Here is a 138,689-nt window from a genome sequence, read left to right as displayed (position 1 = left end):
AGTACTAAAGCACCGAGCTTCCGATGGCCTCCCCTGCCAGAACTTTCATGTCTGAATAGAACGATAACATTACAGAAGGCTCTTTCTTGCAACTTAATATAGAGCACCCAAGAATACATTTGTTGCCACTTCGGCTGAAACTTCAGTTTTCGACTTCCCACCCCTGGAAATGTGGAGTGAGAATCTGCCATCCACGGATTCGAAAGTAGGTGCCATCTTGTATCGTCGTGTTTGATGTGGCCACGTTTCGGGCAGTTTAGTACGTAAAGTTTGATGTTCTTATTTGAAAGAACGTCACTCGGCAGCACCGAAACGGCTTCGCCTTGAGGGCATTGCGGGGCAGCAGAATTTTTCTAAGGTGGTAACCGTACTTTGACTAGTTCAGGGAATAGGATCGGCAAGAACATCGGCAGGGGGACTTCTTTTTCTAAAGTAACTGTCAATAGTAAATCTCGGCCGTTTCGCTGAGGCCATTGCAAGGAAAACAAGCGCGGCGTTGAGGTCAAACCATCCACTGTTAAAAAAAGGGCGGCTGAGTTCCATTTCAGAAGACTATTGCCTGCACCTAGCGCGCGAGTATGGCGCTTGGGTTTAGACCTGTGCGTCGCCGCGCCGTGCAGCCGCCGCTGGCGGTTGTTTTTGTCCCGCCACACTGCGCCGCCGCCGAAGTCCGCAGAATGGTCACGCAGCCGCCTCCGCCAACTTATTATTTTCTTCGAAGAGATGGGGATTGGGGAGGCTAGTAGAAGGGGGAATCTTCTGAAGAACGGGGAGAATGAAAACAAAATACGTCACTCCGCTGGAAGTTGTCGTTTATCCCACTGCGTGAAATGCCTCTCTCTGCGGTACGGTTCGTCGTGAAATAACCGCGATCCACCATGAATGAATGAATCAATGATTCGTCCTTCATTCCTCGAATCAGTCCTTCTGCTGCTCCTGTTGGAGAGATTTAAATGGCAGTAATTTGTTCCTTCCACCCCCCTCTTCCCCCATGCGCGCCACCCCTACGTCCTTGTCAAAGAAGGATAAAAGTGCTATTGTCTATCTTGACGCACCCTATTTGAGACGCCGCCACACAAGCGTTGCATCTTTCTTCTCCGCCTTCTTCTAATCCATAAATGTCCTTCCTGTCCAGGCACGTACTAACTGGTTGCCGGGCGCTTATTACAATTGCTTCTCGCTCTGGGTCAATACCCCAGCCAAAAACAAGCTTGCTCCCCCTCTCTCTTTTCCAAATTCGCATGGCGATGAGCGCAGGCGCAAACGTGTACACTTCTTCTGCATAATCGTGGCCAGAAGTGTTGTTCGGCTATCGTCATTTTTGGTAAAGGCTGGACCTACGGTGTATGCATAACATTATCCAACGGAAATGCAAGTATACACTGCAAGAAAAAATCACAAACATGCAAAGATGCCGGGTATAGAAACTGGCAAGAATCAATGCAGATAAGACAACTGATTAGGGCGGATTTCTGGGCAAGTTGGTATTCCATTACAAGACCGTTCAAAGCGCAATACGTAAAACGAGGGACGACGAGAGGCACAGGGACACACGCTACTTCCACCTAAGATTTATTAGGAAAAGAAGGCAAATATATACACAGAGATCGTGCGCACACCGGTACATTCTTGAGGTCACGCCACGCACACCCAAGACACGCAAGATAAAATCGGAATAAGGTAAAACAACGATAATACAAAATCAAGAAAACCGAAAAACGATAAAAATAAAAATATTTGTTCGACAGGAGCTTGTGCGACAAGTGCGTTCAGATTCGTATGTTCAGATACGAAAGTTCCTTTTGTGATAGAGTCACAGATGGCTTGCTCACGCACGCATCCCGTCCGAGGCGGGCCATTTCAGAAGCTTCGATAAGTTCTCTTGTTAACTGGTTGTGATGTCTTGCTATTGTTACGGTATGATTGAAGTCAGGTTTACTATCTTTACATTTTATACAATCTCGGCAGTGCGCACTAAGGTGCCCCGTGTTTCCACGCTCTACATTCCATTTGTGTCGCACGTGTCGCACAAGCTGCTGTCGAACAAATATTTTTATATATATCTTTTTTCGGTTTTCGTGATTTTGTATTACCGTTGTTTTACCGTATTCTGATTTTATCATGCGTGTCTTGGGTGTGCGTGGCGTGACCTCAAGAATGTACAAGTGTGCGCACGATCTCTGTGTATATATTTGACTTCTTTTCCTAATAAATCTTAGTTGGAAGTAGCGCGTGTCCCTGTGCCTCTCGTCGTCCCTCGTTTTACGTTTTGCGCTTTGAACGGTCTTGCAATAGATAAGACAACGACCGGAGTAAACAAGATTTCTTTCCAAAATCAGCTTGCGCCAGATCCTTCCATCACGTGGCGGCTCTCGGAAGAGTGACCAGCAAAAAAAACCACATGCGTTACAGAAATTCCCCTAATACGTAAGAAGAATAAAAAGACAGAATGAACACAGGAACTTCCACATGCAGCTGGCGCAGCCGCACAGTTTTCAATCATTACACATTTTCCAGGTACACAGAAATTAAGGGTCACAGAAAGCGCACTTGCGACCTTTGAAACTCTGACTCAATTATTAGCGTCATCAATACACAACGAATGGGAAACATGAAATGAGAAGGAAATTCTTAAATCCGCATCAGGCCCCAGCTAATTAAAGAAGTATTTGCACTATGACATGTACCTGAAGGAGGATCAGCATTATGCTGCCGTTCTCATGGACGGACTAGTCGACCGAGAGGGGCGAAAGGCGCCTCGGAAGGAAGCACTCTGTCTCCAGTCGTTTTTTCTTCTTTCGGAGGCCACGAATCGCTACCACTGCTCAACGCTTCTGTGGTGGAGATGCGATGGTCGAGGCCGTGCGGTCTCGCACCCGGCGCATCGGCTGTCAGGCCGCGCGGTAACCGCATCCCCCGTCCAGCGCCGAAGATTTCAAGAAAGCCATGCAAGTGGCGTCGTGCCTACCGCCGCCTGAAGCCTGAACCCGTTTAGACATGCGAGCGGGAGAGCTTTAGTTCAGCCACGCCTGTGCCGCATCATGCGTAAAACAAACTTTCAAATGGAGGGGCAGTAGCACTAATTTTGCGCGGACCGATAGAGGAACCCCCTTGAGGGAGGAAAACTAGAAGAACCGCGATATCACAGCAGCGACTAGAACCCAAACCTTCATCGAGATCTTACCGAAAGTCGCAAGAAAATCGCCGTCATTCATAATTTTCTCTTGCTACTAGCCTGGGTAGTTCGCCCATTTGGGGAAAAAGAGGCACTATGCGCGGTGCTGTGGGCCGATTACGGTTCCTTAAGAACTGCGGAGTAAGGAGAAGGAGGAGCAGTGAAAATTTCGTTGGGGGTTTGAACAATCCAAATTTCCCTCTGGCTGCTCGAAACATTCCTTATAATTGGTCACACCATTGCTATTTTATAGTGCAAAATTTTGTTAGAGGAGCGTAGGACGTAGGCGTTAACATAGGTCGCCGTACTCACTCGTGAGTACACTCATTTGTGCTCATTTTACTCAAACTCAGGAGTGAGTACGATGATGAGTGAGTACACACACAGAAAAAAAAAGTGAGTACGATGACGAGTGAGTACAGGGGTAAGTTCACTACTCGTGAGTACAGTACTCATGAGTACACTACTAATGAGTATGAGTACTCATGAGTTTGAGTACTAATGAGTATGAGTACTCATGAGTACACAGTACTCGTGAGTACACAGTACTTATGAGTGCAATACTCATGAATACTGGATTTGCGAGTGCTTCCACTCTTTAGTTTGTGCACTCGTGAGTACAGTAGTGCAAACAAGTTTTATCACAAGGTCGAGTTTGGACGTGCGTGTACGAGTCGCAAACATTTAGCGGTGCCACTCTGCAGCTTATCTGTCAAGGATGGCAAAATTAGACAACGAAAACTGCACCTCCCCATTTTCCCGGTCCCTGTTTGGCGCTGTAGGCGTTTCTCGGCGGTCGCTTGCAAAGGGGTCACGGTGAAGAGGGAAAAACGAGGGGGTGAGGGCCCGGCGGGAAACACGGCCGCAGTTGCTCCTTTCCTGTGGCACTTGTTTACTGCCGCAGTTATTTTGGTTGATGCGGCCTGTGAACAGGTGGCGGCTTCATTGCGCTTGCTCCCTTCCAGTTGTTTTAGGGGAGAGGTGGTGGAGGCTGCTAACAATGCACGCACTAGGCGTACTGAAGTCCCTCTTTTTCGGTCTTCAGAAGTTTCCGTAGACGTATGTCACGCTGTGTAGTCGTTTCGTGAGCCGAACCGGTCATGTCAACAGTCTCAGTAAATTTAGGTAACTCGCGTCAAACCGACTGCGTGGTTTGTAACGTTTGTCTCACCGAAATTGTCCGCACCATTTCGCTGTGAGTATTCAAGCGAAAATTTGGCTGATGTACGTGCACCCATATGGTTTTATTAGGTTCCCGTTTTGAAGCATTTTGCTTAGGTTCGCTAGTAATATGGTCTCGTGTAGTGCCATTTACAAGTGCGCATATAGCCCCACCGTACAGGCACGGCGGTGGAATTTGCCCCAGCAAAGGAAATAAAATATCCGAGTATACCTAAGCACGTTTGTGAGTTGTGAATCGGACATCATATTATCCAGTTGTACGCGTGCGACGCCTTGTTTAGCCTCGAATATTTTGTCGAAGAGCTCTGGCATCTTGCCATTGGGGAAGCGTTTTGCTTAAGAATGGCTTTACTTTCTAGTGGCAACCCCATTCGTGCTTCTCGTTTATGCCACCGTGTAATGACGGCGTTGACGATGACGGTGAATTTCGGTAGTTGTTATTCCCCTACCTTCACTACTGTTTACAGCCTGGCGACCACCACTCGCTAGCAGCTACTGTCGAGTTTAAGCTCGCACTGTGGGAGGCCTCGTGAAGGAAACGTTTTGAAATGATGAACGCCAACGCCAGACGCCGGGATTGTCGCTTAAGCTCGCGTCTTGGAACATCTCGTAAAACATGTGGATTGCACATAACGAGGCCACCGCACTTTTGATCGATCACTGTCAGCTTTATCTGCACTGCTCGAGATAAGAGCTGCAGATTTCTACTGTGCAATCAACCCACCAACACGGCAATACAGTGACGTCAGTGCAAGCTATCACGCGTCCGAAAAACGCGTCTGCAAACTTTGTTCTGCAGTACAAGAATCACGGCACCGCAGGTCGACACTGCTGTAACGGCTGCCAAGCACTGGCAGCAATCTGCCCCTCCCCCCCCCCACACACACACGCGCGCGCGCACACGCGCACACACGCGCACACACGCACGCACACCCACACGCACACTGTTGGGACTGGGCCATTCCTTCTGAGTCACCACTGTTGCGACGTTGCCCTGATCAGTTCGCCATCGACGCGGCGCAGAGCAGAGCGATGAAGTTGTCGAGCCGACGGCGATTTTAGGCTGCATTTATGTACAATATATACACAGGTAGCAAGGGCGTTACATGGCTCGCACAAAGGCGATAGCACTTCTCAACTCAGTGCCTCAAAGGAAATGCCGCCGCAGAGCCGCTGCTTCAGGGCTGGTCTTACACCCCCGGGGTTCCGCCGCAGCCGCGTGCAGTTCGAATCTTTCCAATCAGGACTATCACTGGCCGCAGTTTGACAGCGAAGTGATTGCGTCAGCCGAGCCACGACAAGAAAGGGAAGGCGACTCAGCGGCGCCGTCTCCAGGGTCTACTCGCTGCATATCTTTTTCGGGCCGGTCGTCTCAGGCATGATTTGGTGCGGCCGTCTCGATGGGAAAAGGAGAGTAGACGCGGAGGCGATGTGTGCCGCCAAGTCGCGGCACGTCTGCCGCGGGCTGTTTGACCGAGGCGCGAATCGAGCCCACCGTCGGCACGTCGCCAGGTGCAGCAAATTTGTGTCGGGCGCTCTGGTTAACAGAACACAGGCACACAAAAATTAGTGAATAAAGTCAGAACGGTGGGGGTTTTGGCCGTGCTGTTAACGGAAATAAACACAACGAGGCGTAGCGCCCCTGTCCCGTCCCTTTCTCGCGAAGGGACCTCCCTCTTTGGCTTTTCGCGCGGTATCTGGTTTTCATCTTTCTTTTTATCTCTTACTTTGCGGGCTGGCGGCGGTTGCGAGGGGTACAGTTGCGCAGTGTTCGCAGAATGCGGAACAGTGGCGGCCGCGTCTCTTTCCAGCTGGGTTTAAAGACAATAGCCTTTCTTTGGCCACTTGAGCGCGACAATGTTAGCCTGTCAGTCCGTCTGTCTGTGTCTGTCAAAAAGATAATTTATTATTGCAAGTTAATATCACGCCCCGCTGTATACATGGGGGCTACTGGGGTCACCGTTAAGTAGCTTTATGTACATAATGTGCCCTCTCTACAACTGGCCAACTGCCCCGCGATTCAGCCGCTCGGCCAAAAGTTAAAAGATTCCTTAACCGAGGGCTTCATAATGGCAAGATATTCCCCCGCTACTAAAGCTGGTACCATGCTTTCTATTTATGAGATTTGTTCAACAAAAATAAAACATTAGGGATAGTTGAACCCAGACATAAATACGAAAGTGATATGAAAGTGAAAGTCTCAGGCTACAACCCCGCGCTCTTCGAAGACACATGAAGTCTCGGGAGTTCTTATTTACAGACATAAATAGTACACGGAACCGTAGCCATGCAAGCTTAGCTAACAGCCGTGCGCTTTCTGACGCTACCGGCGTCGACAGTGCATTATTTATATGTACAGTGGAGCACACTACGATTAAACCATTGCCGCGCTTTCGAGCTATTACGGGAACTGTACGTCATGAAAGTAAGAAAAAACACCAGAGCGCGGCGTCAGAAATGCATGAGAAGGGCGATTTTGTTTCCCTCTTCGCTGAGCCGCCTCGCTGGCGCGCCGGCACCGGTTGCGCGAGGTGAAAGTAAAAAGAAAGGGTGTGCAACCGGCGGCACAAGGCAGCGAAAAATGCGCTTTTTTGTTTGTTTGTTTTTCTGACCTCGGTAAACCCTCGCCATCGACCAATCAGAAGCATCCCATTGCCTGTTGCCCCCAGCTCCTTTCCTAGCACCGTGATAGCATCTATGGAGAGAAAGAAGCGGCGCGCCACCTTGACGCCTCACAACCAACGACATCGCATCCGGATTGGTGGATATGGCCCCGACAAGCGAGCAAGACGCACGGCGCCCGAAATGCACCATACGTGGCGAACGACCGCACACCAATTATAGGGGAGTTTCCTAGATAAAACGAGAGGCACAGCGCACGAAACGCACCAGAGGTGACGAACAACATCCAACTTGAACCAGTGGAGCTCACCACGGCGAACGAAATGCACAGCGCACGGAACGCCGCCAAGCCAGCACACACGGAGGAAACTGCTATTTGCGACATCCTCCGCTCCTGCTGCTGCTATCTGAACTTGGCCAGCGAATGTTACAACCGCAGACATCACCTGGCCACAAGCAACAAAAGACCCAGCGTACGCGGTTCCACCCTACCGGAACGTACAAGCTCTCCGACACCCGCTGCTCCAGCCCGAGTCCAGTGGACGAACGACATAACAATCGTGCAGTAGGTCCGTCAACGAGCAAGGACGCGGCCAGCGCATGCGGCATGTCCGAGACAGAACGAACAAGATCCCCGGCACCCGCGCTCCGACCGAGACTCACACGATAAACACCATTTCGTACAAGAGGACGCAACCGCGACCAAGCGGACTAAGGACGAACGGAGCCTGCTTGTATGGGAGAGATAGCGATTATAGCATTCTCGAAACAACGGGCAAAAGACGAGGGCTTGAGCGACGACACAGACACCACAAGAACGGCAACAAATGAACCCGATCCAGACGAAGGCATCAAATGCCCTAACGATGAAGTCACGCTTGCGACGCCAAGGAATGTGGGATCGAACGGATGGCACGAACTACGCCCGCTTCCCATCCACAACGGTTTCACTTCCGAAACAACCACGGCGACTGCGAGAACGGAGCAGCAACGACTTTGACCGATCAGCCATGCCACCCTACGAAAACGCCACGCTACCGCACACTAAACGAAAAGCCAATCGGCTCCCGCACCATTCGCAACGCACAGGTAAATTCAAGCAACGTCCTCAACGTGCCGAACTATGCCATCCCTACACAGCGCAGCTCGCCACCGGACAAACCGGACGTCTACGACCCCACATGCATCAAGCACGCGACTAGCTACACTAACACAATCGCCGACGGAAGCGGCGCGACTAACGCAACGCCGTAAACACTGTCAAGTTCAGGTCTGACGAAGTGAATCCCACGGCACAAACAATAAAATAAATCAGATTTGATATTCACCGAAGCTCAACGAGACGAACACCCTCTTAAAGAGCCCTGAAAGGCGTTTTGAGCACACTAAACGTAGTAGCCCAACCGTTAGAGTGGGTCGTCAAGGTCATCTGGGTCAAATATTACTCTTTTACGTGCAGCGGAAAGCTCACACTTTTGTTGCAAAGTTTGTCGCTTTTTTCTCACACTTTCCTTCGTATTTTTGGACGCCGCCATCTTCACATGTCTACATCATCGACTCCCAGATGTTCGTCATGAGCTAGACATCCTGCTATTGGGCGGATTTTTCACGCACTTCCGGCAAAGAGATGAGTCGTCTGTTCAGCGTCGGCTCACCGGCTGATCTGCAACCGGAGTGTCGGAGCATAGTCGGAGTGCTTGGACATTTTACGACAAACGAAACAAGTGTAAACAAACGCTTAACCGTTCGTAATGAATGCAACACGGCCATAACACGACATGGATATTTTCTTACCTGAGTACGCTTCATAAAGAAATCGTTGAAGCCGCGTGGCAATTCTTTCGTGCAATCGCAGAGAACGCCCTGAGCCGAATGCCCGGGTTTGACGGATACATTTTATTCCACTTCAAAACAATCCAGAGATGCGTTTCTAACGAAAACAACGTCACAACATGCGTTGCAAGTCTGAACCGCTATTGACAGACATGGGTTGCCTCCTCCTGCCCGTCGTAAATTCGGCACTCACCTCGCGCGCGGTTGCGGGGACGAACAGCAATTCACTTAACTCTGGCGCGCAAGCCGAGATGGCTTTTAGCCACGCACACTGCACATACCCTATGGGAGGTTGAGTCGTAAGTCGCTCGAGCAAGATAATACAGACCATGATAAGCACTATCCACCCGCAGAAGCACAACGTCGCATTTCATCGCGAAACAAAGTCGTCCACAACACACACACCATCGCCTCCTGTAATGCCAAACGCATCTAACACTTCCCAATGGGAGTGAGTGGTACGCCTGCAGTGCCCACATGTCGCGAGGTGGGGCCCTGAGCTGAACCGGGATCACGCAACCGTAACTGACTTCTGGGGCGGTTTGTGCCTTGTTGCTAAGGCAACCGATGTTTGAGATTGTCAAAGAAATGGCGCTCGCTCCAGCGCTAGAAAGCTCAGAGCCGCGCCGGAGCATGTTTTTCCAACGTTGCCGCTCTCCACCACGCGTCGCCCCAAGCGGAACTGGTCACATGATTGCAGCGTTTTGTGCACGGGTTCTGTATCGGTTTAAAACGTCTTTTTCACATGCCGCCGGCAGGAATTACCACCACCGCAAAATAAGACCCGGCGGCAGCGGGGCCACATCTGATACGGCGCTTTTTGGATAAACAGTGCGCGGTGCATGAGGGGCATGAGGGACCGAGCCCACGATCCTCCCCGAGCGGCTGCGAGTTCCCCGCCGATTAAAAGGCACGTGCTGCCCTGCAGCAACGCACACCGCGAAAGGGCAAGGCCAGGCCGCCGCACAAATGCGGCCAGATTTTTCGTTCGCTTTTCCAGCCTTGAGTGGAGTGAGGGATTCAAGGTGTCAACAAAGCTTGGCCGTAGCAAACGGCAGTATAAGCAGCGCGATAGCGGGAGTACTTCACCGACGAGGAGCGCAGCATCCCGGGAGAGAAGGAACGCGCGCCGTCAACAGCGGAGAGTAAGTTGAAAGGAGGAGGAAACGCGGCGCGACGATAATGCGCGGTTTTTGATTTACGATTTCTCAGCTAATAGTCATCGCTTTAACAAAATTCTTGCGGGAGGACATTGCTAATACATTGTCTTATTTGGTTACATGTACATCCATGCATCGGCGGAAGGTATTTCAGGACCCCTTTAACGAAGTTTCTAGTATTCGGAACAACAAAAAACAAACGCCAGCATCGAGCATCTGTGAAAAAGCGGACAGTGATCTGGATACGAACGGACGTCCGTCTACGGAAACGCTTCATTGTGCCTGGGGGCAGACACAATGAAAATTTCGAGCACGATTAGGAAAGTATCAGCGCGCCCGGAAACGAAAACTGACGACAAAAGCTGCCACCCGAAGACACGCAGAAAACCGGAGTTTACGGCCACGGCCGCACCGACAAGCCACGAGCTCCCCTGAGCCCAACCTTGTGTTTTTCCAAATCAAGTAAACATTTTATTTTTTTCTATTTAGTATTTCATTCGAGATACGACCTAGCCAAGAGTGCAGATAAGTTGATTATTCGTGAGTAATACAAATTGTCTACTCATGAGTGCAGAATGAGGAGTACTCATGATTGCAGAATGAGTAGTGCTCATGATTGCAGAATGAGTAGTACTCATGAGTACAGAAGGAGTACTCATGAGTACAGTAGACGTGAGTACTCATGAGTACTCACTCTGTACTCATGAGTACTCATGAGTACAGATTCAGTACTCATGATTACAGATTGAGTCCAAACAGTCGTGAGGACAAATGAGTTTGAGTACAAGTGAGTATGATTACAAATGGGTATTTGGTGAGTGAGTACGAGTGAGTTCTTTCTGTTTTGCCGACCTATGCCCACAGATGGATTGAGCTTGTTTAATGACACCAGTCGTTATTATAAGGAAACGGTTTCTCGGTGTTGCATTGTCGCCTGTTTAAGCTGCGAAATCCTCAATATATTTATGAAAGGGAAAAGTCACCGTGGTTGTCACCAGTGCGAAAAAGAAAATAGGCGCCGCTGTAAAGACAAAATGAAGAAACTCCCATGTTGTGTGAGCCCAGGAATCCAGGGGATTTGTGAAGTGCGGTGCTCAAGCGGCTACATTGCGCTCCTAAAGAAAAGGAAGAACTACACTGGGTAGCAGCGATGGACCTATGAACGTGACAGCACGTGAATAAAACATTAGCGCTCACAGAACACAGACTTTGGGAAGGCTTTCGCGTAAATGGCGCATAATCTGTCTGCCGGGGTAACGTCTACCAGAATCGAATAAAACAACATTTAAAAGCGAGATAAAGACGATGTAGCATAAAAATGCGTTAATTAGTCTCTAGGATTTTTCATTCAAATCACCCGGGTACACTTAAGTTCTCGCGGAATTTTATGAGCCTATCTAGAATAAGGGGTTTAATTTTTTATTCAAGATTGGTGTGGCCTTCCCAATTTCAAACACACTTGGTTTCCAAAAACATTTCCGTACAGCTTTTTTCAGCAAGAAGCGCTTTTTCCGACGCCAGACTGTAAAGTAAATATTTTCTTCTGCGCAGCAGGGTGCTCACCTGGTGACTCTACGAGCAAAAGGCTATAAACTGAGGCAAATAAGACCATATTGAAATAAATGCCTCAGGGGTAGAAACCTCTGGTGGGAATGTCTTATGAAAACAGCACCTTCGGATGGTTCTGTTTGATAAGTATGTTGCCGGGAAATCAAAAAAAACATCCACAGAACTCAAACATGTGCTTTTGAATCCACCACCACTTCCTATACGTACATTTGCTGCTGAAGTTGAAACTCTTTACTGATCCGGAAAACTTTATCGGAGCTTTCGTAGATAACGCATCTCTGCACTGCAGAAGCAGGCGCACTGGGCAGCGCATTGCGCCTAGATAATATATTAATGAATGTGTTTTTCCGCCGTATTAGGGGTGGTTATTGCCCCTTCTGATAACACTGACCCTACACACAAACCCCGAAGTATCAAATCTGCTAACAAGCCACAGTAAGGCTTCGAAAACATCTAAAGGCGGAACATACGTTGGTATTCCATCATTTTTTGTTTTCGAGTCAGTGCTTGAGAGCGGCTGAAATAATGTGCCCATTGTTAGGCCGAAGGAAAATATCAATTGAACAGGAGCAGTCACAAGCATTCCTGTGTTCAGGCTGGGCACATGTGTTATGGTGCGTTTGTGCTGAGGGAATGTCATTTTTTCCCTGGAGTAGGAAATGCCAGGGTCGCAATAAAAACCGAACACAGGGATTGTGAAGGCAGGTGAAGTTTAGTTGTGTCTGCAAAAAGCTATTGGCAAATGTAGTACGCGTAGATAATTGTAGTTAGCCTTGCTGCATGCCGAGGACAAAGATTTCTCGCGGACGCAAGGGAAGCGTTGGAAAATGGCTTCGTCACATGCGCATCGATATTGCGCTTTTTGGAACACCTTATGTGTACTCGCAGAGAATTTTTTCTCAAACAAGGTTTTGGTAACCACACTAGAGAGTCAACAATCTTTTATTGTGTGGTGATTTAATTTTTCAACATAATAACCTTGTCGAAGATACCATGGGCAACATACTTAAAAAAATGGTGGTTAAAAGACGTTCCTAACTGACAGCAATACCCAAGTCTGAAGAAATTTGCCTATTTTCCTGATGTTCTAGGATACCACAAATGTAATCGAAGCCAGTAGCGCAGCCAGAAATTCAGGGGGGGGTTGTGCACATACAACAATGGCGCCTCTGCAGTAATGCCATAAAAAGATAAATTAAAATATATATGTATATATATATATATATATATATATATATATATATATATATAAAAATGTTAACTTTAGTAACCGTAGTAAAAAATAGAGCCTAACCACACCCCTATGCCTCCTTTGGCGTTGTAGACTGCCGACCTATGTTTCTGTATTTCCTCAACGAGCCCCTCATTCCCTTATTATAGTCATCTGCGAAAGCCTAGCGAGGGTCTCGGTTCTGGCAGCCTTGATGCCTAGGTAGCATAACAGGGTTCCCGCCAGTTACCCACTCATGACAGGCTGTAGATGTTTGAGTCACGCCCCGGGGGTTGAAAAGAAGGTCCCCTCCTCCCCGTGTAGTCAGAGTGGCGCTGGCTACCACCCTCAAGCGTCAGATACACTTCTAGTAAATATAAATAGCCCAGAAAGTGAAGGAGAACCCAGTCGCCCAGATAGCCGAATTGGTAAGGCATTCGAGATCTAATCGAAAGGCGTGGGTTCGGTCCCCACTCTGGGCGCGTGTTTTTCTTTCTTTCTTTCTTCCTTATATATATATAAAAAAATGTTAACTTCATTAACCGTAGTAAAAAATAGAGCCTAACCACACCCCTATGCCTCTGGCGTTGTAGACTGCCGACCTATGTTTCTGTATTTCCTCAACGACCCCCTCATTTCCTTATTATATTTCTCTGCGAAAGCCTAGCGAGGGTCTCGGTTCTGGCAGCCTTGATGCCTAGGTAGCATAACAGGGTTCCCGCCAGTTACCCACTCATGACAGGCTGTAGACGTTTGAGTCACGCCCCGGGGGTTGAAAAGAAGGTCCCCTTCTCCCCGTGTAGTCAGAGTGGCGCTGGCTACCACCCTCAAGCGTCAGATACACTTCTAGTAAATATAAATAGCCCAGAAAGTGAAGGAGAACCCAGTCGCCCAGATAGCCGAATTGGTAAGGCATTCGAGATCTAATCGAAAGGCGTGAGTTCGGTCCCCACTCTGGGCGCGTGTTTTTCTTTCTTTCTTTCTTCCTTATACATATATAAAAAAATGTTAACTTCATTACCCCAGTAAAAAATAGAGCCTAACCACATCCCTATGCCTCCTTTGGCGTTGTAGACTGCCGACCTATGTTTCTGTATTTCCTCAACGAGCCCCTCATTTCCTTATTATATTATTCTGCGAAAGCCTAGCGAGGGTCTCGGTTCTGGCAGCCTTGATGCCTAGGTAGCATAACAGGGTTCCCGCCAGTTACCCACTCATGACAGGCTGTAGACGTTTGAGTCACACCCCGGGGGTTGAAAAGAAGGTCCCCTTCTCCCCGTGTAGTCAGAGTGGCGCTGGCTACCACCCTCAAGCGTCAGATACACTTCTAGTAAATATAAATAGCCCAGAAAGTGAAGGAGAACCCAGTCGCCCAGATAGCCGAATTGGTAAGGCATTCGAGATCTAATCGAAAGGCGTGGGTTCGGTCCCAACTCTGGGCGCGTGTTTTTCTTTCTTTCTTTCTTCCTTATATATATATAAAAAAAATGTTAACTTCATTAACCGTAGTAAAAAATAGAGCCTAACCACACCCCTATGCCTCCTTTGGCGTTGTAGACTGCCGACCTATTTTTCTGTATTTCCTCAACGAGCCCCTCATTTCCTTATTACATTATTCTGCAAAAGCCTAGCGAGGGTCTCGGTTCTGGCAGCCTTGATGCCTAGGTAGCATAACAGGGTTCCCGCCAGTTACCCACTCATGACAGGCTGTAGACGTTTGAGTCACGCCCCGGGGGTTGAAAAGAAGGTCCCCTTCTCCCCGTGTAGTCAGAGTGGCGCTGGCTACCACCCTCAAGCGTCAGATACACTTCTAGTAAATATAAATAGCCCAGAAAGTGAAGGAGAACACAGTCGCCCAGATAGCCGAATTGGTAAGGCATTCTAGATCTAATCGAAAGGCGTGGGTTCGGTCCCCACTCTGGGCGCGTGTTTTTCTTTCTTTCTTTCTTCCTTATATATATATAAAAAAAATAGTTAACTTCATTAACTGTAGTAAAAAATAGAGCCTAACCACACCCCTATGCCTCCTTTGGCGTTGTAGACAGCCGACCTATGTTTCTGTATCTATATATATATATATATATATATATATATATATACTGTAGCAAAGATATTGAACAGCTCTTGTAACACCATCAGCTTATCGGGGTATACGGTACATCAAGAAAGCGAGCCATGCGATCGTGGTCCATCTTCTCACTGCGCTATGCGCGCACGTTCGTAGCAGCGGAATAAGAAGTACGGCAGAAGGTGCTCGGTGCGGGCGTACAGCCATCGTCAATACGCTTGTACCTGCGCTCACCTTGCTTCGTGCTGAGCAGCGTTACGCGTGCGAGGACAGCACGCTGGGGAGACGTTCACTAGCTACATGAAAGATGTCCTCGACCTGAGCAAGCGCGTCGACTCCACCATGACAGAAACAGAGAAAGTTCGACACATGTTATATGGGGTTGATGACGACGCTTACAAAATGTTACTAGCCAAGGACCCCCGAACTATCGCTGACGTCGTCCGCCTTTGCCAGAGTCTCGACGAACTGCGCAAGCAGCGATCCCTCACTCGGGAAGCTTGTGTTCCGGAGGAGGCCGTGTCAAGTGTGGAGGCTGTATATTAAGGGGACCCTACGCTGTGTGCACGAATCAAACATTTCAGTCGCGAAGAGGTTGCCCGCGAAGTCCCCCTCCACCGCTACCTCTCAGACCCCCCTTCCACCCCGGCGCCTTCGCTTCAGAATGTGATCAAGGAAGAGGTCGCTGACGCACTACCACCGTATAAGCATAACCTGCCTGTGGATGCGCTCATCACTTACGCCTCGGTAGCAGGACATCTGTCGCACCAGCCTGCTTAGTTCTCTTGCCGAACTGTTGTATGCCCACCTGCCGCTTCCTTCACGCCAGCGCCCCGTGCCCCGGCTTCATTACTAGCATGACCGCCGATAAACCCGGTGAGGGGTACCCAGCTAACGAGTGCGTGGCGCACGTAGGACAATCGTCCGATTTGTTTTGCATGTGAAACGCCTGGGCATGTCACTCGCTACCGTCGCCGCCGCATATTACCGCCCGCAGCCAGCAATCCCCACGCGCCTTTTTACCCCACCCCTTACTTTCCGCTGTGTGCTGCTCAACCAGTGCCGTGAAATTTGCCACCTCAGCCAACAGAACGTCCAACTTTCGCTGTCCGCCGTTCAGCTTCTGCATGTCGCCGTTCGGCGTCTCCTATGCGTCGCCGCCCTACTCATGCCGAAGAGAAAAACTTAAAGCCGCAGTTCCGGAGGAAAGAACTGCGTCGCCTTCGAATCTCTAAAAGTCCGTATTTACCCGCCTAAAAATCTTATCGACGTAATTATGGAAGGTGTCCCTAGAATTGCTCTCTTCGACACCGGAGCCGCTGTTTCTGTCATCCACGCCTAGCTCTGCCGTTCTATTCGAAAAGTCGTGACGCCCTTTCTGAACTCTCGTTATTGACCGCCAGTTCACAGCTCATTAAGGCGCTAGCCGCCTGCATTGCTCGTGTCGTCATCCAGAACAATTCCTATACCATTGAATTCATCGTGCTGCCAGCTTGCTCTCACGACATCATCCTCGGGCGGGACTTTCTTTCCCGCAATAACGCTATCATTCATGGTTCCCGTGCTTAAGTCGAGCCTTCTTCTGTTCTTTTCGACGATTCCTGTAATACCGCTACGAAATTACTCGTCGCTGAAGACGCCGACGTCCAAACCAGCTCCTCCGTCATCGTGCCCCTGTGCTGTAGCTCTGCCCCGCCGGCGCTGTTTTGTTTACGCCTTCCGACATGTTCTTTTGCCGCCAATGCCTTCTGCTGCCTTCCGCCGTTTTAACTGTTTGTGATGTCGGCACCACTATGTTGGTGGCCAATCTGTCAGCGAGCCCGTGCGCTCTTCTACAGGTAGAAACACTTGGCTACGCAGAGCTCGTGCATGCTCGTCTAGTTGTTTACGTATCAGGTGATCTTTCTCACCTTCAGATCAGTGAACTGAGTGCTTCTGTATGTTTGCCCGGGTTATTGACAATCGATGCATCTGCCCACTGCATCAACGCCAATCTAGATGCAACGCAACCAGAACGTCTTAGTTTATTGCTTTCAAAGTTTCTTCCTTTGATTGCGCGCAGACCTCGAGGGACCGCACGTCTACTGTTACGCACTTAGTCGACACAGGATCGCAAGCTCCACGTTGCAGCGCCCATGTTGTGTGTGTCCTACAGAGCGGCGAACCATAGAGGACAACGTCACGGATGCGGCCTGGAGACGGCAGTCATATTGGCTTGAATGGCATAGATTTTATGTCGCTGCTTCTGCTAATGTGCTCCCCGTCGGGCTTCTCAATGATTTTGTTGAGCGCTCTTACACATACTAAATAGTCGGGACGAGTCGGCGGCGAAAGAGGTTGTTGCAACAGTTCAATTTCTACGGTGTAGCAGTTGACACAGCATCTTCAGTTTCATCAGCACCAACAAAGTGGTGGCAAGCGCTTGCGCTGCACCCTCGCGAGTTCCATTAGTTCTCATTCAAATCTGACGTAAACTCTTCACTCTTGCGCGACGTCTTCTAAGCCGTATGACCTCAAGGTCTGTGACATAATGCCGAAAACAGAAACCTCGCGACGAAGCCTTCCTCATCGATGCACGCAGCCCCGTTAACCAACGAAACGCGTGGTACATTTACCCAGCATCCCAGCCGCCAGGTACAACTTCTCCGATGTCGCCAGAGCCTCCGCTCGGAACTGGACGAGTTCATAAGCGAAGAGGAAGAAGCATTGTGAGGGGACCCAGAGCTTCCGGCGTCAGAGGTGAGGGTACTGCATGAAGGATTCGAAGCACTCCACCAGCAGATAAGCAAACTTTATGGCTTCATATTGGAGGAGACTCTAGACATTCTGCTCGAGGGCGACACATCAGAAGCGGGACAATGTACTCAGGGAAGTTCGTGAATACTGCTGTGTCGTTGCGCCACAGGATGCAAGACACTCTCTCATCTAGACTTACACGACCGCCGATGTACCACACTCCATCCACCAGCCAGGCTAAGCTTCACCACATACATCTCGAAAGAAAATTGAAGAATTGGCAGCGGTTTGCTATTTGCGTTGGCTCTGCAGAACAATGACGAACTGAGAAGGGCAGGTAAATATAACTACCTGAATACCATCATGACCTTAGCTGCAACATCAGCCATCTCTGTACAACAGGTGAGCGAGGAGTGTTACAAAGATGCCATTTACATCTTAAAGAACCGGTTCGGTGGCGAGAGAATAATCATTCTGGATCCCCATCGAATCCTGTCATATTTACAGACGGTTTCATTGTCTTGAAGCACGTACCACATTCGACGACTTTACTTTGACGTGCAGGTGCATGCACGAAGCCTGAAGGCACTTTGCACTATCTAGAGTACTTACTGCAGATAATGCTCCATGCTGCGGCAGATCCTCTTCAAAGAGCTGCCGCCAGACTTGGTGTCGGAATTTGGCGAACGCGTCCACCAATCCACACCTTCACTAATAACATACATGAACCCAAAGTATAGGGGACCCACAGCACCAGACGATACAGCCCGAAAGAGTTCTTTGGCAGCTTCATGAGTTCATTTGTCATCAAGTAAAGCGCCGAGAATCCGCGGAGTAACATTCAGTAGCAAGACCGGCGGTAGTCGATGCGACACAAGCTGAGCCACATATACAACGACTACCTCAAAAGGCATACACCATGGCGTATCTACAAAACTCAGTGAACAGCCCTCAACGGTGTTTGTTGGGATAGATCACGTAGCATCAATGAGAGGCCTGCGACTGTGAAGAATGGAAACTTATACGAAAGAACCTCCAGCTCACACAGGAAGGCTAATGCTTGACGTGCTTCAAGATTGGTCACTTGGCGAAGGAATGCTGAGGTCGACTGCGGTGCGACAAGTGTGCACGAAAGAACGCAACCACCGTATGCACGTCAGACGCCCTAAACAGCACCACTGTGAACTCTTCGCCCGTAAGCCTAGTTTTCCGAAAAACTAGGCCTACGGTACTGCTCCATACTTTGGCCGCAACAATCACAGGCTCCGCATCTTAAAATAGGAACCGAATCTTTTTCGACGCCGGAAGCCCAGTTATTTTCATCACTGCAGATGTGTCCAAAAAATTAGGATGCAACTCCTTGGAATAATAAAAAACCTTCCGAGGGTATGTAAGGAAAACCAACTAAAAACTAGATTTTTGTATTATAGTGCCAAAATATTCTAACACTCTTCGAGAACACCCCCACGAAGTGCCCTCCGTAGATGAGCACCAGAAGTGGCTTAAACATTACTCCAAACGCGCCACCATGTTGCCCCCGATAGTCACTGCAAGTTACACGTGACGCACAGTAGTATTTAGACTGTTATTTAAAGAAACACCTGATAACATATTTTTATGATTACTTAGAAATATAGCCCATAGTGACTTGAATTTTTCTGTAGTTCACTGAATGCCCTAAAGGCGGCTCTTTAGTTGACACAGCATTGCCCGTGCATTGCAAAACTCTTGCTTACGTAAGCCCTGTCATTCGGTTTGCGCGCACTAATTGCCTTCTGTGTCAACATATCAGAGCGGTCTTTTAATCCCGAAGTTCACTGTGCTAGTAGCATTCTCTTGCTTTTCTCCGAATCCGCGCAAGAACTGATATTTTGAAAAACAAAACGAAAAATTTTGAAATGCGATTTCTCAAAACACTATTTCCACTGAGACAAACAACATTTTTTCCTCAAATCTTTCACTCTCCGAAGCCATTTTTTGCGAGTTATTTAGCAATGCTATATACACATTCTAGAACAGAATAAGTAGGTTCTTACCAAAACTTCCTTTTTTATTCACACCTTGTAATGGAGAATCCCTCTAGGTGCTTGAGCTTTTGGCGTCTCTTGTTGTCGTAATCGTCGTTTCATGTAGTCCGGGCAGTAAATCACTGCGAAACTCGTTTACGTCTTGCGCTAGAACGTAACCCGTTGTAAAAAACACGGCGACACTCGCTTATGCGTCGCGCCTTAGCGCTTCCTAACGCGTAGTAAAAGAACACCAGGGCAATCATTTACGCCCCGCGCTAGCGAGCTTCGTGCTTCAAAGTCAAGAGACTCACAGCAAAGCTGTATGCCTCTACCCCCAAGCTTTCATATTCGTTTGCAAAAACGCCAAGGCACCAGGAATACACTTACACACTGCATTTTTCGCCCCTCCCTAGGTTTCATGTTGGTGGAGATGGGCCGGGATTATTTCTCTCAATAATGAACAGAATTCCTGCTTGTGCTATGTATAAATATTTTAAAAATCAAGAGCTGTGAACACCATTATTATTCTGGTTCAGACGAAACCCGGAGTCATTTAAAACATGCAGCAAGTGTTTTAGGCCAGGTCTTGTAAAACAATTCTGAAAATGTTCCTAAAGCCGAAAAAAATCTCTCGATTTTATTGTAAGAACTATTACAATATTCTATATGAATTCTTGCACACGTTTTCTAGATACTTATTACACATGCCCGGCAACATCACCATTTGATTGCTCAAAAAGCAGCGAAGTCAGTCGGAGGCGTAGTTGGACAAGTACGTCCATTATCACTTCCTCCGTAATCGGGAGTGTCTTTTTCGAGGGCAGAAAGTGATCAAAACTATGATAAAAGTGCTTGTCTTCATTCCTGCCACAATAACTTAAAGGCCCGTGCAGGTCGAAGCAATCAAAATCGACGCGATAAGCAACAGGCATATTCCTTTGCAGGCGTCCATGCCGTCAAGAAGATGAAGCAGATGCACTTAGACACACAGGGGCGCTCCCCGCACGACGACCTAGTGAAACCAGACTAACGGTTCTGATTTGGCTGAGATAACTGTTGGAATATGGGGACCCACAACGTAAAATCAGTGACCATGACTCTCAGTTAGTGGAAATAATGCTACGCTAGATGGTTTAAGGACCTTGGCCATTAGGGGGCAACAAAGGTGCAAAGTAACGGTAAATCTCAAAAAAGAATGAAGGAAACTCGTAAATAGAAAGAAGCCCAACGTCAGGTCAGTAAGAGACAGGACGCATGTGTTTAAAATACCCCGTCAGCACAGGTTCGCACTTCTAGGCAGTTAGAACGAGGACAGTGTGGACACTATAAATGATAACCTAACAACAGCAATCACGGAGTCAGCAGTGGCTAGTGCAGAAGCAGCATGTAGGAAGGAAACTGGAAAACTAACTAGGCAAACAAAGGTACTTATTTCCGGCGCCAAAAGATGATACTGTCGAGTGCGGTGGATAAAACTGAACTAGCGGAGCTGTAAAAATTAATAAAAAAAACTAAAACAAATTACATTTGTGCGTACAACATGATGGCCATCAAGGAAACTTTAGAAAGAGGAGGAAGCTTGAAGGCAACGAGGAGGATGCTGGCTATTGGCAGAGACAGAATTTACGCAATTTGAGATAAACAAGGCAACGCTACGCACAATATGGAACAGATAATAAAAATCGCAGAACGGTTTGACACCAGGCTATAGGCCAGTGACGCTGGAGCGAGACAAAGTACCGAGCCTACAAGCGTTGCTTGCGATGTTCTACCTGTAACGAAAGTTGACCTAGAAAATTCATTTAAAGGCATCAAAAAAGGGAAAGCTGCATAGGCCTTCGAAAAGAAGGTCAAGATATTCTTAAAGAAAATCTTTCTGAACCATTCTCAGTATGTTTAAACACTTTAAAAGTAATAAAAGCCTGGAAAAACGTCAACGTAGTTTTAATTCATAAGAAGGGAGACAACAAAGATCTTAAGAACTACAGACCCATCAGCCGTCTGTAGGTTTTATACAAGCTATTTACCACTATAATACTTAGCCGCATAACCGCCAGTGTAGACTTCAACATCCTAGGAAACAGGCTTGGTTCAGAAAAGGATACTTTACAATGGATCACATCCATCTCATTAACCAAGTAATAGAAAAATGCGCAAAATAGAATAAACCACTTTACATGGTATTTATATACTATGAAAAAGCGTTAGATTGAGAAAGCACCGCCGCAGTGATGGAGGCCTTAAACGACCAAGGAATAGAGAAGACCAACCTACGACTCCTAGACGACATATATGAAGAATGAACCGGGAGAATTACACTTCACAAGCAAAGTGATAAATTCCCCATCGGAAGGGGAGTACGACAAGCAGATACCTTCTCACCAAAATTGTTCACAGGATGTCTGGAGATTGTATTCTGGAGGCTTGACTGAGAAAACTTAGGCTTGCGGATAAACGGCGAATAGTTGAGCCATTTAAGGTTTGCAGATGCATAGCCTTGTTCAGAGAATCTGCAGAGATACCCCAAAACTTGATTGAGGAACTAAAATCAAAGAACTTCGCTGTGGGGTTAAAGATAAACATGAATAAATATAAAGTGATGATAAATGAACATGCTGAACACGCGTTTTCATACTAGGAGACGAAACACTGAAACAAGTACAAGAACATAACAACCTTGGCCATATGGCCAGTGCGGACCCAAACCACGAGAAAGAATTCAGGTGCAAAATAGGAATCAAATGGGGTGTTCGGCAAGAAATCGAAAATAATAAAAAGTAAGATGCCTCTATCCCTAAAAAGAACGGTGTTCAATCTAACGCGTCCTCCCGGTGACGACGTACGGAGCGGAAACTTGGCGACTTACTACACAATTAGAAAGCGAGCTCAGGGGACATGCTCCTCGAAACAACTTTTTTTATAACAATGACGTTAGAAGGCTGAAAGTTTCACCGCTTGCAAAGATAGATCACCGTTGGTACTAAAGCTGCTCCGGATAAAATGTTACGCAGCATGACTTGCAGAAAATAGCATTTTTGTGCACACCTTTTTATAGAAAAAATTTCTGCAACTTTTAAAATAGGATAGGTGGTTTCTTCTGAACTGCATAGTGCGCAAATCTACCTGAAAAAGCGTTATATTCATTCTCCTCACCACGAAAAAAAATGACTAGTGGTGTGCCTTTTCTTGTTCTGTATATTTTGGTTTTATAACCGTCAGAAATACCTAATAAGATAAATTACATAATTAAAAAGATTTCAGCGCTATACATGTTATAATGAACATCTATGCAAAATTTCATCCTGATACGACAAATTTAAGTAGGAAAAAAGGTGTGCACACACTCACAAAACGGACAAAAACAAAAAAATTACGCCCACCTCCCCTCGCGGGAACCCTGGTGTGATGCAACGCTGAGGGGGGTTTAAGCGCAACGGAGAGCAACCGTCTACCCAAAGGCGCCGGAGAGCGGCACCCCGGTTATTTGCGCAGCGCGCCCGAAGGAGAGGAGACCCCGGAGAGAGAGAGTACTGCACGTGTGCAGCACCGCGCGCAGCGCCACTCACCGGCGGAGTGAGAGCGTGCTGGGCCGCACAACCGCAGATTTGAGAGTGTGTTCGCTCTCACCTAAGCACGCGCCGGCGCCAGTACGTCTGCCGCGGCTATGACGCAACACAATCCAACACAATCCACTTTAATCCAATCGAATCCAAATCCAATCCAAGCCAAGCCCAGCCAAGCCAAGCCAAGCCAAGCCAATCCAATTGAATCCAACCCAATGCTCCTAGCAAGAGAGTGGAAAGGCTGCGGACAACAACGGACGCACGCAGGAAGGACGGACAACAACGGACGCACACAGGAAGGACAGGGCTGCCGACAAGAGATGCTCTCAGCTTCGCATCTAAAAGCCAACAAAAACGCAATTGAAAGATAATTTCTTTGGCAGATACAGAACTTCTAGCTCAAAGAACAAGAACCTTGGTGGGGACATAGTACTAAAGCTACAACGCTTCTGCTGCATTAGTTGCACCCTGACGGTTTTTGCGGGGGTAGTCCTCGGTACGGGACTGTTTCACCAGGCTGTGGCGATGGGACCTAGCCTTAGCAGTCAGTTTGGTAGACATCTGCCTCATCCTCCGCTGGTCACTTGCACTGCCTAGTCTGACGAGTTCTGTTGAAAGGAAGATTTCCAGTTCTTGGAGAACTTGCTCAAAGCTAGTGTGGCCCCTGTCGAACAACAACACTACGAGGGCGGTGGCCGCCTCCACTACAGTGAACTGCAGGTTGTACGATACCGTCCTGTGTCAGATGCGCAGTGCTGCTTCGGCCTCCATGTCATGGGATGAGCAGTCGACATTTTTTCACACCCAGAGGCAAGAAAGGCTTGCCACACTTCTCCATCTTGCTCATCAAGCTTTTGGTTGTGAATACAAGTACATAGTTTGACAGCATCTCAAAATCCAGGCAGAGACTACTGTCTAGAGAAATGGCAGTGCTAAAACTGTTGTGGCTATTGTGTCTTTGCTTCTGCCAAGTAACATCGAACATCACACTCACGTCATTCTTACCAGCTTGCAAAGCAGTTACTTGCCTTGCTTCAGCAAGGTTGTCAGAGAAGACTTTTGTGCCCGGAACATGAACTTTGTTGGCAATGTTGTGGAACGTCTTTTGATGCAGTGGTTTCGGAAGACCAGTGATGGCACAAAACATGCACAGCTGATCATGTCAAATGCCAACCGCGCATGCAGCGAGTACCACTTTCAAATTGACGGCGAAACTATCACGGAGACTTTCCCTGCAGAGTTCCGGGTCGCCGCCTCGACCGATGGCTGCAGCACGCTGCGTAGAGTAAACAGAAGAAATCACTCCTGCTAGGCACTTCTCGTTTTTGCACTTCAATTCCAGTACAAACGCGAGGCCCTTCCGCTTGTTCACCACTTCAACTACGACGAGTTCGCACTTCCACACGTCGCGCACACGGCGACACTCACAAGGTCAGTCAGACCGCCGACATCACAGTTAACTTCACCTGCACCGCTCCCGTTGCTGGCTGTCTCCACACCTTTGAAGGCTCCCAACGTCTTCTCCGATCCGCTTATAAAGCCGATATCGTCGCTCATAAAATCAGCCCCGCCTGGTTGAGCCGCGCTTGCAAGGCTTGAAGGCCCGGCGCCGTTAGACCTCACGGTGCCGGTCGTGCAGGCATTGGCTGCGCTCATCGCAATGGTGCGCCGCTTGCGCTTTCATTTGTACCAGCATGAAGTACGCTACTTCCCGCGACAAAAGTGATGCTTCTTCTCACCGTTCACGATTAAAAACACACGATAAGGAAATAGCAAAGGAACGATGCAGGCGATGGCGGCTTATAAGCGGCATGAGCCAATGGCGGTCCCGATTTCGTGTCACGTGATTCAAATGTCACTAGGCGCTGGCTAAAACAAGGGGGAAGAACTATTTCTTTTCTTTCTTTACGCGGAGATACGAATCTGGCGAGCGGCTCTAACAAGAGAAGAAGGCTCGATCTACCTCCTCAAGTGACCGAAATGGCGGCGAGCTAGCTGCCGTGCGGAATACATTCTCAAACATGGCCGAAATTCGGCTTCATTCCGCGATTTCTTGGGTCACCGCGAGTTATTCAGACACATTTTTTTATTAAGTTCTCGTTGATATTTTGTTTTAATCTTTTTACGCAAGAAAAAGAATTAGCCAAAATGGAAACGCAAGAGGAAACAAAAATCAACATTTTTCGGAAAAATCGCGTTTTTTCGAACCGCGTGTCCCCTTAGATCCGCTCAACGTGCCACGGAGAGAATAATGTTAGGAGTAACGCTTAGGGACAGAAAACGAGCTATCTGGATTAGGGAGCAAACTCGGATAGATAATATCGTAGTCCAGGTTAGGAAAAAGAAATGGACTTGGGCTGACCATGTTGTACGACGAACGGACAACAGGTGGACCACAAGAACAACAAAATGGACACCGCAAGACGGGACTAGAAGAGGAAGGCCATCAACTAGATGAGAGATGAAATAAGAAAATTCGGAGACAAGGAATGTACACGGGCCGCACAGGACAGAAATTGTTGGAGGTCAATGCAGGAGGCCTTCGTCCTGCAGTAGACCCAAACAGGCTGTTGTTGATGATGATGATGATGATGAAAGGTCACTGAGCAAGCGTTACTACTCCTAGGACAACGGTGATAGACAGAGAGGAGTTAAAAGTGGTTAACCGTGACTCTGGTATTCAAAGAACGGATATAAAATGCCACGGAACAAAACTCGGACACCGAAATCGTAATTGCACGGTTTGAAAGGAAAAACACTCCCAAAAGCGCACGAATGACACTTGATGGCACGCCCGCGGAGTACAGCGGTTGGCCCCGCGGTTATCGTTCCAGTCATGAAGACACGCCTCCGTAGCCTCACAACTCATCGAACCACATATGCGAAGCTCACGAAGAATAATAAAGCAATAATTGAACATGACTGGAACAAGAAATACTTACGTACAGTGCGCAGAGCATCAACTCGTTCTCGTTGAAGACTCAGTTTAACGTCGAGGCGAACTGTGTTGCCTGCAAAAAGCTTAACTCGCAAACTCTAATTAGGAAGTTGCGACTCTTCGTCGACGGCAACGATTTATTGCGACTTCGGGGAAGGGTATTCAGCAACGGCACATATGGAGCACTTTTTGCCATACTTTTATCGAAGGACGCGCACTTTGCATAGTTCGTCACCATGCACGCCCACGAGCACATTCCACATGGATGAGTACCAGACACCACCCAACCTCGCCAAAACTCTCGGAAGCTACTCGGCTGAGAACCAGTAAAAAAGTCTTCAAGGAGATTTTCCGCTCCGCAATTACCATTGAATTCTTGCATACTTGTGTCATCCTTCGAGGGCGCAAAATATTAGAACTTTTTCCTCTTCGAGGCTGTAACAGACCACATGGCATCATCATCAGTTTTACCAGCGTCGACGAAACGGCGCTAGGCACTTGAGCTGCACCCAGGCCAGTTTTATCAAAGCTATTATTCCAATCTGACGTGCGCTGTCTGATTTCTCACGACAGCTTGGTAACCTCAAGACCTTGAGGTCCGTCACAGAGGATGCATTTGACATAATGGAAAAACGCCGACACTGGTGGAGACCAAACTGAATGACGGGCGGCCAAACCCACTGCTAAATGGAGGAAACGTGATCACTGAGAAGTCTCGAAAACATAAACATGGTTGGCGCGGTGTCCAGGGCAGTGTGAGAAACACTCTGCAGTGAGCTTCCTAAAGGGCAACAAAGCATTTGTGCCTGGCGGAGGCTCGTGTAGGACTAAAAAAGGGGAAATACGTGCGCTGTATTTTTAAAATTGGGCAGAATGAGGCCTAGATACACCAAAACGTTTTTGGCATTCGTCGAATCAAACTTTCTTGGCATTCAATATTTAAAGTCACTCTGTTACAAGAGGTATATTGACCAAATATGATATGACGGCACTAAGAAAGTGGACCACATAACCTACATTGAGGCTTTAAGCTAGCACGTCCTGGTATTTCCCTGCTGTCCTTCCTACTCTCGTCACATTTTAAACTTCCTGCTCGTCGACGTTCCTAGTTCCCAGTGCCGGTTTCAAGCTAATCTGTATAGGAAACCGACACATACGTGGGAATATTTGCATTTCAAAAGTTGCCATGTCAGCCATTGCAAGAGAGCCAAAGCTAATAGCGACGCTTACCATTTTAGGAGAATTAGCACAAACTCAACCGATTATGACTCCAACTGACAAGAACCTAATATCGCCCTCTTGAATAAAATCAAACCAGAACCGATTCCTTCTGCCGCTAATATGCGTGCTCAACCATTGGGTCGAAGTGAATTGCTTACGAAAGAGCCCCTAACTCCAATCTGCACACGCACCTCGTTGTAAACCCCTAAGCGTGCGCATCAACGGTGTCAGCCGAGCTAAAAGAACATCCTGTTATTCATTTTTCAAACTAAAGTGGCAAAAGCATATTTTCCGAACCGCCAATCTTTGTCGACTAACGTAATAAAAATGTGTTTCTTCTTCTTACTAATTGTCCCATGGGCCGGGCGCAAACCACTTGCTGCATGCACTGACAGAAATATCTATGTACAGTATGCCCTCAACTAATCTCCACGCAGCGGGGCGGCCGCCCGCCTTGAGACAAAGGGCAACTGTATCTGAGACTACCCCAATGTCGTACACTTTCTCGAGGTACCATGTGTGAACAACAATGTATGGTCGGAACTAAAACGCCCTTTTGTGAGCCCCGTAATTAACGCTCATAAAAATGATCTTTGTCGGCCTTTGTCCAGATATCTGATCGCCACCAGTCGTGCAATTGAACATCTTAGAGTCTCAATACTGGAATCCGCTTTTAAAACACACCATCACCACGAGGTTGGGAAGTGTTATCTACTTTGAAAGTTTAAGTAAGCTTCACTTGGGATCAATGAAGGTTACAGAAAAACAACGCGCATATATTTCGATTAAAAGAAGCGTTCATGCTTATAAAACGTTGTTTAATTATATTTGGTTATTTCGCGCCATTCATTTATCCTACACCAGAATTACCGATAAAGATTCCCACAAACTCAAATTCACCAAAAATATTTTAACTAAACTTGTCATTATTCAGCTGCTGGTTCGGGTGCTGTCACCGCGAACAGCGACTCTATCAGCCGAATCAAGGCAGGCAATGCAACTTTCCCTTTGGGAATTACGAGGCGTTGCCACTGATACTTTCAAGCTTTTAACCCTAGCTTGGCCGCCTCTTCGAGTGTGTGTTTGTGCTTGTGTGCATTATTGTAGTCCTATGCGTTTTCTTTCTCTTCTTAGTATATAAATGTGTATACACAGGTGTTCTTTTTCTTAAGTCCATCTTGAGATCCCCCTTTCCTACCTCGTCCGTTTGCGCAGTTTATCTCTTTTTGTGCCTTTTCACAATGCTCACAAGGTTGCACACACCAACTACAAACTTCGTCACCGTGCCGTCGAACACCTGACTTCCAGTCACTACCCTTTGCGTGCATATCTTTTGTTTTTTTTTTGCTTCCACATTGTTTTCACCTGGACGAAAACATCGGGTGTGCCTGCACGTCAAGCTGGAATTGATCGGTCACCTACCATTTCTGTAGTTACGGTCTTGTAGTGCAATCGCGACACCTGCATTTTAAGGTGAACTATGTGTCCTTTCTTTGCTCACCGCACTGTATTGCTGTTATATATAAGGCAGGCCGGTTGTAACCATACACCCGCAGTTTGAATCATCTCTCGCTTTTTTTCTCCGTTTGCAGTAAAGGTATATAAGAAATGAAATCCAAGTCTGTCTCGGAACAATATAATATAAACCTTATCCTGACAAAGGCAATTGTCTTGGCGAGCTGTCAAAAATATATTTACTGTTCTTTTCGACGTGTATTGAAATATGTATTATTAATTTATTTATATATATATAAATATATATATATATAAATATATATATATATATAAATATATATATATATATATATATATATATATATATATATATATACAGAAAGAAATGCCGGCAGTCTACAACGCCAAAGAAGGCATAGGGGAAGGTTAGACTATTTTTTTACCGTTAGTGACTTTACATTATTATTGATTTTTGTTAATTACGGGAGAAAGAAAGAAAGAAAAACACGCGCCCAGAGTGGGGACCGAACCCACGCCTTTCGATGAGATCTCGAATGCCTTACCAATTCGGCTATCTGGGCGACTTTGTTCTGCTTCACTTTCTGGGGTATCTATATTTACTACAACTGTATCTGACGCTTGAGGGTGGTAGTCAGCGCCACTCAGACTACACGGGGAGAAGGGGACCTTCTTTTTCAACCCCCGGGGCGTGACGCGAACGTTTACAGCCTGTCATGAGCGGTCAACTGGCGGGAAACCCTCATATGCTACCTTGGCATCAAGGCTGCCAGAACCGAGGCCCTCGCTAAGCTTTCGCGCGATAATAGGGTTTGGAAATGAGGGGCTCGTTAGGAAATACAGAAAGAAATGCCGGCAGTCTACAACGCCAAAGAAGGCATAGGGGATGGTTAGACTATTTTTTTTTACCGTTAGTGACGTTACATTATTATTGATTTTTGTTAATTACGGTAGAAAGAAAGAAAGAAAAACACGCGCCCAGAGTGGGGACCGAACCCACGCCTTTCGATCAGATCTCGAATGCCTTACCAATTCGGCTATCTGGGCGACTGTGTTCTGCTTCACTTTCTGGGGTATTTATATATACTACAACTGTATCTGACGCTTGACTGTTGTAGCTTCGCCACTCAGACTACACGGGGAGAAGGGGACCTTCTTTTTCAACCCCCGGGGCGTGACGCGAACGTCTACAGCCTGTCATGAGCGGTCAACTGGCGGGAAACCCTCTTATGCTACCTTGGCATCAAGGCTGCCAGAACCGAGGCCCTCGCTAAGCTTTCGCGCGATAATAGGGTTTGGAAATGAGGGGCTCGTTAGGAAATACAGAAAGAAATGCCTGCAGTCTACAACGCCAAAGAAGGCATAGGGGAAGGTTAGACTATTTTTTACAGTTAGTTACGTTTCATTATTATTGATTTTTGTTAATTACGGGAGAAAGAAAGAAAGAAAAAACACGCGCCCAAAGTGGGGACCGAACCCACGCCTTTCGATTAGATCTCGAATGCCTTACCAATTCGGCTATCTGGGCGACTTTGTTCTGCTTCACTTTCTGGGGTATTTATATTTACTACAACTGTATCTGACGCTTGAGGGTGGTAGCAAGCGCCACTCAGACTACACGGGGAGAAGGGGACCTTCTTTTTCAACCCCCGGGGCGTGACGCGAACGTCTACAGCCTGTCATGAGCGGTCAACTGGCGGGAAACCCTCTTATGCTACCTTGGCATCAAGGCTGCCAGAACCGATGCCCTCGCTAAGCTTTCGCGCGATAATAGGGTTTGGAAATGAGGGGCTCGTTAGGAAATACAGAAAGAAATGCCGGCAGTCTACAACGCCAAGAAGGCATAGAGGAAGGCTAGACTATTTTTTTACCGTTAGTGACGTTACATTATTATTGATTTTTGTTAATTACGCGAGAAAGAAAGAAAAACACGCGCCCAGAGTGGGGACCGAACCCACGCCTTTCGATTAGATCTCGAATGCCTTACGAATTCGGCTATCTGGGCGGCTGTGTTCTGCTTCACTTTCTGGGGTATCTATATTTACTACAACTGTATCTGACGCTTGACTGTTGTAGCTTCGCCACTCAGACTACACGGGGAGAAGGGGACCTTCTTTTTCAACCCCCGGGGCGTGACGCGAACGTCTACAGCCTGTCATGAGCGGTCAACTGGCGGGAAACCCTCTTATGCTACCTTGGCATCAAGGCTGCCAGAACCGAGGCCCTCGCTAAGCTTTCGCGCGATAATAGGGTTTGGAAATGAGGGGCTCGTTAGGAAATACAGAAAGAAATGCCTGCAGTCTACAACGCCAAAGAAGGCATAGGGGAAGGTTAGACTATTTTTTTACCGTTAGTGACGTTACATTATTATTGATTTTTGTTAATTACGGGAGAAAGAAAGAAATAAAAACACGCGCCCAGAGTGGGGACCGAACCCACGCCTTTCGATTAGATCTCGAATGCCTTACCAATTCGGCTATCTGGGCGACTGTGTTCTGCTTCACTTTCTGGGGTATTTATATTTACTACAACTGTATCTGACGCTTGAGGGTGGTAGCCAGCGCCACTCAGACTATACGGGGAGAAGGGGACCTTCTTTTTTAACCCCCGGGGCGTGACGCGAACGTCTACAGCCTGTCATGAGCGGTCAACTGGCGGGAAACCCTCTTATGCTACCTTGGCATCAAGGCTGCCAGAACCGAGGCCCTCGCTAAGCTTTCGCGCGATAATAGGGTTTGGAAATGAGGGGCTCATTAGGAAATACAGAAAGAAATGCCGGCAGTCTACAACGCCAAAGAAGGCATAGGGGAAGGTTATACTATTTTTTTTACCGTTAGTGACGTTACATTATTATTGATTTTTGTTAATTACGGGAGAAAGAAAGAAAGAAAAAGGTTCTGGCAGCCTTGATGCCAAGGTAGCATAAGAGGGTTTCCCGCCAGTTGACCGCTCATGACAGGCTGTAGACGTTCGCGTCACGCCCCGGGGGTTGAAAAAGAAGGTCCCCTTCTCCCCGTGTAGTCTGAGTGGCGCTGGCTACCACCCTCAAGCGTCAGATACAGTTGTAGTAAATATAAATACCCCAGAAAGTGAAGCAGAACACAGTCGCCCAGATAGCCGAATTGGTAAGGCATTCCAGATCTAATCGAAAAGCGTGGGTTCGGTCCCCACTCTGGGCGCGTGTTTTTCTTTCTTTCTTTCTCCCGTAATTAACAAAAATCAATAATAATGTAACGTCACTAACGGTAAAAAAAATAGTCTAACCTTCCCCTATGCCTTCTTTGGCGTTGTAGACTGCCGGCATTTCTTTCTGTATTTCCTAACGAGCCCCTCATTTCCAAACCCTATTATCGCGCGAAAGCTTAGCGAGGGCCTCGGTTCTGGCAGCCTTGATGCCAAGGTAGCATAAGAGGGTTTCCCGCCAGTTGACCGCTTATGACAGGCTGTAGACGTTCGCGTCACGCCCCGGGGGTTGAAAAAGAACGTCCCCTTCTCCCCGTGTAGTCTTAGTGGGGCTGGCTACCACCCTGAAGCGTCAGATACAGTTGTAGTAAATATAAATACCCCAGAAAGTGAAGCAGAACACAGTCGCCCAGATAGCCGAATTGGTAAGGCATTCGAGATCTAATCGAAAGGCGTGGGTTCGGTCCCCACGATGGGCGCTTGTTTTTCTTTCTGTCTTTCTCCCGTAATTAACAAAAATCAATAATAATGTAACGTCACTAACGGTAAAAAAAATAGTCTAACCTTCCCCTATGCCTTCTTTGGCGTTGTAGACTGCCGGCATTTCTTTCTGTATTTCCTAACGAGCCCCTCATTTCCAAACCCTATTATGGCGCGAAAGCTTAGCGAGGGCCTCGGTTCTGGCAGCCTTGATGCCAAGGTAGCATAAGAGGGTTTCCCACCAGTTGACCGCTCATGACAGGCTGTAGACGTTCGCGTCACGCCCCGGGGGTTGAAAAAGAACGTCCCCTTCTCCCCGTGTAGTCTTAGTGGGGCTGGCTACCACCCTGAAGCGTCAGATACAGTTGTAGTAAATATAAATACCCCAGAAAGTGAAGCAGAACACAGTCGCCCAGATAGCCGAATTGGTAAGGCATTCGAGATCTAATCGAAAGGCGTGGGTTCGGTCCCCACGATGGGCGCTTGTTTTTCTTTCTGTCTTTCTCCCGTAATTAACAAAAATCAATAATAATGTAACGTCACTAACGGTAAAAAAAATAGTCCAACCTTCCCCTATGCCTTCTTTGGCGTTGTAGACTGCCGGCATTTCTTTCTGTATTTCCTAACGAGCCCCTCATTTCCAAACCCTTTTATCGCGCGAAAGCTTAGCGAGGGCCTCGGTTCTGGCAGCCTTGATGCCAAGGTAGCATAAGAGGGTTTCCCGCCATTTGACCCCTCCTGACAGGCTGTAGACGTTCGCGTCACCCCCGGGGGTGGAAATAGAAGGTCCCCTTCTCCCCGTGTAGTCTGAGTGGCGCTGGCTACCACCCTCAAGCGTCAGATACAGTTGTAGTAAATATAAATACCCCAGAAAGTGAAGCAGAACACAGTCGCCCAGATAGCCGAATTGGTAAGGCATTCGAGATCTAATCGAAAGGCGTGGGTTCGGTCCCCACTCTGGGCGCGTGTTTTTCTTTCTTTCTTTCTCCCGTAATGAACAAAAATCAATAATAATGTAACGTCACTAACGGTAAAAAAAATAGTCTAACCTTCCCCTATGCCTTCTTTGGCGTTGTAGACTGCCGGCATTTCTTTCTGTATTTCCTAACGAGCCCTTCATTTCCAAACCCTATTATCGCGCGAAAGCTTAGCGAGGGCCTTGGTTCTGGCAGCCTTGATGCCAAGGTAGCATGAGAGGGTTTCCCGCCAGTTGACCGCTCATGACAGGCTGTAGACGTTCGCGTCACGCCCCGGGGGTTGAAAAAGAAAGTCCCCTTCTCCCTGTGTAGTCTGAGTGGCGCTGGCTACCACCCTCAAGCGTCAGATACAGTTGTAGTAAATATAAATACCCCAGAAAGTGAAGCAGAACACAGTCGCCCAGATAGCCGAATTGGTAAGGCATTCGAGATCTAATCGAAAGGCGTGAGTTCGGTCCCCACTCTGGGCGCGTGTTTTTCTTTCTTTCTTTCTCCCGTAAATAACAAAAATCAATAATAATGCAACGTCACTAACGGTAAAAAAAAAGTCTAACCTTCCCCTATGCCTTCTTTGGCGTTGTAGACTGCCGGCATTTCTTTCTGTATTTCCTAACGAGCCCCTCATTTCCAAACCCTATTATCGCGCGAAAGCTTAGCGAGGGCCTCGGTTCTGGCAGCCTTGATGCCAAGGTAGTATAAGAGGGTTTCCCGCCAGTTGACCGCTCATGACAGGCTGTAGACGTTCGCGTCACGCCCCGGGGGTTCAAAAAGAAGGTCCCCTTCTCCCCGTGTAGTCTGAGTGTAGCTGGCTACCACCCTCAAGCGTCAGATACAGTTGTAGTAAATATAAATACCCCAGAAAGTGAAGCAGAACACAGTCGCCCAGATAGCCGAATTGGTAAGGCATTCGAGATCTAATCGAAAGGCGTGGGTTCGGTCCCCACTCTGGGCGCGTGTTTTTCTTTCTTTCTTTCTTTCTCCCGTAATTAACAAAAATCAATAATAATGTAACGTCACTAACGGTAAAAAAAAATAGTCTAACCTTCCCCTATGACTTCTTTGGCGTTGTAGACTGCCGGCATTTCTTTCTGTATTTGCTACCGAGCCCCTCATTTGCAAACCCTGTTATCGCGTGAAAGCTTAGCGAGGGCCTCGGTTCTGGCAGCCTTGATGCCAAGGTAGCATAAGAGGGTTTCCCGCCAGTTGACCGGTAATGACAGGCTGTAGACGTTCGCGTCACGCCCCGGGGGTTGAAAAAGAAGGTCCCCTTCTCCCCGTGTAGTCTGAGTGGCGCTGGCTACCACCCTCAAGCATCAGATACAGTTGTAGTATATATAAATACCCGAGAAAGTGAAGCAGAACACAGTCGCCCAGATAGCCGAATTGGTAAGGCATTCGAGATCTAATCGAAAGGCGTGGGTTCGGTCCCCACTCTGGGCGCGTGTTTTTCTTTCTTTCTTTCTCCGGTAATTAACAAAAATCAATAATAATGTAACGTCACTAATGGTAAAAAAATAGTCTAACCTTCCCCTATGCCTTCTTTGGCGTTGTAGACTGCCGGCATTTCTTTCTGTATTTCCTAACGAGCCCCTCATTTCCAAACCCTATTATCGCGCGAAAGCTTAGCGAGGGCCTCGGTTCTGGCAGCCTTGATGCCAAGGTAGCATAAGAGGGTTTCCCGCCAGTTGACCGCTCATGACAGGCTGTAGACGTTCGCGTCACGCCCCGGGGGTTGAAAAAGAAGGTCCCCTTGTCCCCGTGTAGTCTGAGTGGCGCTGTCTACCACCCTCAAGCGTCAGATACCGTTGTAGTAATTATAAATGCCCCAGAAAGTGAAACAGAACACAGTCGCCCAGATAGCCGAATTGGTAAGGCATTCGAGATCTAATCGAAAGGCGTGGGATCGGTCCCCACTCTGGGCGCGTGTTTTTCTTTCTTTCTTTCTCCCGTAATGAACAAAAATCAATAATAATGTAACGTCACTAACGGTAAAAAAAATAGTCTAACCTTCCCCTATGCCTTCTTTGGCGTTGTAGACTGCCGGCATTTCTTTCTGTATTTCCTAACGAGCCCCTCATTTCCAAACCCTATTATCGCGCGAAAGCTTAGCGAGTGCCTCGGTTCAGGCAGCCTTGATGCCAAGGTAGCATAAGAGGGTTTCCCGCCAGTTGACCGCTCATGACAGGCTGTAGACGTTCGCGTCACGCCCCGGGGGTTGAAAAAGAAGGTCCCCTTCTCCCCGTGTAGTCTGAGTTGCGCTGGCTACCACCCTCAAGCGTCAGATACAGTTGTAGTAAATATAAATACCCTAGAAAGTGAAGCATAACACAGTCGCCCAGATAGCCGAATTGGTAAGGCGTAAGGCATTCGAGATCTAATCGAAAGGCGTGGGTTCGGTCCCCACTCTGGGCGCGTGTTTTTCTTTCTTTCTTTCTCCCGTAATTAACAAAAATCAATAATATTGTAACGTCACTAACGGTAAAAAAAATAGTCTAACCTTCCCCTATGCCTTCTTTGGCGTTGTAGACTTCCGGCATTTCTTTCTGTTTTCCTAACGAGCCCCTCATTTCCAAACCCTATTATCGGGCGAAAGCTTAGCGAGGGCCTCGGTTCTGGCAGCCTTGATGCCAAGGTAGCATAAGAGGGTTTCCCGCCATTTGACCGCTCCTGACAGGCTGTAGACGTTCGCGTCACGCCCCGGGGGTTGAAAAAGAAGGTCCCCTTCTCCCCGTGTAGTCTCAGTGGCGCTGGCTACCACCGTCAAGCGTCAGATACAGTTGTAGTAAATATAAATACCCCAGAAAGTGAAGCAGAACACAGTCGCCCAGATAGCCGAATTGGTAAGGCATTCGAGATCTAATCGAAAGGCGTGGGTTCGGTCCCCACTCTGGGCGCGTGTTTTTCTTTCTTTCTTTCTCCCGTAATGAACAAAAATCAATAATAATGTAACGTCACTAACGGTAAAAAAAAATAGTCTAACCTTCCCCTATGCCTTCTTTGGCGTTGTAGACTGCCGGCATTTCTTTCTGTATTTCCTAACGAGCCCCTCATTTCCAAACCCTATTATCGCGCGAAAGCTTAGCGAGGGCCTCGGTTCTGGCAGCCTTGATGCCAAGGTAGCATAAGAGGGTTTCCCGCCGGGTGACCGCTCATGACAGGCTGTAGACGTTCGCGTCACGCCCCGGGGGTTGAAAAAGAAGGTCCCCTTCTCCCCGTGTAGTCTGAGTGGCGCTGGCTACCACCGTCAAGCGTCAGATACAGTTGTAGTATATATAAATACCCCAGAAAGTGAAGCAGAACACAGTCGCCCAGATAGCCGAATTGGTAAGGCATTCGAGATCTAATCGAAAGGCGTGGGTTCGGTCCCCACTCTGGGCGCGTGTTTTTCTTTCTTTCTTTCTCCCGTAATTAACAAAAATCAATAATAATGTAACGTCACTAACGGTAAAAAAAAATAGTCTAACCTTCCCCTATGCCTTCTTTGGCGTTGTAGACTGCCGGCATTTCTTTCTGTATTTCCTAACGAGCCCCTCATTTCCAAACCCTATTATCACGCGAAAGCTTAGCGAGGGCCTCGGTTCTGGCAGACTTGATGCCAAGGTAGCATAAGAGGGTTTCCCGCCATTTGACCGCTCCTGACAGGCTGTAGACGTACGCGTCATGCCCCAGGGGTTGAAAAAGAAGGTCCCCTTCTCCCCGTGTAGTCTTAGTGGCGCTGGCCACCACCCTCAAGCGTCAGATACAGTTGTAGTAAATATAAATACCCCAGAAAGTGAAGCAGAACACAGTCGCCCAGATAGCCGAATTGGTAAGGCATTCGAGGTTTAATCGAAAGGCGTGGGTTCGGTCCCCACTCTGGGCGCGTGTTTTTCTTTCTTTCTTTCTCCCGTAATTAACAAAAATCAATAATAATGTAACGTCACTAACGGTAAAAAAAAATATTCTAACCTTCCCTAATGCCTTCTTTGGCGTTGTAGACTGCCGCATTTCTTTCTGTATTTCCTAACGAGCCCCTCATTTCCAAACCCTATTATCGCGCGAAAGCTTAGCGAGGGCCTCGGTTCTGGCAGCCTTGATGCCAAGGTAGCATAACAGGGTTTCCCGCCAGTTGACCGCTCATGACAGGCTGTAGACGTTCGCCTCACGCCCCGGGGGTTGAGTAAGAAGGTCCCCTTCTCCCCGTGTAGTCTGAGTGGCGCTGGCTACCACCCTCAAGCGTCAGATACAGTTGTAGTAAATATAAATACCCCAGAAAGTGAAGCAGAACACAGTCGCCCAGATACCCGAATTGGTAAGGCATTCGAGATCTAATCGAAAGGCGTGGGTTCGGTCCCCACTCTGGGCGCGTGTTTTTCTTTCTTTCTTTCTCCCGTAATTAACAAAAATCAATAATAATGTAACGTCACTAACGGTAAAAAAAATAGTCTAACCTTCCCCTATGCCTTCTTTGGCGTTGTAGACTGCCGGCATTTCTTTCTGTATTTCCTAACGAGCCCCTCATTTCCAAACCCTATTATCGCGCGAAAGCTTAGCGAGGGCCTCGGTTCTGGCAGCCTTGATGCCAAGGTAGCATAAGAGGGTTTCCCGCCATTTGACCGCTCCTGACAGGCTGTAGACGTTCGCGTCACGCCCCGGGGGTGGAAATAGAAGGTCCCCTTCTCCCCGTGTAGTCTGAGTGGCGCTGGCTACCACCCTCAAGCGTCAGATACAGTTGTAGTAAATATAAATACCCCAGAAAGTGAAGCAGAACACAGTCGCCCAGATAGCCGAATTGGTAAGGCATTCGAGATCTAATCGAAAGGCGTGGGTTCGGTCCCCACGATGGGCGCTTGTTTTTCTTTCTGTCTTTCTGCCGTAATTAACAAAAATCAATAATAATGTAACGTCACTAATGGTAAAAAAATAGTCTAACCTTCCCCTATGCCTTCTTTGGCGTTGTAGACTGCCGGCATTTCTTTCTGTATTTCCTAACGAGCCCCTCATTTCCAAACCCTATTATCGCGCGAAAGCTTAGCGAGGGCCTCGGTTCTGGCAGCCTTGATGCCAAGGTAGCATAAGAGGGTTTCCCGCCAGTTGACCGCTCATGACAGGCTGTAGACGTTCGCGTCACGCCCCGGGGGTTGAAAAAGAAGGTCCCCTTGTCCCCGTGTAGTCTGAGTGGCGCTGTCTACCACCCTCAAGCGTCAGATACCGTTGTAGTAATTATAAATGCCCCAGAAAGTGAAACAGAACACAGTCGCCCAGATAGCCGAATTGGTAAGGCATTCGAGATCTAATCGAAAGGCGTGGGATCGGTCCCCACTCTGGGCGCGTGTTTTTCTTTCTTTCTTTCTCCCGTAATGAACAAAAATCAATAATAATGTAACGTCACTAACGGTAAAAAAAATAGTCTAACCTTCCCCTATGCCTTCTTTGGCGTTGTAGACTGCCGGCATTTCTTTCTGTATTTCCTAACGAGCCCCTCATTTCCAAACCCTATTATCGCGCGAAAGCTTAGCGAGTGCCTCGGTTCAGGCAGCCTTGATGCCAAGGTAGCATAAGAGGGTTTCCCGCCAGTTGACCGCTCATGACAGGCTGTAGACGTTCGCGTCACGCCCCGGGGGTTGAAAAAGAAGGTCCCCTTCTCCCCGTGTAGTCTGAGTTGCGCTGGCTACCACCCTCAAGCGTCAGATACAGTTGTAGTAAATATAAATACCCTAGAAAGTGAAGCATAACACAGTCGCCCAGATAGCCGAATTGGTAAGGCGTAAGGCATTCGAGATCTAATCGAAAGGCGTGGGTTCGGTCCCCACTCTGGGCGCGTGTTTTTCTTTCTTTCTTTCTCCCGTAATTAACAAAAATCAATAATATTGTAACGTCACTAACGGTAAAAAAAATAGTCTAACCTTCCCCTATGCCTTCTTTGGCGTTGTAGACTTCCGGCATTTCTTTCTGTTTTCCTAACGAGCCCCTCATTTCCAAACCCTATTATCGGGCGAAAGCTTAGCGAGGGCCTCGGTTCTGGCAGCCTTGATGCCAAGGTAGCATAAGAGGGTTTCCCGCCATTTGACCGCTCCTGACAGGCTGTAGACGTTCGCGTCACGCCCCGGGGGTTGAAAAAGAAGGTCCCCTTCTCCCCGTGTAGTCTCAGTGGCGCTGGCTACCACCGTCAAGCGTCAGATACAGTTGTAGTAAATATAAATACCCCAGAAAGTGAAGCAGAACACAGTCGCCCAGATAGCCGAATTGGTAAGGCATTCGAGATCTAATCGAAAGGCGTGGGTTCGGTCCCCACTCTGGGCGCGTGTTTTTCTTTCTTTCTTTCTCCCGTAATGAACAAAAATCAATAATAATGTAACGTCACTAACGGTAAAAAAAAATAGTCTAACCTTCCCCTATGCCTTCTTTGGCGTTGTAGACTGCCGGCATTTCTTTCTGTATTTCCTAACGAGCCCCTCATTTCCAAACCCTATTATCGCGCGAAAGCTTAGCGAGGGCCTCGGTTCTGGCAGCCTTGATGCCAAGGTAGCATAAGAGGGTTTCCCGCCGGGTGACCGCTCATGACAGGCTGTAGACGTTCGCGTCACGCCCCGGGGGTTGAAAAAGAAGGTCCCCTTCTCCCCGTGTAGTCTGAGTGGCGCTGGCTACCACCGTCAAGCGTCAGATACAGTTGTAGTATATATAAATACCCCAGAAAGTGAAGCAGAACACAGTCGCCCAGATAGCCGAATTGGTAAGGCATTCGAGATCTAATCGAAAGGCGTGGGTTCGGTCCCCACTCTGGGCGCGTGTTTTTCTTTCTTTCTTTCTCCCGTAATTAACAAAAATCAATAATAATGTAACGTCACTAACGGTAAAAAAAAATAGTCTAACCTTCCCCTATGCCTTCTTTGGCGTTGTAGACTGCCGGCATTTCTTTCTGTATTTCCTAACGAGCCCCTCATTTCCAAACCCTATTATCACGCGAAAGCTTAGCGAGGGCCTCGGTTCTGGCAGACTTGATGCCAAGGTAGCATAAGAGGGTTTCCCGCCATTTGACCGCTCCTGACAGGCTGTAGACGTACGCGTCATGCCCCAGGGGTTGAAAAAGAAGGTCCCCTTCTCCCCGTGTAGTCTTAGTGGCGCTGGCCACCACCCTCAAGCGTCAGATACAGTTGTAGTAAATATAAATACCCCAGAAAGTGAAGCAGAACACAGTCGCCCAGATAGCCGAATTGGTAAGGCATTCGAGGTTTAATCGAAAGGCGTGGGTTCGGTCCCCACTCTGGGCGCGTGTTTTTCTTTCTTTCTTTCTCCCGTAATTAACAAAAATCAATAATAATGTAACGTCACTAACGGTAAAAAAAAATATTCTAACCTTCCCTAATGCCTTCTTTGGCGTTGTAGACTGCCGCATTTCTTTCTGTATTTCCTAACGAGCCCCTCATTTCCAAACCCTATTATCGCGCGAAAGCTTAGCGAGGGCCTCGGTTCTGGCAGCCTTGATGCCAAGGTAGCATAACAGGGTTTCCCGCCAGTTGACCGCTCATGACAGGCTGTAGACGTTCGCGTCACGCCCCGGGGGTTGAAAAAGAAGGTCCCCTTCTCCCCGTGTAGTCTCAGTGGCGCTGGCTACCACCGTCAAGCGTCAGATACAGTTGTAGTAAATATAAATACCCCAGAAAGTGAAGCAGAACACAGTCGCCCAGATAGCCGAATTGGTAAGGCATTCGAGATCTAATCGAAAGGCGTGGGTTCGGTCCCCACTCTGGGCGCGTGTTTTTCTTTCTTTCTTTCTCCCGTAATGAACAAAAATCAATAATAATGTAACGTCACTAACGGTAAAAAAAAATAGTCTAACCTTCCCCTATGCCTTCTTTGGCGTTGTAGACTGCCGGCATTTCTTTCTGTATTTCCTAACGAGCCCCTCATTTCCAAACCCTATTATCGCGCGAAAGCTTAGCGAGGGCCTCGGTTCTGGCAGCCTTGATGCCAAGGTAGCATAAGAGGGTTTCCCGCCGGGTGACCGCTCATGACAGGCTGTAGACGTTCGCGTCACGCCCCGGGGGTTGAAAAAGAAGGTCCCCTTCTCCCCGTGTAGTCTGAGTGGCGCTGGCTACCACCGTCAAGCGTCAGATACAGTTGTAGTATATATAAATACCCCAGAAAGTGAAGCAGAACACAGTCGCCCAGATAGCCGAATTGGTAAGGCATTCGAGATCTAATCGAAAGGCGTGGGTTCGGTCCCCACTCTGGGCGCGTGTTTTTCTTTCTTTCTTTCTCCCGTAATTAACAAAAATCAATAATAATGTAACGTCACTAACGGTAAAAAAAAATAGTCTAACCTTCCCCTATGCCTTCTTTGGCGTTGTAGACTGCCGGCATTTCTTTCTGTATTTCCTAACGAGCCCCTCATTTCCAAACCCTATTATCACGCGAAAGCTTAGCGAGGGCCTCGGTTCTGGCAGACTTGATGCCAAGGTAGCATAAGAGGGTTTCCCGCCATTTGACCGCTCCTGACAGGCTGTAGACGTACGCGTCATGCCCCAGGGGTTGAAAAAGAAGGTCCCCTTCTCCCCGTGTAGTCTTAGTGGCGCTGGCCACCACCCTCAAGCGTCAGATACAGTTGTAGTAAATATAAATACCCCAGAAAGTGAAGCAGAACACAGTCGCCCAGATAGCCGAATTGGTAAGGCATTCGAGGTTTAATCGAAAGGCGTGGGTTCGGTCCCCACTCTGGGCGCGTGTTTTTCTTTCTTTCTTTCTCCCGTAATTAACAAAAATCAATAATAATGTAACGTCACTAACGGTAAAAAAAAATATTCTAACCTTCCCTAATGCCTTCTTTGGCGTTGTAGACTGCCGCATTTCTTTCTGTATTTCCTAACGAGCCCCTCATTTCCAAACCCTATTATCGCGCGAAAGCTTAGCGAGGGCCTCGGTTCTGGCAGCCTTGATGCCAAGGTAGCATAACAGGGTTTCCCGCCAGTTGACCGCTCATGACAGGCTGTAGACGTTCGCCTCACGCCCCGGGGGTTGAGTAAGAAGGTCCCCTTCTCCCCGTGTAGTCTGAGTGGCGCTGGCTACCACCCTCAAGCGTCAGATACAGTTGTAGTAAATATAAATACCCCAGAAAGTGAAGCAGAACACAGTCGCCCAGATACCCGAATTGGTAAGGCATTCGAGATCTAATCGAAAGGCGTGGGTTCGGTCCCCACTCTGGGCGCGTGTTTTTCTTTCTTTCTTTCTCCCGTAATTAACAAAAATCAATAATAATGTAACGTCACTAACGGTAAAAAAAATAGTCTAACCTTCCCCTATGCCTTCTTTGGCGTTGTAGACTGCCGGCATTTCTTTCTGTATTTCCTAACGAGCCCCTCATTTCCAAACCCTATTATCGCGCGAAAGCTTAGCGAGGGCCTCGGTTCTGGCAGCCTTGATGCCAAGGTAGCATAAGAGGGTTTCCCGCCATTTGACCGCTCCTGACAGGCTGTAGACGTTCGCGTCACGCCCCGGGGGTGGAAATAGAAGGTCCCCTTCTCCCCGTGTAGTCTGAGTGGCGCTGGCTACCACCCTCAAGCGTCAGATACAGTTGTAGTAAATATAAATACCCCAGAAAGTGAAGCAGAACACAGTCGCCCAGATAGCCGAATTGGTAAGGCATTCGAGATCTAATCGAAAGGCGTGGGTTCGGTCCCCACGATGGGCGCTTGTTTTTCTTTCTGTCTTTCTGCCGTAATTAACAAAAATCAATAATAATGTAACGTCACTAACGGTAAAAAAAATAGTCTAACCTTCCTCTATGCCTTCTTTGGCGTTGTAGACTGCCGGCATTTCTTTCTGTATTTCCTAACGAGCCCCTCATTTCCAAACCCTATTATCGCGCGAAAGCTTAGCGAGGGCCTCGGTTCTGGAAGCCTTGATGCCAAGGTAGCATAAGAGGGTTTCCCACCAGTTGACCGCTCATGACAGGCTGTAGACGTTCGCGTCACGCCCCGGGGGTTGAAAAAGAAGGTCCCCTTCTCCCCGTGTAGTCTGAGTGGCGCTGGCTACCACCCTCAAGCGTCAGATACAGTTGTAGTAAATATAAATACCCCAGAAAGTGAAGCAGAACACAGTCACCCAGATAGCCGAATTGGTAAGGCATTCGAGATCTAATCGAAAGGCGTGGGTTCGGTCCCCACTCTGGGCGCGTGTTTTTCTTTCTTTCTTTCTCCCGTAATGAACAAAAATCAATAATAATGGAACGTCACTAACGGTAAAAAAAATAGTCTAACCTTCCCCTATGCCTTCTTTGGCGTTGTAGACTTCCGGCATTTCTTTCTGTATTTCCTAACGAGCCCCTCATTTCAAAACCCTATTATCGCGCGAAAGCTTAGCGAGGGCCTCGGTTCTGGCAGCCTTGATGCCAAGGTAGCATAAGAGGGTTTCCCGCCATTTGACCGCTCCTGACAGGCTGTAGACGTTCGCGTCACGCCCCGGGGGTTGAAAAAGAAGGTCCCCTTCTCCCCGTGTAGTCTGAGTGGCGCTGGCTACCACCCTCAAGTGTCAGATACAGTTTTAGTAAATATAAATACCCCAGAAAGTGAAGCAGAACACAGTCGCCCAGATAGCCGAATTGGTAAGGCATTCGAGATCTAATCAAAAGGCGTGGGTTCGGTCCCCACTCTGGGCGCGTGTTTTTCTTTCTTTCTTTCTCCCGTAATTAACAAAAATCAATAATAATGTAACGTCAGTAACGGTAAAAAAAATAGTCTAACCTTCCCCTATGCCTTCTTTGGCGTTGTAGACTGCCGGCATTTCTTTCTGTATTTCCTAACGAGCCCCTCATTTCCAAACCCTATTATCGCGCGAAAGCTTAGCGAGGGCCTCGGTTCTGGAAGACTTGATGCCAAGGTAGCATAAGAGGGTTTCCCGCCATTTGACCGCTCCTGACAGGCTGTAGACGTACGCGTCATGCCCCGGGGGTTGAAAAAGAAGGTCCCCTTCTCCCCGTGTAGTCTTAGTGGCGCTGGCCACCACCCTCAAGCGTCAGATACAGTTGTAGTAAATATAAATACCCCAGAAAGTGAAGCAGAACACAGTCGCCCAGATAGCCGAATTGGTAAGGCATTCGAGGTTTAATCGAAAGGCGTGGGTTCAGTCCCCACTCTGGGCGCGTGTTTTTCTTTCTTTCTTTCTCCCGTAATTAACAAAAATCAATAATAATGTAACGTCACTAACGGTAAAAAAAAATATTCTAACCTTCCCCTATGCCTTCTTTGGCGTTGTAGACTGCCGACATTTCTTTCTGTATTTCCTAACGAGCCCCTCATTTCCAAACCCTATTATCGCGCGAAAGCTTAGCGAGGGCCTCGGTTCTGGCAGCCTTGATGCCAAGGTAGCATAAGAGGGTTTCCCGCCAGTTGACCGCTCATGACAGGCTGTAGACGTTCGCGTCACGCCCCGGGGGTTGGGAAAGAAGGTCCCCTTCTCCCCGTGTAGTCAGAGTGGCGCTGGCTACCACCCTCAAGCGTCAGATACAGTTGTAGTAAATATAAATACCCCAGAAAGAGAAGCAGAACACAGTCGCCCAGATACCCGAATTGGTAAGGCATTCGAGATCTAATCGAAAGGCGTGGGTTCGGTCCCCACTCTGGGCGCGTGTTTTTCTTTCTTTCTTTCTCCCGTAATTAACAAAAATCAATAATAATGTAACGTCACTAACGGTAAAAAAAATAGTCTAACCTTCCCCTATGCCTTCTTTGGCGTTGTAGACTGCCGGCATTTCTTTCTGTATTTCCTAACGAGCCCCTCATTTCCAAACCCTATTATCGCGCGAAAACTTAGCGAGGGCCTCGGTTCTGGCAGCCTTGATGCCAAGGTAGCATAAGAGGGTTTCCCGCCATTTGACCGCTCCTGACAGGCTGTAGACGTTCGCGTCACGCCCCGGGGGTGGAAATAGAAGGTCCCCTTCTCCCCGTGTAGTCTGAGTGGCGCTGGCTACCACCCTCAAGCGTCAGATACAGTTGTAGTAAATATAAATACCCCAGAAAGTGAAGCAGAACACAGTCGCCCAGATAGCCGAATTGGTTAGGCATTCGAGATCTAATCGAAAGGCGTGGGTTCGGTCCCCACTCTGGGCGCGTGTTTTTCTTTCTTTCTTTCTCCCGTAATGAACAAAAATCAATAATAATGTAACGTCACTAACGGTAAAAAAATAGTCTAACCTTCCCCTATGCCTTCTTTGGCGTTGTAGACTGCCGGCATTTCTTTCTGTATTTCCTAACGAGCCCCTCATTTCCAAACCCTATTATCGCGCGAAAGCTTAGCGAGGGCCTTGGTTCTGGCAGCCTTGATGCCAAGGTAGCATGAGAGGGTTTCCCGCCAGTTGACCGCTCATGACAGGCTGTAGACGTTCGCGTCACGCCCCGGGGGTTGAAAAAGAAAGTCCCCTTCTCCCTGTGTAGTCTGAGTGGCGCTGGCTACCACCCTCAAGCGTCTGATACAGTTGTAGTAAATATAAATACCCCAGAAAGTGAAGCAGAACACAGTCGCCCAGATAGCCGAATTGGTAAGGCATTCGAGATCTAATCGAAAGGCGTGAGTTCGGTCCCCACTCTGGGCGCGTGTTTTTCTTTCTTTCTTTCTCCCGTAATTAACAAAAATCAATAATAATGCAACGTCACTAACGGTAAAAAAAAAGTCTAACCTTCCCCTATGCCTTCTTTGGCGTTGTAGACTGCCGGCATTTCTTTCTGTATTTCCTAACGAGCCCATCATTTCCAAACCCTATTATCGCGCGAAAGCTTAGCGAGGGCCTCGGTTCTGGCAGCCTTGATGCCAAGGTAGCATAAGAGGGTTTCCCGCCAGTTGACCGCTCATTACAGGCTGTAGACGTTCGCGTCACGCCCCGGGGGTTCAAAAAGAAGGTCCCCTTCTCCCCGTGTAGTCTGAGTGTAGCTGGCTACCACCCTCAAGCGTCAGATACAGTTGTAGTAAATATAAATACCCCAGAAAGTGAAGCAGAACACAGTCGCCCAGATATCCGAATTGGTGAGGCATTGGAGATCTAATCGAAAGGCGTGGGTTCGGTCCCCACTCTGGGCGCGTTTTTCTTTCTTTCTTTCTCCCGTAATTAACAAAAATCAATAATAATGTAACGTCACTAACGGTAAAAAAAAATAGTCTAACCTTCCCCTATGCCTTCTTTGGCGTTGTAGACTGCCGGCATTTCTTTCTGTATTTCCTAACGAGCCCCTCATTTCCAAACACTATTATCGCGCGAAAGCTTAGCGAGGGCCTCGGTTCTGGCAGCCTTGATGCCAAGGTAGCATAAGAGGGTGTCCTGCCAGTTGACCGCTTAGGACAGGCTGTAGACGTTCGCGTCACGCCCCGGGGGTTGAAAAAGAACGTCCCCTTCTCCCCGTGTAGTCTTAGTGGGGCTGGCTACCACCCTCAAGCGTCAGATACAGTTGTAGTAAATATAAATACCCCAGAAAGTGAAGCAGAACACAGTCGCCCAGATAGCCGAATTGGTAAGGCATTCGAGATCTAATCGAAACGCGTGGGTTCGGTCCCCACTCTGGGCGCGTGTTTTTCTTTCTTTCTTTCTCCCGTAATGAACAAAAATCAATAATAATGGAACGTCACTAACGGTAAAAAAAAATAGTCTAACCTTCCCCTATGCCTTCTTTGGCGTTGTAGACTTCCGGCATTTCTTTCTGTATTTCCTAACGAGCCCCTCATTTCCAAACCCTATTATCGCGCGAAAACTTAGCGAGGGCCTCGGTTCTGGCAGCCTTGATGCCAAGGTAGCATAAGAGGGTTTCCCGCCATTTGACCGCTCCTGACAGGCTGTAGACGTTCGCGTCACGCCCCGGGGGTTGAAAAAGAAGGTCCCCTTCTCCCCGTGTAGTCTGAGTGGCGCTGGCTACCACCCTCAAGCGTCAGATACAGTTTTAGTAAATATAAATACCCCAGAAAGTGAAGCAGAACACAGTCGCCCAGATAGCCGAATTGGTAAGGCATTCGAGATCTAATCGAAAGGCGTGGGTTCGGTCCCCACTCTGGGCGCGTGTTTTTCTTTCTTTCTTTCTCCAGTAATTAACAAAAATCAATAATAATGTAACGTCACTAACGGTAAAAAAAATAGTCTAACCTTCCCCTATGCCTTCTTTGGCGTTGTAGACTGCCGGCATTTCTTTCTGTATTTCCTAACGAGCCCCTCATTTCCAAACCCTATTATCGCGCGAAAGCTTAGCGAGGGCCTCGGTTCTGGCAGACTTGATGCCAATGTAGCTAAGAGGGTTTCCCGCCATTTGACCGCTCCTGACAGGCTGTAGACGTACGCGTCATGCCCCGGGGGTTGAAAAAGAAGGTCCCCTTCTCCCCGTGTAGTCTTAGTGGCGCTGGCCACCACCCTCAAGCGTCAGATACAGTTGTAGTAAATATAAATACCCCAGAAAGTGAAGCAGAACACAGTCGCCCAGATAGCCGAATTGGTAAGGCATTCGAGGTTTAATCGAAAGGCGTGGGTTCGGTCCCCACTCTGGGCGCGTGTTTTTCTTTCTTTCTTTCTCCCGTAATTAACAAAAATCAATAATAATGTAACGTCACTAACGGTAAAAAAAATATTCTATCCTTCCCCTATGCCTTCTTTGGCGTTGTAGACTGCCGGCATTTCTTTCTGTATTTCCTAACGAGCCCCTCATTTCCAAACCCTATTATCGCGCGAAAGCTTAGCGAGGGCCTCGGTTCTGGCAGCCTTGATGCCAAGGTAGCATGAGAGGGTTTCCCGCCAGTTGACCGCTCATGACAGGCTGTAGACGTTCGCGTCACGCCCCGGGGGTTGAGAAAGAAGGTCCCCTTCTCCCCGTGTAGTCTGAGTGGCGCTGGCTACCACCCTCAAGCGTCAGATACAGTTGTAGTAAATATAAATACCCCAGAAAGTGAAGCAGAACACAGTCGCCCAGATACCCGAATTGCTAAGGCATTCGAGATCTAATCGAAAGGCGTGGGTTCGGTCCCCACTCTGGGCGCGTTTTTCTTTCTTTCTTCCTCCCGTAATTAACAAAAATCAATAATAATGTAACGTCACTAACGGTAAAAAAAATAGTCTAACCTTCCCCTATGCCTTCTTTGGCGTTGTAGACTGCCGGCATTTCTTTCTGTATTTCCTAACGAGCCCCTCATTTCCAAACCCTATTATCGCGCGAAAGCTTAGCGAGGGCCTCGGTTCTGGCAGCCTTGATGCCAAGGTAGCATAAGAGGGTTTCCCGCCATTTGACCGCTCCTGACAGGCTGTAGACGTTCGCGTCACGCCCCGGGGGTGGAAATAGAAGGTCCCCTTCTCCCCGTGTAGTCTGAGTGGCGCTGGCTACCACCCTTAAGCGTCAGATACAGTTGTAGTAAATATAAATACCCCAGAAAGTGAAGCAGAACACAGTCGCCCAGATAGCCGAATTGGTAAGGCATTCGAGATCTAATCGAAAGGCGTGGGTTCGGTCCCCACTCTGGGCGCGTTTTTCTTTCTTTCTTTCTCCCGTAATTAACAACAATCAATAATAATGTAACGTCACTAACGGTAAAAAAAATAGTCTAACCTTCCCCTATGCCTTCTTTGGCGTTGTAGACTGCCGGCATTTCTTTCTGTATTTCCTAACGAGCCCCTCATTTCCAAACACTATTATCGCGCGAAAGCTTAGCGAGGGCCTCGGTTCTGGCAGCCTTGATGCCAAGGTAGCATAAGAGGGTGTCCTGCCAGTTGACCGCTTATGACAGGCTGTAGACGTTCGCGTCACGCCCCGGGGGTTGAAAAAGAACGTCCCCTTCTCCCCGTGTAGTCTTAGTGGGGCTGGCTACCACCCTCAAGCGTCAGATACAGTTGTAGTATATATAAATACCCCAGAAAGTGAAGCAGAACACAGTCGCCCAGATAGCCGAATTGGTAAGGCATTCGAGATCTAATCGAAAGGTGTGGGTTCGGTCCCCACTCTGGGCGCGTTTTTCTTTCTTTCTTTCTCCCGTAATTAACAAAAATCAATAATAATGTAACGTCACTAACGGTAAAAAAAATAGTCTAACCTTCCCCTATGCCTTCTTTGGCGTTGTAGACTGCCGGCATTTCTTTCTGTATTTCCTAACGAGCCCCTCATTTCCAAACACTATTATCGCGCGAAAGCTTAGCGAGGGCCTCGGTTCTGGCAGCCTTGAGGCCAAGGTAGCATAAGAGGGTGTCCTGCCAGTTGACCGCTTATGACAGGCTGTAGACGTTCGCGTCACGCCCCGGGGGTTGAAAAAGAACGTCCCCTTCTCCCCGTGTAGTCTTAGTGGGGCTGGCTACCACCCTCAAGCGTCAGATACAGTTGTAGTAAATATAAATACCCCAGAAAGTGAAGCAGAACACAGTCGCCCAGATAGCCGAATTGGTAAGGCATTCGAGATCTAATCGAAAGGCGTGGGTTCGGTCCCCACGATGGGCGCTTGTTTTTCTTTCTGTCTTTCTGCCGTAATTAACAAAAATCAATAATAATGTAACGTCACTAACGGTAAAAAAAATAGTCTAACCTTCCTCTATGCCTTCTTTGGCGTTGTAGACTGCCGGCATTTCTTTCTGTATTTCCTAACGAGCCCCTCATTTCCAAACCCTATTATCGCGCGAAAGCTTAGCGAGGGCCTCGGTTCTGGAAGCCTTGATGCCAAGGTAGCATAAGAGGGTTTCCCACCAGTTGACCGCTCATGACAGGCTGTAGACGTTCGCGTCACGCCCCGGGGGTTGAAAAAGAAGGTCCCCTTCTCCCCGTGTAGTCTGAGTGGCGCTGGCTACCACCCTCAAGCGTCAGATACAGTTGTAGTAAATATAAATACCCCAGAAAGTGAAGCAGAACACAGTCACCCAGATAGCCGAATTGGTAAGGCATTCGAGATCTAATCGAAAGGCGTGGGTTCGGTCCCCACTCTGGGCGCGTGTTTTTCTTTCTTTCTTTCTCCCGTAATGAACAAAAATCAATAATAATGGAACGTCACTAACGGTAAAAAAAAATAGTCTAACCTTCCCCTATGCCTTCTTTGGCGTTGTATACTTCCGGCATTTCTTTCTGTATTTCCTAACGAGCCCCTCATTTCCAAACCCTATTATCGCGCGAAAGCTTAGCGAGGGCCTCGGTTCTGGCAGCCTTGATGCCAAGGTAGCATAAGAGGGTTTCCCGCCATTTGACCGCTCCTGACAGGCTGTAGACGTTCGCGTCACGCCCCGGGGGTTGAAAAAGAAGGTCCCCTTCTCCCCGTGTAGTCTGAGTGGCGCTGGCTACCACCCTCAAGCGTCAGATACAGTTTTAGTAAATATAAATACCCCAGAAAGTGAAGCAGAACACAGTCGCCCAGATAGCCGAATTGGTAAGGCATTCGAGATCTAATCGAAAGGCGTGGGTTCGGTCCCCACTCTGGGCGAGTGTTTTTCTTTCTTTCTTTCTCCCGTAATTAACAAAAATCAATAATAATGTAACGTCACTAACGATAAAAAAAATAGTCTAACCTTCCCCTATGCCTTCTTTGGCGTTGTAGACTGCCGGCATTTCTTTCTGTATTTCCTAACGAGCCCCTCATTTCCAAACCCTATTATCGCGCGAAAGCTTAGCGAGGGCCTCGGTTCTGGCAGACTTGATGCCAAGGTAGCATAAGAGGGTTTCCCGCCATTTGACCGCTCCTGACAGGCTGTAGACGTACGCGTCATGCCCCGGGGGTTGAAAAAGAAGGTCCCCTTCTCCCCGTGTAGTCTTAGTGGCGCTGGCCACCACCCTCAAGCGTCAGATACAGTTGTAGTAAATATAAATACCCCAGAAAGTGAAGCAGAACACAGTCGCCCAGATAGCCGAATTGGTAAGGCATTCGAGGTTTAATCGAAAGGCGTGGGTTCGGTCCCCACTCTGGGCGCGTGTTTTTCTTTCTTTCTTTCTCCCGTAATTAACAAAAATCAATAATAATGTAACGTCACTAACGGTAAAAAAAATATTCTAACCTTCCCCTATGCCTTCTTTGGCGTTGTAGACGGCCGGCATTTCTTTCTGTATTTCCCAACGAGCCCCTCATTTCCAAACCCTATTATCGCGCGAAAGCTTAGCGAGGGCCTGGGTTCTGGCAGCCTTGATGCCAAGGTAGCATAAGAGGGTTTCCCGCCAGTTGACCGCTCATGACAGGCTGTAGACGTTCGCGTCACGCCCCGGGGGTTGAGAAAGAAGGTCCCCTTCTCCCCGTGTAGTCTGAGTGGCGCTGGCTACCACCCTCAAGCGTCAGATACAGTTGTAGTAAATATAAATACCCCAGAAAGTGAAGCAGAACACAGTCGCCCAGATACCCGAATTGGTAAGGCATTCGAGATCTAATCGAAAGGCGTGGGTTCGGTCCCCACTCTGGGCGCGTGTTTTTCTTTCTTTCTTTCTCCCGTAATTAACAAAAATCAATAATAATGTAACGTCACTAACGGTAAAAAAAATAGTCTAACCTTCCCCTAGGCCTTCTTTGGCGTTGTAGACTGCCGGCATTTCTTTCTGTATTTCCTAACGAGCCCCTCATTTCCAAACCCTATTTATCGCGCTAAAGCTTAGCGAGGGCCTCGGTTCTGGCAGCCTTGATGCCAAGGTAGCATAAGAGGGTTTCCCGCCATTTGACCGCTCCTGACAGGCTGTAGACGTTCGCGTCACGCCCCGGGGGTGGAAATAGAAGGTCCCCTTCTCCCCGTGTAGTCTGAGTGGCGCTGGCTACCACCCTCAAGCGTCAGATACAGTTGTAGTGTATATAAATACCCCAGAAAGTGAAGCAGAACACAGTCGCCCAGATAGCCGAATTGGTAAGGCATTCGAGATCTAATCGAAAGGCGTGGGTTCGGTCCCCACTCTGGGCGCGTGTTTTTCTTTCTTTCTTTCTCCCGTAATGAACAAAAATCAATAATAATGTAACGTCACTAACGGTAAAAAAAATAGTCTAACCTTCCCCCTATGCCTTCTTTGGCGTTGTAGACTGCCGGCATTTCTTTCTGTATTTCCTAACGAGCCCCTCATTTCCAAACCCTATTATCGCGCGAAAGCTTAGCGAGGGCCTCGGTTCTGGCAGCCTTGATGCCAAGGTAGCATAAGAGGGTTTCCCGCCAGTTGACCGGTAATGACAGGCTGTAGACGTTCGCGTCACGCCCCGGGGGTTGAAAAAGAAGGTCCCCTTCTCCCCGTGTAGTCTGAGTGGCGCTGGCTACCACCCTCAAGCATCAGATACAGTTGTAGTAAATATAAATACCCCAGAAAGTGAAGCAGAACACAGTCGCCCAGATAGCCGAATTGGTAAGGCATTCGAGATCTAATCGAAAGGCGTGGGTTCGGTCCCCACTCTGGGCGCGTGTTTTTCTTTCTTTCTCCGGTAATTAACAAAAATCAATAATAATGTAATGTCACTAATGGTAAAAAAATAGTCTAACCTTCCCCTATGCCTTCTTTGGCGTTGTAGACTGCCGGCATTTCTTTCTGTATTTCCTAACGAGCCCCTCATTTCCAAACCCTATTATCGCGCGAAAGCTTAGCGAGGGCCTCGGTTCTGGCAGCCTTGATGCCAAGGTAGCATAAGAGGGTTTCCCGCCAGTTGACCGCTCATGACAGGCTGTAGACGTTCGCGTCACGCCCCGGGGGTTGAAAAAGAAGGTCCCCTTCTCCCCGTGTAGTCTGAGTTGCGCTGGCTACCACCCTCAAGCGTCAGATACAGTTGTAGTAAATATAAATACCCTAGAAAGTGAAGCAGAACACAGTCGCCCAGATAGCCGAATTGGTAAGGCATTCGAGATCTAATCGAAAGGCGTGGGTTCGGTACCCACTCTGGGCGCGTGTTTTTCTTTCTTTCTTTCTCCCGTAATTACCAAAAATCAATAATAATGTAACGTCACTAACGGTAAAAAAAATAGTCTAACCTTCCCCTATGCCTTCTTTGGCGTTGTAGACTTCCGGCATTTCTTTCTGTATTTCCTAACGAGCCCCTCATTTCCAAACCCTATTATCGGGCGAAAGCTTAGCGAGGGCCTCGGTTCTGGCAGCCTTGATGCCAAGGTAGCATAAGAGGGTTTCCCGCCATTTGACCGCTCCTGACAGGCTGTAGACGTTCGCGTCACGCACCGGGGGTTGAAAAAGAAGGTCCCCTTCTCCCCGTGTAGTCTGAGTGGCGCTGGCTACCACCCTCAAGCGTCAGATACAGTTGTAGTAAATATATATACCCCAGAAAGTGAAGCAGAACACAGTCGCCCAGATAGCCAAATTGGTAAGGCATTCGAGATTTAATCGAAAGGCGTGGGTTCGGTCCCCACTCTGGGCGCGTGTTTTTCTTTCTTTCTTTCTCCCGTAATTAAAAAAATCAATAATAATGTAACGTCACTAACGGTAAAAAAAATAGTCTAACCTTCCCCTATGCCTTCTTTGGCGTTGTAGACTGCCGGCATTTCTTTCTGTATTTCCTAACGAGCCCCTCATTTCCAAACCCTATTATCGCGCGAAAGCTTAGCGAGGGCCTCGGTTCTGGCAGCCTTGATGCCAAGGTAGCATAAGAGGGTTTCCCGCCAGTTGACCGCTCATGACAGGCTGTAGACGTTCGCGTAACGCCCCGGGGGTTGAAAAAGAAGGTCCCCTTCTCCCCGTGTAGTCTGAGTGGCGCTGGCTACCACCGTCAAGCGTCAGATACAGTTGCAGTAAATATAAATACCCCAGAAAGGGAAGCAGAACACAGTCGCCCAGATAGCCGAATTGGTAAGGCATTCGAGATCTAATCGAAAGGCGTGGGTTCGGTCCCCACTCTGGGCGCGTGTTTTTCTTTCTTTCTTTCTCCCGTAATTAACAAAAATCAATAATAATGTAACGTCACTAACGGTAAAAAAAAATAGTCTAACCTTCCCCTATGCCTTCTTTGGCGTTGTAGACTGCCGGCATTTCTTTCTGTATTTCCTAACGAGCCCCTCATTTCCAAACCCTATTATCGCGCGAAAGCTTAGCGAGGGCCTCGGTTCTGGCAGCCTTGATGCCAAGGTAGCATAAGAGGGTTTCCCGCCGGTTGACCGCTCATGACAGGCTGTAGACGTTCGCGTCACGCCCCGGGGGTTGAAAAAGAAGGTCCCCTTCTCCCCGTGTAGTCTGAGTGGCGCTGGCTACCACCCTCAAGCGTCAGATACAGTTGTAGTAAATATAAATACCCCAGAAAGTGAAGCAGAACACAGTCACCCAGATAGCCGAATTGGTAAGGCATTCGAGATCTAATCGAAAGGCGTGGGTTCGGTCCCCACTCTGGGCGCGTGTTTTTCTTTCTTTCTTTCTCCCGTAATTAACAAAAATCAATAATAATGTAACGTCACTAACGGTAAAAAAAATAGTCTAACCTTCCCCTATGCCTTCTTTGGCGTTGTAGACTGCCGGCATTTCTTTCTGTATTTCCTAACGAGCCCCTCATTTCCAAACCCTATTATTGCGCGAAAGCTTAGCGAGGGCCTCGGTTCTGGCAGACTTGATGCCAAGGTAGCATAAGAGGGTTTCCCGCCATTTGACCGCTCCTGACAGGCTGTAGACGTACGCGTCATGCCCCGGGGGTTGAAAAAGAAGGTCCCCTTCTCCCCGTGTAGTCTTAGTGGCGCTGGCCACCACCCTCAAGCGTCAGATACAGTTGTAGTAAATATAAATACCCCAGAAAGTGAAGCAGAACACAGTCACCCAGATAGCCGAATTGGTAAGGCATTCGAGATCTAATCGAAAGGCGTGGGTTCGGTCCCCACTCTGGGCGCGTGTTTTTCTTTCTTTCTTTCTCCCGTAATGAACAAAAATCCATAATAATGGAACGTCACTAACGGTAAAAAAAATAGTTTAACCTTCCCCTATGCCTTCTTTGGCGTTGTAGACTTCCGGCATTTCTTTCTGTATTTCCTAACGAGCCCCTCATTTCCAAACCCTATTATCGCGCGAAAGCTTAGCGAGGGCCTCGGTTCTGGCAGCCTTGATGCCAAGGTAGCATAAGAGGGTTTCCCGCCATTTGACCGCTCCTGACAAGCTGTAGACGTTCACGTCACGCCCCGGGGGTTGAAAAAGAAGGTCCCCTTCTCCCCGTGTAGTCTGAGTGGCGCTGGCTACCACCCTCAAGCGTCAGATACAGTTTTAGTAAATATAAATACCCCAGAAAGTGAAGCAGAACACAGTCGCCCAGATAGCCGAATTGGTAAGGCATTCGAGATCTAATCGAAAGGCGTGGGTTCGGTCCCCACTCTGGGCGCGTGTTCTTCTTTCATTCTTTCTCCCGTAATTAACAAAAATCAATAATAATGTAACGTCACTAACGGTAAAACAAATAGTCTAACCTTCCCCTATGCCTTCTTTGGCGTTGTAGACTGCCGGCATTTCTTTCTGTATTTCCTAACGAGCCCCTCATTTCCAAACCCTATTATCGCGCGAAAGCTTAGCGAGGGCCTCGGTTCTGGCAGCCTTGATGCCAAGGTAGCATAAGAGGGTTTCCCGCCAGTTGACCGCTCATGACAGGCTGTAGACGTTCGCGTCACGCCCCGGGGGTTGAAAAAGAAGGTCCCCTTCAACCCGTGTAGTATGAGTGGCGCTGGCTACCACCCTCAAGCGTCAGATACAGTTGTAGTAAATATAAATACCCCAGAAAGTGAAGCAGAACACAGTCGCCCAGATAGCCGAATTGGTAAGGCATTCGAGATCTAATCGAAAGGCGTGGGTTCGGTCCCCACTCTGGGCGCGTGTTTTTCTTTCTTTCTTTCTTTCTCCCGTAATTAACAAAAATCAATAATAATGTAACGTCACTAACGGTAAAAAAAATAGTCTAACCTTCCCCTATGCCTTCTTTGGCGTTGTAGACTGCCGGCATTTCTTTCTGTATTTCCTACCGAGCCCCTCATTTGCAAACCCTATTATCGCGTGAAAGCTTAGCGAGGGCCTCGGTTCTGGCAGCCTTGATGCCAAGGTAGCATAAGAGGGTTTCCCGCCAGTTGACCGGTAATGACAGGCTGTAGACGTTCGCGTCACGCCCCGGGGGTTGAAAAAGAAGGTCCCCTTCTCCCCGTGTAGTCTGAGTGGCGCTGGCTACCACCCTCAAGCATCAGATACAGTTGTAGTAAATATAAATACCCCAGAAAGTGAAGCAGAACACAGTCGCCCAGATAGCCGAATTGGTAAGGCATTCGAGATCTAATCGAAAGGCGTGGGTTCGGTCCCCACTCTGGGCGCGTGTTTTTCTTTTTTTCTCCGGTAATTAACAAAAATCAATAATAATGTAACGTCACTAATGGTAAAAAAATAGTCTAACCTTCCCCTATGCCTTCTTTGGCGTTGTAGACTGCCGGCATTTCTTTCTGTATTTCCTAAAGAGCCCCTCATTTCCAAACCCTATTATCGCGCGAAAGCTTAGCGAGGGCCTCGGTTCTGGCAGCCTTGATGCCAAGGTAGCATAAGAGGGTTTCCCGCCAGTTGACCGCTCATGACAGGCTGTAGACGTTCGCGTCACGCCCCGGGGGTTGAAAAAGAAGGTCCCCTTCTCCCCGTGTAGTCTGAGTTGCGCTGGCTACCACCCTCAAGCGTCAGATACAGTTGTAGTAAATATAAATACCCTAGAAAGTGAAGCATAACACAGTCGCCCAGATAGCCGAATTGGTAAGGCATTCGAGATCTAATCGAAAGGCGTGGGTTCGGTCCCCACTCTGGGCGCGTGTTTTTCTTTCTTTCTTTCTCCCGTAATTAACAAAAATCAATAATAATGTAACGTCACTAACGGTAAAAAAAATAGTCTAACCTTCCCCAATGCCTTCTTTGGCGTTGTAGACTTCCGGCATTTCTTTCTGTATTTCCTAACGAGCCCCTCATTTCCAAACCCTATTATCGGGCGAAAGCTTAGCGAGGGCCTCGGTTCTGGCAGCCTTGATGCCAAGGTAGCATAAGAGGGTTTCCCGCCATTTGACCGCTCCTGACAGGCTGTAGACGTTCGCGTCACGCCCCGGGGGTTGAAAAAGAAGGTCCCCTTCTCCCCGTGTAGTCTGAGTGGCGCTGGCTACCACCCTCAAGCGTCAGATACAGTTGTAGTAAATATAAATCCCCAGAAAGTGAAGCAGAACACAGTCGCCCAGATAGCCAAATTGGTAAGGCATTCGAGATTTAATCGAAAGGCGTGGGTTCGGTCCCCACTCTGGGCGCGTGTTTTTCTTTCTTTCTTTCTCCCGTAATTAAAAAAATCAATAATAATGTAACGTCACTAACGGTAAAAAAAATAGTCTAACCTTCCCCTATGCCTTCTTTGGCGTTGTAGACTGCCGGCATTTCTTTCTGTATTTCCTAACGAGCCCCTCATTTCCAAACCCTATTATCGCGCGAAAGCTTAGCGAGGGCCTCGGTTCTGGCAGCCTTGATGCCAAGGTAGCATAAGAGGGTTTCCCGCCAGTTGACCGCTCATGACAGGCTGTAGACGTTCGCGTAACGCCCCGGGGGTTGAAAAAGAAGGTCCCCTTCTCCCCGTGTAGTCTGAGTGGCGCTGGCTACCACCGTCAAGCGTCAGATACAGTTGCAGTAAATATAAATACCCCAGAAAGGGAAGCAGAACACAGTCGCCCAGATAGCCGAATTGGTAAGGCATTCGAGATCTAATCGAAAGGCGTGGGTTCGGTCCCCACTCTGGGCGCGTGTTTTTCTTTCTTTCTTTCTCCCGTAATTAACAAAAATCAATAATAATGTAACGTCACTAACGGTAAAAAAAAATAGTCTAACCTTCCCCTATGCCTTCTTTGGCGTTGTAGACTGCCGGCATTTCTTTCTGTATTTCCTAACGAGCCCCTCATTTCCAAACCCTATTATCGCGCGAAAGCTTAGCGAGGGCCTCGGTTCTGGCAGCCTTGATGCCAAGGTAGCATAAGAGGGTTTCCCGCCGGTTGACCGCTCATGACAGGCTGTAGACGTTCGCGTCACGCCCCGGGGGTTGAAAAAGAAGGTCCCCTTCTCCCCGTGTAGTCTGAGTGGCGCTGGCTACCACCCTCAAGCGTCAGATACAGTTGTAGTAAATATAAATACCCCAGAAAGTGAAGCAGAACACAGTCGCCCAGATAGCCGAATTGGTAAGGCATTCGAGATCTAATCGAAAGGCGTGGGTTCGGTCCCCACTCTGGGCGCGTGTTTTTCTTTCTTTCTTTCTCCCGTAATTAACAAAAATCAATAATAATGTAACGTCACTAACGGTAAAAAAAATAGTCTAACCTTCCCCTATGCCTTCTTTGGCGTTGTAGACTGCCGGCATTTCTTTCTGTATTTCCTAACGAGCCCCTCATTTCCAAACCCTATTATCGCGCGAAAGCTTAGCGAGGGCCTCGGTTCTGGCAGACTTGATGCCAAGGTAGCATAAGAGGGTTTCCCGCCATTTGACCGCTCCTGACAGGCTGTAGACGTACGCGTCATGCCCCGGGGGTTGAAAAAGAAGGTCCCCTTCTCCCCGTGTAGTCTTAGTGGCGCTGGCTACCACCCTCAAGCGTCAGATACAGTTGTAGTAAATATAAATACCTCAGAAAGTGAAGCAGAACACAGTCGCCCAGATAGCCGAATTGGTAAGGCATTCGAGGTTTAATCGAAAGGCGTGGGTTCGGTCCCCACTCTGGGCGCGTGTTTTTCTTTCTTTCTTTCTCCCGTAATTAACAAAAATCAATAATAATGTAACATCACTAACGGTAAAAAAAAATATTCTAACCTTCCCCTATGCCTTCTTTGGCGTTGTAGACTGCCGGCATTTCTTTCTGTATTTCCTAACGAGCCTCTCATTTCCAAACCCTATTATCGCGCGAAAGCTTAGCGAGGGCCTCGGTTCTGGCAGCCTTGATGCCAAGGTAGCATAAGAGGGTTTCCCGCCAGTTGACCGCTCATGACAGGCTGTAGACGTTCGCGTCACGCCCCGGGGGTTGAAAAAGAAGGTCCCCTTCAACCCGTGTAGTATGAGTGGCGCTGGCTAACACCCTCAAGCGTCAGATACAGTTGTAGTAAATATAAATACCCCAGAAAGTGAAGCAGAACACAGTCGCCCAGATAGCCGAATTGGTAAGGCATTCGAGATCTAATCGAAAGGCGTGGGTTCGGACCCCACTCTGGGCGCGTGTTTTTCTTTCTTTCTTTCTTTCTCCCGTAATAACAAAAATCAATAATAATGTAACGTCACTAACGGTAAAAAAAAATAGTCTAACCTTCCCCTATGCCTTCTTTGGCGTTGTAGACTGCCGGCATTTCTTTCTGTATTTCCTACCGAGCCCCTCATTTGCAAACCTTATTATCGCGTGAAAGCTTAGCGAGGGCCTCGGTTCTGGCAGCCTTGATGCCAAGGTAGCATAAGAGGCTTTCCCGCCAGTTGACCGGTAATGACAGGCTGTAGACGTTCGCGTCACGCCCCGGGGGTTGAAAAAGAAGGTCCCCTTCTCCCCGTGTAGTCTGAGTGGCGCTGGCTACCACCCTCAAGCATCAGATACAGTTGTAGTAAATATAAATACCCCAGAAAGTGAAGCAGAACACAGTCGCCCAGATAGCCGAATTGGTAAGGCATTCGAGATCTAATCGAAAGGCGTGGGTTCGGTCCCCACTCTGGGCGCGTGTTTTTCTTTCTTTCTTTCTCCGGTAATTAACAAAAATCAATAATAATGTAACGTCACTAATGGTAAAAAATAGTCTAACCTTCCCCTATGCCTTCTTTGGCGTTGTAGACTGCCGGCATTTCTTTCTGTATTTCCTAACGAGCCCCTCATTTCCAAACCCTATTATCGCGCGAAAGCTTAGTGAGGGCCTCAGTTCTGGCAGCCTTGATGCCAAGGTAGCATAAGAGGGTTTCCCGCCAGTTGACCGCTCATGACAGGCTGTAGACGTTCGCGTCACGCCCCGGGGGTTGAAAAAGAAGGTCCCCTTGTCCCCGTGTAGTCTGAGTGGCGCTGTCTACCACCCTCAAGCGTCAGATACAGTTGTAGTAAATATAAATACCCCAGAAAGTGAAGCAGAACACAGTCGCCCAGATAGCCGAATTAGTAAGGCATTCGAGATCTAATCGAAAGGCGTGGGATCGGTCCCCACTCTGGGCGCGTGTTTTTCTTTCTTTCTTTCTCCCGTAATGAACAAAAATCAATAATAATGTAACGTCACTAACGGTAAAAAAAATAGTCTAACCTTCCCCTATGCCTTCTTTGGCGTTTTAGACTGCCGGCATTTCTTTCTGTATTTCCTAACGAGCCCCTCATTTCCAAACCCTATTATCGCGCGAAAGCTTAGCGAGGGCCTCGGTTCTGGCAGCCTTGATGCCAAGGTAGCATAAGAGGGTTTCCCGCCAGTTGACCGCTCATGACAGGCTGTAGACGTTCGCGTCACGCCCCGGGGGTTGAAAAAGAAGGTCCCCTTCTCCCCGTGTAGTCTGAGTTGCGCTGGCTACCACCCTCAAGCGTCAGATACAGTTGTAGTAAATATAAATACCCTAGAAAGTGAAGCATAACACAGTCGCCCAGATAGCCGAATTGGTAAGGCATTCGAGATCTAATCGAAAGGCGTGGGTTCGGTCCCCACTCTGGGCGCGTGTTTTTCTTTCTTTCTTTCTCCCGTAATTAACAAAAATCAATAATAATGTAACGTCACTAACGGTAAAAAAAATAGTCTAACCTTCCCCTATGCCTTCTTTGGCGTTGTAGACTTCCGGCATTTCTTTCTGTATTTCCTAACAAGCCCCTCATTTCCAAACCCTATTATCGGGCGAAAGCTTAGCGAGGGCCTCGGTTCTGGCAGCCTTGATGCCAAGGTAGCATAAGAGGGTTTCCCGCCATTTGACCGCTCCTGACAGGCTGTAGACGTTCGCGTCACGCCCCGGGGGTTGAAAAAGAAGGTCCCCTTCTCCCCGTGTAGTCTGAGTGGCGCTGGCTACCACCCTCAAGCGTCAGATACAGTTGTAGTAAATATAAATACCCCAGAAAGTGAAGCAGAACACAGTCGCCCAGATAGCCAAATTGGTAAGGCATTCGAGATTTAATCGAAAGGCGTGGGTTCGGTCCCCACTCTGGGCGCGTGTTTTTCTTTCTTTCTTTCTCCCGTAATTAAAAAAATCAATAATAATGTAACGTCACTAACGGTAAAAAAAATAGTCTAACCTTCCCCTATGCCTTCTTTGGCGTTGTAGACTGCCGGCATTTCTTTCTGTATTTCCTAACGAGCCCCTCATTTCCAAACCCTATTATCGCGCGAAAGCTTAGCGAGGGCCTCGGTTCTGGCAGCCTTGATGCCAAGGTAGCATAAGAGGGTTTCCTGCCAGTTGACCACTCATGACAGGCTGTAGACGTTCGCGTAACGCCCCGGGGGTAAAAAAGAAGGTCCCCTTCTCCCCGTGTAGTCTGAGTGGCGCTGGCTACCACCGTCAAGCATCAGATACAGTTGCAGTAAATATAAATACCCCAGAAAGTGAAGCAGAACACAGTCGCCCAGATAGCCGAATTGGTAAGGCATTCGAGATCTAATCGAAAGGCGTGGGTTCGGTCCCCACTCTGGGCGCGTGTTTTTCTTTCTTTCTTTCTCCCGTAATTAACAAAAGTCAATAATAATGTAACGTCACTAACGGTAAAAAAAATAGTCTAACCTTCCCCTATGCCTTCTTTGGCGTTGTAGACTGCCGGCATTTCTTTCTGTATTTCCTAACGAGCCCCTCATTTCCAAACCCTATTATCGTGCGAAAGCTTTGCGAGGGCCTCGGTTCTGGCAGACTTGATGCCAAGGTAGCATAAGAGGGTTTCCCGCCATTTGACCGCTCCTGACAGGCTGTGGACGTACGCGTCATGCCCCGGGGGTTGAAAAAGAAGGTCCCCTTCTCCCCGTGTAGTCTTAGTGGCGCTGGCTACCACCCTCAAGCGTCAGATACAGTTGTAGTAAATATAAATACCCCAGAAAGTGAAGCAGAACACAGTCGCCCAGATAGCCGAATTGGTAAGGCATTCGAGGTTTAATCGAAAGGCGTGGGTTCGGTCCCCACTCTGGGCGCGTTTTTCTTTCTTTCTTTCTCCCGTAATTAACAAAAATCAATAATAATGTAACGTCACTAACGGTAAAAAAAAAATATTCTAACCTTTCCCTATGCCTTCTTTGGCGTTGTAGACTGCCGGCATTTCTTTCTGTATTTCCTAACGAGCCTCTCATTTCCAAACCCTATTATCGCGCGAAAGCTTAGCGAGGGCCTCGGTTCTGGCAGCCTTGATGCCAAGGTAGCATAAGAGGGTTTCCCGCCAGTTGACCGCTCATGACAGGCTGTAGACGTTCGCGTCACGCCCCGGGGGTTGAAAAAGAAGGTCCCCTTCTCCCCGTGTAGTCTGAGTGGCGCTGGCTACCACCCTCAAGCGTCAGATACAGTTGTAGTAAATATAAATACCCCAGAAAGTGAAGCAGAACACAGTCGCCCAGATACCCGAATTGGTAAGGCATTCGAGATCTAATCGAAAGGCGTGGGTTCGGTCCCCACTGTGGGCGCGTGTTTTTCTTTCTTTCTTTCTCCCGTAATTAACAAAAATCAATAATAATGTAACGTCACTAACGGTAAAAAAAATAGTCTAACCTTCCCCTATGCCTTCTTTGGCGTTGTAGACTGCCGGCATTTCTTTCTGTATTTCCTAACGAGCCCCTCATTTCCAAACCCTATTATCGCGCGAAAGCTTAGCGAGGGCCTCGGTTCTGGCAGCCTTGATGCCAAGGTAGCATAAGAGGGTTTCCCGCCATTTGACCGCTCCTGACAGGCTGTAGACGTTCGCGTCACGCCCCGGGGGTGGAAATAGAAGGTCCCCTTCTCCCCGTGTAGTCTGAGTGGCGCTGGCTACCACCCTCAAGCGTCAGATACAGTTGTAGTAAATATAAATACCCCAGAAAGTGAAGCAGAACACAGTCGCCCAGATAGCCGAATTGGTAAGGCATTCGAGATCTAATCGAAAGGCGTGGGTTCGGTCCCCACTCTGGGCGCGTGTTTTTCTTTCTTTCTTTCTCCCGTAATGAACAAAAATCAATAATAATGTAACGTCACTAACGGTAAAAAAAATAGTCTAACCTTCCCCTATGCCTTCTTTGGCGTTGTAGACTGCCGGCATTTCTTTCTGTATTTCCTAGCGAGCCCCTCATTTCCAAACCCTATTATCGCGCGAAAGATTAGCGAGGGCCTTGGTTCTGGCAGCCTTGATGCCAAGGTAGCATGAGAGGGTTTCCCGCCAGTTGACCGCTCATGACAGGCTGTAGACGTTCGCGTCACGCCCCGGGGGTTGGAAAAGAAAGTCCCCTTCTCCCTGTGTAGTCTGAGTGGCGCTGGCTACCACCCTCAAGCGTCAGATACCGTTGTAGTAAATATAAATACCCCAGAAAGTGAAGCAGAACACAGTCGCCCAGATAGCCGAATTGGTAAGGCATTCGAGATCTAATCGAAAGGCGTGAGTTCGGTCCCCACTCTGGGCCCGTGTTTTTCTTTCTTTCTTTCTCCCGTAATTAACAAAAATCAATAATAATGCAACGTCACTAACGGTAAAAAAAAAGTCTAACCTTCCCCTATGCCTTCTTTGGCGTTGTAGACTGCCGGCATTTCTTTCTGTATTTCCTAACGAGCCCCTCATTTCCAAACCCTATTATCGCGCGAAAGCTTAGCGAGAGCCTCGGTTCTGGCAGCCTTGATGCCAAGGTAGCATAAGAGGGTTTCCCGCCAGTTGACCGCTCATGACAGGCTGTAGACGTTCGCGTCACGCCCCGGGGGTTCAAAAAGAAGGTCCCCTTCTCCCCGTGTAGTCTGAGTGTAGCTGGCTACCACCCTCAAGCGTCAGATACAGTTGTAGTAAATATAAATACCCCAGAAAGTGAAGCAGAACACAGTCGCCCAGATAGCCGAATTGGTAAGGCATTCGAGATCTAATCGAAAGGCGTGGGTTCGGTCCCCACTCTGGGCGCGTTTTTCTTTCTTTCTTTCTCCCGTAATTAACAAAAATCAATAATAATGTAACGTCACTAACGGTAAAAAAAAATAGTCTAACCTTCCCCTATGCCTTCTTTGGCGTTGTAGACTGCCGGCATTTCTTTCTGTATTTCCTAACGAGCCCCTCATTTCCAAACACTATTATCGCGCGAAAGCTTAGCGAGGGCCTCGGTTCTGGCAGCCTTGATGCCAAGGTAGCATAAGAGGGTGTCCTGCCAGTTGACCGCTTATGACAGGCTGTAGACGTTCGCGTCACGCCCCGGGGGTTGAAAAAGAACGTCCCCTTCTCCCCGTGTAGTCTTAGTGGGGCTGGCTACCACCCTCAAGCGTCAGATACAGTTGTAGTATATATAAATACCCCAGAAAGTGAAGCAGAACACAGTCGCCCAGATAGCCGAATTGGTAAGGCATTCGAGATCTAAACGAAAGGCGTGGGTTCGGTCCCCACTCTGGGCGCGTGTTTTTCTTTCTTTCTTTCTCCCGTAATTAACAAAAATCAATAATAATGTAACGTCACTAACGGTAAAAAAAATAGTCTAACCTTCCCCTATGCCTTCTTTGGCGTTGTAGACTGCCGGCATTTCTTTCTGTATTTCCTAACGAGCCCCTCATTTCCAAACCCTATTATCGCGCGAAAGCTTAGCGAGGGCCTCGGTTCTGGCAGACTTGATGCCAAGGTATCATAAGAGGGTTTCCCGCCATTTGACCGCTCCTGACAGGCTGTAGACGTACGCGTCATGCCCCGGGGGTTGAAAAAGAAGGTCCCCTTCTCCCCGTGTAGTCTTAGTGGCGCTGGCTACCACCCTCAAGCGTCAGATACAGTTGTAGTATATATAAATACCCCAGAAAGTGAAGCAGAACACAGTCGCCCAGATAGCCGAATTGGTAAGGCATTCGAGGTTTAATCGAAAGGCGTGGGTTCGGTCCCCACTCTGGGCGCGTGTTTTTCTTTCTTTCTTTCTCCCGTAAGGAACAAAAATCAATAATAATGTAACATCACTAACGGTAAAAAAAAATATTCTAACCTTCCCCTATGCCTTCTTTGGCGTTGTAGACTGCCGGCATTTCTTTCTGTATTTCCTAACGAGCCTCTCATTTCCAAACCCTATTATCGCGCGAAAGCTTAGCGAGGGCCTCGGTTCTGGCAGCCTTGATGCCAAGGTAGCATAAGAGGGTTTCCCGCCAGTTGACCGCTCATGACAGGCTGTAGACGTTCGCGTCACGCCCCGGGGGTTGAAAAAGAAGGTCCCCTTCAACCCGTGTAGTATGAGTGGCGCTGGCTACCACCCTCAAGCGTCAGATACAGTTGTAGTAAATATAAATACCCCAGAAAGTGAAGCAGAACACAATCGCCCAGATAGCCGAATTGGTAAGGCATTCGAGATCTAATCGAAAGGCGTGGGTTCGGACCCCACTCTGGGCGCGTGTTTTTCTTTCTTTCTTTCTTTCTCCCGTAATAACAAAAATCAATAATAATGTAACGTCACTAACGGTAAAAAAAAATAGTCTAACCTTCCCCTATGCCTTCTTTGGCGTTGTAGACTGCCGGCATTTCTTTCTGTATTTCCTACCGAGCCCCTCATTTGCAAACCTTATTATCGCGTGAAAGCTTAGCGAGGGCCTCGGTTCTGGCAGCCTTGATGCCAAGGTAGCATAAGAGGGTTTCCCGCCAGTTGACCGGTAATGACAGGCTGTAGACGTTCGCGTCACGCCCCGGGGGTTGAAAAAGAAGGTCCCCTTCTCCCCGTGTAGTCTGAGTGGCGCTGGCTACCACCCTCAAGCATCAGATACAGTTGTAGTAAATATAAATACCCCAGAAAGTGAAGCAGAACACAGTCGCCCAGATAGCCGAATTGGTAAGGCATTCGAGATCTAATCGAAAGGCGTGGGTTCGGTCCCCACTCTGGGCGCGTGTTTTTCTTTCTTTCTTTCTCCGGTAATTAACAAAAATCAATAATAATGTAACGTCACTAATGGTAAAAAATAGTCTAACCTTCCCCTATGCCTTCTTTGGCGTTGTAGACTGCCGGCATTTCTTTCTGTATTTCCTAACGAGCCCCTCATTTCCAAACCCTATTATCGCGCGAAAGCTTTGCGAGGGCCTCGGTTCTGGCAGACTTGATGCCAAGGTAGCATAAGAGGGTTTCCCGCCATTTGACCGCTCCTGACAGGCTGTGGACGTACGCGTCATGCCCCGGGGGTTGAAAAAGAAGGTCCCCTTCTCCCCGTGTAGTCTTAGTGGCGCTGGCTACCACCCTCAAGCGTCAGATACAGTTGTAGTAAATATAAATACCCCAGAAAGTGAAGCAGAACACAGTCGCCCAGATAGCCGAATTGGTAAGGCATTCGAGGTTTAATCGAAAGGCGTGGGTTCGGTCCCCACTCTGGGCGCGTTTTTCTTTCTTTCTTTCTCCCGTAATTAACAAAAATCAATAATAATGTAACGTCACTAACGGTAAAAAAAAAATATTCTAACCTTTCCCTATGCCTTCTTTGGCGTTGTAGACTGCCGGCATTTCTTTCTGTATTTCCTAACGAGCCTCTCATTTCCAAACCCTATTATCGCGCGAAAGCTTAGCGAGGGCCTCGGTTCTGGCAGCCTTGATGCCAAGGTAGCATAAGAGGGTTTCCCGCCAGTTGACCGCTCATGACAGGCTGTAGACGTTCGCGTCACGCCCCGGGGGTTGAAAAAGAAGGTCCCCTTCTCCCCGTGTAGTCTGAGTGGCGCTGGCTACCACCCTCAAGCGTCAGATACAGTTGTAGTAAATATAAATACCCCAGAAAGTGAAGCAGAACACAGTCGCCCAGATACCCGAATTGGTAAGGCATTCGAGATCTAATCGAAAGGCGTGGGTTCGGTCCCCACTGTGGGCGCGTGTTTTTCTTTCTTTCTTTCTCCCGTAATTAACAAAAATCAATAATAATGTAACGTCACTAACGGTAAAAAAAATAGTCTAACCTTCCCCTATGCCTTCTTTGGCGTTGTAGACTGCCGGCATTTCTTTCTGTATTTCCTAACGAGCCCCTCATTTCCAAACCCTATTATCGCGCGAAAGCTTAGCGAGGGCCTCGGTTCTGGCAGCCTTGATGCCAAGGTAGCATAAGAGGGTTTCCCGCCATTTGACCGCTCCTGACAGGCTGTAGACGTTCGCGTCACGCCCCGGGGGTGGAAATAGAAGGTCCCCTTCTCCCCGTGTAGTCTGAGTGGCGCTGGCTACCACCCTCAAGCGTCAGATACAGTTGTAGTAAATATAAATACCCCAGAAAGTGAAGCAGAACACAGTCGCCCAGATAGCCGAATTGGTAAGGCATTCGAGATCTAATCGAAAGGCGTGGGTTCGGTCCCCACTCTGGGCGCGTGTTTTTCTTTCTTTCTTTCTCCCGTAATGAACAAAAATCAATAATAATGTAACGTCACTAACGGTAAAAAAAATAGTCTAACCTTCCCCTATGCCTTCTTTGGCGTTGTAGACTGCCGGCATTTCTTTCTGTATTTCCTAGCGAGCCCCTCATTTCCAAACCCTATTATCGCGCGAAAGATTAGCGAGGGCCTTGGTTCTGGCAGCCTTGATGCCAAGGTAGCATGAGAGGGTTTCCCGCCAGTTGACCGCTCATGACAGGCTGTAGACGTTCGCGTCACGCCCCGGGGGTTGGAAAAGAAAGTCCCCTTCTCCCTGTGTAGTCTGAGTGGCGCTGGCTACCACCCTCAAGCGTCAGATACCGTTGTAGTAAATATAAATACCCCAGAAAGTGAAGCAGAACACAGTCGCCCAGATAGCCGAATTGGTAAGGCATTCGAGATCTAATCGAAAGGCGTGAGTTCGGTCCTCACTCTGGGCCCGTGTTTTTCTTTCTTTCTTTCTCCCGTAATTAACAAAAATCAATAATAATGCAACGTCACTAACGGTAAAAAAAAAGTCTAACCTTCCCCTATGCCTTCTTTGGCGTTGTAGACTGCCGGCATTTCTTTCTGTATTTCCTAACGAGCCCCTCATTTCCAAACCCTATTATCGCGCGAAAGCTTAGCGAGAGCCTCGGTTCTGGCAGCCTTGATGCCAAGGTAGCATAAGAGGGTTTCCCGCCAGTTGACCGCTCATGACAGGCTGTAGACGTTCGCGTCACGCCCCGGGGGTTCAAAAAGAAGGTCCCCTTCTCCCCGTGTAGTCTGAGTGTAGCTGGCTACCACCCTCAAGCGTCAGATACAGTTGTAGTAAATATAAATACCCCAGAAAGTGAAGCAGAACACAGTCGCCCAGATAGCCGAATTGGTAAGGCATTCGAGATCTAATCGAAAGGCGTGGGTTCGGTCCCCACTCTGGGCGCGTTTTTCTTTCTTTCTTTCTCCCGTAATTAACAAAAATCAATAATAATGTAACGTCACTAACGGTAAAAAAAAATAGTCTAACCTTCCCCTATGCCTTCTTTGGCGTTGTAGACTGCCGGCATTTCTTTCTGTATTTCCTAACGAGCCCCTCATTTCCAAACACTATTATCGCGCGAAAGCTTAGCGAGGGCCTCGGTTCTGGCAGCCTTGATGCCAAGGTAGCATAAGAGGGTGTCCTGCCAGTTGACCGCTTATGACAGGCTGTAGACGTTCGCGTCACGCCCCGGGGGTTGAAAAAGAACGTCCCCTTCTCCCCGTGTAGTCTTAGTGGGGCTGGCTACCACCCTCAAGCGTCAGATACAGTTGTAGTATATATAAATACCCCAGAAAGTGAAGCAGAACACAGTCGCCCAGATAGCCGAATTGGTAAGCCATTCGAGATCTAATCGAAAGGCGTGGGTTCGGTCCCCACTCTGGGCGCGTGTTTTTCTTTCTTTCTTTCTCCCGTAATTAACAAAAATCAATAATAATGTAACGTCACTAACGGTAAAAAAAATAGTCTAACCTTCCCCTATGCCTTCTTTGGCGTTGTAGACTGCCGGCATTTCTTTCTGTATTTCCTAACGAGCCCCTCATTTCCAAACCCTATTATCGCGCGAAAGCTTAGCGAGGGCCTCGGTTCTGGCAGACTTGATGCCAAGGTAGCATAAGAGGGTTTCCCGCCATTTGACCGCTCCTGACAGGCTGTAGACGTACGCGTCATGCCCCGGGGGTTGAAAAAGAAGGTCCCCTTCTCCCCGTGTAGTCTTAGTGGCGCTGGCTACCACCCTCAAGCGTCAGATACAGTTGTAGTATATATAAATACCCCAGAAAGTGAAGCAGAACACAGTCGCCCAGATAGCCGAATTGGTAAGGCATTCGAGGTTTAATCGAAAGGCGTGGGTTCGGTCCCCACTCTGGGCGCGTGTTTTTCTTTCTTTCTTTCTCCCGTAAGGAACAAAAATCAATAATAATGTAACATCACTAACGGTAAAAAAAAATATTCTAACCTTCCCCTATGCCTTCTTTGGCGTTGTAGACTGCCGGCATTTCTTTCTGTATTTCCTAACGAGCCTCTCATTTCCAAACCCTATTATCGCGCGAAAGCTTAGCGAGGGCCTCGGTTCTGGCAGCCTTGATGCCAAGGTAGCATAAGAGGGTTTCCCGCCAGTTGACCGCTCATGACAGGCTGTAGACGTTCGCGTCACGCCCCGGGGGTTGAAAAAGAAGGTCCCCTTCAACCCGTGTAGTATGAGTGGCGCTGGCTACCACCCTCAAGCGTCAGATACAGTTGTAGTAAATATAAATACCCCAGAAAGTGAAGCAGAACACAATCGCCCAGATAGCCGAATTGGTAAGGCATTCGAGATCTAATCGAAAGGCGTGGGTTCGGACCCCACTCTGGGCGCGTGTTTTTCTTTCTTTCTTTCTTTCTCCCGTAATAACAAAAATCAATAATAATGTAACGTCACTAACGGTAAAAAAAAATAGTCTAACCTTCCCCTATGCCTTCTTTGGCGTTGTAGACTGCCGGCATTTCTTTCTGTATTTCCTACCGAGCCCCTCATTTGCAAACCTTATTATCGCGTGAAAGCTTAGCGAGGGCCTCGGTTCTGGCAGCCTTGATGCCAAGGTAGCATAAGAGGGTTTCCCGCCAGTTGACCGGTAATGACAGGCTGTAGACGTTCGCGTCACGCCCCGGGGGTTGAAAAAGAAGGTCCCCTTCTCCCCGTGTAGTCTGAGTGGCGCTGGCTACCACCCTCAAGCATCAGATACAGTTGTAGTAAATATAAATACCCCAGAAAGTGAAGCAGAACACAGTCGCCCAGATAGCCGAATTGGTAAGGCATTCGAGATCTAATCGAAAGGCGTGGGTTCGGTCCCCACTCTGGGCGCGTGTTTTTCTTTCTTTCTTTCTCCGGTAATTAACAAAAATCAATAATAATGTAACGTCACTAATGGTAAAAAATAGTCTAACCTTCCCCTATGCCTTCTTTGGCGTTGTAGACTGCCGGCATTTCTTTCTGTATTTCCTAACGAGCCCCTCATTTCCAAACCCTATTATCGCGCGAAAGCTTAGTGAGGGCCTCAGTTCTGGCAGCCTTGATGCCAAGGTAGCATAAGAGGGTTTCCCGCCAGTTGACCGCTCATGACAGGCTGTAGACGTTCGCGTCACGCCCCGGGGGTTGAAAAAGAAGGTCCCCTTGTCCCCGTGTAGACTGAGTGGCGCTGTCTACCACCCTCAAGCGTCAGATACAGTTGTAGTAAATATAAATACCCCAGAAAGTGAAGCAGAACACAGTCGCCCAGATAGCCGAATTGGTAAGGCATTCGAGATCTAATCGAAAGGCGTGGGATCGGTCCCCACTCTGGGCGCGTGTTTTTCTTTCTTTCTTTCTCCCGTAATGAACAAAAATCAATAATAATGTAACGTCACTAACGGTAAAAAAAATAGTCTAACCTTCCCCTATGCCTTCTTTGGCGTTGTAGACTGCCGGCATTTCTTTCTGTATTTCCTAACGAGCCCCTCATTTCCAAACCCTATTATCGCGCGAAAGCTTAGCGAGGGCCTCGGTTCTGGCAGCCTTGATGCCAAGGTAGCATAAGAGGGTTTCCCGCCAGTTGACCGCTCATGACAGGCTTTAGACGTTCGCGTCACGCCCCGGGGGTTGAAAAAGAAGGTCCCCTTCTCCCCGTGTAGTCTGAGTTGCGCTGGCTACCACCCTCAAGCGTCAGATACAGTTGTAGTAAATATAAATACCCTAGAAAGTGAAGCATAACACAGTCGCCCAGATAGCCGAATTGGTAAGGCATTCGAGATCTAATCGAAAGGCGTGGGTTCGGTCCCCACTCTGGGCGCGTGTTTTTCTTTCTTTCTTTCTCCCGTAATTAACAAAAATCAATAATAATGTAACGTCACTAACGGTAAAAAAAATAGTCTAACCTTCCCCTATGCCTTCTTTGGCGTTGTAGACTTCCGGCATTTCTTTCTGTATTTCCTAACGAGCCCCTCATTTCCAAACCCTATAATCGGGCGAAAGCTTAGCGAGGGCCTCGGTTCTGGCAGCCTTGATGCCAAGGTAGCATAAGAGGGTTTCCCGCCATTTGACCGCTCCTGACAGGCTGTAGACGTTCGCGTCACGCCCCGGGGGTTGAAAAAGAAGGTCCCCTTCTCCCCGTGTAGTCTGAGTTGCGCTGGCTACCACCCTCAAGCGTCAGATACAGTTGTAGTAAATATAAATACCCTAGAAAGTGAAGCATAACACAGTCGCCCAGATAGCCGAATTGGTAAGGCATTCGAGATCTAATCGAAAGGCGTGGGTTCGGTCCCCACTCTGGGCGCGTGTTTTTCTTTCTTTCTTTCTCCCGTAATTAACAAAAATCAATAATAATGTAACGTCACTAACGGTAAAAAAAATAGTCTAACCTTCCCCTATGCCTTCTTTGGCGTTGTAGACTTCCGGCATTTCTTTCTGTATTTCCTAACGAGCCCCTCATTTCCAAACCCTATTATCGGGCGAAAGCTTAGCGAGGGCCTCGGTTCTGGCAGCCTTGATGCCAAGGTAGCATAAGAGGGTTTCCCGCCATTTGACCGCTCCTGACAGGCTGTAGACGTTCGCGTCACGCCCCGGGGGTTGAAAAAGAAGGTCCCCTTCTCCCCGTGTAGTCTGAGTGGCGCTGGCTACCACCCTCAAGCGTCAGATACAGTTGTAGTAAATATAAATACCCCAGAAAGTGAAGCAGAACACAGTCGCCCAGATAGCCAAATTGGTAAGGCATTCGAGATTTAATCGAAAGGCGTGGGTTCGGTCCCCACTCTGGGCGCGTGTTTTTCTTTCTTTCTTTCTCCCGTAATTAAAAAAAATCAATAATAATGTAACGTCACTAACGGTAAAAAAAATAGTCTAACCTTCCCCTATGCCTTCTTTGGCGTTGTAGACTGCCGGCATTTCTTTCTATATTTCCTAACGAGCCCCTCATTTCCAAACCCTATTATCGCGCGAAAGCTTAGCGAGGGCCTCGGTTCTGGCAGCCTTGATGCCAAGGTAGCATAAGAGGGTTTCCCGCCATTTGACCGCTCATGACAGGCTGTAGACGTTCGCGTAACGCCACGGGGGTTAAAAAAGAAGGTCCCCTTCTCCCCGTGTAGTCTTAGTGGCGCTGGCTACCACCCTCAAGCGTCAGATACAGTTGTAGTAAATATAAATACCCCAGAAAGTGAAGCAGAACACAGTCGCCCAGATAGCCGAATTGGTAAGGCATTCGAGATCTAATCGAAAGGCGTGGGTTCGGTCCCCACTCTGGGCGCGTGTTTTTCTTTCTTTCTTTCTCCCGTAATTAACAAAAATCAATAATAATGTAACGTCACTAACGGTAAAAAAAAAATATTCTAACCTTTCCCTATGCCTTCTTTGGCGTTGGAGACTGCCGGCATTTCTTTCTGTATTTCCTAACGAGCCTCTCATTTCCAAACCCTATTATCGCGCGAAAGCTTAGCGAGGGCCTCGGTTCTGGCAGCCTTGATGCCAAGGTAGCATAAGAGGGTTTCCCGCCAGTTGACCGCTCATGACAGGCTGTAGACGTTCGCGTCACGCCCCGGGGGTTGAAAAAGAAGGTCCCCTTCTCCCCGTGTAGTCTGAGTGGCGCTGGCTACCACCCTCAAGCGTCAGATACAGTTGTAGTAAATATAAATACCCCAGAAAGTGAAGCAGAACACAGTCGCCCAGATACCCGAATTGGTAAGGCATTCGAGATCTAATCGAAAGGCGTGGGTTCGGTCCCCACTGTGGGCGCGTGTTTTTCTTTCTTTCTTTCTCCCGTAATTAACAAAAATCAATAATAATGTAACGTCACTAACGGTAAAAAAAATAGTCTAACCTTCCCCTATGCCTTCTTTGGCGTTGTAGACTGCCGGCATTTCTTTCTGTATTTCCTAACGAGCCCCTCATTTCCAAACCCTATTATCGCGCGAAAGCTTAGCGAGGGCCTCGGTTCTGGCAGCCTTGATGCCAAGGTAGCATGAGAGGGTTTCCCGCCAGTTGACCGCTCATGACAGGCTGTAGACGTTCGCGTCACGCCCCGGGGGTTGAAAAAGAGAGTCCCCTTCTCCCTGTGTAGTCTGAGTGGCGCTGGCTACCACCCTCAAGCGTCAGATACCGTTGTAGTAAATATAAATACCCCAGAAAGTGAAGCAGAACACAGTCGCCCAGATAGCCGAATTGGTAAGGCATTCGAGATCTAATCGAAAGGCGTGAGTTCGGTCCCCACTCTGGGCCCGTGTTTTTCTTTCTTTCTTTCTCCCGTAATTAACAAAAATCAATAATAATGCAACGTCACTAACGGTAAAAAAAAAGTCTAACCTTCCCCTATGCCTTCTTTGGCGTTGTAGACTGCCGGCATTTCTTTCTGTATTTCCTAACGAGCCCCTCATTTCCAAACCCTATTATCGCGCGAAAGCTTAGCGAGAGCCTCGGTTCTGGCAACCTTGATGCCAAGGTAGCATAAGAGGGTTTCCCGCCAGTTGACCGCTCTTGACAGGCTGTAGACGTTCGCGTCACGCCCCGGGGGTTCAAAAAGAAGGTCCCCTTCTCCCCGTGTAGTCTGAGTGTAGCTGGCTACCACCCTCAAGCGTCAGATACAGTTGTAGTAAATATAAATACCCCAGAAAGTGAAGCAGAACACAGTCGCCCAGATAGCCGAATTGGTAAGGCATTCAAGATCTAATCGAAAGGCGTGGGTTCGGTCCCCACTCTGGGCGCGTTTTTCTTTCTTTCTTTCTCCCGTAATTAACAAAAATCAATAATAATGTAACGTCACTAACGGTAAAAAAAATAGTCTAACCTTCCCCTATGCCTTCTTTGGCGTTGTAGACTGCCGGCATTTCTTTCTGTATTTCCTAACGAGCCCCTCATTTCCAAACACTATTATCGCGCGAAAGCTTAGCGAGGGCCTCGGTTCTGGCAGCCTTGATGCCAAGGTAGCATAAGAGGGTGTCCTGCCAGTTGACCGCTCATGACAGGCTGTAGACGTTCGCGTCACGCCCCGGGGGTTGAAAAAGAACGTCCCCTTCTCCCCGTGTAGTCTTAGTGGGGCTGGCTACCACCCTCAAGCGTCAGATACAGTTGTAGTAAATATAAATACCCCAGAAAGTGAAGCAGAACACAGTCGCCCAGATAGCCGAATTGGTAAGGCATTCAAGATCTAATCGAAAGGCGTGGGTTCGGTCCCCACGATGGGCGCTTGTTTTTCTTTCTTTCTTTCTCCCGTAATGAACAAAAATCAATAATAATGTAACGTCACTAACGGTAAAAAAAATAGTCTAACCTTCCTCTATGCCTTCTTTGGCGTTGTAGACTGCCGGCATTTCTTTCTGTATTTCCTAACGAGCCCCTCATTTCCAAACCCTATTATCGCGCGAAAGCTTAGCGAGGGCCTCGGTTCTGGAAGCCTTGATGCCAAGGTAGCATAAGAGGGTTTCCCACCAGTTGACCGCTCATGACAGGCTGTAGACGTTCGCGTCACGCCCCGGGGGTTGAAAAAGAAGGTCCCCTTCTCCCCGTGTAGTCTGAGTGGCGCTGGCTACCACCCTCAAGCGTCAGATACAGTTGTAGTAAATATAAATACCCCAGAAAGTGAAGCAGAACACAGTCACCCAGATAGCCGAATTGGTAAGGCATTCGAGATCTAATCGAAAGGCGTGGGTTCGGTCCCCACTCTGGGCGCGTGTTTTTCTTTCTTTCTTTCTCCCGTGATGAACAAAAATCAATAATAATGGAACGTCACTAACGGTAAAAAAAATAGTCTAACCTTCCCCTATGCCTTCTTTGGCGTTGTAGACTTCCGGCATTTCTTTCTGTATTTCCTAACGAGCCCCTCATTTCCAAACCCTATTATCGCGCGAAAGCTTAGCGAGGGCCTCGGTTCTGGCAGCCTTGATGCCAAGGTAGCATAAGAGGGTTTCCCGCCATTTGACCGCTCCTGACAGGCTGTAGACGTTCGCGTCACGCCCCGGGGGTTGAAAAAGAAGGTCCCCTTCTCCCCGTGTAGTCTGAGTGGCGCTGGCTACCACCCTCAAGCGTCAGATACAGTTTTAGTAAATATAAATACCCCAGAAAGTGAAGCAGAACACAGTCGCCCAGATAGCCGAATTGGTAAGGCATTCGAGATCTAATCGAAAGGCGTGGGTTCGGTTCCCACTCTGGGCGCGTGTTCTTCTTTCTTTCTTTCTCCCGTAATTAACAAAAATCAATAATAATGTAACGTCACTAACGGTAAAAAAAATAGTCTAACCTTTCCCTATGCCTTCTTTGGCGTTGTAGACTGCCGGCATTTCTTTCTGTATTTCCTAACGAGCCCCTCATTTCCAAACCCTATTATCGCGCGAAAGCTTAGCGAGGGCCTCGGTTCTGGCAGCCTTGATGCCAAGGTAGCATAAGAGGGTTTCCCGCCAGTTGACCGCTCATGACAGGCTGTAGACGTTCGCGTCACGCCCCGGGGGTTGAAAAAGAAGGTCCCCTTCAACCCGTGTAGTATGAGTGGCGCTGGCTACCACCCTCAAGCGTCAGATACAGTTGTAGTCAATATAAATACCCCAGAAAGTGAAGCAGAACACAGTCGCCCAGATAGCCGAATTGGTAAGGCATTCGAGATCTAATCGAAAGGCGTGGGTTTGTCCCCACTCTGGGCGCGTGTTTTTCTTTCTTTCTTTCTTTCTCCCGTAATTAACAAAAATCAATAATAATGTAACGTCACTAACGGTAAAAAAAAATAGTCTAACCTTCCCCTATGCCTTCTTTGGCATTGTAGACTGCCGGCATTTCTTTCTGTATTTCCTACCGAGCCCCTCATTTGCAAACCCTATTATCGCGTGAAAGCTTAGCGAGGGCCTCGGTTCTGGCAGCCTTGATGCCAAGGTAGCATAAGAGGGTTTCCCGCCAGTTGACCGGTAATGACAGGCTGTAGACGTTCGCGTCACGCCACGGGGGTTGAAAAAGAAGGTCCCCTTCTCCCCGTGTAGTCTGAGTGGCGCTGGCTACCACCCTCAAGCATCAGATACAGTTGTAGTAAATATAAATACCCCAGAAAGTGAAGCAGAACACAGTCGCCCAGATAGCCGAATTGGTAAGGCATTCGAGATCTAATCGAAAGGCGTGGGTTCGGTCCCCACTCTGGGCGCGTGTTTTTCTTTCTTTCTTTCTCCCGTAATTAAAAAAATCAATAATAATGTAACGTCACTAACGGTAAAAAAATAGTCTAACCTTCCCCTATGCCTTCTTTGGCGTTGTAGACTGCCGGCATTTCTTTCTGTATTTCCTAACGAGCCCCTCATTTCCAAACCCTATTATCGCGCGAAAGCTTAGCGAGGGCCTCGGTTCTGGCAGCCTTGATGCCAAGGTAGCATAAGAGGGTTTCCCGCCAGTTGACCGCTCATGACAGGCTCTAGACGTTCGCGTAACGCCCCGGGGGTTGAAAAAGAAGGTCCCCTTCTCCCCGTGTAGTCTGAGTGGCGCTGGCTACCACCCTCAAGCGTCAGATACAGTTGTAGTAAATATAAATACCCCAGCAAGTGAAGCAGAACACAGTCGCCCAGATAGCCGAATTGGTAAGGCATTCGAGATCTAATCGAAAGGCGTGGGTTCGGTCCCCACTCTGGGCGCGTGTTTTTCTTTCTTTCTTTCTCCCGTAATTAACAAAAATCAATAATAATGTAACGTCACTAACGGTAAAAAAAATAGGCTAACCTTCCCCTATGCCTTCTTTGGCGTTGTAGACTGCCGGCATTTCTTTCTGTATTTCCTAACGAGCCCCTCATTTCCAAACCCTATTATCGCGCGAAAGCTTAGCGAGGGCCTCGGTTCTGGCAGACTTGATGCCAAGGTAGCATAAGAGGGTTTCCCGCCATTTGACCGCTCCTGACAGGCTGTAGACGTTCGCGTCATGCCCCGGGGGTTGAAAAAGAAGGTCCCCTTCTCCCTGTGTAGTCTGAGTGGCGCTGGCTACCACCCTCAAGCGTCAGATACAGTTGTAGTAAATATAAATACCCAAGAAAGTGAAGCAGAACACAGTCGCCCAGATAGCCGAATTGGTAAGGCATTCGAGGTTTAATCGAAAGGCGTGGGTTCGGTCCCCACTCTGGGCGCGTGTTTTTCTTTCTTTCTTTCTCCCGTAATTAACAAAAATCAATAATAATGTAACGTCACTAACGGTAAAAAAAAAATATTCTAACTTTCCCCTATGCCTTCTTTGGCGTTGTAGACTGCCGGCATTTCTTTCTGTATTTCCTAACGAGCCCCTCATTTCCAAACCCTATTATCGCGCGAAAGCTTAGCGAGGGCCTCGGTTCTGGCAGCCTTGATGCCAAGGTACCATAAGAGGGTTTCCCGCCAGTTGACCGCTCATGACAGGCTGTAGACGTTCGCGTCACGCCCCGGGGGTTGAAAAAGAAGGTCCCCTTCTCCCCGTGTAGTATGAGTGGCGCTGGCTACCACCCTCAAGCGTCAGATACAGTTGTAGTAAATATAAATACCCCAGAAAGTGAAGCAGAACACAGTCGCCCAGATAGCCGAATTGGTAAGGCATTCAAGACCTAATCGAAAGGCGTGGGTTCGGTCCCCACTCTGGGCGCGTGTTTTTCTTTCTTTCTTTCTTTCTCCCGTAATTAACAAAAATCAATAATAATGTAACGTCACTAACGGTAAAAAAAAATAGTCTAACCTTCCCCTATGCCTTCTTTGGCGTTGTAGACTGCCGGCATTTCTTTCTGTATTTCCTAACGAGCCCCTCATTTCCAAACCCTATTATCGCGCGAAAGCTTAGCGAGGGCCTTGGTTCTGGCAGCCTTGATGCCAAGGTAGCATAAGAGGGTTTCCCGCCAGTTGACCGCTAATGACAGGCTGTAGACGTTCGCGTCACGCCCCGGGGGTTGAAAAAGAAGGTCCCCTTCTCCCCGTGTAGTCTGAGTGGCGCTGGCTACCACCCTCAAGCATCAGATACAGTTGTAGTAAATATAAATACCCCAGAAAGTGAAGCAGAACACAGTCGCCCAGATAGCCGAATTGGTAAGGCATTCGAGATCTAATCGAAAGGCGTGGGTTCGGTCCCCACTCTGGGCGCGTGTTTTTCTTTCTTTCTTTCTCCCGTAATTAACAAAAATCAATAATAATGTAACGTCACTAACCACCACGGTCAACTGTCAACTGGCGGGTCAACTGGCGGGAAACCCTCTTATGCTATCTTGGCATCAAGGCTGCCAGAACCGAGGCCCTCGCTAAGCTTTCGCGCGATAATAGGATTTGGAAATGAGGGGCTCGTTAGGAAATACAGAAAGAAATGCCGGCAGTCTACAACGCCAAAGAAGGCATAGGGGATGGTTAGACTATTTTTTTACCGTTAGTGACGTTACATTATTATTGATTTTTGTTAATTACGGGAGAAAGAAAGAAAGAAAAACACGCGCCCAGAGTGGGGACCGAACCCACGCCTTTCGATTAGATCTCGAATGCCTTACCAATTCGGCTATCTGGGCGACTGTGTTCTGCTTCACTTTCTGGGGTATTTATATATACTACAACTGTATCTGACGCTTGACTGTTGTAGCTTCGCCACTCAGACTACACGGGGAGAAGGGGACCTTCTTTTTCAACCCCCGGGGCGTGACGCGAACGTCTACAGCCTGTCATGAGTGGTCAACTGGCGGGAAACCCTCTTATGCTACCTTGGCATCAAGGCTGCCAGAACCGAGGCCCTCGCTAAGCTTTCGCGCGATAATAGGGTTTGGAAATGAGGGGCTCGTTAGGAAATACAGAAAGAAATGCCTGCAGTCTACAACGCCAAAGAAGGCATAGGGGAAGGTTAGACTATTTTTTTTACCGTTAGTGACGTTACATTATTATTGATTTTTGTTAATTACGGGAGAAAGAAAGAAAGAAAAAACACGCGCCCAAAGTGGGGACCGAACCCACGCCTTTCGATTAGATCTCGAATGCCTTACCAATTCGGCTATCTGGGCGACTGTGTTCTGCTTCACTTTCTGGGGTATTTATATTTACTACAACTGTATCTGACGCTTGAGGGTGGTAGCCAGCGCCACTCAGACTATACGGGGAGAAGGGGACCTTCTTTTTTAACCCCCGGGGCGTGACGCGAACGTCTACAGCCTGTCATGAGCGGTCAACTGGCGGGAAACCCTCTTATGCTACCTTGGCATCAAGGCTGCCAGAACCGAGGCCCTCGCTAAGCTTTCGCGCGATAATAGGGTTTGGAAATGAGGGGCTCATTAGGAAATACAGAAAGAAATGCCGGCAGTCTACAACGCCAAAGAAGGCATATGGGAAGGTTAGACTATTTTTTTTACCGTTAGTGACGTTACATTATTATTGATTTTTGTTAATTACGGGAGAAAGAAAGAAAGAAAAAGGTTCTGGCAGCCTTGATGCCAAGGTAGCATAAGAGGGTTTCCCGCCAGTTGACCGCTCATGACAGGCTGTAGACGTTCGCGTCACGCCCCGGGGGTTGAAAAAGAAGGTCCCCTTCTCCCCGTGTAGTCTGAGTGGCGCTGGCTACCACCCTCAAGCGTCAGATACAGTTGCAGTAAATATAAATACCCCAGAAAGTGAAGCAGAACACAGTCGCCCAGATGGCCGAATTGGTAAGGCATTCCAGATCTAATCGAAAAGCGTGGGTTCGGTCCCCACTCTGGGCGCGTGTTTTTCTTTCTTTCTTTCTCCCGTAATTAACAAAAATCAATAATAATGTAACGTCACTAACGGTAAAAAAAATAGTCTAACCTTCCCCTATGCCTTCTTTGGCGTTGTAGACTGCCGGCATTTCTTTCTGTATTTCCTAACGAGCCCCTCATTTCCAAACCCTATTATCGCGCGAAAGCTTAGCCAGGGCCTCGGTTCTGGCAGCCTTGATGCCAAGGTAGCATAAGAGGGTTTCCCGCCAGTTGACCGCTTATGACAGGCTGTAGACGTTCGCGTCACGCCCCGGGGGTTGAAAAAGAAAGTCCCCTTCTCCCTGTGTAGTCTGAGTGGCGCTGGCTACCACCCTCAAGCGTCAGATACAGTTGTAGTAAATATAAAAACCCCAGAAAGTGAAGCAGAACACAGTCGCCCAGATAGCCGAATTGGTAAGGCATTCGAGATCTTATCGATAGGCGTGAGTTCGGTCCCCACTCTGGGCGCGTGTTTTTCTTTCTTTCTTTCTCCCGTAATTAACAAAAATCAATAATAATGCAACGTCACTAACGGTAAAAAAAAAAAGTCTAACCTTCCCCTATGCCTTCTTTGGCGTTGTAGACTGCCGGCATTTCTTTCTGTATTTCCTAACGAGCCCCTCATTTCCAAACCCTATTATCGCGCGAAAGCTTAGCGAGGGCCTCGGTTCTGGCAGCCTTGATGCCAAGGTAGCATAAGAGGGTTTCCCGCCAGTTGACCGCTCATGACAGGCTGTAGACGTTCGCGTCACGCCCCGGGGGTTCAAAAAGAAGGTCCCCTTCTCCCCGTGTAGTCTGAGTGTAGCTGGCTACCACCCTCAAGCGTCAGATACAGTTGTAGTAAATATAAATACCCCAGAAAGTGAAGCAGAACACAGTCGCCCAGATAGCCGAATTGGTAAGGCATTCGAGATCTAATCGAAAGGCGTGGGTTCGGTCCCCACTCTGGGCGCGTTTTTCTTTCTTTCTTTCTCCCGTAATTAACAAAAATCAATAATAATGTAACGTCACTAACGGTAAAAAAAATAGTCTAACCTTTCCCTATGCCTTCTTTGGCGTTGTAGACTGCCGGCATTTCTTTCTATATTTCCTAACGAGCCCCTCATTTCCAAACCCTATTATCGCGCGAAAGCTTAGCGAGGGCCTTGGTTCTGGCAGCCTTGATGCCAAGGTAGCATGAGAGGGTTTCCCGCCAGTTGACCGCTTATGACAGGCTGTAGACGTTCGCGTCACGCCCCGGGGGTTGAAAAAGAAGGTCCCCTTCTCCCCGTGTAGTCTGAGTGGCGCTGGCTACCACCCTCAAGCGTCAGATACAGTTGTAGTAAATATAAATACCCCAGAAAGTGAAGCAGAACACAGTCGCCCAGATACCCGAATTGGTAAGGCATTCGAGATCTAATCGAAAGGCGTGGGTTCGGTCCCCACTCTGGGCGCGTGTTTTTCTTTCTTTCTTTCTCCCGTAATTAACAAAAATCAATAATAATGTAACGTCACTAACGGTAAAAAAAATAGTCTAACCTTCCCCTATGCCTTCTTTGGCGTTGTAGACTGCCGGCATTTCTTTCTGTATTTCCTAACGAGCCCCTCATTTCCAAACCCTATTATCGCGCGAAAGCTTAGCGAGGGCCTCGGTTCTGGCAGCCTTGATGCCAAGGTAGCATAAAAGGGTTTCCCGCCATTTGACCGCTCCTGACAGGCTGTAGACGTTCGCGTCACGCCCCGGGGGTGGAAATAGAAGGTCCCCTTCTCCTCGTCTAGTCTGAGTGGCGCTGGCTACCACCCTCAAGCGTCAGATACAGTTGTAGTAAATATAAATACCCCAGAAAGTGAAGCAGAACACAGTCGCCCAGATAGCCGAATTGGTAAGGCATTCGAGATCTAATCGAAAGGCGTGGGTTCGGTCCCCACTCTGGGCGCGTGTTTTTCTTTCTTTCTTTCTCCCGTAATGAACAAAAATCAATAATAATGTAACGTCACTAACGGTAAAAAAAATAGTCTAACCTTCCCCTATGCCTTCTTTGGCGTTGTAGACTGCCGGCATTTGTTTCTGTATTTCCTAACGAGCCCCTCATTTCCAAACCTATTATCGCGCGAAAGCTTAGCGAGGGCCTTGGTTCTGGCAGCCTTGATGCCAAGGTAGCATGAGAGGGTTTCCCGCCAGTTGACCGCTCATGACAGGCTGTAGACGTTCGCGTCACGCCCCGGGGGTTGAAAAAGAAAGTCCCCTTCTCCCTGTGTAGTCTGAGTGGCGCTGGCTACCACCCTCAAGCGTCAGATACAGTTGTAGTAAATATAAATACCCCAGAAAGTGAAGCAGAACACAGTCGCCCAGATAGCCGAATTGGTAAGGCATTCGAGATCTAATCGAAAGGCGTGAGTTCGGTCCCCGCTCTGGGCGCGTGTTTTTCTTTCTTTCTTTCTCCCGTAATTAACAAAAATCAATAATAATGCAACGTCACTAACGGTAAAAAAAAAGTCTAACCTTCCCCTATGCCTTCTTTGGCGTTGTAGACTGCCGGCATTTCTTTCTGTATTTCCTAACGAGCCCCTCATTTCCAAACCCTATTATCGCGCGAAAGCTTAGCGAGGGCCTCGGTTCTGGCAGCCTTGATGCCAAGGTAGCATAAGAGGGTTTCCCGCCAGTTGACCGCTCATGACAGGCTGTAGACGTTCGCGTCACGCCCCGGGGGTTCAAAAAGAAGGTCCCCTTCTCCCCGTGTAGTCTGAGTGTAGCTGGCTACCACCCTCAAGCGTCAGATACAGTTGTAGTAAATATAAATACCCCAGAAAGTGAAGCAGAACACAGTCGCCCAGATAGCCGAATTGGTAAGGCATTCGAGATCTAATCGAAAGGCGTGGGTTCGGTCCCCACTCTGGGCGCGTTTTTCTTTCTTTCTTTCTCCCGTAATTAACAAAAATCAATAATAATGTAACGTCACTAACGGTAAAAAAAAATAGTCTAACCTTCCCCTATGCCTTCTTTGGCGTTGTAGACTGCCGGCATTTCTTTCTGTATTTCCTAACGAGCCCCTCATTTCCAAACACTATTATCGCGCGAAAGCTTAGCGAGGGCCTCGGTTCTGGCAGCCTTGATGCCAAGGTAGCATAAGAGGGTGTCCTGCCAGTTGACCGCTTATGACAGACTGTAGACGTTCGCGTCACGCCCCGGGGGTTGAAAAAGAACGTCCCCTTCTCCCCGTGTAGTCTTAGTGGGGCTGGCTACCACCCTCAAGCGTCAGATACAGTTGTAGTAAATATAAATACCCCAGAAAGTGAAGCAGAACACAGTCGCCCAGATAGCCGAATTGGAAAGGCATTCGAGATGTAATCGAAAGGCGTGGGTTCGGTCCCCACGATGGGCGCTTGTTTTTCTTTCTGTCTTTCTGCCGTAATTAACAAAAATCAATAATAATGTAACGTCAATAACGGTAAAAAAATAGTCTAACCTTCCTCTATGCCTTCTTTGGCGTTGTAGACTGCCGGCATTTCTTTCTGTATTTCCTAACGAGCCCCTCATTTCCAAACCCTATTATCGCGCGAAAGCTTAGCGAGGGCCTCGGTTCTGGAAGCCTTGATGCCAAGGTAGCATAAGAGGGTTTCCCACCAGTTGGCCGCTCATGACAGGCTGTAGACGTTCGCGTCACGCCCCGGGGGTTGAAAAAGAAGGTCCCCATCTCCCCGTGTAGTCTGAGTGGCGCTGGCTACCACCCTCAAGCGTCAGATACAGTTGTAGTAAATATAAATACCCCAGAAAGTGAAGCAGAACACAGTCGCCCAGATAGCCGAATTGGTAAGGCATTCGAAATCTAATCGAAAGGCGTGGGTTCGGTCCCCACTCTGGCCGCGTGTTTTTCTTTCTTTCTTTCTCCCGTAATGAACAAAAATCAATAATAATGGAACGTCACTAACGGTAAAAAAAAATAGTCTAACCTTCCCCTATGCCTTCTTTGGCGTTGTAGACTTCCGGCATTTCTTTCTGTATTTCCTAACGAGCCCCTCATTTCCAAACCCTATTATCGCGCGAAAGCTTAGCGAGGGCCTCGGTTCTGGCAGCCTTGATGCCAAGGTAGCATAAGAGGGTTTCCCGCCATTTGACCGCTCCTGACAGGCTGTAGACGTTCGCGTCACGCCCCGGGGGTTGAAAAAGAAGGTCCCCTTCTCCCCGTGTAGTCTGAGTGGCGCTGGCTACCACCCTCAAGCGTCAGATACAGTTTTAGTAAATATAAATTCCCCAGAAAGTGAAGCAGAACACAGTCGCCCAGATAGCCGAATTGGTAAGGCATTCGAGATCTAATCGAAAGGCGTGGGTTCGGTCCCCACTCTGGGCGCGTGTTCTTCTTTCTTTCTTTCTCCCGTAATTAACAAAAATCAATAATATTGTAACGTCACTAACGGTAAAAAAAATAGTCTAACCTTCCCCTATGCCTTCTTTGGCGTTGTAGACTGCCGGCATTTCTTTCTGTATTTCCTAATGAGCCCCTCATTTCCAAACCCTATTATCGCGCGAAAGCTTAGCGAGGGCCTCGGTTCTGGCAGCCTTGATGCCAAGGTAGCATAAGAGGGTTTCCCGCCAGTTGACCGCTCATGACAGGCTGTAGACGTTCGCGTCACGCCCCGGGGGTTGAAAAAGAAGGTCCCCTTCAACCCGTGTAGTATGAGTGGCGCTGGCTACCACCCTCAAGCGTCAGATACAGTTGTAGTAAATATAAATACCCCAGAAAGTGAAGCAGAACACAGTCGCCCAGATAGCCGAATTGGTAAGGCATTCGAGATCTAATCGAAAGGCGTGGGTTCGGTCCCCACTCTGGGCGCGTGTTTTTCTTTCTTTCTTTCTTTCTCCCGTAATTAACAAAAATCAATAATAATGTAACGTCACTAACGGTAAAAAAAAATAGTCTAACCTTCCCCTATGCCTTCTTTGGCGTTGTAGACTGCCGGCATTTCTTTCTGTATTTCCTACCAAGCCCCTCATTTGCAAACCCTATTATCGCGTGAAAGCTTAGCGAGGGCCTCGGTTCTGGCAGCCTTGATGCCAAGGTAGCATAAGAGGGTTTCCCGCCAGTTGACCGGTAATGACAGGCTGTAGACGTTCGCGTCACGCCCCGGGGGTTGAAAAAGAAGGTCCCCTTCTCCCCGTGTAGTCTGAGTGGCGCTGGCTACCACCCTCAAGCGTCAGATACAGTTGTAGTAAATATAAATACCCCAGAAAGTGAAGCAGAACACAGTCGCCCAGATAGCCGAATTGGTAAGGCATTCGAGATCTAATCGAAAGGCGTGGGTTCGGTCCCCACGATGGGCGCTTGTTTTTCTTTCCGTCTTTCTGCCGTAATTAACAAAAATCAATAATAATGTAACGTCACTAACGGCAAAAAAAATAGTCTAACCTTACTCTATGCCTTCTTTGGCGTTGTAGACTGCCGCATTTCTTTCTGTATTTCCTAACGAGCCCCTCATTTCCAAACCCTATTATCGCGCGAAAGCTTAGCGAGGGCCTCGGTTCTGGAAGCCTTGATGCCAAGGTAGCATAAGAGGGTTTCCCACCAGTTGGCCGCTCATGACAGGCTGTAGACGTTCGCGTCACGCCCCGGGGGTTGAAAAAGAAGGTCCCCTTCTCCCCGTGTAGTCTGAGTGGCGCTGGCTACCACCCTCAAGCGTCAGATACAGTTGTAATAAATATAAATACCCCAGAAAGTGAAGCAGAACACAGTCGCCCAGATAGCCGAATTGGTAAGGCATTCGAGATCTAATCGAAAGGCGTGGGTTTGGTCCCCACTCTGGGCGCGTGTTTTTCTTTCTTTCTTTCTCCCGTAATGAACAAAAATCAATAATAATGGAACGTCACTAACGGTAAAAAAATAGTCTAACCTTCCCCTATGCCTTCTTTGGCGTTGTAGACTTCCGGCATTTCTTTCTGTATTTCCTAACGAGCCCCTCATTTCCAAACCCTATTATCGCGCGAAAGCTTAGCGAGGGCCTCGGGTCTGGCAGCCTTGATGCCAAGGTAGCATAAGAGGGTTTCCCGCCATTTGACCGCTCCTGACAGGCTGTAGACGTTCGCGTCACGCCCCGGGGGTTGAAAAAGAAGGTCCCCTTCTCCCCGTGTAGTCTGAGTGGCGCTGGCTACCACCCTCAAGCGTCAGATACAGTTTTAGTAAATATAAATACCCCAGAAAGTGAAGCAGAACACAGTCGCCCAGATAGCCGAATTGGTAAGGCATTCGAGATCTAATCGAAAGGCTTGGGTTCGCTCCCCACTCTGGGCGCGTGTTCTTCTTTCTTTCTTTCTCCCGTAATTAACAAAAATCAATAATATTGTAACGTCACTAACGGTAAAAAAAATAGTCTAACCTTCCCCTATGCCTTCTTTGGCGTTGTAGACTGCCGGCATTTCTTTCTGTATTTCCTAATGAGCCCCTCATTTCCAAACCCTATTATCGCGCGAAAGCTTAGCGAGGGCCTCGGTTCTGGCAGCCTTGATGCCAAGGTAGCATAAGAGGGTTTCCCGCCAGTTGACCGCTCATGACAGGCTGTAGACGTTCGCGTCACGCCCCGGGGGTTGAAAAAGAAGGTCCCCTTCAACCCGTGTAGTATGAGTGGCGCTGGCTACCACCCTCAAGCGTCAGATACAGTTGTAGTAAATATAAATACCCCAGAAAGTGAAGCAGAACACAGTCGCCCAGATAGCAAAATTGGTAAGGCATTCGAGATCTAATCGAAAGGCGTGGGTTCGGTCCCCACTCTGGGCGCGTGTTTTTCTTTCTTTCTTTCTTTCTCCCGTAATTAACAAAAATCAATAATAATGTAACGTCACTAACGGTAAAAAAATAGTCTAACCTTCCCCTATGCCTTCTTTGGCGTTGTAGACTGCCGGCATTTCTTTCTGTATTTCCTACCGAGCCCCTCATTTGCAAACCCTATTATCGCGTGAAAGCTTAGCGAGGGCCTCGGTTCTGGCAGCCTTGATGCCAAGGTAGCATAAGAGGGTTTCCCGCCAGTTGACCGGTAATGACAGGCTGTAGACGTTCGCGTCACGCCCCGGGGGTTGAAAAAGAAGGTCCCCTTCTCCCCGTGTAGTCTGAGTGGCGCTGGCTACCACCCTCAAGCGTCAGATACAGTTGTAGTAAATATAAATACCCCAGAAAGTGAAGCAGAACACAGTCGCCCAGATAGCCGAATTGGTAAGGCATTCGAGATCTAATCGAAAGGCGTGGGTTCGGTCCCCACGATGGGCGCTTGTTTTTCTTTCTGTCTTTCTGCCGTAATTAACAAAAATCAATAATATTGTAACGTCACTAACGGTAAAAAAAATAGTCTAACCTTCCTCTATGCCTTCTTTGGCGTTGTAGACTGCCGGCATTTCTTTCTGTATTTCCTAACGAGCCCCTCATTTCCAAACCCTATTATCGCGCGAAAGCTAAGCGAGGGCCTCGGTTCTGGAAGCCTTGATGCCAAGGTAGCATAAGAGGGTTTCCCACCAGTTGGCCGCTCATGACAGGCTGTAGACGTTCGCGTCACGCCCCGGGGGTTGAAAAAGAAGGTCCCCTTCTCCCCGTGTAGTCTGAGTGGCGCTGGCTACCACCCTCAAGCGTCAGATACAGTTGTAGTAAATATAAATACCCCAGAAAGTGAAGCAGAACACAGTCGCCCAGATGGCCGAATTGGTAAGGCATTCGAGATCTAATCGAAAGGCGTGGGTTCGGTCCCCACTTTGGGCGCGTGTTTTTCTTTCTTTCTTTCTCCCGTAATGAACAAAAATCAATAATAATGGAACGTCACTAACGGTAAAAAAAATAGTCTAACCTTCCCCTATGCCTTCTTTGGCGTTGTAGACTTCCGGCATTTCTTTCTGTATTTCCTAACGAGCCCCTCATTTCCAAACCCTATTATTGCGCGAAAGCTTAGCGAGGGCCTCGGTTCTGGCAGCCTTGATGCCAAGGTAGCATAAGAGGGTTTCCCGCCATTTGACCGCTCCTGACAGGCTGTAGACGTTCGCGTCATGCCCCGGGGGTTGAAAAAGAAGGTCCCCTTCTCCCCGTGTAGTCTGAGTGGCGCTGGCTACCACCCTCAAGCGTCAGATACAGTTTTAGTAAATATAAATACCCCAGAAAGTGAAGCAGAACACAGTCGCCCAGATAGCCGAATTGGTAAGGCATTCGAGATCTAATCGAAAGGCGTGGGTTCGGTCCCCACTCTGGGCGCGTGTTCTTCTTTCTTTCTTTCTCCCGTAATTAACAAAAATCAATAATATTGTAACGTCACTAACGGTAAAAAAAATAGTCTAACCTTCCCCTATGCCTTCTTTGGCGTTGTAGACTGCCGGCATTTCTTTCTGTATTTCCTAATGAGCCCCTCATTTCCAAACCCTATTATCGCGCGAAAGCTTAGCGAGGGCCTCGGTTCTGGCAGCCTTGATGCCAAGGTAGCATAAGAGGGTTTCCCGCCAGTTGACCGCTCATGACAGGCTGTAGACGTTCGCGTCACGCCCCGGGGGTTGAAAAAGAAGGTCCCCTTCAACCCGTGTAGTATGAGTGGCGCTGGCTACCACCCTCAAGCGTCAGATACAGTTGTAGTAAATATAAATACCCCAGAAAGTGAAGCAGAACACAGTCGCCCAGATAGCCGATTTGGTAAGGCATTCGAGATCTAATCGAAAGGCGTGGGTTCGGTCCCCACTCTGGGCGCGTGTTTTTCTTTCTATCTTTCTTTCTCCCGTAATTAACAAAAATCAATAATAATGTAAAGTCACTAACGGTAAAAAAAAATAGTCTAACCTTCCCCTATGCCTTCTTTGGCGTTGTAGACTGCCGGCATTTCTTTCTGTATTTCCTACCGAGCCCCTCATTTGCAAACCCTATTATCGCGTGAAAGCTTAGCGAGGGCCTCGGTTCTGGCAGCCTTGATGCCAAGGTAGCATAAGAGGGTTTCCCGCCAGTTGACCGGTAATGACAGGCTGTAGACGTTCGCGTCACGCCCCGGGGGTTGAAAAAGAAGGTCCCCTTCTCCCCGTGTAGTCTGAGTGGCGCTGGCTACCACCCTCAAGCATCAGATACAGTTGTAGTAAATATAAATACCCCAGAAAGTGAAGCAGAACACAGTCGCCCAGATAGCCGAATTGGTAAGGCATTCGAGATCTAATCGAAAGGCGTGGGTTCGGTCCGCACTCTGGGCGCGTGTTTTTCTTTCTTTCTTTCTCCGGTAATTAACAAAAATCAATAATAATGTAACGTCACTAATGGTAAAAAAATAGTCTAACCTTCCCCTATGCCTTCTTTGGCGTTGTAGACTGCCGGCATTTCTTTCTGTATTTCCTAACGAGCCCCTCATTTCCAAACCCTATTATCGCGCGAAAGCTTAGCGAGGGCCTCGGTTCTGGCAGCCTTGATGCCAAGGTAGCATAAGAGGGTTTCCCGCCAGTTGACCGCTCATGACAGGCTGTAGACGTTCGCGTAACGCCCCGGGGGTTGAAAAAGAAGGTCCCCTTCTCCCCGTGTAGTCTGAGTGGCGCTGGCTACCACCGTCAAGCGTCAGATACAGTTGTAGTAAATATAAATACCCCAGAAAGTGAAGCAGAACACAGTCGCCCAGATAGCCGAATTGGTAAGGCATTCGAGATCTAATCGAAAGGCGTGGGTTCGGTCCCCACTCTGGGCACGTGTTTTTCTTTCTTTCTTTCTCCCGTAATGAACAAAAATCAATAATAATGTAACGTCACTAACGGTAAAAAAAATAGTCTAACCTTCCCCTATGCCTTCTTTGGCGTTGTAGACTGCCGGCATTTCTTTCTGTATTTCCTAACGAGACCCTCATTTCCAAACCCTATTATCGCGCGAAAGCTTAGCGAGGGCCTCGGTTCTGGCAGCCTTGATGCCAAGGTAGCATAAGAGGGTTTCCCACCAGTTGACCGCTCATGACAGGTTGTAGACGTTCGCGTCACGCCCCGGGGGTTGAAAAAGAAGGTCCCCTTCTCCCCGTGTAGTCTGAGTGGCGCTGGCTACCACCCTCAAGCGTCAGATACAGTTGTAGTAAATATAAATACCCCAGAAAGTGAAGCAGAACACAGTCGCCCAGATAGCCGAATTGGTAAGGCATTCGAGATCTAATCGAAAGGCGTGGGTTCGGTCCCCACTCTGGGCGCGTGTTTTTCTTTCTTTCTTTCTCCCGTAATTAACAAAAATCAATAATAATGTAACGTCACTAACGGTAAAAAAAATAGTCTAACCTTCCCCTATGCCTTCTTTGGCGTTGTAGACTGCCGGCATTTCTTTCTGTATTTCCTAACGAGCCCCTCATTTCCAAACCCTATTATCGCGCGAAAGCTTAGCGAGGGCCTCGGTTCTGGCAGACTTGATGCCAAGGTAGCATAAGAGGGTTTCCCGCCATTTGACCGCTCCTGACAGGCTGTAGACGTACGCGTCATGCCCCGGGGGTTGAAAAAGAAGGTCCCCTTCTCCCCGTGTAGTCTGAGTGGCGCTGGCTACCACCCTCAAGCGTCAGATACAGTTGTAGTAAATATAAATACCCCAGAAAGTGAAGCAGAACACAGTCGCCCAGATAGCCGAATTGGTAAGGCATTCGAGGTTTAATCGAAAGGCGTGGGTTCGGTCCCCACTCTGGGCGCGTGTTTTTCTTTCTTTCTTTCTCCCGTAATTAACAAAAATCAATAATAATGTACTGTCACTAACGGTAAAAAAAAATATTCTAACCTTCCCCTATGCCTTCTTTGGCGTTGTAGACTGCCGGCATTTCTTTCTGTATTTCCTAACGAGCCCCTCATTTCCAAACCCTATTATCGCGCGAAAGCTTAGCGAGGGCCTCGGTTCTGGCAGCCTTGATGCCAAGGTAGCATAAGAGGGTTTCCCGCCAGTTGACCGCTCATGACAGGCTGTAGACGTTCGCGTCACGCCCCGGGGGTTGAAAAAGAAGGTCCCCTTCTCCCCGTGTAGTCTGAGTGGCGCTGGCTACCACCCTCAAGCGTCAGATACAGTTGTAGTAAATATAAATACCCCAGAAAGTGAAGCAGAACACAGTCGCCCAGATAGCCGAATTGGTAAGGCATTCGAGGTTTAATCGAAAGGCGTGGGTTCGGTCCCCACTCTGGGCGCGTGTTTTTCTTTCTTTCTTTCCCCCGTAATTAACAAAAATCAATAATAATGTAACGTCACTAACGGTAAAAAAAATATTCTAACCTTCCCCTATGCCTTCTTTGGCGTTGTAGACTTCCGGCATTTCTTTCTGTATTTCCTAACGAGCCCCTCATTTCCAAACCCTATTATCGCGCGAAAGCTTAGCGAGGGCCTCGGTTCTGGCAGCCTTGATGCCAAGGTAGCATAAGAGGGTTTCCCGCCATTTGACCGCTCCTCACAGGCTGTAGACGTTCGCGTCACGCCCCGGGGGTTGAAAAAGAAGGTCCCCTTCTCCCCGTGTAGTCTGAGTGGCGCTGGCTACCACCCTCAAGCGTCAGATACAGTTTTAGTAAATATAAATACCCCAGAAAGTGAAGCAGAACACAGTTGCCCAGATAGCCGAATTGGTAAGGCATTCGAGATCTAAACGAAAGGCGTGGGTTCGGTCCCCACTCTGGGCGCGTGTTCTTCTTTCTTTCTTTCTCCCGTAATTAACAAAAATCAATAATATTGTAACGTCACTAACGGTAAAAAAATAGTCTAACCTTCCCCTATGCCTTCTTTGGCGTTGTAGACTGCCGGCATTTCTTTCTGTATTTCCTAATGAGCCCCTCATTTCCAAACCCTATTATCGCGCGAAAGCTTAGCGAGGGCATCGGTTCTGGCAGCCTTGATGCCAAGGTAGCATAAGAGGGTTTCCCGCCAGTTGACCGCTCATGACAGGCTGTAGACGTTCGCGTCACGCCCCGGGGGTTGAAAAAGAAGGTCCCTTTCAACCCGTTTAGTATGAGTGGCGCTGGCTACCACCCTCAAGCGTCAGATACAGTTGTAGTAAATATAAATACCCCAGAAAGTGAAGCAGAACACAGTCGCCCAGATAGCCGAATTGGTAAGGCATTCGAGATCTAATCGAAAGGCGTGGGTTCGGTCCCCACTCTGGGCGCGTGTTTTTCTTTCTTTCTTTCTCCCGTAATTAACAAAAATCAATAATAATGTAACGTCACTAACGGTAAAAAAAAATAGTCTAACCTTCCCCTATGCCTTCTTTGGCGTTGTAGACTGCCGGCATTTCTTTCTGTATTTCCTACCGAGCCCCTCATTTGCAAACCCTATTATCGCGTGAAAGCTTAGCGAGGGCCTCGGTTCTGGCAGCCTTGATGCCAAGGTAGCATAAGAGGGTTTCCCGCCAGTTGACCGCTCATGACAGGTTGTAGACGTTCGCGTCACGCCCCGGGGGTTGAAAAAGAAGGTCCCCTTCTCCCCGTGTAGTCTGAGTGGCGCTGGCTACCACCCTCAAGCGTCAGATACAGTTGTAGTAAATATAAATACCCCAGAAAGTGAAGCAGAACACAGTCGCCCAGATAGCCGAATTGGTAAGGCATTCGAGATCTAATCGAAAGGCGTGGGTTCGGTCCCCACTCTGGGCGCGTGTTTTTCTTTCTTTCTTTCTCCCGTAATTAACAAAAATCAATAATAATGTAACGTCACTAACGGTAAAAAAAATAGTCTAACCTTCCCCTATGCCTTCTTTGGCGTTGTAGACTGCCGGCATTTCTTTCTGTATTTCCTAACGAGCCCCTCATTTCCAAACCCTATTATCGCGCGAAAGCTTAGCGAGGGCCTCGGTTCTGGCAGACTTGATGCCAAGGTAGCATAAGAGGGTTTCCCGCCATTTGACCGCTCCTGACAGGCTGTAGACGTACGCGTCATGCCCCGGGGGTTGAAAAAGAAGGTCCCCTTCTCCCCGTGTAGTCTGAGTGGCGCTGGCTACCACCCTCAAGCGTCAGATACAGTTGAAGTAAATATAAATACCCCAGAAAGTGAAGCAGAACACAGTCGCCCAGATAGCCGAATTGGTAAGGCATTCGAGGTTTAATCGAAAGGCGTGGGTTCGGTCCCCACTCTGGGCGCGTGTTTTTCTTTCTTTCTTTCTCCCGTAATTAACAAAAATCAATAATAATGTAACGTCACTAACGGTAAAAAAAAATATTCTAACCTTCCCCTATGCCTTCTTTGGCGTTGTAGACTGCCGGCATTTCTTTCTGTATTTCCTAACGAGCCCCTCATTTCCAAACCCTATTATCGCGCGAAAGCTTAGCGAGGGCCTCGGTTCTGGCAGCCTTGATGCCAAGGTAGCATAAGAGGGTTTCCCGCCAGTTGACCGCTCATGACAGGCTGTAGACGTTCGCGTCACGCCCTGGGGGTTGAAAAAGAAGGTCCCCTTCTCCCCGTGTAGTCTGAGTGGCGCTGGCTACCACCCTCAAGCGTCAGATACAGTTGTAGTAAATATAAATACCCCAGAAAGTGAAGCAGAACACAGTCGCCCAGATAGCCGAATTGGTAAGGCATTCGAGGTTTAATCGAAAGGCGTGGGTTCGGTCCCCACTCTGGGCGCGTGTTTTTCTTTCTTTCTTTCTCCCGTAATTAACAAAAATCAATAATAATGTAACGTCACTAACGGTAAAAAAAAATATTCTAACCTTCCCCTATGCCTTCTTTGGCGTTGTAGACTTCCGGCATTTCTTTCTGTATTTCCTAACGAGCCCCTCATTTCCAAACCCTATTATCGCGCGAAAGCTTAGCGAGGGCCTCGGTTCTGGCAGCCTTGATGCCAAGGTAGCATAAGAGGGTTTCCCGCCATTTGACCGCTCCTGACAGGCTGTAGACGTTCGCGTCACGCCCCGGGGGTTGAAAAAGAAGGTCCCCTTCTCCCCGTGTAGTCTGAGTGGCGCTGGCTACCACCCTCAAGCGTCAGATACAGTTTTAGTAAATATAAATACCCCAGAAAGTGAAGCAGAACACAGTCGCCCAGATAGCCGAATTGGTAAGGCATTCGAGATCTAATCGAAAGGCGTGGGTTCGGTCCCCACTCTGGGCGCGTGTTCTTCTTTCTTTCTTTCTCCCGTAATTAACAAAAATCAATAATATTGTAACGTCACTAATGGTAAAAAAATAGTCTAACCTTCCCCTATGCCTTCTTTGGCGTTGTAGACTGCCGGCATTTCTTTCTGTATTTCCTAACGAGCCCCTCATTTCCAAACCCTATTATCGCGCGAAAGCTTAGCGAGGGCCTCGGTTCTGGCAGCCTTGATGCCAAGGTAGCATAAGAGGGTTTCCCGCCAGTTGACTGCTCATGACAGGCTGTAGACGTTCGCGTCACGCCCCAGGGTTGAAAAAGAAGGTCCCCTTGTCCCCGTGTAGTCTGAGTGGCGCTGTCTACCACCCTCAAGCGTCAGATACAGTTGTAGTAAATATAAATACCCCAGAAAGTGAAGCAGAACACAGTCGCCCAGATAGCCGAATTGGTAAGGCATTCGAGATCTAATCGAAAGGCGTGGGATCGGTCCCCACTCTGGGCGCGTGTTTTTCTTTCTTTCTTTCTCCCGTAATGAACAAAAATCAATAATAATGTAACGTCACTAACGGTAAAAAAAATAGTCTAACCTTCCCCTATGCCTTCTTTGGCGTTGTAGACTACCGGCATTTCTTTCTGTATTTCCTAACGAGCCCCTCATTTCCAAACCCTATTATCGCACGAAAGCTTAGCGAGGGCCTCGGTTCTGGCAGCCTTGATGCCAAGGTAGCATAAGAGGGTTTCCCGCCAGTTGACCGCTCATGACAGGCTGTAGACGTTAGCGTCACGCCCCGGGGGTTGAAAAAGAAGGTCCCCTTCTCCCCGTGTAGTCTGAGTGGCGCTGGCTACCACCCTCAAGCGTCAGATACAGTTGTAGTAAATATAAATACCCCAGAAAGTGAAGCAGAACACAGTCGCCCAGATAGCCGAATTTGTAAGGCATTCGAGGTTTAATCGAAAGGCGTGGGTTCGGTCCCCACTCTGGGCGCGTGTTTTTCTTTCTTTCTTTCTCCCGTAATTAACAAAAATCAATAATAATGTAACGTCACTAACGGTAAAAAAAAATATTCTAACCTTCCCCTATGCCTTCTTTGGCGTTGTAGACTGCCGGCATTTCTTTCTGTATTTCCTAACGAGCCCCTCATTTCCAAACCCTATTATCGCGCGAAAGCTTAGCGAGGGCCTCGGTTCTGGCAGCCTTGATGCCAAGGTAGCATAAGAGGGTTTCCCGCCAGTTGACCGCTCATGACAGGCTGTAGACGTTCGCGTCACGCCCCGGGGGTTGAAAAAGAAGGTCCCCTTCTCCCCGTGTAGTATGAGTGGCGCTGGCTACCACCCTCAAGCGTCAGATACAGTTGTAGTAAATATAAATACCCCAGAAAGTGAAGCAGAACACAGTCGCCCAGATAGCCGAATTGGTAAGGCATTCGAGGTTTAATCGAAAGGCGTGGGTTCGGTCCCCACTCTGGGCGCGTGTTTTTCTTTCTTTCTTTCTCCCGTAATTAACAAAAATCAATAATAATGTAACGTCACTAACGGTAAAAAAAAAATATTCTAACCTTCCCCTATGCCTTCTTTGGCGTTGTAGACTTCCGGCATTTCTTTCTGTATTTCCTAACGAGCCCCTCATTTCCAAACCCTATTATCGCGCGAAAGCTTAGCGAGGGCCTCGGTTCTGGCAGCCTTGATGCCAAGGTAGCATAAGAGGGTTTCCCGCCATTTGACCGCTCCTGACAGGCTGTAGACGTTCGCGTCACGCCCCGGGGGTTGAAAAAGAAGGTCCCCTTCTCCCCGTGTAGTCTGAGTGGCGCTGGCTACCACCCTCAAGCGTCAGATACAGTTTTAGTAAATATAAATACCCCAGAAAGTGAAGCAGAACACAGTCGCCCAGATAGCCGAATTGGTAAGGCATTCGAGATCTAATCGAAAGGCGTGGGTTCGGTCCCCACTCTGGGCGCGTGTTCTTCTTTCTTTCTTTCTCCGGTAATTAACAAAAATCAATAATATCGTAACGTCACTAACGGTAAAAAAAATAGTCTAACCTTCCCCTATGCCTTCTTTGGCGTTGTAGACTGCCGGCATTTCTTTCTGTATTTCCTAATGAGCCCCTAATTTCCAAACCCTATTATCGCGCGAAAGCTTAGCGAGGGCATCGGTTCTGGCAGCCTTGATGCCAAGGTAGCATAAGAGGGTTTCCCGCCAGTTGACCGCTCATGACAGGCTGTAGACGTTCGCGTCACGCCCCAGGGGTTGAAAAAGAAGGTCCCTTTCAACCCGTGTAGTATGAGTGGCGCTGGCTACCACCCTCAAGCGTCAGATACAGTTGTAGTAAATATAAATACCCCAGAAAGTGAAGCAGAACACAGTCGCCCAGATAGCCGAATTGGTAAGGCATTCGAGATCTAATCGAAAGGCGTGGGTTCGGTCCCCACTCTGGGCGCGTGTTTTTCTTTCTTTCTTTCTTTCTCCCGTAATTAACAAAAATCAATAATAATGTAACGTCACTAACGGTAAAAAAAAATAGTCTAACCTTCCCCTATGCCTTCTTTGGCGTTGTAGACTGCCAGCATTTCTTTCTGTATTTCCTACCGAGCCCCTCATTTGCAAACCCTATTATCGCGTGAAAGCTTAGCGAGGGCCTCGGTTCTGGCAGCCTTGATGCCAAGGTAGCATAAGAGGGTTTCCCGCCAGTTGACCGGTAATGACAGGCTGTAGACGTTCGCGTCACGCCCCGGGGGTTGAAAAAGAAGGTCCCCTTCTCCCCGTGTAGTCTGAGTGGCGCTGGCTACCACCCTCAAGCATCAGATACAGTTGTAGTAAATATAAATACCCCAGAAAGTGAAGCAGAACACAGTCGCCCAGATAGCCGAATTGGTAAGGCATTCGAGATCTAATCGAAAGGCGTGGGTTCGGTCCCCACTCTGGGCGCGTGTTTTTCTTTCTTTCTTTCTCCGGTAATTAACAAAAATCAATAATAATGTAACGTCACTAATGGTAAAAAAATAGTCTAACCTTCCCCTATGCCTTCTTTGGCGTTGTAGACTGCCGGCATTTCTTTCTGTATTTCCTAACGAGCCCCTCATTTCCAAACCCTATTATCGCGCGAAAGCTTAGCGAGGGCCTCGGTTCTGGCAGCCTTGATGCCAAGGTAGCATAAGAGGGTTTCCCGCCAGTTGACTGCTCATGACAGGCTGTAGACGTTCGCGTCACGCCCCGGGGGTTGAAAAAGAAGGTCCCCTTGTCCCCGTGTAGTCTGAGTGGCGCTGTCTACCACCCTCAAGCGTCAGATACATTTGTAGTAAATATAAATACCCCAGAAAGTGAAGCAGAACACAGTCGCCCAGATAGCCGAATTGGTAAGGCATTCGAGATCTAATCGAAAGGCGTGGGATCGGTCCCCACTCTGGGCGCGTGTTTTTCTTTCTTTCTTTCTCCCGTAATGAACAAAAATCAATAATAATGTAACGTCACTAACGGTAAAAAAATAGTCTAACCTTCCCCTATGCCTTCTTTGGCGTTGTAGACTACCGGCATTTCTTTCTGTATTTCCTAACGAGCCCCTCATTTCCAAACCCTATTATCGCACGAAAGCTTAGCGAGGGCCTCGGTTCTGGCAGCCTTGATGCCAAGGTAGCATAAGAGGGTTTCCCGCCAGTTGACCGCTCATGACAGGCTGTAGACGTTCGCGTCACGCCCCGGGGGTTGAAAAAGAAAATCCCCTTCTCCCCGTGTAGTCTGAGTGGCGCTGGCTACCACCCTCAAGCGTCAGATACAGTTGTAGTATTTATAAATACCCCAGAAAGTGAAGCAGAACACAGTCGCCCAGATAGCCAAATTGGTAAGGCATTCGAGATTTAATCGAAAGGCGTGGGTTCGGTCCCCACTCTGGGCGCGTGTTTTTCTTTCTTTCTTTCTCCCGTAATTAAAAAAATCAATAATAATGTAACGTCACTAACGGTAAAAAAAATAGTCTAACCTTCCCCTATGCCTTCTTTGGCGTTGTAGACTGCCGGCATTTCTTTCTGTATTTCCTAACGAGCCCCTCATTTCCAAACCCTATTATCGCGCGAAAGCTTAGCGAGGGCCTCGGTTCTGGCAGCCTTGATGCCAAGGTAGCATAAGAGGGTTTCCCGCCAGTTGACCGCTCATTACAGGTTGTAGACGTTCGCGTCACGCCCCGGGGGTTGAAAAAGAAGGTCCCCTTCTCCCCGTGTAGTCTGAGTGGCGCTGGCTACCACCCTCAAGCGTCAGATACAGTTGTAGTTAATATAAATACCCCAGAAAGTGAAGCAGAACACAGTCGCCCAGATAGCCGAATTGGTAAGGCATTCGAGATCTAATCGAAAGGCGTGGGTTCGGTCCCCACTCTGGGCGCGTGTTTTTCTTTCTTTCTTTCTTTCTCCCGTAATTAACAAAAATCAATAATAATGTAACGTCACTAACGGTAAAAAAAAATAGTCTAACCTTCCCCTATGCCTTCTTTGGCGTTGTAGACTGCCGGCATTTCTTTCTGTATTTCCTACCGAGCCCCTCATTTGCAAACCCTATTATCGCGTGAAAGCTTAGCGAGGGCCTCGGTTCTGGCAGCCTTGATGCCAAGGTAGCATAAGAGGGTTTCCCGCCAGTTGACCGGTAATGACAGGCTGTAGACGTTCGCGTCACGCCCCGGGGGTTGAAAAAGAAGGTCCCCTTCTCCCCGTGTAGTCTGAGTGGCGCTGGCTACCACCCTCAAGCATCAGATACAGTTGTAGTAAATATAAATACCCCAGAAAGTGAAGCAGAACACAGTCGCCCAGATAGCCGAATTGGTAAGGCATTCGAGATCTAATCGAAAGGCGTGGGTTCGGTCCCCACTCTGGGCGCGTGTTTTTCTTTCTTTCTTTCTCCGGTAATTAACAAAAATCAATAATAATGTAACGTCACTAATGGTAAAAAAATAGTCTAACCTTCCCCTATGCCTTCTTTGGCGTTGTAGACTGCCGGCATTTCTTTCTGTATTTCCTACCGAGCCCCTCATTTGCAAACCCTATTATCGCGTGAAAGCTTAGCGAGGGCCTCGGTTCTGGCAGCCTTGATGCCAAGGTAGCATAAGAGGGTTTCCCGCCATTTGACCGCTCCTGACAGGCTGTAGACGTACGCGTCATGCCCCGGGGGTTGAAAAAGAAGGTCCCCTTCTCCCCGTGTAGTCTGAGTGGCGCTGGCTACCACCCTCAAGCGTCAGATACAGTTGAAGTAAATATAAATACCCCAGAAAGTGAAGCAGAACACAGTCGCCCAGATAGCCGAATTGGTAAGGCATTCGAGGTTTAATCGAAAGGCGTGGGTTCGGTCCCCACTCTGGGCGCGTGTTTTTCTTTCTTTCTTTCTCCCGTAATTAACAAAAATCAATAATAATGTAACGTCACTAACGGTAAAAAAAAATATTCTAACCTTCCCCTATGCCTTCTTTGGCGTTGTAGACTGCCGGCATTTCTTTCTGTATTTCCTAACGAGCCCCTCATTTCCAAACCCTATTATCGCGCGAAAGCTTAGCGAGGGCCTCGGTTCTGGCAGCCTTGATGCCAAGGTAGCATAAGAGGGTTTCCCGCCAGTTGACCGCTCATGACAGGCTGTAGACGTTCGCGTCACGCCCTGGGGGTTGAAAAAGAAGGTCCCCTTCTCCCCGTGTAGTCTGAGTGGCGCTGGCTACCACCCTCAAGCGTCAGATACAGTTGTAGTAAATATAAATACCCCAGAAAGTGAAGCAGAACACAGTCGCCCAGATAGCCGAATTGGTAAGGCATTCGAGGTTTAATCGAAAGGCGTGGGTTCGGTCCCCACTCTGGGCGCGTGTTTTTCTTTCTTTCTTTCTCCCGTAATTAACAAAAATCAATAATAATGTAACGTCACTAACGGTAAAAAAAAATATTCTAACCTTCCCCTATGCCTTCTTTGGCGTTGTAGACTTCCGGCATTTCTTTCTGTATTTCCTAACGAGCCCCTCATTTCCAAACCCTATTATCGCGCGAAAGCTTAGCGAGGGCCTCGGTTCTGGCAGCCTTGATGCCAAGGTAGCATAAGAGGGTTTCCCGCCATTTGACCGCTCCTGACAGGCTGTAGACGTTCGCGTCACGCCCCGGGGGTTGAAAAAGAAGGTCCCCTTCTCCCCGTGTAGTCTGAGTGGCGCTGGCTACCACCCTCAAGCGTCAGATACAGTTTTAGTAAATATAAATACCCCAGAAAGTGAAGCAGAACACAGTCGCCCAGATAGCCGAATTGGTAAGGCATTCGAGATCTAATCGAAAGGCGTGGGTTCGGTCCCCACTCTGGGCGCGTGTTCTTCTTTCTTTCTTTCTCCCGTAATTAACAAAAATCAATAATATTGTAACGTCACTAATGGTAAAAAAATAGTCTAACCTTCCCCTATGCCTTCTTTGGCGTTGTAGACTGCCGGCATTTCTTTCTGTATTTCCTAACGAGCCCCTCATTTCCAAACCCTATTATCGCGCGAAAGCTTAGCGAGGGCCTCGGTTCTGGCAGCCTTGATGCCAAGGTAGCATAAGAGGGTTTCCCGCCAGTTGACTGCTCATGACAGGCTGTAGACGTTCGCGTCACGCCCCAGGGTTGAAAAAGAAGGTCCCCTTGTCCCCGTGTAGTCTGAGTGGCGCTGTCTACCACCCTCAAGCGTCAGATACAGTTGTAGTAAATATAAATACCCCAGAAAGTGAAGCAGAACACAGTCGCCCAGATAGCCGAATTGGTAAGGCATTCGAGATCTAATCGAAAGGCGTGGGATCGGTCCCCACTCTGGGCGCGTGTTTTTCTTTCTTTCTTTCTCCCGTAATGAACAAAAATCAATAATAATGTAACGTCACTAACGGTAAAAAAAATAGTCTAACCTTCCCCTATGCCTTCTTTGGCGTTGTAGACTACCGGCATTTCTTTCTGTATTTCCTAACGAGCCCCTCATTTCCAAACCCTATTATCGCACGAAAGCTTAGCGAGGGCCTCGGTTCTGGCAGCCTTGATGCCAAGGTAGCATAAGAGGGTTTCCCGCCAGTTGACCGCTCATGACAGGCTGTAGACGTTAGCGTCACGCCCCGGGGGTTGAAAAAGAAGGTCCCCTTCTCCCCGTGTAGTCTGAGTGGCGCTGGCTACCACCCTCAAGCGTCAGATACAGTTGTAGTAAATATAAATACCCCAGAAAGTGAAGCAGAACACAGTCGCCCAGATAGCCGAATTTGTAAGGCATTCGAGGTTTAATCGAAAGGCGTGGGTTCGGTCCCCACTCTGGGCGCGTGTTTTTCTTTCTTTCTTTCTCCCGTAATTAACAAAAATCAATAATAATGTAACGTCACTAACGGTAAAAAAAAATATTCTAACCTTCCCCTATGCCTTCTTTGGCGTTGTAGACTGCCGGCATTTCTTTCTGTATTTCCTAACGAGCCCCTCATTTCCAAACCCTATTATCGCGCGAAAGCTTAGCGAGGGCCTCGGTTCTGGCAGCCTTGATGCCAAGGTAGCATAAGAGGGTTTCCCGCCAGTTGACCGCTCATGACAGGCTGTAGACGTTCGCGTCACGCCCCGGGGGTTGAAAAAGAAGGTCCCCTTCTCCCCGTGTAGTATGAGTGGCGCTGGCTACCACCCTCAAGCGTCAGATACAGTTGTAGTAAATATAAATACCCCAGAAAGTGAAGCAGAACACAGTCGCCCAGATAGCCGAATTGGTAAGGCATTCGAGGTTTAATCGAAAGGCGTGGGTTCGGTCCCCACTCTGGGCGCGTGTTTTTCTTTCTTTCTTTCTCCCGTAATTAACAAAAATCAATAATAATGTAACGTCACTAACGGTAAAAAAAAAATATTCTAACCTTCCCCTATGCCTTCTTTGGCGTTGTAGACTTCCGGCATTTCTTTCTGTATTTCCTAACGAGCCCCTCATTTCCAAACCCTATTATCGCGCGAAAGCTTAGCGAGGGCCTCGGTTCTGGCAGCCTTGATGCCAAGGTAGCATAAGAGGGTTTCCCGCCATTTGACCGCTCCTGACAGGCTGTAGACGTTCGCGTCACGCCCCGGGGGTTGAAAAAGAAGGTCCCCTTCTCCCCGTGTAGTCTGAGTGGCGCTGGCTACCACCCTCAAGCGTCAGATACAGTTTTAGTAAATATAAATACCCCAGAAAGTGAAGCAGAACACAGTCGCCCAGATAGCCGAATTGGTAAGGCATTCGAGATCTAATCGAAAGGCGTGGGTTCGGTCCCCACTCTGGGCGCGTGTTCTTCTTTCTTTCTTTCTCCGGTAATTAACAAAAATCAATAATATCGTAACGTCACTAACGGTAAAAAAAATAGTCTAACCTTCCCCTATGCCTTCTTTGGCGTTGTAGACTGCCGGCATTTCTTTCTGTATTTCCTAATGAGCCCCTAATTTCCAAACCCTATTATCGCGCGAAAGCTTAGCGAGGGCATCGGTTCTGGCAGCCTTGATGCCAAGGTAGCATAAGAGGGTTTCCCGCCAGTTGACCGCTCATGACAGGCTGTAGACGTTCGCGTCACGCCCCAGGGGTTGAAAAAGAAGGTCCCTTTCAACCCGTGTAGTATGAGTGGCGCTGGCTACCACCCTCAAGCGTCAGATACAGTTGTAGTAAATATAAATACCCCAGAAAGTGAAGCAGAACACAGTCGCCCAGATAGCCGAATTGGTAAGGCATTCGAGATCTAATCGAAAGGCGTGGGTTCGGTCCCCACTCTGGGCGCGTGTTTTTCTTTCTTTCTTTCTTTCTCCCGTAATTAACAAAAATCAATAATAATGTAACGTCACTAACGGTAAAAAAAAATAGTCTAACCTTCCCCTATGCCTTCTTTGGCGTTGTAGACTGCCAGCATTTCTTTCTGTATTTCCTACCGAGCCCCTCATTTGCAAACCCTATTATCGCGTGAAAGCTTAGCGAGGGCCTCGGTTCTGGCAGCCTTGATGCCAAGGTAGCATAAGAGGGTTTCCCGCCAGTTGACCGGTAATGACAGGCTGTAGACGTTCGCGTCACGCCCCGGGGGTTGAAAAAGAAGGTCCCCTTCTCCCCGTGTAGTCTGAGTGGCGCTGGCTACCACCCTCAAGCATCAGATACAGTTGTAGTAAATATAAATACCCCAGAAAGTGAAGCAGAACACAGTCGCCCAGATAGCCGAATTGGTAAGGCATTCGAGATCTAATCGAAAGGCGTGGGTTCGGTCCCCACTCTGGGCGCGTGTTTTTCTTTCTTTCTTTCTCCGGTAATTAACAAAAATCAATAATAATGTAACGTCACTAATGGTAAAAAAATAGTCTAACCTTCCCCTATGCCTTCTTTGGCGTTGTAGACTGCCGGCATTTCTTTCTGTATTTCCTAACGAGCCCCTCATTTCCAAACCCTATTATCGCGCGAAAGCTTAGCGAGGGCCTCGGTTCTGGCAGCCTTGATGCCAAGGTAGCATAAGAGGGTTTCCCGCCAGTTGACTGCTCATGACAGGCTGTAGACGTTCGCGTCACGCCCCGGGGGTTGAAAAAGAAGGTCCCCTTGTCCCCGTGTAGTCTGAGTGGCGCTGTCTACCACCCTCAAGCGTCAGATACATTTGTAGTAAATATAAATACCCCAGAAAGTGAAGCAGAACACAGTCGCCCAGATAGCCGAATTGGTAAGGCATTCGAGATCTAATCGAAAGGCGTGGGATCGGTCCCCACTCTGGGCGCGTGTTTTTCTTTCTTTCTTTCTCCCGTAATGAACAAAAATCAATAATAATGTAACGTCACTAACGGTAAAAAAATAGTCTAACCTTCCCCTATGCCTTCTTTGGCGTTGTAGACTACCGGCATTTCTTTCTGTATTTCCTAACGAGCCCCTCATTTCCAAACCCTATTATCGCACGAAAGCTTAGCGAGGGCCTCGGTTCTGGCAGCCTTGATGCCAAGGTAGCATAAGAGGGTTTCCCGCCAGTTGACCGCTCATGACAGGCTGTAGACGTTCGCGTCACGCCCCGGGGGTTGAAAAAGAAAATCCCCTTCTCCCCGTGTAGTCTGAGTGGCGCTGGCTACCACCCTCAAGCGTCAGATACAGTTGTAGTATTTATAAATACCCCAGAAAGTGAAGCAGAACACAGTCGCCCAGATAGCCAAATTGGTAAGGCATTCGAGATTTAATCGAAAGGCGTGGGTTCGGTCCCCACTCTGGGCGCGTGTTTTTCTTTCTTTCTTTCTCCCGTAATTAAAAAAATCAATAATAATGTAACGTCACTAACGGTAAAAAAAATAGTCTAACCTTCCCCTATGCCTTCTTTGGCGTTGTAGACTGCCGGCATTTCTTTCTGTATTTCCTAACGAGCCCCTCATTTCCAAACCCTATTATCGCGCGAAAGCTTAGCGAGGGCCTCGGTTCTGGCAGCCTTGATGCCAAGGTAGCATAAGAGGGTTTCCCGCCAGTTGACCGCTCATTACAGGTTGTAGACGTTCGCGTCACGCCCCGGGGGTTGAAAAAGAAGGTCCCCTTCTCCCCGTGTAGTCTGAGTGGCGCTGGCTACCACCCTCAAGCGTCAGATACAGTTGTAGTTAATATAAATACCCCAGAAAGTGAAGCAGAACACAGTCGCCCAGATAGCCGAATTGGTAAGGCATTCGAGATCTAATCGAAAGGCGTGGGTTCGGTCCCCACTCTGGGCGCGTGTTTTTCTTTCTTTCTTTCTTTCTCCCGTAATTAACAAAAATCAATAATAATGTAACGTCACTAACGGTAAAAAAAAATAGTCTAACCTTCCCCTATGCCTTCTTTGGCGTTGTAGACTGCCGGCATTTCTTTCTGTATTTCCTACCGAGCCCCTCATTTGCAAACCCTATTATCGCGTGAAAGCTTAGCGAGGGCCTCGGTTCTGGCAGCCTTGATGCCAAGGTAGCATAAGAGGGTTTCCCGCCAGTTGACCGGTAATGACAGGCTGTAGACGTTCGCGTCACGCCCCGGGGGTTGAAAAAGAAGGTCCCCTTCTCCCCGTGTAGTCTGAGTGGCGCTGGCTACCACCCTCAAGCATCAGATACAGTTGTAGTAAATATAAATACCCCAGAAAGTGAAGCAGAACACAGTCGCCCAGATAGCCGAATTGGTAAGGCATTCGAGATCTAATCGAAAGGCGTGGGTTCGGTCCCCACTCTGGGCGCGTGTTTTTCTTTCTTTCTTTCTCCGGTAATTAACAAAAATCAATAATAATGTAACGTCACTAATGGTAAAAAAATAGTCTAACCTTCCCCTATGCCTTCTTTGGCGTTGTAGACTGCCGGCATTTCTTTCTGTATTTCCTAACGAGCCCCTCATTTCCAAACCCTATTATCGCGCGAAAGCTTAGCGAGGGCCTCGGATCTGGCAGCCTTGATGCCAAGGTAGCATAAGAGGGTTTCCCGCCAGTTGACTGCTCATGACAGGCTGTAGACGTTCGCGTCACGCCCCGGGGGTTGAAAAAGAAGGTCCCCTTGTCCCCGTGTAGTCTGAGTGGCGCTGTCTACCACCCTCAAGCGTCAGATACATTTGTAGTAAATATAAATACCCCAGAAAGTGAAGCAGAACACAGTCGCCCAGATAGCCGAATTGGTAAGGCATTCGAGATCTAATCGAAAGGCGTGGGATCGGTCCCCACTCTGGGCGCGTGTTTTTCTTTCTTTCTTTCTCCCGTAATGAACAAAAATCAATAATAATGTAACGTCACTAACGGTAAAAAAAATAGTCTAACCTTCCCCTATGCCTTCTTTGGCGTTGTAGACTACCGGCATTTCTTTCTGTATTTCCTAACGAGCCCCTCATTTCCAAACCCTATTATCGCACGAAAGCTTAGCGAGGGCCTCGGTTCTGGCAGCCTTGATGCCAAGGTAGCATAAGAGGGTTTCCCGCCAGTTGACCGCTCATGACAGGCTGTAGACGTTCGCGTCACGCCCCGGGGGTTGAAAAAGAAAATCCCCTTCTCCCCGTGTAGTCTGAGTGGCGCTGGCTACCACCCTCAAGCGTCAGATACAGTTGTAGTATTTATAAATACCCCAGAAAGTGAAGCAGAACACAGTCGCCCAGATAGCCAAATTGGTAAGGCATTCGAGATTTAATCGAAAGGCGTGGGTTCGGTCCCCACTCTGGGCGCGTGTTTTTCTTTCTTTCTTTCTCCCGTAATTAAAAAAATCAATAATAATGTAACGTCACTAACGGTAAAAAAAATAGTCTAACCTTCCCCTATGCCTTCTTTGGCGTTGTAGACTGCCGGCATTTCTTTCTGTATTTCCTAACGAGCCCCTCATTTCCAAACCCTATTATCGCGCGAAAGCTTAGCGAGGGCCTCGGTTCTGGCAGCCTTGATGCCAAGGTAGCATAAGAGGGTTTCCCGCCAGTTGACCGCTCATGACAGGTTGTAGACGTTCGCGTCACGCCCCGGGGGTTGAAAAAGAAGGTCCCCTTCTCCCCGTGTAGTCTGAGTGGCGCTGGCTACCACCCTCAAGCGTCAGATACAGTTGTAGTTAATATAAATACCCCAGAAAGTGAAGCAGAACACAGTCGCCCAGATAGCCGAATTGGTAAGGCATTCGAGATCTAATCGAAAGGCGTGGGTTCGGTCCCGACTCTGGGCGCGTGTTTTTCTTTCTTTCTTTCTCCCGTAATTAACAAAAATCAATAATAATGTAACGTCACTAACGGTAAAAAAATAGTCTAACCTTCCCCTATGCCTTCTTTGGCGTTGTAGACTGCCGGCATTTCTTTCTGTATTTCCTAACGAGCCCCTCATTTCCAAACCCTATTATCGCGCGAAAGCTTAGCGAGGGCCTCGGTTCTGGCAGCCTTGATGCCAAGGTAGCATAAGAGGGTTTCCCGCCAGTTGACCGCTCATGACAGGCTGTAGACGTTCGCGTCACGCCCCGGGGGTTGAAAAAGAAGGTCCCCTTCTCCCCGTGTAGTCTGAGTGGCGCTGGCTACCACCCTCAAGCGTCAGATACAGTTGTAGTATATATAAATACCCCAGAAAGTGAAGCAGAACACAGTCGCCCAGATAGCCGAATTGTTAAGGCATTCGAGATCTAATCGAAAGGCGTGGGTTCGGTCCCCACTCTGGGCGCGTGTTTTTCTTTCTTTCTCCCGTAATTAACAAAAATCAATAATAATGTAACGTCACTAACGGTAAAAAAAATAGTCTAACCTTGCCCTATGCCTTCTTTGGCGTTGTAGACTGCCGGCATTTCTTTCTGTATTTCCTAACGAGCCCCTCATTTCCAAACCCTATTATCGCGCGAAAGCTTAGCGAGGGCCTCGGTTCTGGCAGCCTTGATGCCAAGGTAGCATAAAAGGGTTTCCCGCCATTTGACCGCTCCTGACAGGCTGTAGACGTTCGCGTCACGCCCCGGGGGTGGAAATAGAAGGTCCCCTTCTCCCCGTGTAGTATGAGTGGCGCTGGCTACCACCCTCAAGCGTCAGATACAGTTGTAGTAAATATAAATACCCCAGAAAGTGAAGCAGAACACAGTCGCCCAGATAGCCGAATTGGTAAGGCATTCGCGATCTAATCGAAAGGCGTGGGTTCGGTCCCCACTCTGGGCGCGTGTTTTTCTTTCTTTCTTTCTCCCGTAATGAACAAAAATCAATAATAATGTAACGTCACTAACGGTAAAAAAAATAGTCTAACCTTCCCCTATGCCTTCTTTGGCGTTGTAGACTGCCGGCATTTCTTTCTGTATTTCCTAACGAGCCCCTCATTTCCAAACCCTATTATCGCGCGAAAGCTTAGCGAGGGCCTTGGTTCTGGCAGCCTTGATGCCAAGGTAGCATGAGAGGGTTTCCCGCCAGTTGACCGCTCATGACAGGCTGTAGACGTTCGCGTCACGCCCCGGGGGTTGAAAAAGAAAGTCCCCTTCTCCCTGTGTAGTCTGAGTGGCGCTGGCTACCACCCTCAAGCGTCAGATACAGTTGTAGTAAATATAAATACCCCAGAAAGTGAAGCAGAACACAGTCGCCCAGATAGCCGAATTGGTAAGGCATTCGAGATCTAATCGAAAGGCGTGAGTTCGGTCCCCACTCTGGGCGCGTGTTTTTCTTTCTTTCTTTCTCCCGTAATTAACAAAAATCAATAATAATGCAACGTCACTAATGGTAAAAAAAAAGTCTAACCTTCCCCTATGCCTTCTTTGGCGTTGTAGACTGCCGGCATTTCTTTCTGTATTTCCTAACGAGCCCCTCATTTCCAAACCCTATTATCGCGCGAAAGCTTAGCGAGGGCCTCGGTTCTGGCAGCCTTGATGCCAATGTAGCATAAGAGGGTTTCCCGCCAGTTGACCGCTCATGACAGGCTGTAGACGTTCGCGTCACGCCCCGGGGGTTCAAAAAGAAGGTCCCCTTCTCCCCGTGTAGTCTGAGTGTAGCTGGCTACCACCCTCAAGCGTCAGATACAGTTGTAGTAAATATAAATACCCCAGAAAGTGAAGCAGAACACAGTCGCCCAGATAGCCGAATTGGTAAGGCATTCGAGATCTAATCGAAAGGCGTGGGTTCGGTCCCCACTCTGGGCGCGTTTTTCTTTCTTTCTTTCTCCCGTAATTAACAAAAATCAATAATAATGTAACGTCACTAACGGTAAAAAAAAATAGTCTAACCTTCCCCTATGCCTTCTTTGGCGTTGTAGACTGCCGGCATTTCTTTCTGTATTTCCTAACGAGCCCCTCATTTCCAAACACTATTATCGCGCGAAAGCTTAGCGAGGGCCTCGGTTCTGGAAGCCTTGATGCCAAGGTAGCATAAGAGGGTGTCCTGCCAGTTGACCGCTCATGACAGGCTGTAGACGTTCGCGTCACGCCCCGGGGGTTGAAAAAGAAGGTCCCCTTCTCCCCGTGTAGTCTGAGTGGCGCTGGCTACCACCCTCAAGCGTCAGATACAGTTGTAGTAAATATAAATACCCCAGAAAGTGAAGCAGAACACAGTCACCCAGATAGCCGAATTGGTAAGGCATTCGTGATCTAATCGAAAGGCGTGGGTTCGGTCCCCACTCTGGGCGCGTGTTTTTCTTTCTTTCTTTCTCCCGTAATGAACAAAAATCAATAATAATAGAACGTCACTAACGGTAAAAAAAAATAGTCTAACCTTCCCCTATGCCTTCTTTGGCGTTGTAGACTTCCGGCATTTCTTTCTGTATTTCCTAACGAGCCCCTCATTTCCAAACCCTATTATCGCGCGAAAGCTTAGCGAGGGCCTCGGTTCTGGCAGCCTTGATGCCAAGGTAGCATAAGAGGGTTTCCCGCCATTTGACCGCTCCTGACAGGCTGTAGACGTTCGCGTCACGCCCCGGGGGTTGAAAAAGAAGGTCCCCTTCTCCCCGTGTAGTCTGAGTGGCGCTGGCTACCACCCTCAAGCGTCAGATACAGTTTTAGTAAATATAAATACCCCAGAAAGTGAAGCAGAACACAGTCGCCCAGATAGCCGAATTGGTAAGGCATTCGAGATCTAATCGAAAGGCGTGGGTTCGGTCCCCACTCTGGGCGCGTGTTCTTCTTTCTTTCTTTCTCCCGTAATTAACAAAAATCAATAATAATGTAACGTCACTAATGGTAAAAAAAATAGTCTAACCTTCCCCTATGCCTTCTTTGGCGTTGTAGACTACCGGCATTTCTTTCTGTATTTCGTAACGAGCCCCTCATTTCCAAACACTATTATCGCGCGAAAGCTTAGCGAGGGCCTCGGTTCTGGCAGCCTTGATGCCAAGGTAGCATAAGAGGGTGTCCTGCCAGTTGACCGCTTATGACAGACTGTAGACGTTCGCGTCACGCCCCGGGGGTTGAAAAAGAACGTCCCCTTCTCCCCGTGTAGGCTTAGTGGGGCTGGCTACCACCCTCAAGCGTCAGATACAGTTGAAGTAAATATAAATACCCCAGAAAGTGAAGCAGAACACAGTCGCCCAGATAGCCGAATTGGTAAGGCATTCGAGATCTAATTGAAAGGCGTGGGTTCGGTCCCCACGATGGGCGCTTGTTTTTCTTTCTGTCTTTCTGCCGTAATTAACAAAAATCAATAATAATGTAACGTCACTAACGGTAAAAAAAATAGTCTAACCTTCCTCTATGCCTTCTTTGGCGTTGTAGACTGCCGGCATTTCTTTCTGTATTTCCTAACGAGCCCCTCATTTCCAAACCCTATTATCGAGCGAAAGCTTAGCGAGGGCCTCGGTTCTGGAAGCCTTGATGCCAAGGTAGCATAAGAGGGTTTCCCACCAGTTGACCGCTCATGACAGGCTGTAGACGTTCGCGTCACGCCCCGGGGGTTGAAAAAGAACGCCCCTTCTCCCCGTGTAGTCTTAGTGGGGCTGGCTACCACCCTCAAGCGTCAGATACAGTTGTAGTAAATATAAATACCCCAGAAAGTGAAGCAGAACAGAGTCGCCCAGATAGCCGAATTGGTAAGGCATTCGAGATCTAATCGAAAGGCGTGGGTTCGGTCCCCACGATGGGCGCTTGTTTTTCTTTCTGTCTTTCTGCCGTAATTAACAAAAAATCAATAATAATGTAACGTCACTAACGGTAAAAAAAATAGTCTAACCTTCCTCTATGCCTTCTTTGGCGTTGTAGACTGCCGGCATTTCTTTCTGTATTTCCTAACGAGCCCCTCATTTCCAAACCCTATTATCGCGCGAAAGCTTAGCGAGGGCCTCGGTTCTGGAAGCCTTGATGCCAAGGTAGCATAAGAGGGTTTCCCAACAGTTGACCGCTCATGACAGGCTGTAGACGTTCGCGTCACGCCCCGGGGGTTGAAAAAGAAGGTCCCCTTCTCCCCGTGTAGTCTGAGTGGCGCTGGCTACCACCTTTAAGCGTCAGATACAGTTGTAGTAAATATAAATACCCCAGAAAGTGAAGCAGAACACCGTCGCCCAGATAGCCGAATTGGTAAGGCATTCGAGATCTAATCGAAAGGCGTGGGTTCGGTCCCCACTCTGGGCGCGTGTTTTTCTTTCTTTCTTTCTTTCTCTCGTAATTAACAAAAATCAATAATAATGCAACGTCACTAACGGTAAAAAAAAAGTCTAACCTTCCCCTATGCCTTCTTTGGCGTTGTAGACTGCCGGCATTTCTTTCTGTATTTCCTAACGAGCCCCTCATTTCCAAACCCTATTATCGCGCGAAAGCTTAGCGAGGGCCTCGGTTCTGGCAGCCTTGATGCCAATGTAGCATAAGAGGGTTTCCCGCCAGTTGACCGCTCATGACAGGCTGTAGACGTTCGCGTCACGCCCCGGGGGTTCAAAAAGAAGGTCCCCTTCTCCCCGTGTAGTCTGAGTGTAGCTGGCTACCACCCTCAAGCGTCAGATACAGTTGTAGTAAATATAAATACCCCAGAAAGTGAAGCAGAACACAGTCGCCCAGATAGCCGAATTGGTAAGGCATTCGAGATCTAATCGAAAGGCGTGGGTTCGGTCCCCACTCTGGGCGCGTTTTTCTTTCTTTCTTTCTCCCGTAATTAACAAAAATCAATAATAATGTAACGTCACTAACGGTAAAAAAAAATAGTCTAACCTTCCCCTATGCCTTCTTTGGCGTTGTAGACTGCCGGCATTTCTTTCTGTATTTCCTAACGAGCCCCTCCTTTCCAAACACTATTATCGCGCGAAAGCTTAGCGAGGGCCTCGGTTCTGGAAGCCTTGATGCCAAGGTAGCATAAGAGGGTGTCCTGCCAGTTGACCGCTCATGACAGGCTGTAGACGTTCGCGTCACGCCCCGGGGGTTGAAAAAGAAGGTCCCCTTCTCCCCGTGTAGTCTGAGTGGCGCTGGCTACCACCCTCAAGCGTCAGATACAGTTGTAGTAAATATAAATACCCCAGAAAGTGAAGCAGAACACAGTCACCCAGATAGCCGAATTGGTAAGGCATTCGTGATCTAATCGAAAGGCGTGGGTTCGGTCCCCACTCTGGGCGCGTGTTTTTCTTTCTTTCTTTCTCCCGTAATGAACAAAAATCAATAATAATAGAACGTCACTAACGGTAAAAAAAAATAGTCTAACCTTCCCCTATGCCTTCTTTGGCGTTGTAGACTTCCGGCATTTCTTTCTGTATTTCCTAACGAGCCCCTCATTTCCAAACCCTATTATCGCGCGAAAGCTTAGCGAGGGCCTCGGTTCTGGCAGCCTTGATGCCAAGGTAGCATAAGAGGGTTTCCCGCCATTTGACCGCTCCTGACAGGCTGTAGACGTTCGCGTCACGCCCCGGGGGTTGAAAAAGAAGGTCCCCTTCTCCCCGTGTAGTCTGAGTGGCGCTGGCTACCACCCTCAAGCGTCAGATACAGTTTTAGTAAATATAAATACCCCAGAAAGTGAAGCAGAACACAGTCGCCCAGATAGCCGAATTGGTAAGGCATTCGAGATCTAATCGAAAGGCGTGGGTTCGGTCCCCACTCTGGGCGCGTGTTCTTCTTTCTTTCTTTCTCCCGTAATTAACAAAAATCAATAATAATGTAACGTCACTAATGGTAAAAAAAATAGTCTAACCTTCCCCTATGCCTTCTTTGGCGTTGTAGACTACCGGCATTTCTTTCTGTATTTCGTAACGAGCCCCTCATTTCCAAACACTATTATCGCGCGAAAGCTTAGCGAGGGCCTCGGTTCTGGCAGCCTTGATGCCAAGGTAGCATAAGAGGGTGTCCTGCCAGTTGACCGCTTATGACAGACTGTAGACGTTCGCGTCACGCCCCGGGGGTTGAAAAAGAACGTCCCCTTCTCCCCGTGTAGGCTTAGTGGGGCTGGCTACCACCCTCAAGCGTCAGATACAGTTGAAGTAAATATAAATACCCCAGAAAGTGAAGCAGAACACAGTCGCCCAGATAGCCGAATTGGTAAGGCATTCGAGATCTAATCGAAAGGCGTGGGTTCGGTCCCCACGATGGGCGCTTGTTTTTCTTTCTGTCTTTCTGCCGTAATTAACAAAAATCAATAATAATGTAACGTCACTAACGGTAAAAAAAATAGTCTAACCTTCCTCTATGCCTTCTTTGGCGTTGTAGACTGCCGGCATTTCTTTCTGTATTTCCTAACGAGCCCCTCATTTCCAAACCCTATTATCGAGCGAAAGCTTAGCGAGGGCCTCGGTTCTGGAAGCCTTGATGCCAAGGTAGCATAAGAGGGTTTCCCACCAGTTGACCGCTCATGACAGGCTGTAGACGTTCGCGTCACGCCCCGGGGGTTGAAAAAGAACGCCCCTTCTCCCCGTGTAGTCTTAGTGGGGCTGGCTACCACCCTCAAGCGTCAGATACAGTTGTAGTAAATACAAATACCCCAGAAAGTGAAGCAGAACAGAGTCGCCCAGATAGCCGAATTGGTAAGGCATTCGAGATCTAATCGAAAGGCGTGGGTTCGGTCCCCACGATGGGCGCTTGTTTTTCTTTCTGTCTTTCTGCCGTAATTAACAAAAAATCAATAATAATGTAACGTCACTAACGGTAAAAAAAATAGTCTAACCTTCCTCTATGCCTTCTTTGGCGTTGTAGACTGCCGGCATTTCTTTCTGTATTTCCTAACGAGCCCCTCATTTCCAAACCCTATTATCGCGCGAAAGCTTAGCGAGGGCCTCGGTTCTGGAAGCCTTGATGCCAAGGTAGCATAAGAGGGTTTCCCAACAGTTGACCGCTCATGACAGGCTGTAGACGTTCGCGTCACGCCCCGGGGGTTGAAAAAGAAGGTCCCCTTCTCCCCGTGTAGTCTGAGTGGCGCTGGCTACCACCTTTAAGCGTCAGATACAGTTGTAGTAAATATAAATACCCCAGAAAGTGAAGCAGAACACCGTCGCCCAGATAGCCGAATTGGTAAGGCATTCGAGATCTAATCGAAAGGCGTGGGTTCGGTCCCCACTCTGGGCGCGTGTTCTTCTTTCTTTCTTTCTCCCGTAATTAACAAAAATCAATAATATTGTAACGTCACTAACGGTAAAAAAAATAGTCTAACCTTCCCCTATGCCTTCTTTGGCGTTGTAGACTGCCGGCATTTCTTTCTGTATTTCCTAATGAGCCCCTCATTTCCAAACCCTATTATCGCGCGAAAGCTTAGCGAGGGCCTCGGTTCTGGCAGCCTTGATGCCAAGGTAGCATAAGAGGGTTTCCCGCCAGTTGACCGCTCATGACAGGCTGTAGACGTTCGCGTCACGCCCCGGGGGTTGAAAAAGAAGGTCCCCTTCAACCCGTGTAGTATGAGTGGCGCTGGCTACCACCCTCAAGCGTCAGATACAGTTGTAGTAAATATAAATACCCCAGAAAGTGAAGCAGAACACAGTCGCCCAGATAGCCGAATTGGTAAGGCATTCGAGATCTAATCGAAAGGCGTGGGTTCGGTCCCCACTCTGGGCGCGTGTTTTTCTTTCTTTCTTTCTTTCTCTCGTAATTAACAAAAATCAATAATAATGCAACGTCACTAACGGTAAAAAAAAAGTCTAACCTTCCCCTATGCCTTCTTTGGCGTTGTAGACTGCCGGCATTTCTTTCTGTATTTCCTAACGAGCCCCTCATTTCCAAACCCTATTATCGGGCGAAAGCTTAGCGAGGGCCTCGGTTCTGGCAGCCTTGATGCCAAGGTAGCATAAGAGGGTTTCCCGCCAGTTTACCGCTCATGACAGGCTGTAGACGTTCGCGTCACGCCCCGGGGGTTCAAAAAGAAGGTCCCCTTCTCCCCGTGTAGTCTGAGTGTAGCTGGCTACCACCCTCAAGCGTCAGATACAGTTGTAGTAAATATAAATACCCCAGAAAGTGAAGCAGAACACAGTCGCCCAGATAGCCGAATTGGTAAGGCATTCGAGATCTAATCGAAAGGCGTGGGTTCGGTCCCCACTCTGGGCGCGTTTTTCTTTCTTTCTTTCTCCCGTAATTAAACAAAAATCAATAATAATGTAACGTCACTAACGGTAAAAAAAATAGTCTAACCTTCCCCTATGCCTTCTTTGGCGTTGTAGACTGCCGGCATTTCTTTCTGTATTTCCTAACGAGCCCCTCATTTCCAAACACTATTATCGCGCGAAACCTTAGCGAGGGCCTCGGTTATGGCAGCCTTGATGCCAAGGTAGCATAAGAGGGTGTCCTGCCAGTTGACCGCTCATGACAGGCTGTAGACGTTCGCGTCACGCCCCGGGGGTTGAAAAAGAAAGTCCCCTTCTCCCTGTGTAGTCTGAGTGGCGCTGGCTACCACCCTCAAGCGTCAGATACAGTTGTAGTAAATATAAATACCCCAGAAAGTGAAGCACAACACAGTCGCCCAGATAGCCGAATTGGTAAGGCATTCGAGATCTAATCGAAAGGCGTGAGTTCGGTCCCCACTCTGGGCGCGTGTTTTTCTTTCTTTCTTTCTCCCGTAATTAACAAAAATCAATAATAATGCAACGTCACTAACGGTAAAAAAAAAGTCTAACCTTCCCCTATGCCTTCTTTGGCGTTGTGGACTGCCGGCATTTCTTTCTGTATTTCCTAACGAGCCCCTCATTTCTAAACCCTATTATCGCGCGAAAGCTTAGCGAGGGCCTCGGTTCTGGCAGCCTTGATGCCAAGGTAGCATAAGAGGGTTTCCCGCCAGTTGACCGCTCATGACAGGCTGTAGACGTTCGCGTCACGCCCCGGGGGTTCAAAAAGAAGGTCCCCTTCTCCCCGTGTAGTCTGAGTGTAGCTGGCTACCACCCTCAAGCGTCAGATACAGTTGCAGTAAATATAAATACCCCAGAAAGTGAAGCAGAACACAGTCGCCCAGATAGCCGAATTGGTAAGGCATTCGAGATCTAATCGAAAGGCGTGGGTTCGGTCCCCACTCTGGGCGCGTTTTTCTTTCTTTCTTTCTCCCGTAATTAACAAAAATCAATAATAATGTAACGTCACTAACGGTAAAAAAAAATAGTCTAACCTTCCCCTATGCCTTCTTTGGCGTTGGAGACTGCCGGCATTTCTTTCTGTATTTCCTAACGAGCCCCTCATTTCCAAACACTATTATCGCGCGAAAGCTTAGCGAGGGCCTCGGTTCTGGCAGCCTTGATGCCAAGGTAGCATAAGAGGGTGTCCTGCCAGTTGACCGCTCATGACAGGCTGTAGACGTTCGCGTCACGCCCCGGGGGTTGAAAAAGAACGCCCCTTCTCCCCGTGTAGTCTTAGTGGGGCTGGCTACCACCCTCAAGCGTCAGATACAGTTGTAGTAAATATAAATACCCCAGAAAGTGAAGCAGAACAGAGTCGCCCAGATAGCCGAATTGGTAAGGCATTCGAGATCTAATCGAAAGGCGTGGGTTCGGTCCCCACGATGGGCGCTTGTTTTTCTTTCTGTCTTTCTGCCGTAATTAACAAAAAATCAATAATAATGTAACGTCACTAACGGTAAAAAAAATAGTCTAACCTTCCTCTATGCCTTCTTTGGCGTTGTAGACTGCCGGCATTTCTTTCTGTATTTCCTAACGAGCCCCTCATTTCCAAACCCTATTATCGCGCGAAAGCTTAGCGAGGGCCTCGGTTCTGGAAGCCTTGATGCCAAGGTAGCATAAGAGGGTTTCCCAACAGTTGACCGCTCATGACAGGCTGTAGACGTTCGCGTCACGCCCCGGGGGTTGAAAAAGAAGGTCCCCTTCTCCCCGTGTAGTCTGAGTGGCGCTGGCTACCACCTTTAAGCGTCAGATACAGTTGTAGTAAATATAAATACCCCAGAAAGTGAAGCAGAACACCGTCGCCCAGATAGCCGAATTGGTAAGGCATTCGAGATCTAATCGAAAGGCGTGGGTTCGGTCCCCACTCTGGGCGCGTGTTTTTCTTTCTTTCTTTCTTTCTCTCGTAATTAACAAAAATCAATAATAATGCAACGTCACTAACGGTAAAAAAAAAGTCTAACCTTCCCCTATGCCTTCTTTGGCGTTGTAGACTGCCGGCATTTCTTTCTGTATTTCCTAACGAGCCCCTCATTTCCAAACCCTATTATCGCGCGAAAGCTTAGCGAGGGCCTCGGTTCTGGCAGCCTTGATGCCAATGTAGCATAAGAGGGTTTCCCGCCAGTTGACCGCTCATGACAGGCTGTAGACGTTCGCGTCACGCCCCGGGGGTTCAAAAAGAAGGTCCCCTTCTCCCCGTGTAGTCTGAGTGTAGCTGGCTACCACCCTCAAGCGTCAGATACAGTTGTAGTAAATATAAATACCCCAGAAAGTGAAGCAGAACACAGTCGCCCAGATAGCCGAATTGGTAAGGCATTCGAGATCTAATCGAAAGGCGTGGGTTCGGTCCCCACTCTGGGCGCGTTTTTCTTTCTTTCTTTCTCCCGTAATTAACAAAAATCAATAATAATGTAACGTCACTAACGGTAAAAAAAAATAGTCTAACCTTCCCCTATGCCTTCTTTGGCGTTGTAGACTGCCGGCATTTCTTTCTGTATTTCCTAACGAGCCCCTCCTTTCCAAACACTATTATCGCGCGAAAGCTTAGCGAGGGCCTCGGTTCTGGAAGCCTTGATGCCAAGGTAGCATAAGAGGGTGTCCTGCCAGTTGACCGCTCATGACAGGCTGTAGACGTTCGCGTCACGCCCCGGGGGTTGAAAAAGAAGGTCCCCTTCTCCCCGTGTAGTCTGAGTGGCGCTGGCTACCACCCTCAAGCGTCAGATACAGTTGTAGTAAATATAAATACCCCAGAAAGTGAAGCAGAACACAGTCACCCAGATAGCCGAATTGGTAAGGCATTCGTGATCTAATCGAAAGGCGTGGGTTCGGTCCCCACTCTGGGCGCGTGTTTTTCTTTCTTTCTTTCTCCCGTAATGAACAAAAATCAATAATAATAGAACGTCACTAACGGTAAAAAAAAATAGTCTAACCTTCCCCTATGCCTTCTTTGGCGTTGTAGACTTCCGGCATTTCTTTCTGTATTTCCTAACGAGCCCCTCATTTCCAAACCCTATTATCGCGCGAAAGCTTAGCGAGGGCCTCGGTTCTGGCAGCCTTGATGCCAAGGTAGCATAAGAGGGTTTCCCGCCATTTGACCGCTCCTGACAGGCTGTAGACGTTCGCGTCACGCCCCGGGGGTTGAAAAAGAAGGTCCCCTTCTCCCCGTGTAGTCTGAGTGGCGCTGGCTACCACCCTCAAGCGTCAGATACAGTTTTAGTAAATATAAATACCCCAGAAAGTGAAGCAGAACACAGTCGCCCAGATAGCCGAATTGGTAAGGCATTCGAGATCTAATCGAAAGGCGTGGGTTCGGTCCCCACTCTGGGCGCGTGTTCTTCTTTCTTTCTTTCTCCCGTAATTAACAAAAATCAATAATAATGTAACGTCACTAATGGTAAAAAAAATAGTCTAACCTTCCCCTATGCCTTCTTTGGCGTTGTAGACTACCGGCATTTCTTTCTGTATTTCGTAACGAGCCCCTCATTTCCAAACACTATTATCGCGCGAAAGCTTAGCGAGGGCCTCGGTTCTGGCAGCCTTGATGCCAAGGTAGCATAAGAGGGTGTCCTGCCAGTTGACCGCTTATGACAGACTGTAGACGTTCGCGTCACGCCCCGGGGGTTGAAAAAGAACGTCCCCTTCTCCCCGTGTAGGCTTAGTGGGGCTGGCTACCACCCTCAAGCGTCAGATACAGTTGAAGTAAATATAAATACCCCAGAAAGTGAAGCAGAACACAGTCGCCCAGATAGCCGAATTGGTAAGGCATTCGAGATCTAATCGAAAGGCGTGGGTTCGGTCCCCACGATGGGCGCTTGTTTTTCTTTCTGTCTTTCTGCCGTAATTAACAAAAATCAATAATAATGTAACGTCACTAACGGTAAAAAAAATAGTCTAACCTTCCTCTATGCCTTCTTTGGCGTTGTAGACTGCCGGCATTTCTTTCTGTATTTCCTAACGAGCCCCTCATTTCCAAACCCTATTATCGAGCGAAAGCTTAGCGAGGGCCTCGGTTCTGGAAGCCTTGATGCCAAGGTAGCATAAGAGGGTTTCCCACCAGTTGACCGCTCATGACAGGCTGTAGACGTTCGCGTCACGCCCCGGGGGTTGAAAAAGAACGCCCCTTCTCCCCGTGTAGTCTTAGTGGGGCTGGCTACCACCCTCAAGCGTCAGATACAGTTGTAGTAAATACAAATACCCCAGAAAGTGAAGCAGAACAGAGTCGCCCAGATAGCCGAATTGGTAAGGCATTCGAGATCTAATCGAAAGGCGTGGGTTCGGTCCCCACGATGGGCGCTTGTTTTTCTTTCTGTCTTTCTGCCGTAATTAACAAAAAATCAATAATAATGTAACGTCACTAACGGTAAAAAAAATAGTCTAACCTTCCTCTATGCCTTCTTTGGCGTTGTAGACTGCCGGCATTTCTTCCTGTATTTCCTAACGAGCCCCTCATTTCCAAACCCTATTATCGCGCGAAAGCTTAGCGAGGGCCTCGGTTCTGGAAGCCTTGATGCCAAGGTAGCATAAGAGGGTTTCCCAACAGTTGACCGCTCATGACAGGCTGTAGACGTTCGCGTCACGCCCCGGGGGTTGAAAAAGAAGGTCCCCTTCTCCCCGTGTAGTCTGAGTGGCGCTGGCTACCACCTTTAAGCGTCAGATACAGTTGTAGTAAATATAAATACCCCAGAAAGTGAAGCAGAACACCGTCGCCCAGATAGCCGAATTGGTAAGGCATTCGAGATCTAATCGAAAGGCGTGGGTTCGGTCCCCACTCTGGGCGCGTGTTCTTCTTTCTTTCTTTCTCCCGTAATTAACAAAAATCAATAATATTGTAACGTCACTAACGGTAAAAAAAATAGTCTAACCTTCCCCTATGCCTTCTTTGGCGTTGTAGACTGCCGGCATTTCTTTCTGTATTTCCTAATGAGCCCCTCATTTCCAAACCCTATTATCGCGCGAAAGCTTAGCGAGGGCCTCGGTTCTGGCAGCCTTGATGCCAAGGTAGCATAAGAGGGTTTCCCGCCAGTTGACCGCTCATGACAGGCTGTAGACGTTCGCGTCACGCCCCGGGGGTTGAAAAAGAAGGTCCCCTTCAACCCGTGTAGTATGAGTGGCGCTGGCTACCACCCTCAAGCGTCAGATACAGTTGTAGTAAATATAAATACCCCAGAAAGTGAAGCAGAACACAGTCGCCCAGATAGCCGAATTGGTAAGGCATTCGAGATCTAATCGAAAGGCGTGGGTTCGGTCCCCACTCTGGGCGCGTGTTTTTCTTTCTTTCTTTCTTTCTCTCGTAATTAACAAAAATCAATAATAATGCAACGTCACTAACGGTAAAAAAAAAGTCTAACCTTCCCCTATGCCTTCTTTGGCGTTGTAGACTGCCGGCATTTCTTTCTGTATTTCCTAACGAGCCCCTCATTTCCAAACCCTATTATCGGGCGAAAGCTTAGCGAGGGCCTCGGTTCTGGCAGCCTTGATGCCAAGGTAGCATAAGAGGGTTTCCCGCCAGTTTACCGCTCATGACAGGCTGTAGACGTTCGCGTCACGCCCCGGGGGTTCAAAAAGAAGGTCCCCTTCTCCCCGTGTAGTCTGAGTGTAGCTGGCTACCACCCTCAAGCGTCAGATACAGTTGTAGTAAATATAAATACCCCAGAAAGTGAAGCAGAACACAGTCGCCCAGATAGCCGAATTGGTAAGGCATTCGAGATCTAATCGAAAGGCGTGGGTTCGGTCCCCACTCTGGGCGCGTTTTTCTTTCTTTCTTTCTCCCGTAATTAAACAAAAATCAATAATAATGTAACGTCACTAACGGTAAAAAAAATAGTCTAACCTTCCCCTATGCCTTCTTTGGCGTTGTAGACTGCCGGCATTTCTTTCTGTATTTCCTAACGAGCCCCTCATTTCCAAACACTATTATCGCGCGAAACCTTAGCGAGGGCCTCGGTTATGGCAGCCTTGATGCCAAGGTAGCATAAGAGGGTGTCCTGCCAGTTGACCGCTCATGACAGGCTGTAGACGTTCGCGTCACGCCCCGGGGGTTGAAAAAGAAAGTCCCCTTCTCCCTGTGTAGTCTGAGTGGCGCTGGCTACCACCCTCAAGCGTCAGATACAGTTGTAGTAAATATAAATACCCCAGAAAGTGAAGCACAACACAGTCGCCCAGATAGCCGAATTGGTAAGGCATTCGAGATCTAATCGAAAGGCGTGAGTTCGGTCCCCACTCTGGGCGCGTGTTTTTCTTTCTTTCTTTCTCCCGTAATTAACAAAAATCAATAATAATGCAACGTCACTAACGGTAAAAAAAAAGTCTAACCTTCCCCTATGCCTTCTTTGGCGTTGTGGACTGCCGGCATTTCTTTCTGTATTTCCTAACGAGCCCCTCATTTCTAAACCCTATTATCGCGCGAAAGCTTAGCGAGGGCCTCGGTTCTGGCAGCCTTGATGCCAAGGTAGCATAAGAGGGTTTCCCGCCAGTTGACCGCTCATGACAGGCTGTAGACGTTCGCGTCACGCCCCGGGGGTTCAAAAAGAAGGTCCCCTTCTCCCCGTGTAGTCTGAGTGTAGCTGGCTACCACCCTCAAGCGTCAGATACAGTTGCAGTAAATATAAATACCCCAGAAAGTGAAGCAGAACACAGTCGCCCAGATAGCCGAATTGGTAAGGCATTCGGGATCTAATCGAAAGGCGTGGGTTCGGTCCCCACTCTGGGCGCGTTTTTCTTTCTTTCTTTCTCCCGTAATTAACAAAAATCAATAATAATGTAACGTCACTAACGGTAAAAAAAAATAGTCTAACCTTCCCCTATGCCTTCTTTGGCGTTGGAGACTGCCGGCATTTCTTTCTGTATTTCCTAACGAGCCCCTCATTTCCAAACACTATTATCGCGCGAAAGCTTAGCGAGGGCCTCGGTTCTGGCAGCCTTGATGCCAAGGTAGCATAAGAGGGTGTCCTGCCAGTTGACCGCTCATGACAGGCTGTAGACGTTCGCGTCACGCCCCGGGGGTTGAAAAAGAAGGTCCCCTTCTCCCCGTGTAGTCTGAGTGGCGCTGGCTACCACCCTCAAGCGTCAGATACAGTTGTAGTATATATAAATACCCCAGAAAGTGAAGCAGAACACAGTCGCCCAGATAGCCGAATTGGTAAGGCATTCGAGATCTAATCGAAAGGCGTGGGTTCGGTCCCCACTCTGGGCGCGTGTTTTTCTTTCTTTCTTTCTTTCTCTCGTAATTAACAAAAATCAATAATAATGCAACGTCACTAACGGTAAAAAAAGTCTAACCTTCCCCTATGCCTTCTTTGGCGTTGTAGACTGCCGGCATTTCTTTCTGTATTTCCTAACGAGCCCCTCATTTCCAAACCCTATTATCGGGCGAAAGCTTAGCGAGGGCCTCGGTTCTGGCAGCCTTGATGCCAAGGTAGCATAAGAGGGTTTCCCGCCAGTTTACCGCTCATGACAGGCTGTAGACGTTCGCGTCACGCCCCGGGGGTTCAAAAAGAAGGTCCCCTTCTCCCCGTGTAGTCTGAGTGTAGCTGGCTACCACCCTCAAGCGTAAGATACAGTTGTAGTAAATATAAATACCCCAGAAAGTGAAGCAGAACACAGTCGCCCAGATAGCCGAATTGGTAAGGCATTCGAGATCTAATCTAAAGGCGTGGGTTCGGTCCCCACTCTGGGCGCGTTTTTCTTTCTTTCTTTCTCCCGTAATTAAACAAAACTCAATAATAATGTAACGTCACTAACGGTAAAAAAAAATAGTCTAACCTTCCCCTATGCCTTCTTTGGCGTTGTGGACTGCCGGCATTTCTTTCTGTATTTCCTAACGAGCCCCTCATTTCCAAACACTATTATCGCGCGAAACCTTAGCGAGGGCCTCGGTTATGGCAGCCTTGATGCCAAGGTAGCATAAGAGGGTGTCCTGCCAGTTGACCGCTCATGACAGGCTGTAGACGTTCGCGTCACGCCCCGGGGGTTGAAAAAGAAAGTCCCCTTCTCCCTGTGTAGTCTGAGTGGCGCTGGCTACCACCCTCAAGCGTCAGATACAGTTGTAGTAAATATAAATACCCCAGAAAGTGAAGCACAACACAGTCGCCCAGATAGCCGAATTGGTAAGGCATTCGAGATCTAATCGAAAGGCGTGAGTTCGGTCCCCACTCTGGGCGCGTGTTTTTCTTTCTTTCTTTCTCCCGTAATTAACAAAAATCAATAATAATGCAACGTCACTAACGGTAAAAAAAAAGTCTAACCTTCCCCTATGCCTTCTTTGGCGTTGTAGACTGCCGGCATTTCTTTCTGTATTTCCTAACGAGCCCCTCATTTCTAAACCCTATTATCGCGCGAAAGCTTAGCGAGGGCCTCGGTTCTGGCAGCCTTGATGCCAAGGTAGCATAAGAGGGTTTCCCGCCAGTTGACCGCTCATGACAGGCTGTAGACGTTCGCGTCACGCCCCGGGGGTTCAAAAAGAAGGTCCCCTTCTCCCCGTGTAGTCTGAGTGTAGCTGGCTACCACCCTCAAGCGTCAGATACAGTTGTAGTAAATATAAATACCCCAGAAAGTGAAGCAGAACACAGTCGCCCAGATAGCCGAATTGGTAAGGCATTCGAGATCTAATCGAAAGGCGTGGGTTCGGTCCCCACTCTGGGCGCGTTTTTCTTTCTTTCTTTCTCCCGTAATTAACAAAAATCAATAATAATGTAACGTCACTAACGGTAAAAAAAAATAGTCTAACCTTCCCCTATGCCTTCTTTGGCGTTGTAGACTGCCGGCATTTCTTTCTGTATTTCCTAACGAGCCCCTCATTTCCAAACACTATTATCGCGCGAAAGCTTAGCGAGGGCCTCGGTTCTGGCAGCCTTGATGCCAAGGTAGCATAAGAGGGTGTCCTGCCAGTTGACCGCTCATGACAGGCTGTAGACGTTCGCGTCACGCCCCGGGGGTTGAAAAAGAAGGTCCCCTTCTCCCCGTGTAGTCTGAGTGGCGCTGGCTACCACCCTCAAGCGTCAGATACAGTTGTAGTATATATATATACCCCAGAAAGTGAAGCAGAACACAGTCGCCCAGATAGCCGAATTGGTAAGGCATTCGAGATCTAATCGAAAGGCGTGGGTTCGGTCCCCACGATGGGCGCTTGTTTTTCTTTCTGTCTTTCTGCCGTAATTAACAAAAATCAATAATAATGTAACGTCACTAACGGTAAAAAAATAGTCTAACCTTCCTCTATGCCTTCTTTGGCGTTGTAGACTGCCGGCATTTCTTTCTGTATTTCCTAACGAGCCCTCATTTCCAAACCCTATTATCGCGCGAAAGCTTAGCGAGGGCCTCGGTTCTGGAAGCCTTGATGCCAAGGTAGCATAAGAGGGTTTCCCACCAGTTGACCGCTCATGACAGGCTGTAGACGTTCGCGTCACGCCCCGGGGGTTGAAAAAGAAGGTCCCCTTCTCCCCGTGTAGTCTGAGTGGCGCTGGCTACCACCCTCAAGCGTCAGATGCAGTTGTAGTAAATATAAATACCCCAGAAAGTGAAGCAGAACACAGTCACCCAGATAGCCGAATCGGTAAGGCATTCGAGATCTAATCGAAAGGCGTGGGTTCGGTCCCCACTCTGGGCGCGTGTTTTTCTTTCTTTATTTCTCCCGTAATGAACAAAAATCAATAATAATGGAACGTCACTAACGGTAAAAAAAAATAGTCTAACCTTCCCCTATGCCTTCTTTGGCGTTGTAGACTTCCGGCATTTCTTTCTGTATTTCCTAACGAGCCCCTCATTTCCAAACCCTATTATCGCGCGAAAGCTTAGCGAGGGCCTCGGTTCTGGCAGCCTTGATGCCAAGGTAGCATAAGAGGGTTTCCCGCCATTTGACCGCTCCTGACAGGCTGTAGACGTTCGCGTCACGCCCCGGGGGTTATAAAAAAGGTCCCCTTCTCCCCGTGTAGTCTGAGTGGCGCTGGCTACCACCCTCAAGCGTCAGATACAGTTTTAGTAAATATAAATACCCCAGAAAGTGAAGCAGAACACAGTCGCCCAGATAGCCGAATTGGTAAGGCATTCGAGATCTAATCGAAAGGCGTGGGTTCGGTCCCCACTCTGGGCGCGTGTTCTTCTTTCTTTCTTTCTTCCGTAATTAACAAAAATCAATAATAATGTAACGTCACTAACGGTAAAAAAAATAGTCTAACCTTCCCCTATGCCTTCTTTGGCGTTGTAGACTACCGGGATTTCTTTCTGTATTTCCTAACGAGCCCCTCATTTCCAAACACTATTATCGCGCGAAAGCTTAGCGAGGGCCTCGGTTCTGGCAGCCTTGATGCCAAGGTAGCATAAGAGGGTGTCCTGCCAGTTGACCGCTTATGACAGACTGTAGACGTTCGCGTCACGCCCCGGGGGTTGAAAAAGAACGTCCCCTTCTCCCCGTGTAGTCTTAGTGGGGCTGGCTACCACCCTCAAGCGTCAGATACAGTTGTAGTATATATAAATACCCCAGAAAGTGAAGCAGAACACAGTCGCCCAGATAGCCGAATTGGTAAGGCATTCGAGATCTAATCGAAAGGCGTGGGTTCGGTCCCCACGAGGGCGCTTGTTTTTCTTTCTGTCTTTCTGCCGTAATTAACAAAAATCAATAATAATGTAACGTCACTAACGGTAAAAAAAATAGTCTAACCTTCCTCTATGCCTTCTTTGGCGTTGTAGACTGCCGGCATTTCTTTCTGTATTTCCTAACGAGCCCCTCATTTCCAAACCCTATTATCGCGCGAAAGCTTAGCGAGGGCCTCGGTTCTGGCAGCCTTGATGCCAAGGTAGCATAAGAGAGTTTCCCGCCATTTGACCGCTCCTGACAGGCTGTAGACGTTCGCGTCACGCCCCGGGGGTTGAAAAAGAAGGTCCCCTTCAACCCGTGTAGTATGAGTGGCGCTGGCTACCACCCTCAAGCGTCAGATACAGTTGTAGTAAATATAAATACCCCAGAAAGTGAAGCACAACACAGTCGCCCAGATAGCCGAATTGGTAAGGCATTCTAGATCTAAACGAAAGGCGTGGGTTCGGTCCCCACTCTGGGCGCGTGTTTTTCTTTCTTTCTTTCTTTCTCCCGTAATTAACAAAAATCAATAATAATGTAACGTCACTAACGGTAAAAAAAAATAGTCTAACCTTCCCTTATGCCTTCTTTGGCGTTGTAGACTGCCGGCATTTCTTTCTGTATTTCCTACCGAGCCCCTCATTTGCAAACCCTATTATCGCGTGAAAGCTTAGCGAGGGCCTCGGTTCTGGCAGCCTTGATGCCAAGGTAGCATAAGAGGGTTTCCCGCCAGTTGACCGGTAATGACAGGCTGTAGACGTTCGCGTCACGCCCCGGGGGTTGAAAAAGAAGGTCCCCTTCTCCCCGTGTAGTCTGAGTGGCGCTGGCTACCACCCTCAAGCATCAGATACAGTTGTAGTAAATATAAATACCCCAGAAAGTGAAGCAGAACACAGTCGCCCAGATAGCCGAATTGGTAAGGCATTCGAGATCTAATCGAAAGGCGTGGGTTCGGTCCCCACTCTGGGCGCGTGTTTTTCTTTCTTTCTTTCTCCGGTAATTAACAAAAATCAATAATATTGTAACGTCACTAATGGTAAAAAAATAGTCTAACCTTCCCCTATGCCTTCTTTGGCGTTGTAGACTGCCGGCATTTCTTTCTGTATTTCCTAACGAGCCCCTCATTTCCAAACCTTTTATCGCGCGAAAGCTTAGCGAGGGCCTCGGTTCTGGCAGCCTTGATGCCAAGGTAGCATAAGAGGGTTTCCCGCCAGTTGACCGCTCATGACAGGCTGTAGACGTTCGCGTCACGCCCCGGGGGTTGAAAAAGAAGGTCCCCTTCTCCCCGTGTAGTCTGAGTTGCGCTGGCTAACACCCTCAAGCATCAGATACAGTTGTAGTAAATATAAATACCCTAGAAAGTGAAGCATAACACAGTCGCCCAGATAGCCGAATTGGTAAGGCATTCGAGATTTAATCGAAAGGCGTGGGTTCGGTCCCCACTCTGGGCGCGTGTTTTTCTTTCTTTCTTTCTCCCGTAATTAAAAAAATCAATAATAATGTAACGTCACTAATGGTAAAAAAAATAGTCTAACCTTCCCCTATGCCTTCTTTGGCGTTGTAGACTGCCGCCATTTCTTTCTGTATTTCCTAACGAGCCCCTCATTTCCAAACCCTATTATCGCGCGAAAGCTTAGCGAGGGCCTCGGTTCTGGCAGCCTTGATGCCAAGGTAGCATAAAAGGGTTTCCCGCCAGTTGACCGCTCATGACAGGCTGTAGACGTTCGCGTAACGCCCCGGGGGTTGAAAAAGAAGGTCCCCTTCTCCCCGTGTAGTCTGAGTGGCGCTGGCTACCACCGTCAAGCGTCACAGTTGTAGTAAATATAAATACCCCAGAAAGTGAAGCAGAACTCAGTCGCCCAGATAGCCGAATTGGTAAGGCATTCGAGATCTAATCGAAAGGCGTGGGTTCGGTCCCCACTCTGGGCGCGTGTTTTTCTTTCTTTCTTTCTCCCGTAATGAACAAAAATCAATAATAATGTAACGTCACTAACGGTAAAAAAAAATAGTCTAACCTTCCCCTATGCCTTCTTTGGCGTTGTAGACTGCCGGCATTTCTTTCTGTATTTCCTAACGAGCCCCTCATTTCCAAACCCTATTATCGTGCGAAAGCTTAGCGAGGGCCTCGGTTCTGGCAGCCTTGATGCCATGGTAGCATAAGAGGGTTTCCCGCCAGTTGACCGCTCATGACAGGCTGTAGACGTTCGCGTCACGCCCCGGGGGTTGAAAAAGAAGGTCCCCTTCTCCCCGTGTAGTCTGAGTGGCGCTGGCTACCACCCTCAAGCGTCAGATACAGTTGTAGTAAATATAAATACCCCAGAAAGTGAAGCAGAACACAGTCGCCCAGATAGCCGAATTGGTAAGGCATTCGAGATTTAATCGAAAGGCGTGGGTTCGGTCCCCACTCTGGGCGCGTGTTTTTCTTTCTTTCTTTCTCCCGTAATTAACAAAAATCAATAATAATGTAACGTCACTAACGGTAAAAAAATAGTCTAACCTTCCCCTATGCCTTCTTTGGCGTTGTAGACTGCCGGCATTTCTTTCTGTATTTCCTAACGAGCCCCTCATTTCCAAACCCTATTATCGCGCGAAAGCTTAGCGAGGGCCTCGGTTCTGGCAGACTTGATGCCAAGGTAGCATAAGAGGGTTTCCCGCCATTTGACCGCTCCTGACAGGCTGTAGACGTACGCGTCATGCCCCGGGGGTTGAAAAAGAAGGTCCCCTTCTCCCCGTGTAGTCTGAGTGGCGCTGGCTACCACCCTCAAGCGTCAGATACAGTTGAAGTAAATATAAATACCCCAGAAAGTGAAGCAGAACACAGTCGCCCAGATAGCCGAATTGGTAAGGCATTCGAGGTTTAATCGAAAGGCGTGGGTTCGGTCCCCACTCTGGGCGCGTGTTTTTCTTTCTTTCTTTCTCCCGTAATTAACAAAAATCAATAATAATGTAACGTCACTAACGGTAAAAAAAATATTCTAACCTTCCCCTATGCCTTCTTTGGCGTTGTAGACTGCCGGCATTTCTTTCTGTATTTCCTAACGAGCCCCTCATTTCCAAACCCTATTATCGCGCGAAAGCTTAGCGAGGGCCTCGGTTCTGGCAGCCTTGATGCCAAGGTAGCTTAAGAGGGTTTCCCGCCAGTTGACCGCTCATGACAGGCTGTAGACGTTCGCGTCACGCCCCGGGGGTTGAAAAAGAAGGTCCCCTTCTCCCCGTGTAGTCTGAGTGGCGCTGGCTACCACCCTCAAGCGTCAGATACAGTTGTAGTAAATATAAATACCCCAGAAAGTGAAGCAGAACACAGTCGCCCAGATACCCGAATTGGTAAGGCATTCGAGATCTAATCGAAAGGCGTGGGTTCGGTCCCCACTCTGGGCGCGTGTTCTTCTTTCTTTCTTTCTCCCGTAATTAACAAAAATCAATAATAATATAACGTCACTAACGGTAAAAAAAATAGTCTAACCTTCCCCTATGCCTTCTTTGGCGTTGTAGACTGCCGGCATTTCTTTCTGTATTTCCTAACGAGCCCCTCATTTCCAAACCCTATTATCGCGCGAAAGCTTAGCGAGGGCCTCGGTTCTGGCAGCCTTGATGCCAAGGTAGCATAAGAGGGTTTCCCGCCATTTGACCGCTCCTGACAGGCTGTAGACGTTCGCGTCACGCCCCGGGGGTTGAAAAAGAAAGTCCCCTTCTCCCTGTGTAGTCTGAGTGGCGCTGGCTACCACCCTCAAGCGTCAGATACAGTTGTAGTAAATATAAATACCCCAGAAAGTGAAGCAGAACACAGTCGCCCAGATAGCCGAATTGGTAAGGCATTCGAGATCTAATCGAAAGGCGTGAGTTCGGTCCCCACTCTGGGCGCGTGTTTTTCTTTCTTTCTTTCTCCCGTAATTAACAAAAATCAATAATAATGTAACGTCACTAACGGTAAAAAAAAGTCTAACCTTCCCCTATGCCTTCTTTGGCGTTGTAGACTGCCGGCATTTCTTTCTGTATTTCCTAACGAGCCCCTCATTTCCAAACACTATTATCGCGCGAAAGCTTAGCGAGGGCCTCGGTTCTGGCAGCCTTGATGCCAAGGTAGCATAAGAGGGTTTCCCGCCAGTTGACCGCTCATGACAGGCTGTAGACGTTCGCGTCACGCCCCGGGGGTTCAAAAAGAAGGTCCCCTTCTCCCCGTGTAGTCTGAGTGTAGCTGGCTACCACCCTCAAGCGTCAGATACAGTTGTAGTAAATATAAATACCCCAGAAAGTGAAGCAGAACACAGTCGCCCAGATAGCCGAATTGGTAAGGCATTCGAGATCTAATCGAAAGGCGTGGGTTCGGTCCCCACTCTGGGCGCGTTTTTCTTTCTTTCTTTCTCCCGTAATTAACAAAAATCAATAATAATGTAACGTCACTAACGGTAAAAAAAAAATAGTCTAACCTTCCCCTATGCCTTCTTTGGCGTTGTAGACTGCCGGCATTTCTTTCTGTATTTCCTAACGAGCCCCTCATTTCCAAACACTATTATCGCGCGAAAGCTTAGCGAGGGCCTCGGTTCTGGCAGCCTTGATGCCAAGGTAGCATAAGAGGGTGTCCTGCCAGTTGACCGCTTATGACAGGCTGTAGACGTTCGCGTCACGCCCCGGGGGTTGAAAAAGAACGTCCCCTTCTCCCCGTGTAGTCTTAGTGGGGCTGGCTACCACCCTCAAGCGTCAGATACAGTTGTAGTAAATATAAATACCCCAGAAAGTGAAGCAGAACACAGTCGCCCAGATCGCCGAATTGGTAAGGCATTCGAGATCTAATCGAAAGGCGTGGGTTCGGTCCCCACTCTGGGCGCGTGTTCTTCTTTCTTTCTTTCTCCCGTAATTAACAAAAATCAATAATAATGTAACGTCACTAACGGTAAAAAAAATAGTCTAACCTTCCCCTATGCCTTCTTTGGCGTTGTAGACTGCCGGCATTTCTTTCTGTATTTCTTAACGAGCCCCTCATTTCCAAACCCTATTATCGCGCGAAAGCTTAGCGAGGGCCTCGGTTCTGGCAGCCTTGATGCCAAGGTAGCATAAGAGGGTTTCCCACCAGTTGACCGGTAATGACAGGCTGTAGACGTTCGCGTCACGCCCCGGGGGTTGAAAAAGAAGGTCCCCTTCTCCCCGTGTAGTCTGAGTGGCGCTGGCTACCACCCTCAAGCATCAGATACAGTTGTAGTAAATATAAATACATCAGAAAGTGAAGCAGAACACAGTCGCTCAGATAGCCGAATTGGTAAGGCATTCGAGATCTAATCGAAAGGCGTGGGTTCGGTCCCCACTCTGGGCGCGTGTTTTTCTTTCTTTCTTTCTCCGGTAATTAACAAAAATCAATAATAATGTAACGTCACTAATGGTAAAAAAATAGTCTAACCTTCCCCTATGCCTTCTTTGGCGTTGTAGACTGCCGGCATTTCTTTCTGTATTTCCTAACGAGCCCCTCATTTCCAAACCCTATTATCGCGCGAAAGCTTAGCGAGGGCCTCGGTTCTGGCAGCCTTGATGCCAAGGTAGCATAAGAGGGTTTCCCGCCAGTTGACCGCTCATGACAGGCTGTAGACGTTCGCGTCACGCCCCGGGGGTTGAAAAAGAAGGTCCCCTTGTCCCCGTGTAGTCTGAGTGGCGCTGTCTACCACCCTCAAGCGTCAGATACAGTTGTAGTAAATATAAATACCCCAGAAAGTGAAGCATAACACAGTCGCCCAGATAGCCGAATTGGTAAGGCATTCGAGATCTAATCGAAAGGCGTGGGATCGGTCCCCACTCTGGGCGCGTGTTTTTCTTTCTTTCTTTCTCCCGTAATGAACAAAAATCAATATTAATGTAACGTCACTAACGGTAAAACAAATAGTCTAACCTTCCCCTATGCCTTCTTTGGCGTTGTAGACTTCCGGCATTTCTTTCTGTATTTCCTAACGAGCCCCTCATTTCCAAACCCTATTATCGGGCGAAAGCTTATCGAGGGCCTCGGTTCTGGCAGCCTTGATGCCAAGGTAGCATAAGAGGGTTTCCCGCCATTTGACCGCTCCTGACAGGCTGTAGACGTTCGCGTCACGCCCCGGGGGTTGAAAAAGAAGGTCCCCTTCTCCCCGTGTAGTCTGAGTGGCGCTGGCTACCACCCTCAAGCGTCAGATACAGTTGTAGTAAATATAAATACCCCAGAAAGTGAAGCAGAACACAGTCGCCCAGATAGCCAAATTGGTAAGGCATTCGAGATTTAATCGAAAGGCGTGGGTTCGGTCCCCACTCTGGGCGCGTGTTTTTCTTTCTTTCTTTCTCCCGTAATTAAAAAAATCAATAATAATGTAACGTCACTAACGGTAAAAAAAATAGTCTAACCTTCCCCTATGCCTTCTTTGGCGTTGTAGACTGCCGGCATTTCTTTCTGTATTTCCTAACGAGCCCCTCATTTCCAAACCCTATTATCGCGCCAAAGCTTAGCGAGGGCCTCGGTTCTGGCAGCCTTGATGCCAAGGTAGCATAAGAGGGTTTCCCGCCAGTTGACCGCTCATGACAGGCTGTAGACGTTCGCGTAACGCCCCGGGGGTTGAAAAAGAAGGTCCCCTTCTCCCCGTGTAGTCTGAGTGGCGCTGGCTACCACCCTCAAGCGTCAGATACAGTTGTAGTAAATATAAATACCCCAGAAAGTGAAGCAGAACACAGTCGCCCAGATAGCCGAATTGGTAAGGCATTCGAGGTTTAATCGAAAGGCGTGGGTTCGGTACCCACTCTGGGCGCGTGTTTTTCTTTCTTTCTTTCTCCCGTAATTAACAAAAATCAATAATAATGTAACGTCACTAACGGTAAAAAAAAATATTCTAACCTTCCCCTATGCCTTCTTTGGCGTTGTAGACTGCCGGCATTTCTTTCTGTATTTCCTAACGAGCCCCTCATTTCCAAACCCTATTATCGCGCGAAAGCTTAGCGAGGGCCTCGGTTCTGGCAGCCTTGATGCCAAGGTAGCATAAGAGGGTTTCCCGCCAGTTGACCGCTCATGACAGGCTGTAGACGTTCGCGTCACGCCCCGGGGGTTGAAAAAGAAGGTCCCCTTCTCCCCGTGTAGTATGAGTGGCGCTGGCTACCACCCTCAAGCGTCAGATACAGTTGTAGTAAATATAAATACCCCAGAAAGTGAAGCAGAACACAGTCGCCCAGATAGCCAAATTGGTAAGGCATTCGAGATCTAATCGAAAGGCGTGGGTTCGGTCCCCACTCTGGGCGCGTGTTTTTCTTTCTTTCTTTCTCCCGTAATTAACAAAAATCAATAATAATGTAACGTCACTAACGGTAAAAAAAATAGTCTAACCTTCCCCTATGCCTTCTTTGGCGTTGTAGACTGCCGGCATTTCTTTCTGTATTTCCTAACGAGCCCCTCATTTCCAAACCCATATATATATATATATATATATATATATATATATATATATATATATATATATATATATATATATATATATATAGCGAATCAGAATAGGAAATGAGGGGCTCGTTGAAAATAACACAGAAATAAGGGTTGGCAGTCGAGAAAACCTCGGAAAGCAAAGGGGAGGATGTGGTAGATCATTGAAACAGATTAAGAATTTGGAAAGAAAGAAAGAAAGTGAAGAAAAATGCCCGCCAGGTGGGATCCGAACCCACGACCTCCAGAATACCGGTCTGGTGCGATAACCACTACGCTACCGGCGGGGCGATTTTCCCATTCACTTTCTGGGGTATTTATGTTAGGTATGTTTGTTTCCTGTGCTTGGGGGTGGTAGCCAGCGCCATTCGGACTAATCGGGGAGAAGGGGACCTTCTTTTTAACCCCCGGGTCGTGACTCGAGTGTCTACGACATGTCCAGAGTGGTCGACCAGCTTTGAACCCTCTTAAGCTCCCTTTGGCAACAAGACTGCCAGAACAGAGGCCCTCGCTATGCATGTAGCGAATCAGAATAGGAAATGAGGGGCTCGTTGAAAATAACACAGAAATAAGGGTTGGCAGTCGAGAAAACCTCGGAAAGCAAAGGGGAGGATGTGGTAGATCATTGAAACAGATTAAGAATTTGGAAAGAAAGAAAGAAAGTGAAGAAAAAATGCCCGCCAGGTGGGATCCGAACCCACGACCTCCAGAATACCGGTCTGGTGCGATAACCACTACGCTACCGGCGGGGCGATTTTCCCATTCACTTTCTGGGGTATTTATGTTAGGTATGTTTGTTTCCTGTGCTTGGGGGTGGTAGCCAGCGCCATTCGGACTAATCGGGGAGAAGGGGACCTTCTTTTTAACCCCCGGGTCGTGACTCGAGTGTCTACGACATGTCCAGAGTGGTCGACCAGCTTTGAACCCTCTTAAGCTCCCTTTGGCAACAAGACTGCCAGAACAGAGGCCCTCGCTATGCATGTAGCGAATCAGAATAGGAAATGAGGGGCTCGTTGAAAATAACACAGAAATAAGGGTTGGCAGTCGAGAAAACCTCGGAAAGCAAAGGGGAGGATGTTGTAGATCATTGAAACAGATTAAGAATTTGGAAAGAAAGAAAGAAAGTGAAGAAAAAATGCCCGCCAGGTGGGATCCGAACCCTCGACCTCCAGAATACCGGTCTGGTGCGAATTTAGAACTGCAGTTGTTAAACGAATACATCAAAATGGCTCTTTTAAACAGTTTGACAACTACAGGCCGAATTTGATTTTAACCGCGATTAGTCAAATCTTGGAAAAACGTTTATCCCGAGTATTAATCAACATTCTCAAAAACACATTTTTTGGTCAAATTTACTGCTCGGGTTCGTTCCTGGGAAAGGAACTGTTGTACTTTGGGAACAATGATCCAATTTATTCTTCTCTGCTTTCGAAATCAATGAAGTAGTGAGGGCTCTTTTTTTGGATGCAAGCAAAGCATTTCATTTTCTTATCCCAACAATACTTTGCGGAAGCTCTATCTACTAGGATTACGGGGGCCTTTCAACAAATTATTAGCGAACTATTTCTGAAATCATTCACAAGTAGCAAGATCGGTGACCACATTATTTCAACAGTTTTTTTTTAATGTTGTCTCACAGGGATCCGTATTATCACAAATATTGTGTAACGACTTTGTAAAATACTTATCTAATTGTACATCCCATTGCCAACTATTTCAGTATGCCGATGACACTGTTCCTCTTGCCAGGAACTTCGCTTAGTGCAAATCACTCAATCTGTCTTGAATTGGTTTCCCAAAAACGCTATTACTACAAAAAAGTAAAAAAAAAACATATCTGGTTTCTTTTCACAACGGACACAAGCAAATTGATCAGAATCTACCTCTTCATGGTTCGCGATGTGATAATTGTCAATGCTCTTTTCTTCTACCTTCAGCGAATGCAAATAATTTAGGAATTATCTGTGACTGATATGACATGGAACAGTCTCCTATCAATGCTGTGCAATAAACTCCTGGACTTGTCACGCACCATTTATAACAGCCGTTTCATCCTCACTTTACCAGTCGTAGGATTATCGTACATGCAAGTGGTTACAGTATCCTGAGATATTTAAACACGGTATTTTTTATTGTTCTTTCACAAGGCGTTCGAAAATAAACTGTATTCTTAAATCGCTGGTAGAAAATGCAGCCTACAATATTAACATTCCCGAAGGCAATAGCTTGTTTTCTGTTTTGGATTAGCCTTCTTTTGATGCAGCATTTTTGCAACTGTTATCTGCCCCCATTTTGAGAATAGTGATTTTTTGTTTCGTTTCGTGGCTACAAGACCCCAGAAACGTCATCTTTTGCTTCTCATACCCCATCGGAACACGCGATTTGGTCGTTTCTACACAATTATTATGTTCCCAATATATTTATTTCTTTGCCCACTGCTATCTACACTATTTCATCGACACATGCTCTCAAACTATATTTAAGGAAAAAATATTCTGAAGTTGAGTAACCCTGCGTTTTCTCTTTTGTATGTATGCTTTAGACACTGCTTTACTGCTTCTGAACGTTTTCCTCTCTTTTTCATTTTTTTTTGGGTAGGGGGGGTCTCTGTGTTGTCGTATTTTTCGCGCTAACCTTTCTTGTCTTTCCATTTTTTTTCTTTTTTTCCTTACCTGGTGTAATTTATAGTGCCCTGACACTGGCTGCCGGGTACAGCCCGACAAGCCTGTTTGGCTTGGGCTGAGCCGTAATGTACTGTGTACCTCTAGGACCAATAAAAGCATTGAATGTTATTATTATTATTTCTGATTATTCCAGTTTTCATTCCGGTAGAGCAGATTTACTCGGCGCCTTTCCAATGCTCCTCTTTGCCATCGACGACCCGTTTTTCGAAGCTCTACCACCGATGCGTTTTTCACAAGTTGGCTAATTGTCTGATAATGGCGCTCGTAGCATTATCAGACTGCTTCTCTTATAGCTCGCATTGGAGCGGATGCCTGTCGGTCGCTCTGAGGAATAGTAGTGGCGATTCAAGGAACATCAGCACGCACAGCAGCGGGAATGAATGCAAAAGCAGCACAAAGCCGCTGCCCCAAAACCCGCAGAGCGATTTACTTGATTTCAAAGGAGATTTCGTCGATTGCCATTTCGGCGTGAGTTTCGACGGGCGCGATACGCTCTGGTTTGATACCGACGTAACGTATATCGGAAACACTGAAGATTCGGACGGAAAGGAGGCGGCGCATCGGGATCTGGTATGATAGTTCACGCAACGGACTTTTACCGTTAAACAGTTCATTGTGTGCGGAACGTGAAAGCCAAGGGACGGCCACGTGTCGTTCGTTCTATGGAGGTACAGCGACAATTTGATGAACAAGGCCGCGAACACCTACGAGAGTACAGACGTCGCCGCATAGAATCACGAACTGACAAGAACGGGTAGCTGAGGCAAAGCGCCGAAGATTGAACCGTCCAGACCACGCACAACGACGCAACACCGACGACGCCGCGACAATGCGTCGTTACCACGCCGCAAGGCAGGACAACGCATTCAGTGGTGGCCATTCAAAATTCAAACGCAATTTCAAACGCGTCAGTAGCGAAGTGTGCGATGAACTCTTGTTCGACAACGCCATCCGCAAAATCGGAATCGTTAATGATTCGAATGGATAGGAGGCCGCGCTTCCTGTGCAGTAAGCAAACTTCCCAAAGAACTGCTACACTTCGACCATGAAGACGAAACACAAGTTTGTGTTATTCGAAAGATTTTGTGTTTTATAGTGCCCCCAGCACTCTTCCGAATATAAACGATGCTTTATTTACAGATAAATGAATTCACGGAAGGTAGAATGTTGATTTTCCCGAAACATAATGCGTTTTCGTGTCTGCAATGACATCACAGGGCCTTGTTTACCGTTTGTGATTCTAGATGGCGCCACCCCAGAGCGGCAAGCCGTTTTCTGCCTTTGGTTAGCTCGTGAACGTTTTTGTACCTAGCTTGTTTTGTTCATGGAGACAATCGTTTCGTGAAACATGGTGCTCGCTCGACAAATACGGTCATGTTAGACATCGTCGCCTTTGTCAGTCGGCCAGTGCCCTCTGAACCAACCCCAAAGCCCCGCAGACCTGTGCAGCTGAACCAAGCATAATGCGCGCTGTACCAACAGCAGCATTCGCATCGGTACTTCTATGTTTACGTGTCTCTTCGTAACTTCCATTGTTTGCCCCTCCATTCCTAGGGCTTACAAAAGGATGTGAACTAAATTTAACGAAAAAAAGCTCACTCGGCAAGCATATAAGCGCTGCCTAATTTGCGTTTGCTTTTGCCGCCCTCCGCCAATCACAGAGCTGTCTGATATGACGTCATAGGTACTGTCGCGGGAAATCAGCTAGTGGGTCGCATGACCATTCCCGTTTTTCCTAATTATGAAACTTTTTTGAGCGAAGTTTACGTTAAAAGTGGTGTCAGTATGATTCTAACGAGGCAATCTTTTGAATGAACAAAACTTGCGTTTTCTCTTCATGGCTCCCTTAAGGAGTTCATGCTGTTGGGAACCTGCAAGGAGTCCACAGTAAATGTTGTCGTGCCCAAGTATGCGATCACCTCCGGCTACGTATAGGAACCCGGCGGCCGTTGTATGGCACCACCGTGGTTTCAGCGAACAGCGCCGCCCGTGGCGAACCGCTCGTCAGTGGAATGCCGGTGGCGGTTAACGCAGCGTAGTTTTGCATGGCTTTCTCTCGTTTTTCTGCGGTGCGGCTTGCAAAGCGACCGTAACCCCACGTGCAATTTTCAGATCGGTAAATCTTGAGTGTGGATGTGACGTTTACAAGGTATGCCATGCGTGTTATTTAAACCCATACTCAGCATTTACAAATAGCAGACGACGCTCAATACGCCAAGCTGGAAGTCAAGCTGGAAGTGAAAGTTCATTGCTTCATGCAATTTTTTCATGCCTGCGTGCAGTTTTGCGAATCGAGGAGTATATTCCCGCTCAATGCTACCCCAAAGCCGGTGTGTGCCACCGATCTAGGAATGCTGCGGCGCAGGCGTTTGGCAGTTGATGACGAAACGGCGCCGACGTCATGCACAAGCGAAAGACAAAGTTGGAAGGGGTCTTCGAAGATTTACCTCAAAACAGAAATTGTGACGGATGACGCTTCCGCATCTTCATTACCTACGGCTGAAACGTGTTTAATTTGACAGAAATGCTCTTACTACAGTCATCGGGACTCATTGATAGAATAAATACCGCATCATAGTAGAATGTTATTGCTTGTTGTGGAGAAGCATTGCTTTACAAGAATTGCAATGGTTTCTGGCTAGTTTGCAAATGATTTTTGAAAAACAAATTCCTGTGTGACTGAAGGACGCAAGACAGGAGGGTGCCCGAAACCTGTACTCAGCTTCACAACTGAATGCTGCGGTAGGTTTACAAACTCCCACCTACGCT

General features: G+C 48.1%; 36 non-coding genes across 36 annotated transcripts; all 36 read left to right on the top strand.

The window, feature by feature from the left end:
- The first annotated feature begins 37,189 nt into the window (after nt 1–37,189).
- Trnak-uuu (transfer RNA lysine (anticodon UUU)) lies at nt 37,190–37,261 on the top strand. Its single transcript has one exon. It is a non-coding gene; the product is annotated as a tRNA-Lys (tRNA).
- Nucleotides 37,262–40,577: 3,316 nt separating this feature from the next.
- Nucleotides 40,578–40,649, top strand: Trnak-uuu (transfer RNA lysine (anticodon UUU)). Its single transcript has one exon. It is a non-coding gene; the product is annotated as a tRNA-Lys (tRNA).
- A 1,379-nt stretch (nt 40,650–42,028) lies between these two features.
- Nucleotides 42,029–42,100, top strand: Trnak-uuu (transfer RNA lysine (anticodon UUU)). The gene has a single exon. It is a non-coding gene; the product is annotated as a tRNA-Lys (tRNA).
- A 2,343-nt stretch (nt 42,101–44,443) lies between these two features.
- Trnak-uuu (transfer RNA lysine (anticodon UUU)) lies at nt 44,444–44,515 on the top strand. The gene has a single exon. It is a non-coding gene; the product is annotated as a tRNA-Lys (tRNA).
- Nucleotides 44,516–47,822: 3,307 nt separating this feature from the next.
- Trnak-uuu (transfer RNA lysine (anticodon UUU)) lies at nt 47,823–47,894 on the top strand. Its single transcript has one exon. It is a non-coding gene; the product is annotated as a tRNA-Lys (tRNA).
- Nucleotides 47,895–51,198: 3,304 nt separating this feature from the next.
- On the top strand, nt 51,199–51,270 carry Trnak-uuu (transfer RNA lysine (anticodon UUU)). Its single transcript has one exon. It is a non-coding gene; the product is annotated as a tRNA-Lys (tRNA).
- A 2,340-nt stretch (nt 51,271–53,610) lies between these two features.
- Nucleotides 53,611–53,682, top strand: Trnak-uuu (transfer RNA lysine (anticodon UUU)). Its single transcript has one exon. It is a non-coding gene; the product is annotated as a tRNA-Lys (tRNA).
- A 3,790-nt stretch (nt 53,683–57,472) lies between these two features.
- Nucleotides 57,473–57,544, top strand: Trnak-uuu (transfer RNA lysine (anticodon UUU)). The gene has a single exon. It is a non-coding gene; the product is annotated as a tRNA-Lys (tRNA).
- A 1,377-nt stretch (nt 57,545–58,921) lies between these two features.
- Trnak-uuu (transfer RNA lysine (anticodon UUU)) lies at nt 58,922–58,993 on the top strand. The gene has a single exon. It is a non-coding gene; the product is annotated as a tRNA-Lys (tRNA).
- A 2,346-nt stretch (nt 58,994–61,339) lies between these two features.
- Trnak-uuu (transfer RNA lysine (anticodon UUU)) lies at nt 61,340–61,411 on the top strand. Its single transcript has one exon. It is a non-coding gene; the product is annotated as a tRNA-Lys (tRNA).
- An 892-nt stretch (nt 61,412–62,303) lies between these two features.
- On the top strand, nt 62,304–62,375 carry Trnak-uuu (transfer RNA lysine (anticodon UUU)). The gene has a single exon. It is a non-coding gene; the product is annotated as a tRNA-Lys (tRNA).
- Nucleotides 62,376–65,199: 2,824 nt separating this feature from the next.
- Nucleotides 65,200–65,271, top strand: Trnak-uuu (transfer RNA lysine (anticodon UUU)). The gene has a single exon. It is a non-coding gene; the product is annotated as a tRNA-Lys (tRNA).
- A 1,380-nt stretch (nt 65,272–66,651) lies between these two features.
- Trnak-uuu (transfer RNA lysine (anticodon UUU)) lies at nt 66,652–66,723 on the top strand. The gene has a single exon. It is a non-coding gene; the product is annotated as a tRNA-Lys (tRNA).
- A 2,824-nt stretch (nt 66,724–69,547) lies between these two features.
- Trnak-uuu (transfer RNA lysine (anticodon UUU)) lies at nt 69,548–69,619 on the top strand. The gene has a single exon. It is a non-coding gene; the product is annotated as a tRNA-Lys (tRNA).
- A 2,829-nt stretch (nt 69,620–72,448) lies between these two features.
- Nucleotides 72,449–72,520, top strand: Trnak-uuu (transfer RNA lysine (anticodon UUU)). Its single transcript has one exon. It is a non-coding gene; the product is annotated as a tRNA-Lys (tRNA).
- Nucleotides 72,521–77,762: 5,242 nt separating this feature from the next.
- Nucleotides 77,763–77,834, top strand: Trnak-uuu (transfer RNA lysine (anticodon UUU)). The gene has a single exon. It is a non-coding gene; the product is annotated as a tRNA-Lys (tRNA).
- Nucleotides 77,835–78,247: 413 nt separating this feature from the next.
- Trnar-ccu (transfer RNA arginine (anticodon CCU)) lies at nt 78,248–78,319 on the top strand. The gene has a single exon. It is a non-coding gene; the product is annotated as a tRNA-Arg (tRNA).
- An 11,671-nt stretch (nt 78,320–89,990) lies between these two features.
- Trnar-ucu (transfer RNA arginine (anticodon UCU)) lies at nt 89,991–90,062 on the top strand. Its single transcript has one exon. It is a non-coding gene; the product is annotated as a tRNA-Arg (tRNA).
- Nucleotides 90,063–90,956: 894 nt separating this feature from the next.
- Trnak-uuu (transfer RNA lysine (anticodon UUU)) lies at nt 90,957–91,028 on the top strand. The gene has a single exon. It is a non-coding gene; the product is annotated as a tRNA-Lys (tRNA).
- A 412-nt stretch (nt 91,029–91,440) lies between these two features.
- Nucleotides 91,441–91,512, top strand: Trnak-uuu (transfer RNA lysine (anticodon UUU)). Its single transcript has one exon. It is a non-coding gene; the product is annotated as a tRNA-Lys (tRNA).
- A 1,860-nt stretch (nt 91,513–93,372) lies between these two features.
- Trnak-uuu (transfer RNA lysine (anticodon UUU)) lies at nt 93,373–93,444 on the top strand. Its single transcript has one exon. It is a non-coding gene; the product is annotated as a tRNA-Lys (tRNA).
- A 412-nt stretch (nt 93,445–93,856) lies between these two features.
- Nucleotides 93,857–93,928, top strand: Trnak-uuu (transfer RNA lysine (anticodon UUU)). Its single transcript has one exon. It is a non-coding gene; the product is annotated as a tRNA-Lys (tRNA).
- Nucleotides 93,929–95,304: 1,376 nt separating this feature from the next.
- Trnak-uuu (transfer RNA lysine (anticodon UUU)) lies at nt 95,305–95,376 on the top strand. The gene has a single exon. It is a non-coding gene; the product is annotated as a tRNA-Lys (tRNA).
- A 412-nt stretch (nt 95,377–95,788) lies between these two features.
- On the top strand, nt 95,789–95,860 carry Trnak-uuu (transfer RNA lysine (anticodon UUU)). The gene has a single exon. It is a non-coding gene; the product is annotated as a tRNA-Lys (tRNA).
- Nucleotides 95,861–98,208: 2,348 nt separating this feature from the next.
- Nucleotides 98,209–98,280, top strand: Trnak-uuu (transfer RNA lysine (anticodon UUU)). Its single transcript has one exon. It is a non-coding gene; the product is annotated as a tRNA-Lys (tRNA).
- A 1,380-nt stretch (nt 98,281–99,660) lies between these two features.
- Nucleotides 99,661–99,732, top strand: Trnak-uuu (transfer RNA lysine (anticodon UUU)). The gene has a single exon. It is a non-coding gene; the product is annotated as a tRNA-Lys (tRNA).
- A 412-nt stretch (nt 99,733–100,144) lies between these two features.
- Nucleotides 100,145–100,216, top strand: Trnak-uuu (transfer RNA lysine (anticodon UUU)). The gene has a single exon. It is a non-coding gene; the product is annotated as a tRNA-Lys (tRNA).
- Nucleotides 100,217–101,592: 1,376 nt separating this feature from the next.
- Trnak-uuu (transfer RNA lysine (anticodon UUU)) lies at nt 101,593–101,664 on the top strand. Its single transcript has one exon. It is a non-coding gene; the product is annotated as a tRNA-Lys (tRNA).
- Nucleotides 101,665–102,076: 412 nt separating this feature from the next.
- On the top strand, nt 102,077–102,148 carry Trnak-uuu (transfer RNA lysine (anticodon UUU)). Its single transcript has one exon. It is a non-coding gene; the product is annotated as a tRNA-Lys (tRNA).
- A 2,348-nt stretch (nt 102,149–104,496) lies between these two features.
- Trnak-uuu (transfer RNA lysine (anticodon UUU)) lies at nt 104,497–104,568 on the top strand. Its single transcript has one exon. It is a non-coding gene; the product is annotated as a tRNA-Lys (tRNA).
- Nucleotides 104,569–106,431: 1,863 nt separating this feature from the next.
- Trnak-uuu (transfer RNA lysine (anticodon UUU)) lies at nt 106,432–106,503 on the top strand. The gene has a single exon. It is a non-coding gene; the product is annotated as a tRNA-Lys (tRNA).
- Nucleotides 106,504–127,198: 20,695 nt separating this feature from the next.
- Trnak-uuu (transfer RNA lysine (anticodon UUU)) lies at nt 127,199–127,270 on the top strand. Its single transcript has one exon. It is a non-coding gene; the product is annotated as a tRNA-Lys (tRNA).
- Nucleotides 127,271–128,160: 890 nt separating this feature from the next.
- On the top strand, nt 128,161–128,232 carry Trnak-uuu (transfer RNA lysine (anticodon UUU)). Its single transcript has one exon. It is a non-coding gene; the product is annotated as a tRNA-Lys (tRNA).
- Nucleotides 128,233–128,642: 410 nt separating this feature from the next.
- On the top strand, nt 128,643–128,714 carry Trnak-uuu (transfer RNA lysine (anticodon UUU)). Its single transcript has one exon. It is a non-coding gene; the product is annotated as a tRNA-Lys (tRNA).
- A 3,306-nt stretch (nt 128,715–132,020) lies between these two features.
- Trnak-uuu (transfer RNA lysine (anticodon UUU)) lies at nt 132,021–132,092 on the top strand. The gene has a single exon. It is a non-coding gene; the product is annotated as a tRNA-Lys (tRNA).
- A 410-nt stretch (nt 132,093–132,502) lies between these two features.
- Nucleotides 132,503–132,574, top strand: Trnak-uuu (transfer RNA lysine (anticodon UUU)). The gene has a single exon. It is a non-coding gene; the product is annotated as a tRNA-Lys (tRNA).
- Nucleotides 132,575–138,689: the final 6,115 nt, after the last annotated feature.

This window comes from Haemaphysalis longicornis, unplaced genomic scaffold, assembly GCF_048455015.1.
Source record: "Haemaphysalis longicornis isolate Haplotype H1 unplaced genomic scaffold, Haemaphysalis longicornis Haplotype H1 scaffold_15, whole genome shotgun sequence".
Lineage (NCBI taxonomy): Eukaryota > Metazoa > Arthropoda > Arachnida > Ixodida > Ixodidae > Haemaphysalis > Haemaphysalis longicornis.
This window is presented reverse-complemented; position numbering and strand designations above follow the sequence as displayed.